General features: G+C 37.4%; 3 protein-coding genes and 1 pseudogene across 5 annotated transcripts; 1 reads left to right on the top strand and 3 right to left on the bottom strand.

Moving 5' to 3' along the window:
• Positions 1 to 30,813: 30,813 nt before the first annotated feature.
• LOC141513555 (NADH dehydrogenase [ubiquinone] 1 beta subcomplex subunit 8, mitochondrial pseudogene) lies at positions 30,814 to 33,931 on the bottom strand (annotated as a pseudogene).
• CRIPT (CXXC repeat containing interactor of PDZ3 domain) lies at positions 33,792 to 48,552 on the bottom strand. The gene is made up of 5 exons (XM_074205257.1): positions 48,411 to 48,552; positions 39,870 to 39,935; positions 38,605 to 38,659; positions 36,806 to 36,909; positions 33,792 to 36,505 (listed from the first exon to the last, which is right to left on the bottom strand). The coding sequence occupies exons 1-5, from the start codon at positions 48,424 to 48,426 to the stop codon at positions 36,441 to 36,443; spliced, it is 306 nt and encodes a 101-aa protein (XP_074061358.1). The 5' UTR covers positions 48,427 to 48,552; the 3' UTR covers positions 33,792 to 36,440.
• A 125-nt stretch (positions 48,553 to 48,677) lies between these two features.
• Positions 48,678 to 89,492, top strand: PIGF (phosphatidylinositol glycan anchor biosynthesis class F). Of its 2 annotated transcripts, XM_074205235.1 has the most exons (7): positions 48,678 to 48,817; positions 50,216 to 50,287; positions 51,205 to 51,456; positions 54,366 to 54,457; positions 56,887 to 57,003; positions 73,899 to 74,007; positions 89,150 to 89,492. In XM_074205235.1, the coding sequence occupies exons 3-7, from the start codon at positions 51,229 to 51,231 to the stop codon at positions 89,261 to 89,263; spliced, it is 660 nt and encodes a 219-aa protein (XP_074061336.1). In that variant the 5' UTR covers positions 48,678 to 48,817; positions 50,216 to 50,287; positions 51,205 to 51,228; the 3' UTR covers positions 89,264 to 89,492. The 2 variants fall into 2 exon arrangements, with proteins under 2 accessions (XP_074061336.1, XP_074061328.1); XM_074205227.1 differs by lacking the exon at positions 50,216 to 50,287.
• Positions 74,895 to 126,125, bottom strand: RHOQ (ras homolog family member Q). Of its 2 annotated transcripts, none has more exons than XM_074205251.1 (5): positions 110,251 to 111,388; positions 109,959 to 110,033; positions 91,845 to 92,009; positions 90,991 to 91,086; positions 74,895 to 89,838 (listed from the first exon to the last, which is right to left on the bottom strand). In XM_074205251.1, the coding sequence occupies exons 1-5, from the start codon at positions 110,293 to 110,295 to the stop codon at positions 89,683 to 89,685; spliced, it is 537 nt and encodes a 178-aa protein (XP_074061352.1). In that variant the 5' UTR covers positions 110,296 to 111,388; the 3' UTR covers positions 74,895 to 89,682. The 2 variants fall into 2 exon arrangements, with proteins under 2 accessions (XP_074061352.1, XP_074061346.1); XM_074205245.1 differs by lacking the exons at positions 109,959 to 110,033; positions 110,251 to 111,388 and adding exons at positions 125,315 to 125,373; positions 125,979 to 126,125 and having other exon boundaries at positions 74,897 to 89,838.
• Between the last annotated feature and the right edge of the window lie 16,762 nt (positions 126,126 to 142,887).

The following is a 142,887-nucleotide window of genomic DNA, read 5'->3' as shown; positions in this document are numbered from 1 at the left end:
TCTTTCTGGGACTCTTCTACTGCCTTTTTAAGCTGTTTATATCCTATCTCAGTTGTGGCTATCAGACTTAGATCTAAGCCCCTGCTAAAGAAAAGGGTGTGTTCTGGAACCAACTTAAACTGGCCAGAGCCAATTGTTAAATTTGCCCTGTGGTTATTTACTCTTTAGAAATCAACAGGAGACAAATCCAGAGCTTGATTTATTATTTTGTTGGTTGTCTGGACTTAAGAAAGTTTTAATAATATAGATTAAACTTAAAAGTGTGAGTGTAGATATGCCCTCACTTTCTTGCTAAACATTTCCCAACATATTTACCAAGATATCCCTCTATTTCTCTATAAACATTGCTTTAACTCAACTAGGAGTGCAGGAGCTCAGGAAATGATGACATCACCAGACTGAATCTGTGATGATGGTAGGCTAACAGCAGCAACAACTGGCATTTTTCTAGCATTGTAAGGTTTGTCAAATGCTTTACATCTAATCTCTCATTTAAGTCTCACAACACCCTCGATGAAAGATCCAGCTGAGTTCAATCTTACAACTCCCAGTGGACAAATCAAAGCCCTGGAGATTTCAGTGGTAATGAGCCAGCTGCTTGTGTATTAAATACCTATTTTTCCCTTCAAGGGGACTAAAAGGTGCTTTGCAGGTAAACTCCTCAAAGCTAAAAACAATTGTCCTTTTTAATTGGTGGGTTTAAAGAAAAACCCTGTGGTTAATATGGAGATCACCAGGACACAACTTTAAGGGAACAAATTATTCTCAATGTTGGGGTTCTCTTCCCCACTGGCAGTGTGGTGATTTGGGGGAAGAAGAGGACCTTTTCTTGGTTACTTCCTTTGCTATTTTGTCCTAATACAAAGATTCTGTTGTAATGATAATTCCTGGTCTGCTGAAAGAGAATATGCTGAATGGGGAAGAGGGACCTATATATGTTCACTAATCTCAATATACCTTATACTGAACCTGAGATAGGGTAGGAAGCAGAGGCAGAGAAGACCCTTGTAATAATAATATTATCATTTACAATCATAAATATTCAAAGTAAATAAAATAATAATATGTGATGATGATGATGATGATGATGATGACAGACATTTATGTAGTACTTGGCAGTTTTCAAAATCCTTTCCTTAGAACTCCCTATGAGATGGGTGGCTATGTGGCGCAGTGGATAGAGCACTGGCCTTGGAGTCAGGAGTACCTGAGTTCAAATCCAGCCTCAAACACTTAATAATTACCTAGCTGTGTGGCCCTGGGCAAGCCACTTGACCCCATTTGCCTTGCAAAAACAAAAAAAAAACAAAAAACCTAAAGTACCTAGATGGAGGAACTTCAATTATCTCCAAAATGCATCAAAACTAAATTGTTTACATTAATTAAATTGTGTCATATAACTTATCTTTAGGAAGAGATAGTAGCATTTTTAGAAATCTGCTGCATCCCACTTCCCTAATCCCAGCTCTATAGAGAGAAGAACTTAGTCTTCTGTGGTCTTTAGTTTGATTTATTATATTGAATAAATATGTGGATCTTAATTCCATGACCACACTCCCATTTGTCCCCTTCATTCACATAGATATTAACTTAGTTCAAACCCTTTCAATAAATGTGCATTGAATGAAATGGAACAGAATTGATTAATTGGGAAATGCTAGGGAAGAAAAATGAAAACTTGCTTACCTGATAAAATTTGCTTCTAATAGTCCTGTCCATGTGTCAGCCCTTACAGCAGGTCAGACAGTTAAACTAAAGTATGCCTGAAAGCAAAGAATTAACCAGTGCTTTGTTTTTCCTGGATAGGAAAGCTGTCGTCCATTTTGCTCCATTAGTATTGATTCCCCCAGTGGTAAGGGATATTAAGAGCACAGTAATCAACTAAATCTTAATATAGAAAAACCATTGAATTTTTCATTCCCCTTCTTAAAATCAGAGGGAGCTTTAAATCTGCCTGTCCTTGTGTGATTTCATTGTGTTGGGCTGAGTGCTTTTTCTAAACTGGCTTATCTGTAATAGATTGTCTTTAAAAGTAGTTCATTCCCATGGTTTGGGGTGATTGTTATGGGGCATAATCAGTTTGAAGTAAGTATATGCCACCTTTTCTTCCAAATCTTCCTTTTCCTATTTGAGTCCCTGACTCCTTCCTGAGATCAGAAAATACTCTGCAGTTTTAAATGGTTTTGTTTGCCTTGGATTGTCTATTCATTTTCGGTGGAGTAACTGAAAAATCAATTCCAAGTTATGGGTGGTAATTATGGTCTCATTGAACATTCCTTACATAAAATATTTATCAAAATGCAAGGAAGCAATTATTAAAATTATTTCCTTCCTTCCTTCCTTCCTTCCTTCCTTCCTTCCTTCCTTCCTTCCTTCCTTCCTTCCTTCCTTCCTTCCTTCCTTTCTTTCTTTCTTTCTTTCTTTCTTTCTTTCTTTCTTTCTTTCTTTCTTTCTTTCTTTCTTTCTTTCCCAACCCCAAGCAAGGTAGAAATTGCACCGTGGATAAGGATATGCCCTTCCATTTTTTGCCTCCTAGAATTTCCCAACACCCAAATACTGCTAGAGATTTTATTGTTTCCTATAAATAAATATTGTTTTATTTCCCCCAAAGGCTGTCCTCTTCTAAAGGGCAATGGGGAATATGAAAGCTTCAATGTTTGGTGCTGGCTGAATCAGCTTAGGTTGTAATGGGGAGCATACAGTTTTTGGCTTTGGAAGCAACCTATAGCTTATTTGGAATTAATTTGGCAGCTGGAAAACCAAATTTAGAAGAGAATAAAGTGATTCATGAGGACTATTGACTCTAGCAGCACCAATGCCATGGTTGGAGGTAGGAAAGACTCAGAGGGCTCCATTAGGTAGTCATCCATCACTCCAAAAATAAACTCTGCTTATCACAGTTGTAAAACCATTTCACAACTATCAAGGAATGGGAATTCTTTATGCTGGAAGGTTTGGTTATATATTTATTAATTCTTTTTTTTTGAGATTTTGATTCAAGAAAGATTTGGCAATGCCAGCATTTGAATTTTTTTAAAAAGTATATTTCTTATTGATGGCAACTAAATGGTGTTTGTAGCATTTTTATCATATGGTAGATTCCATGCACTCACTATATTTTTCTGAGTTGTCCTACATGCGAGTACATGTTTTTAATGTTGTCTGTCTTCTGTGCTGTTCCTGTAAGTTTGCTATTAAAATATGTTAAACTAAAAAAAAGAAAGAAAGAAAGAAAGAAAGAAAGAAAGAACGAAAGAAAGAAAGATAGATAGATAGATAGATAGATAGATAGATAGATAGATAGATAGATAGATAGATAGATTTGGGCTAGATCCATACAAAAACCAGTGGCCTTGAGAGTCAGGTAGATGAACACTGGGATGGGTTACAGTAAAAGAAGGTATAGTCTAATTCAATTTCAGAGTTAGAAGGGATCATGGATATCATTTAGTCTAACTGTCTTTGATTATAGATGAGGAAACTTAAAAAAATATAATGACTTGTCCAGGACTATATAATGGCAGACTTGAACCCAGACCCCTGCAGCATTCTCTCCACTGGACCATGCTATCTTACCTTCTTCAATCTTAGAATTTGGAATCTTCATTCCTGGAGAGCTTCAGTCTTAGAGAAGTCATCATTCCCAAGCAAAAGTTTTGTTTAGAGGCACGGGGTTGAATAAGGTGATCCCTAGATTTGTGCTCATTTTGATGATTTATTCTTTCTGAAAAAAAATCATTCATCTATTTAAGTGAAGATTTCCATAGCGTTGTACTATTTGTAATTAAATTTCTAAACAAATTTATTTACTATATTTTACTTAGCTATTGTTACTTGTTTGAACCAACTTTGCTAAGGCAGGCCTCTTTCTCTTCCCCAGAAAATTAATAATTTAAGGTATACATGTGACTGAACAGTTAGAAGAGTCCATCCAGATTGGAGTTGAGAGCTGGGGATTAAACGGGGGACAGAAGGGAAGGATATTATCAAAATAATAAGATTAGTTCATGTTGTATCATCTCTGGTCCACTTCTAGAATTCAGGTAGGTCGGGTCCCTTGCAGGACAATTACCAAAAGGATAAGATGTTCTCTGGTTCTCTATTCCTAAAATTCAGAAGTAGCTAGGTAGCACAGTTCTGTGAGCCCAGAGCCTGGAGTCAGGAAGACCTGAATTCAATTACAGTTTCCAACATGTACTAGCTGTGTGACCCTGAATAAATCATTTAACATGTCCCAGCTTCATGAATTTTCAGCTATGCTATTTTCAACAGTCAACTAATTGATACAATTCACTCAAAGAAAAGACATTTACCAAACTGGTACAGAATGGACAGTAGTAACAAGACATTCATTCCATAAACCCAGGGAGCATTTTCTCACACTTAGAAAGGGTCACTAGGAAGAGAAGGCACTTGCATGGAGTGTACCAGGAGAAAGGTCCATCCATAAAAGAAAATATGTAGTCAAGTCAGCTCACACCTCAAGCACTGAAAGACTAAGATGTCCTTTCTCTTCCCATTGCATCCTTAGGCTCCACTCAGACACGACATTATTGCTTGGCAAGTTGCTTAACTGGTTCCTTGAGTCCTGTTGGGCATGTATATCTCCAATTATACAAGTTATTTCATAGCAAAATATTGACTTTGTGCAACTCTGCCTCACTTAAATCCAATTCATGTGCAACAGAAGACATCACCCCATGATGTTATTGGTCCTCTTCAAAACCAATGAGCAAACAGCATCAGTGCCATTGGTAGGTGTGGAAGTGGCTTGGGAAGGAGAAAGAAATCCCTTTCTTCTTTGCTGGATTTTTGGAAGATGTGCAGAGTTAAAATCAGAGTGATTCCATCTTAAGATCTGGGTTCATTTTCCATACCTCTCTGTCTTTTCAACTGTCAGGGATGATTTTCCTTTCCAATGGCAAAGCTCCTTGATTTAACTGTTTTTTTTTCTCACTTTAAGAGCTATCTTTCTATTTAAAGACTGCTAGATACATGGAAGACTCATCAGCTAACTAGTGGCCAATCTTACATTTCCACAAATTTAATGGAGGAATTTATTCATTTCTTCTAATGGACCACAGAAGTATAAACACTTCTTTATATTTCCTTTACAAACTTCAAATGAGACACACACAGTTTTGCACTCTTTATAGCTGTGAAAGTAACCACTCAGAATCTGAGAAGGACAGAGTCTTTGTTAATTATTTGAAGGACTCAAATGATCAGGGTCCCAATCCATCATTCACTTATACTCATATTTAGATAGACTTAAAAGTTTTAAAAAAATCTTTAAAATATAGTAATATCCATGAGATCCTTAAAGCAATCCCATAAAGTAAGTGCTATTTTTGTCCCAATTTTCCAGATCTAGAAACTAAGGTTTAGAAAGGTTATTTGCCATAGGTCACACAGCTAGAAAATGTCTAGAATGGAATAGATGTCAGGTCTTTTTTATAACTCCAAGTCTAACAATTTATCCATTATCTATATTGCTCAAGACAACTTTCTTGGTGGAATGTGACTATCCCCAGTATGTGCCATCTCTGCCTGAAGATACCTATCTCTATTGCTACTCAACCACTCAACTTAGCTCTGCCTAAGGCCTATAAGTTCAACAGTTTAGTAAACTATAGTTAAATATTGTTATAGTGACTCTGTCACTGAGAAATCTATCAAAGCAGTAATTAGAACCATAGGAAACCACTTTCCCTGTTTTTAACCTTGGCAATTGTGCTAGGAATGGTCTTTCTCAAGACTAAGTTAACTATACATAACTTAGCTGTTGACATTATAGATCTCTAACAGAGTTAAGTGGATCATAAAGTGATTAAACTTACTGTGCCCACTGAATTCACTTATCCAGACAACCAAGTGTATAGAAGGAAGGTATAGTGGACAAGAGGATCCCAGTATTTCATGTGTCCTTGAACATAGTAGGAGCTTAATGAATATTTTTAAAAATTTTATTTAAGACAATGGGGTTAAGTGACTTGTCCAAGGTCACACGGCTGGGCAATTATTAAGTGCCTGGAGCCAGATTTGAACTCAGGTACTCCTGACTCCAGGGTTGGTGCTTTAGCCACTGTGCCACCTAGCTGCCCCTGAATAATTGTTTAATTGGATTGAGAGGAAGAATTAAGATCAATCAGTAAACACTTATCAAGGGCTTGAGGACAGCTAGGTGTGCAGTGGATAGAGCACTGGCTCTGGACTTGGGAGGATAGAGTTCAAATCCAGCCTCAGACACGTGACACTAATTAGCTAGTTGTGTGACTTGGGTAAGTCATTGAACCCTGGTGGTCTTGTATCCAGGGCTCTCTCTTGTTGTTCTGATCCATATCTGACCAATGGATGGCTCCAGAAGAGAAGATGAGGTTAGTGTGACTTAGTACAACTGCCATCAATCAAATCTAATCCAGGTGTTTGTCATGGCATCACCTCCCTGATGTCATGGTCTTCTTTGGGAATGGAGGACAAACATCATCATCATCATTAAAAGGGGCTTATTATGAGTTAGCAACTGTAACACGTAACAAAGAAAAATGTAAAAATTCCTGCCCAATGAGCTCCCATTATAATGGAAGAGACAAGATATATAAATTAGAATATATGTAAGATAAATATATTGTAGATGGAAGGTAATCTTAGGGGGAAATGGCATTAATAGCAGGGGAAACAGGGAAAGGTCAACTGAAGGAGGTGGCATTTAAATGTGGGGAATACTTATGTATAGAGATTGGAGGAGTGCCATGTAGGCCAGAAGAATTAGACAGGAGAGTGGGTATGAAAGAAAAGAATGTAAGAAGAATGTAAGAAGAATGGAACAGTGCGAAGGGGGCAAAATGAAAGAGCTTTAAATGCAAATAGAAAAGTAGTAAGAGAGAAGGATGGAAACATAGGTGGAAAAATAGTTAACATTGGGTTTTAGACCTACTGAACATGATTTAATGGGAAGAAAAGAGTATTTTAGATCCTTGAATAGCAGTCAGATGTGAGATATTTGGGGATGATTAATCTAGTAGCAGTTAAGAGGTGGAAAATGGACACATGAAGGCTTGTTAAGAGAATCTTTCCATCACCTAAGTGAGAGGTAATGAGAGCCTAGACTAGGTTTCTGATAGTAACAGCAGACTGTACCTAGGGAAGTATCAGTTCACAAAGTCGACAGTTATTAGCCTCATTAACAGAGATTTTAGATATCATCTAAGTCAACTCTCTTTTTATAGATGAGAGATTTACATTTGAAGAGCTGATGTGATCTACTGAGGTCACAAAATTAGTGGCATACATAAGGAGGAAAAATTAAATATTCTAGGAACATTTGTGGACTTCTCAATAATTCTGTCTAATATTTATTATGCAGTTCTATGTATCAGGTATCATGCTAGTTGCCAGGAATTTAAGATGAAAGACAGATCCTGCCCTGAGGGACAATAATAACTGCCCAAATAATTTTAATACAAATGCAAAGATCTAGATCAAAATTCTTAGCCTAGAATCTTCAAACTTTTTGAAACATTTCAGTAACTATTTAAATATAATTGGTTTCATTTGTAATCCTATATATCTTATGCATTTAAAAACATTATTTTGAGATAAATAAATTTCAATAAATTTCATCAGATTTCCAAAGGGGTCCATTGCAGAAAAAAAAATAAATACTTCTAGTCTAGACAAAGCACTATGAGGAAATATGAAGAGGGAGAGATCATGTTCAGCTGGGTAGGTAATAAAACTTGACCTTTATATTTGAGATTAGCCAGCCCTGTTATTTCATTAGCATTGGAGCTTCTCAGAAAGGAAATGCCTTTTTCCAGAGGCACTTGCTTTTTAACCTGGAGTCTTAGAGAATTGCCCCTGGGCACTGAAAGATTAAATAACTTGTCCAGAGTCTCAAAACCAGTACATATTGGGAATTGAACTTGAAATTCATCTTGCTGACATTGAAGTCCTTTCTCTGGAGAGTACACTACACTACCCCTCATATAAAATGACCTTTATAAAACACATAAGCTTTTTAAAGTCTAGGACAATTATGTGGGATCTCTATCATAAGTATTATCCCTATTTTACACATGAAGAAATTGAAAATTGAAGCTCAGAGAGATTGGGTCAAGTTGGGATTTAAAGTCATGTTTTTCTGATTCCAAGTCTGGCATTTTATTTACTATCATGACCACAATCAAGTAATGTATGGGAGGAGGCAACACCTGAACACAGGAGGACTCTAAATGTAGAAATCAAGTAAGGGAAATGAGGTATAAAAGATGGTTAAAGACCAGGGATGAGAAAGGGCAGGATGAAAATAAAAGATACTACACAGTCCAATTTGACTGGAATTTTTAATCTGCAAAAGGGGAAAAGGATGAGATACAGATGGAAAGGTAGTTTGGAGGAATTAATCCTTCAGTTGCTGGATTATTGCAAAGAGATTTTGCCATAGTGCTACCAAACTTGGGAAATGGATAAAGAGACTCTGCTACAGACTTTTGAATTTGTAATGGAGACTTGTGGGAAAGGGAGCCCAAAAAGATGCCATCTTGGTTGTGGCAACCTTTAGAGGTCAAACAGAATTAAATCATAGCATTAATATGTATTAACCTCTAGAGTTTGGTCATAAGAAAGAACAAACAGAATTAGGTTAACATACTTGTTTTATTTCTCTAAGCATGGATCATGTATGAATGGGTATCCAGTTGGATATTGGACCCAAAGTGGGATTTTTGAGAAATATTTTTATAGAAGTGAGGCAAAGAACCATAAAATTATTGATGGTATTTGATCAGAACTGACACTGTGCCATAAAAGCTGACTGAGGATGCCATGGTATTCATTAGTTTTGTTAGGGAAGTGTCTCTCAACCCAGGATGTCTGCTTCATGTCATGGTTTTGTTAGGGGAGGAAAGGTGCTGTCAAGAATTTCACTAGGGGAGGAGGAGTATCCCCCCTCATCAGGATATCTGTGCCTTCTCAGTTAAGTTATAAACTTCCATAAAGCATAGGAATCTTCTTCCCTTTCCAGGATGTCTGTACCATCCCATGACTGTTGATAGAATGATGCCACCTGGGAGGAAGAGAGATAGAAGTTTTAATCACTTGCTTCTAGAACCTTTGGTTGATAGCTCTTACCTAGTCATTGCTTCATCTGGAGCTCTGGTGTACTAAAGCTTCTAAGCCCATGGCACTTGGAATGGTGAGGTACTTGATTCCATCTCTATTCTGTTCTGTGGCCAGGAAGGAAAAGGATGAAGAAAAGATAGAGAAATGATATTCCCAGTTTCTTTCCAAAAGTGGTCAGTGTTGACCTGCATTGTTTATTTCCCATTTAAAAGTACTCATACTATTATATAAGACCATGTACCTGATTTATAAACAAAAACCCTGGGGGAGGCTTGCAGCTTTGTGTGATTAATACCACCAAAGGTAGAGATTTCTAGAAGAGGTTTCAACACATTTAAAAAGACAGGAGACAATTTCTCTCTTATAGTGAGCTCAGGATCAAGAGCTAGATGGATATATATGTGCTCTCTCTCTCTCTCTCTCTCTCTCTCTCTCTCTCTCTCCATATATATATATATATTAGCAAGAGACGTACTATAATTGTATAGTCTAGGTAAACCATTTCCTATTGACTGGTGAGAACTTAAAAAGTTACCATTTAATATCCCTTCTTTGGGACAAATGAGGTCCTAGGCTGGATAAAACTCATGAGAAGGAACATTCTAAACCAAGCTGACCAGCCGTACTTTGAGTGATATTCTTGAATTCTTCCCTTCAGCCATCACATGAACTTCCCTACACCTAATGCAGGTGAATCTATTACAAAGAGATTGTGGAGAATCTTGAATGAAAGCAGAAGGTGTTTATGTTTTATTTGGTAAGCAACAGAGAATTATTTATTTTTTTAATTAGTGATGAGGTCAAATCTCTATGCGCCCTCTAGTGTTTGGTGAGGATAGATGATAAAATTTTGTAGATCCTAAAGTTATTGTTACTTTTGCTATTTAGTCTAAAAAAAAGGAGGACTTAAAAGAAACATGATAGCTGTACTGAAGTATCTGAAGTGTTATTATATAGAATCAGGGACAATGCAGTCCTAGAAAGCCTTAGAAAGCAGAACTGAGCGCTTGATCCCATTTGCTCTTCTCCTTTCCAGCAATTACTCCATTTATAATCTCCTTTCTTTTTTTTTTGAATCTTCAGTATATCCCTATCTATTGCTTTCCTTCCTCCAAAACCCCGAAGTCTCCCCCTTCCTGAATAAAACCCTCATTATAACTTTTCATCCCTGCTAGCTATCATTCTATATTTCTCTTCCCCTTCTCAATTTAACTCCATCTACATTCAGTGCCTCCAATTTCTCTTTTCTCATTTACTTCTAAATTCTATGAAAATCAGGTTTCTAAACTCATCATTCACCTGAAACTGCCTAATCCAATATCACAAACAATCTTTCTTGCCGAGCAACCCAATCTCAAAAAGCAAATCAAACAAGTGGTTTATATGAACACTCATAGCAAATAATATCAGGATCAGACTGATTGACAAGTGAATTCTATCAGACATTTAAAGAATAAAAAATTCCCATGCTCTTCAAACTGTTTTCAAAAATAGAAACAGATGATAGTCTACCCATCTCTTTCTATGAGACAAATATGTCTCTCTGATAGCCAAACCAGAAGTTGACAGAGAATGAGAACTGAAGACCAATAGTATGAGTGGTTATTGATTAAAAAATATTAAGTAAAAATAAGAAAAAATATTATATTACAAACCAAAAAAGGATCCTCCATAAGTTAATATCAGTAGATGAAGAAAAACTTTCAATAAAACATTTAAGTTTAAAAACATCAAAAAGTACAGGAACATAAAGGTTTTCCTTTTTTAAAAAACTCTGAAGGTAGTAAGGGTTTTTCTTAATACAGAATAAAACATTTATCTGAAACCAAGATCAACAACTATTGTAGGGGAAGAAGTTGCTCTACTAAAGAAAGGAATTAAATAAGAATACTCAATCTTGCTATTATTTTATATGTCTAGAAATGCTAGCACTAGCAAAGTGGACAATAACTTATTTTTGACTAAGGATGATATAATGGATTACTTAAAAAAAAAACTCAGAGAATCAACAAAAAGTTCTTAAAATTATATAAAGATTCATAAAGTAATGGGATACCAGAATCACAAAAAATTTCCTTGTCACTAAATACAACTCAACAGTCTCCACCATTCCTCTCCCCCCCAAAAAAAAGAAAACCCAAGAAAAATGTTTAGTACATAAAATGTCATATAAAATTGGGATTCTTAATCTGGTGTGGCAAGATTTCAGAAGGTCTGGGAACTTGAAAGGATATAGTTCCAAACTGATCTCTAGAAAGTTTCAGTTCATAACTCCTCCAATAGTGCATTAGTATCCTAATTTTCCCAGTCTCTCTGACATTTATTATTTTTCTTTTTTTGTTGTTGTATTAGTCAATCTGATAGGTGTGAGGTGGTATCTCAGAGTTGTTTTAATTTGCATTTCTCTAATCAAAAATGATTGTCTATAGATATGATTTCTTCATATGAAAACTGCTTATTTATACCCTTTGACCATATATCAACTGGGGAATGGCTTATATTCTTATAAATTACACTCAGTTCTCTATATATTTGAGACACAAGATCTTTTTCATAGATACTTATTGGAAAAAATGTTTCACAGCTTTCTGCTTTCCTTCTAATCTTGGTTACATTGGTTTTGTTTGTGCAAAAGTCTTTTAATTTAATATAATCAAGATTATTTTACATTTCATAATGCTATTTGGTCATAAATTCTTCCCTTTTTCTTAGATTTGGCAGGTAGACTATTCCTAGCTCTTCTAATTTGCCTATGGTGTCACCCTTTATGTCTAAATCATGTACCTCTTTGTGCCCTATGGTTCTTCAGTTTTCTCAGCAGTTTTTGTCAAATAGTGAATTCTTATCCCAGAGGCTAGGGTTTTATCAAACACTAGGTTAACTATGGTCATTTCCTACTATGGTATATCTAATCTATTTCATTGATCCACATTTCTTAACCAATACCAGTGAGTTTTGATGATTACTATTTTATAATAGTAGTATTGCTAGGTCATATTCCTTTGTAGTTTTTTTTAAATTAATTCCCTTCATATTTTTGGCCTTTTGTTCTTCCAGATGAATTTTGTTATTTTTTTTCTAGTTCTGTAAAATCATTTTTGGTAGCTTGATTGGTATGGCATTGAATAAGTAGATTAAGTTAGGTAAAATTGTCATTTTTATTATATTGGCTTGACCTACCCATGAGCTATTAATATTTTTCCAATTCTTTATATCTGACATTGCATGAAAAATGCCTTGTAACTGTGTTCATATAGTTCTTGAGTTTGTCTTGACAGGTAGACTCCCAAATATTTTATATGGTCTACAATTATTTTTAAATGGAATTTCTCTTTCTAACTCTTGATGCTTGTTGGTCATATAAAGGAATACTGATGATTTTTGTGGTTTTATCTTATATATCCTGCAACTTTGTTAAAGTTGTTAATTATTTCAAATATTGAAATTGATTCTCTAGAATTTTCCAAGTATAACATATCATTTGCAAAGAGTGATAATTTAGTTTACTCATTGCTTATTCTAATTGCTTCATTTTCTTAGCATTTCTTAGCAAGTACCAGATTGTTTTGATAATTACCACTTTATAATATAGTTTGAGATCCAATATGACCAGATTTTCTGTTCCTCTTAAAGGGAATTCATCTTCTATCTTTATGGCTTTTGCATTGGCCATCCATCACAGTTGGAATATACTCCTTGCTCACTTGCTCCTCATAGAATTCCTCTCTTTCTTCAAGATTTAACTCAAGCATGACTTTTACATGAAGCCTTTCCTGATACCCCCAAATGTTAGTACCCTTATTTCCTAATTAACTTGTTTGTAATTTGCATTTCATTCATATGCATTTATTCTCTTTAAACTTATTTTGTATATGTTTATATTTATACTTATTGTCTTCTCATTAGAATGTAATGTCCTTAAGCTCTTAGTGCAGTGACTGGCAGTAAGTAGGTGCTTAATAAATGATTAATTGATTGATTGAGAACTCCCCATGGAGCTGTACTTTGCCCTGAACTGTTTAACATTTTTAATCAATGGTTTACACTTGGATAGAAGCATAAGTTGCAGTGTTCATCAAATATGTAACTGACAAAAAGTGGGAAGAATAGCTAACATTCTGGATAATGGAATCCAATGGGACAGACCACAGCCTTCAGCTGTGAAATTCAGTTGGGAGAAATATAAAGTCTCTTACATCAATTCTATTATCATCTATACAGGATGGGGGAGTATTTGATAGTCTAATAATCAGCTTCACAAATGCAAGATGGAGGAAGCATGTTAAGGCAGCTGTGTGTCTAAAAAGATTGGGGTTTTTTGACTGTTGTTAGTGGACCAGAAGTTCAAGTAGCATAATACGGCTATCAAAAAGACCAGCAGACCTTGGGCTGCACAAAGAGACATCTAACTCTTGAGAATAAGTTGGTGATAATCCCACTCTATTCTGCCCTGGTTGGTTCAAATCTGGTGAAATATGTTGTTTTATATACTACATTTTAGGAAGAACATTAAGTCAAAGAAAATCCAAAGGCAAGTAGAAATGGAAAGTAACAAATAAGGAGAGCTATATTTGGGATCATTGGACCTAGGTTTGAAATACCATTGCTAAATAGCAATGTGACTTTGGAAATAAGTCTTTCAGGGCTTCAGTTTCTTCAATTAAAAAAAGAGCAGTTGACATCTAAGGCCAATTTCTACATTTATGATTCTATTACTGTTCTTTCACTTACTTCTAGGCAACACAAGCCAGATAATATGCTTTTTGAAAGTAGAAAGCCTTTCTTCTACTTCTTCTGTATTCTTCCACAGTGTCTAATGCAGACTGGGGACCAGAAGTGGTCACTCAATACTTGGTTCATGTCGTACAGGAAGGATGAAGTGTTGAGTTTAGTGGAGAGCTCATCAGGTTTTGGGTGGAAGGCATAAAAGTGGCCAGAATGTGAAAAGGAACGTTTGAGACTCCCCTTCAGCAGTAGGAAGGCACTGAAGACCCATTTTGCTTCCTTAGTATACCTTTACAGAGACTTCCGGCCAAGATGGCAGAGAGAAGACAGGCACAGTTCTAAGGTCTCCTGATCTTTCCCCATCTATCATATGAAACAAACCTCTTAAAAGAAATATCCAACCCACAAAACCCAGAAAGAAAAGCCAGGAGAAAGAACATCTACCTCAGGATTTGTCTCCCTCAGCAGCATTGGCCGAATTTGGGCAGGTGAGTCTGGGCACAGAGGGTGGATCAGCCCCAGAACAGCCAGATTAGCAGCTAAATTGGAGCTGGGGAGTCTGAGGGCTAGAGAGCTGGACCTGCTGGATCAGTGGTGGGGTTAGAAGGCTGGGGCTTGAGTCAACTAGGGAGCAGGGGCACGCTGACCCTCTGGAGCTTGCCAACAGGGCTGAGGGGAAAGTTCCGGTGCAGGAGAGCTGAGGACACCATCCCTGGGCTCCTCTGGTCTGAGGAACTCTGAGTCCATGCCTCCATTGGGGCTGAGGCCTCTTTCCAGAACAAACAAAATTATAGACAATTTCTGCCTCAGGCACAGGTGTGTGATCAGAAGAACCAGCCCAGCTGACAATAGGGAGAGGGATGACCTCAGGCCAGGGCAAAGCCCACCATTGATTGAAGGCAAAAGGATTCATTAGCTCCAACTCCTCCTTTCAAGCTAAGGGAGAAGGCCTCAATCAAGGTCACAGACACTCCAGAGAAAGCAACCAGCACCTCCTACTGGCCAGCCAGAGAAATTGCACTCAGTGAGTAAAGCCTCTAGTAATCCCAAGCCCCTGGGAACCAGCCCCTCCACAACTCAGGTTTTAGCAAAATGAAGAAGGGTCAGCAGAAAGGTGGATTCATAGAAAAATTCTTGGAAAGGAAAGACCCTAACTCAGAGAGACCCAGAACCTCTGAGGAGAATACAACTTATTCTTCAACACAGAAAGACTTCCTTGAAGAAATAAGGAAGGAGTTTAAATATCAACTGGAAAATTTTGGAGAGACAATTAATACCTTGCAACAAGAAAACAAATCCTTAAAAAATACAATTGGAAAAATACAAAATGAGAATAAAGCTCTCAGATCATCAATTGGACAAATACAAAATGAGAATAATTCTCTCAGATCCTCAATTGGGCAAATGCAGAAAGAAAATAATTCCCTCAAAACCTCAATTGGTCAAATAGTATACCTTTGCAGAAGGTAATCCCCATGAATAGATGCTACAAGAGGAAGCTTTCATTTCCAGTAGCAGGGAGAGAAGGGGAAACTGGGGTTTTTGTTAATTTGTTAATTTTGTTAATCCTGCTTGGATAAAAGGGTGACACTAGATGGAGCTAATGTTCTGTATATATATATATATATATATACAACTGGTATTTCCTGAACTGGAGATATGATGGGTTTTGCTCTTATGTATTTGTATTAATTCTTTATATATCTTGGCAAACATATTTTTATTTTTATTTTTTTTAGGTTTTTTTGCAAGGCAAATGGGGTTAAGTGGCTTGCCCAAGGCCACACAGCTAGGTAATTATTAAGTGTCTGAGATCGGATTTGAACCCAGGTACTCCTGACTCCAAGGCCGGTGCCTTATCCACTACACCACCTAGCCACCCCAGCAAACATATTTTTATCAGAGACGTTTCTGCAAGACTTTTTAAAAAAAATAAACTGTTTTCCTTCTGCTTCTATGTTAAATTTTATCATGCATAAAGCTGGGATTGAACCTATGTCTTCTGAAAATCTATAAATTACAACATTACTTTTTTTTTTTGCAAGGCAAGGGGTTAAGTGGCTTGCCCAAGGCCATAAAGCTAGGTAATTATTAGGTGTCTGAGGTCAGATTTGAACTCAGATCCTCCTGACTCCAGCATCAGTGCTTTATCCACTGTACCACCTAGCTGCTCACATTACTTTTGAAAGAAGTGGTTCTGTGAAAATATTCTCTTCCAAGCATGGATTTTCTTTCAAAAAAAAAAATAAAACAAAACAAAATTTGAACTAATAGGAAAGGAGAAGGAAGAAGAAACTTCACTCTGGTCTTATTTCTGTTAGGTCCTTCCTACTGATTTCAGACAAAGTGTTCATTTATCATATTGACTAAGACTAAACTTCAAAGTCAAGAAAACCTGGATTCAAATTCCAGCTCTGATACTTATTCACTATGTGCTCATGAGGTAGTCACTCAACCTTTCTGAGTATTAATTTATTGGTAGAAGTAAAGATAATATTATGTATGGGGAAGGGCCATAGGAGTAATCTGGCCAATCTGATATAGAATTATTTGCAAACCTGAAATCATAAAAAAATAAGTTGTCTCAGAGTTCCTGCTTAATTACTATAGAAAAATTAAATTATGCTCCATATATATGCATATTGTCTCATATATTAATCTCACAAATTCTTTTTGCTTTGTCTTATCATAAAGTGAAGGTGACCTTGTGTCAGTGGAGTGTAAAAACTGGCACCTTAAGCCATGCTAGAAAGACTGAGTAAATAATTCAGCTGAAAAATAATTGGAAAGTAAAACAGGTCAACATGGTAGATGTGGAACACAGCCTGAATAATTGACCAATCTATCAACAAGAATTTATTAAGCACTCACTTTTTGCAAGACCCTGTGCTAGACATTAGGGATACATAGACAAACATTATTGAAGCAGTTCCTCTTTTAGTCTTTTGTGAAAGACAACTTGCATATATAGTAATAAAGTTTCAAGATATGGATCTACAGGTTGGCTCATTTACTCAACCTTCCCTTATACTGATAAATCTGGAGTTCCCAGAGAAGGGCTATCTTTATATGACTATGATTAAAACTTTCTCAGACTCCTAACAAGTACCCGTTAGTGGAGGTTTGAGGATATATATTCATTATTCACCCTTGAAGTTCCTGAGCCCTAAGTATTGCATTTCTTGTTTTTACAAAAAGTCACAATCACATCTCTTAGCTCTTAAACACAAAATACTTACTTGATGATTAGGCAAAAGCAAAAATAATTATAATGTTACACTTATTCAGCATAAGGCAAATGTAAAAATAATCAAAACATCACAGTCCTCTGATTAACTTGGGTTACCCTGTCCAAATGCATGTAGTGTTTGAGAATTCATAGCATAGAGTAGGTGCACAATTATAGAAATCTATCAGAGAGGCATATAAGGAAATTAATATGCATAAGGGACCTCAAAATTATGAACTTCAGTCACTGATATTCATGGGTACCTTCAGGAACAATATGCACCAAATGAGACCACTTCTTTGCTAGTTATTCCTTTTCTGGTCTTTACTGTTCTCCTGCTGGGAAAATTCTCTCAACTTCTGCTCTTGAATGAATGAAAGTGTGACAACAGATTAACAATCAACCTTAAAAGAGCACTGAGAAATGATACTTTATTGTGGGGACATGTAGTTCCCTTAAATCTAGAATTGGAAAAGCACCTCATTTTAGTTCTCTAAGCAGTACAGACAAACATGATCAACTCTTCACTCAGTAGGATTGTTTTATTCAATCATCTTTTGTCTTCCCTCTCCTCTGTCTCTGTCTCTCTGTCTCTCTGTCTCTGTCTCTCTGTCTCTGTCTCTCTCTCTCTCATTTTCTCTCAGCAAAGCAAAATAGGTTTGCTCCCTGGACAAACAAGTAAAGCCAACTCTCCACTCAACAAGATTCTTTATTGTCCAATCAGCCCCAAATCTGTTCTTATAGTTGCAAACATATTTTTTCTCTTTGTTTCCTTCTCAAATCAATGAAAGCTGTAGACCTATGAGAGGTTTCACTTTTCTCAAGCTGTTAATGGTACTGGAAGACATAATTGCATCAAGAGTTCAACTCTCTTTCAGGATCTTCCAGCTAATCAGCAGGTTCTTAGAAAAGCAGCTATAGACTTTCAGTAATCTGACTCTTCAGATAATTTCTTGTCTCAGTTACTTCAAAGGGGCATTTTCTCTACCATTTTTCATGTCTCCAATCAAAGCCTCCTATCATAATGGACTAAATTTCCCCTTATGAGATAAAAATTCATGAAATTCATCTTTCTGTTATTTATGAAAGGAATTATTTAATCTTCTCATAACCTCCAAACAACTATTTGATTTACCATTTTGTCAGTTTTAATTTCAAACACTAAAAATTTTTCATGATCCCTTGTCTATTTAACTGTAGTTTTTATCTCTCATTCATACAGAAAATATGGCTAAATTTAGTAAACCTTTAAAGTCTTGTTTTATTGGTAGGAATTAGACCCTGATTTCATTAGCAGAGTAAACTCAATGAGGAAACTCTACTAATACAGATCAACACCTTCTCTGAGAGGTTAAGTGAAGAAGAATTAGAATCCAGTTTTTCCTTGTTTCATGGCCAATTCTGTCCAACTAACTCATGCTACCTCTCACTAATGTTCTTTTAAAAACAAGTTCCAGTAATTTTTCTTTTCCTCTGGTTCCCCAAAAGAATTAACCTCCCCTAAGGCATTATGGTTAAGCAAAACAAATCATTGAACATATATGACAAGTGAGTCACTATGCACAATAATCACCACTTTTCTGCCCTATATAGAGAGTTTTGTTTAACCATCATCGTCTATAGCCGGTACTAGTCATTGCATTAATAGGGAGGAAATCCTTCAATATTGCTTTCCTGTACATTATTGTGATCATTATTGTAAATTGTCCTCTTAGTTCTGCTTATTTCTCTCTTTAAGATGATAAATCCTCAAATTCACTTGGAAGAACAAAAGGTCAAGAATATCAAAGGGATTAATGAAAAATTATAAAGGAAGGAGGTCTAGCAGTGTCAGCTTTTAAAGTGTGTTATAAGGGAGTAATTATCAAAACTAATGACTCTGGCTAAGAAACATAATGGTAGATCAGTGGAACAGAGTAAATATATAACAGAGTAATGAACAATTAACTTTGTGCTCAATTAATGTAAAGATTTAACCTTTAGGGATAAGAATTACCTGTTTGGTGAAAATTGTTGGAAAAATTAGCAAACAATCTATCATAACTAGGAATAGACCAATATCTTACATCATTTAACAAGATGAGATCATAATGGATACATGACCTAGAAATAAAATATCATAAGTAAATTAGAAGAACATGAAACATATTACTTATCAGATGTGTGAATAGAAGAATTTATGAATAAACAAAAGATAATGAGTATTGTGAGATATAAAATAAGATTTTACATTTACATTACATATAAATTAAAAGGTTTTTGTGCAAATAAAACCAATGTAGCCAAGATTAGAAGGAAAGCAGAAAATTGGGGGGGTATTTTATAATTTCTCAAATAAAAGTCTTATATCTCGAATATATAAAGAACTTTGTCAAATTTGTAAGCATATGAGTCACATCCCAATTGAAAGATGGTCACAGGGGGGTGGCTAGGTGGCGTAGTGGATAAAGCACTGGCCTTGGAATCAGGAGTACCTGGGTTCAAATCCGCTCTCAGACACTTAATAATTAGCTAGCTGTGTGGCCTTGGGCAAGCCACTTAACCCTGTTTGCCTTGCAAAAACCTAAAAAAAAAAAAAAGATAGTCACAGGACATGAACAAGCAGTTTTTTTTATCATGAAATCAAAGCTATATGTAATCATATGAAAAAATGCTTTAAATAATTATTGATGAGAGAAATGCAAATGAAAACAACTTTGAGATATTATCTTATACCTATCAGGCTAAAATGATAAAAGGAGGAAACAAATGCTGGAGGGGATTTGAAAAAATTGGGACATTAATATAGTTTGTGGAGCTATGAACTGACCCAATCAATCTGGGAAACAATCTGTAATTATGCACAAAGAATTCTAAAACTGCATATCTTTTGACCAGAAATATTACCATTAGGTCTATTTCCCAAAGTAATTTGAAAAAAAATCTATATGTTCTAGAATTTATAGCAGCCCTTTTTTGTAGTGACAAATAATTGGGGAATGACAGAATAAGTTCTGAGATATGATTGTGATGGAATATTACTATGCTAGAAGAAATGATGAACAAGTTAATTTTAGGAAAACATGGAAAGATTTGCATGAAATATTGAAGAGTGAAATGAGCAGAACCAAGAAGTTGTACATATCAATAGCAAAATTGTTTGAAGAGTAAATGGAAATAATTAATCTATTCTGAGTTATATGAATATTCAAATTCTACAAAGAACCTGTGAAAAAAGATATTATCCACCTCCAGAGAAAGAATTGATATATGGAAGTAGGTATTCTATAGTTTCACATATGTGTATATATATATATATATATATATATGTGTGTGTGTGTGTGTGTGTGTGTGTACGTATGTATGCATATATGTAAAATGTTGGCCTTCTCTAGTGAAGGTTTGCAACTCAAATGTAACCAAGAAAATGAAAAAAAATTAAAATGTTGCTCCCAAATTTCTTTTGAGTTCTTTGTATTGTTTCTAATGACACAGTATTCTATTTTATTTTTATGCTATTTTTTTCAGCTAGTTCCTAATTAATGGGTATCCATTTCTCCTCCAATTTTTGCTATGATGAAAAGTGGTAATCTACATATTTCTGTATATATGGAACCTTTTCCCTTGCCTTTGAACTCTTGGGATATAAACCCAATGATGATTGTTTGGGTTTACTGGGTAGTAATTTTGTGACTTTTCTAGTATAGCTCCAAATTTCTGTCTCAAGCAGATGGACCAATTCACAGTTCCACCAACAGTGCATTAGTGTGCCTGTCTTCCTACAGACTCCACCATAATTTTGAAAGCCTCAGCACATGGGGAGTTTTGTTTTGCTGTCATATCAAACTCAACATATCTAAAACCATACTTCTCGCTGTTCTATACCCCAAAGCCCCAGATTTCTGCTTCTATTTCATTTAATTACAACACTATTCTCTCAGTCATCTTGGCTGTCACCTAAGATCCCTTGCTTTTCCTGTATAAGGTCAGTTACTAAGATCTATTAGTTGTACCACTGCAATATTTCTTCCATAATAGACCCTCTTCCATTCTGACTGTCACCTTCCTGGTTAATATTCTCATTACCTCCTACTTACACTACTGAAATTGTTTTTATTGGCACTCCACCTCCAGTCCCTAACTAAATAGAATGATTATACATTAAATGACCTATACCCATGAAGCCTGCATATCTGTTTACAGAGGAGCTATTGAGGAGAAAAGTTACCATAGTGATTCACCTTTATTAAGAACATTTAAAAAAATTCATCTCCCCAGGTGACTAGACTAAATGTGTTGGCACCTGCAAAACTCTCATCATGTTTCTTTTGCTGAAATTTTTGCCCCAAGCAGTATTGCCAAGAATTGTCATATCCTGGAGAAGCAATCAGAGTTAGCGAAGCTGCCTTCCTGTCTGTTAGAACAGAAGGTGCTGACAGGGAAGGGGTGCATATGGGCCTCTTTCCAGTTTACTAATTTTGCAGGCACCCTTCAAAACTCCAGCAAATATTTTGTGATGTTGCAGGGTGTTACAAAAAGTGAAATGCAAGCTGTTATTCAGCTGGTGTGAGGACATTGCAAACAAAGATGGAAAGGGATCTGTTTCTAGCGAACGATTAACTCTGCTGGAGCCCACAGATTTGTAGGAACAAAAGTTGTTTCCATAGAATTCTTTAATAGTTGTGTCAGAGGGTTGTTTCATGTACTCCCAACTCCAATTAATGTAACTGACAAGATGCTTTATGAACTGATGCTTTTATTGATCAAGGTTGCCAATTTGGGTGAATGGCAGAAAAAGGTGTGAACAATTCCTAGACATCTCATTGGAATCAGCTGATCAATCAAAGGTCTAAAAAATGGATGAGAATAATTAACCAAGCTGAGAAGGAGTGGAGTATTTCATATCATTGGATGAAATCACAGGTTTTTAGTTTTGTTTTCCTTTATGTTATTGGGATCATGATGTCCCCTGATTCTGATCATTTTACTTTAAACAAGTATTCTCCATTATATTCTGCTACTTCCTATGTCCTGTCTATATATGCTCCTTCTAACAACTCTTATGAGAAAGTTCATATGAGTTATCAATATCTTCTTCCCATGCAGGAATACAAACAGTTCAACATCATTATGTTCCTCATAGTTAGTCCTTCTCTTCCACCCCACCCCCCCTATGGTTTACCAGAGTGCTGTACTTGGAGATCAAACTTTCTGTTCAGTTCTAGTTGTTTCAGTAGGAAAGTCTGAAAGTCCCCTGTTTCATTGAAAGTCCATCTTTTCCCCTGAAAGAGGATGTTCAGTTTTTCTGGGTAAAAGATTTTTCGGTTGTAAACCAAGATCTTTTGCCTTCCAGAATAGCATATTCCATTCCCTTCGAGCCTTCAATGTAGATTACACAGATTCTGTGTAATCCTGACTATGGAGCCTCAGTAGTTGAATTATTTGTTTCTGGCAGCTTTTAGAATTTTCTCTTTGATTTGGGAATTTTGGAATTTGGATATACTAGTCCTGGAAGTTTTTCTTTTGGGATCTCTTTCAGGAGGTGACCAATGAATTCTCTCAATTTCTATTTTACTATCTGCTTCTAGGATCTCAGGGCAATTTTGCTGTATTAATTTTTGAAAAATGAAGTCTAGGCTCTTCTCCTGATTGTGGCTTTCAGATAGCCCAATAATTTTTAAATTATTTTTTCTGGATTTGTTTTTGAGGTTAGTTGTTTTTCCAATGAGATATTTCACATTTTCTTCTAATTTTTGGCTTTTTTGGAAGAGTTTTATTTCTTCCTGATTTCTGGCAAAGTCATCAGCTTCCTTTAGCTCCATTCTGCATTTGAAGGAGTTAATTCCTTCAGAGAGCTTTTTTATCTCCTTTTCCAGCTGGCCAATTCTGCTTTTTAGCGCATTCTTCTCCTTATTTGCCTTTTGTTTTGTATTTTTTTTCCATTAGGCCTAAACTGAAATTTTTAACATATTATTTTCTTCAGTATTTTTTGTATATCTTTCACTAAGTTGTTGATTTGGTTTTCATGATTTTTCTGCATCACTCTCATTTCTCTTCCCAATTTTTCCTCTATCTCCCTTAACTGCTTTTCAAAGTCTTTTTTGAGCTCATCCATAGTCTGAGCCCATTTTCTATTTCTCTTGGAGGTTTTGGATATGGAAGCTTTGAAGTATGTGTTTTGATCTTCCATGGGACTAAAGTAATTCTCTATGGTCAGATTCTTCTTTTTCTGTTGTTTACTTATTTCCTCAGCCCAAGACAGCACTTCCAAGGATTTGGGGTTTTTTTTGGGGGGACACCCCACTGGGACCTTTATTTCTCCCAAGGTCTTATGCTCTCTTGCCTGTGCTTTGATATGTAGATGCTCCCCCCCCCACTTCTCTCTGCCCTGGAGCTATAAGGAGGAATCCAGCTTGGCTACTTAGTATGGAAGCCCAAACTACAACCTGGATCTGAGTGTAGGCTAGCAGCAGAGTCCTACCCTGAGGGAGAGCAGAGAAATCACTGCAGACTTCTCTTACTGTCTCTGAGGGGTGTAGGCTGCTTTCTCCAGATTCTCGCTGCAGATTCTGCAGCTTGATGCTCCTCACTCCATACTCATTCTGGTGTAGTAGAGTTCTCACTGCCCCTGCAAGCTGTTGCTGGTGATCTCTGGGCTGGGCTGGGCTGCATTGTAGCCATGGCTTTTTCCAAATCCCTGGTCCCCGTGAAATACACCTTTCCTGTAGAACTTCTAAATTATATTGGACTGGGAAAATGTATCACTCAGTCTTTCTGTGGGTTCTGTCCCTCTAAATTTTGGCTAGAGTCATCATTTTGGCTTTTGGAGTGGGGGGGGGTAAGGAGCTCCTGGAAAATGCTGCCTTCACATGGCCATCTTGGCTCCACCCCCCCCAACAAGTATTCTCTAAATTCTTCATATTTATATTTCTTTTGCATTTAAATAAATTTGTTCAATTCTGCTCCTAGTGGTCACTTTGTTTCTAGTTCTTTACTTCTACAAAAAGTGCTGGTTGAATAGTTACATATATGAGACAGTTTCTCTGTCTTTGGTTTCCTTGGGGCATATGTTTAGTAGAGGTGTCACTCTTTTGAAGTACAAATAGTTTAGTGACTATTTTCCAACCATTCTGGTTGGATCAATATATAATTCAACCAGTATTCCCAGTCTCTCTTCTATTCACCACTTTCAACTTTTGTTATCTTTGCCAATCTGATGGGTTTGAGGTGAAATTGAGCATTGAATTAATTTGCATTTCTATTCTTTTTTTCATTTCTATTATTATTGATGACTTGGAATATTTCATAAGGTTGTTGATAAATTTCTTCTGAAAAAGTGCTTTTTCTTAACATTTTATCCTGAATATTTTGGGGAATGGGTTATGCATATGTGTGTGGATACACATATTATATATACATAAACATATATAAATTCTCTATATAGCTATGGATGTAACACCTCCATCAGATATTTGCTACAGAGAATTTTTCTCTGAATTAACTTCTTTTTTTCTAATTCTAACTATGAATTTTTTATTTTTAAAAGATTGGTTGAAAGGATTTGACATGCCTCTAAACCTATGTATAGAGAAGGAGATTCCAGCAGGAATATTCTAGCAATAACTTCCAGAGTTAAGTTTTAGGTAGACTTTTGAGGAGTCAGACTCTTGCACTAAGGGCAAAGATAAGGGACATTCCCCCAATCTCCACTGATCATCTCATTGAGAAGGCTAGACCATTAACAAACAATGCATACAGAAAGGGATCCAAGAGAAGACTAATTAGATGCACTGAGGAAAGTTAGTTTAGGTAACAGAACCTCTTTGGGTCAGAGAGAAGTGCTAATTTGGAATTCTAGAGAATCCCAACAATCAGGGCAGAGCAGAGAGCCACTCACATCTCAGGGACCATCATCAAGATTCTACAAAGGGAAAAAAGAATTCCAGTCATCCAGAAGCTGTGAGTTATCACTTTTGATTAGAGAAATAAAAATTAAAACAACTCTGAGATTCCATCTCACATTTATCAAATGACAAAAATCTATAAAATGACAAAAAAGGAAAATAATCAACATTGGAGAGGATGTGGGAAAATTAGTACACTAATACACTGTTGGTGGAGTTGTAAACTTATCTAACCATTGTGGAGAGCAATTTAGAGCTATGCTCAAATTGCAATAAAACTGTGCAAACCCTTTGATCCAGAAATAAGATCTATATCCCAGAGATCATAAAAAAGGGGAAAAGGTCCTCCATGTACAAAAGTATTTATAAAAGCTCTATTTGTAGTGGCCAATAATTGGAAATTGAGGGGATGCCTATCAATTGGGGAATGCCTGAACAAGCTATGATATATGAATGTTTTGGAGAATTATTATTCTGTAAAAAATCATGAGCAACTTGCTCATGTAAAGATGAGCAAGTAAAGCCAGTAAAGACTTGCATGAACTGATGCTTAGTGAAGTGAGCAGAACCATTGTACACAATAAGAGCAACACTGTGAAATGATCAACTATGATAGATGAAACTCTTCTCAGTAGTTCAATGATCAAAGAATGCAAATTAAATAATTCTGAGGCTCCAGTTCACAATCTATCAGATTGGCTAAAATCACAAAAAAAAAGGAAAATGATCAAGAGACCAGTTTAGGAAAATGCCATCCACCACAAACAAAACTACTGTAACCAAGATTAAAAGAAATGTAGTAAACTGGGAAACAATCTTTACAACTAATGTTTCTGACAAAGGACTCATTTCTAAAATATACAAAGAACTGAGTCAAATTAAAAAAAAAAGCCATTCCCCAACTGACAAATGGTCAAAGGATATGTAAAAGCAATTTACAAATGAGATCAAAGCAATCCAAAGTCATATGAAAAATTGCTCTAAATCATTACTTATTAGATAAATGCAAATTAAAATTCCTCTGAGGTACCACCTCATACCTCTCAGACTGGCCAATATGACCAGAAAGGATAATGATCATTGTTGGAAGGGTTGTGGGAAATCTAGAACACTATTACATTTTTGGCAGAGCTGTGAACTCATCCAACCTTTCTGGAAAGCAATTTGGAACTACACCCAAAGGGCAACAAATGTGCATACCCTTTGATCCAACAATACCACTACTAGGTCTATACCCTGAAAAGATAATGAAAAAGGTAAAAACATCACTTGCACAAAAATATTCATAGCAGCCCTGTTTGTGGTGGCAAAAATAAAAAAATGGAAATCAAGTAAATGTCCTTCAATTGGGGAATGGCTTAGAAAACTGTGATATATATATGTCATGGAACACTATTGTTCTATTAGAAACCAGGAGGGATGGGAATTCAGGGAAGCCTGGAGGGATTTGCATGAATTGATGCTGAGTGAGATGAGCAGAACCAGAAAAATACTGTATACAGCAACATGGGGGTGATGATCAACCTTGATGGACTTGCTCATTCCATTAGTGCAACAATCAAGGACAATTTGGGGCTCTCTGCAATGGAGAATACTATCTGTATCCAGATAAAGAGCTGTGGAGTTTGAACAAAGACCAAGGACTATTACCTTTATTTTAGAAAAAAAAATATCTTATGGTCTGATCTTGCTATCTCTTATATTTTGTTTCTTCCTTAAGGATATGATTTCTGTCTCATCACATTCAATTTGGTTCATTGTATACCATGGAAACAATGTAGGGACTGGCAAATTGACTTCTGCGGCAGGGGGTTGGAGGGAGGGAAGTAAGATTAGGGGGAAAATTATAAAACTCAAAATAAATAAAATCTTTAAGATAAAAAAAGGAAAATGCCATCCACATCCAGAGGAAAAACAAACTATGAAGTCTGAATGCAGAGCAAAACATAGTATGTTTACTTTAAAAAACTTTCAGGTTTTGCCTTTCTTCCTTTCCCCCATTTAGTTTCAGTTCTTCTTTCACAGTTTGACTTATGTAGAAATATGTAAAAGATTATTTTTACATATACAATCCATATCAGATTGTTTGTTGCCTTGGGAAAGATGGTGGAAAGAGAAGGTGGTGGAAAAATGTGGGACTCAAAAGTGTGCAAAAGAATGAATGCTGATGGGCAGCTAGGTGTCACAGTGGATAGAGCACTGGCCTTGGAGTCAGGAGTACCTGGATTCAAATCTGGGCTCAGACACTTAATAATAATTACCTAGCTGTGTGGCCTTGGGCAAGCCACTTAACCCCATTTGCCTTGCAAAAACCTAAAAAAAAAAAAAAAAAAAGAGTTGCTTGTGACACCAGTCTTCCCATGGTTACACAGTCTGTATGAGTCAGGACTTTAACCCAGGGCTCTATGACTAGATCAAAAACAAACAAACAAAAGCTAAGCTAACTAAACAGGATAAAGGAATATAGTGGAGAGAGTGCTAGGTTCTAGGTTAAGAGCTGGGTTGAAATCATACCTTAGACACTAGCAATGTGATTCTAGATCAGTCACTTAACCTTGCCTCACCTTAGTTTTCCTCTATAAAGCTGAACTTAATGATCTTCAAGGTGCCATCTAGCTCTGAATCCATGGTGGGGTGAGAATGGAAATTGGGGAGAGAGAGAGAAACTATAATACAAGTCATCTGTAGGATCCAATACAGAGTCTTATTTGTTGGTATTTAAGCCTTTAACATCCTGGCCCCAACTTATCTTTCCAGTCTTATATCTTACTTCCTTTAATTCTCTTTAATGTCTAGCCAAACTGCAAGGCATAGGAGCAAAAAAAAGGGACACACATAAGAACTGCTTATAGGTACTTCCTGATAAAGAAATACAAGATAATTTGAGAAAGGAGAAGACATTAACAATAGAGAAAATCCAGGCAATTATTTTAGAGGCATATTTTACAAAAGAGAAAACAGGTTCAGAGAAGCTGACACGCCTGTGGTCACATAGTTAATAAGAACTGGAGGGAAGATATGAACCCAGGTCTTCTTGATCCCAAGTCAAGCTGTCTGAGTAGCAGCTGATTGTCCTTGATTTCTGAACTGCTGAGAGGAGTTGTATAGTTGATTATCTCACAATGTTGCTGTTATTGTGTACAATGGTCTCTTGTTTCTGCTCACTTCACTCAGCATCAGTTCCAAGAATTCCAAGAAATGTGGATCAGACTGAGGTAGAGAACAGACTAGTTAGCTACTGATGGGTTTTTGGATGCCAGCTGCCAAGTTGAAAAAAAAACCACCAGATCTTTTCTCTGGATGGTGTGAACGCTGAAAATCCTGACAGCAGCATCTTCCAGTTTTTAGCAGATGGTCTAGGGTGTCAAAGCTGGAAAAGGTAGGAAGTGGGATGAGAAGGCAGGCAGCTGTCTTCTAAACTGCACCTCTAGTTTCACTCCTTTGCCTGGGATACCAGCTGCCATTATCTCCCAGTCCTAGCCATATTCTTTTTTTTTTGCACACCTGTAACTCCTCCTTTGAAGCAAGATTTCTTCATCATTTTTATGTAATGAACCCCTTTGGCTGACTGCATGAAAGCCAATATTCATCTCAGGATAATGTTTGTAAATTCATAAAATAAAATAAAATACACAGGATTACAAAAAGAAGTTAATTATATTGAAATGCAGTTATCAAATTATTTTAAAAGTTCACTAGATGGCAACAGAGTTAGGAAGGGCATGTTAGTGTATGTCCTCACTTCTCTATAACCTCCTGCAGTGAGAAAAATTGTGGAGAGGTCAACTGGACACAAGAACCCAGGGTCCTGAGAAAAACTAGAACAAAAAATAAACATCACCAAGGTAACAAAACATAGGACATACACTCATAATTGTGATTGAAGAATAATATGATTCTGGCCCTAGTGGGTGGTACCACAGCCAGTCTGGAATTAACAGTAGATAGTGACTGCTTTAAATTCTGAAGGCTGATTTATTAATTTAGATCATTTCTCATTTAAATATTCTTAATTAAAAAATGACTCCATGTCAATCAGTAAGATCCTTCTTTGCTTCTATTTCTTTATGTATTTCTGTATTTCATTTTAACCAGGGTCATATTAAAGGAGTCCCTCACAAAGCAAGACATATACTCTCATATTGCTTGGGGACAAGGACCTGTTCAACATATATGTCTGATTCTAAGGTCACATCTAGAATTTTGCAGGGCAATGAATTTTTTAGTAAAAATCTCTAGTGGCTACTACAGAGTACCAAGTAGAAAATAAAAACTCACAACACTTTAAATTTTATATATTTCATTTGATGCTCATAGCAACCCTATGAGGTACATTCTATTCTCATAATGCCCATATTCTAGAGGGCAAAATTAAGACTGAGTGAAGTTCTGAAATAGGATTTGAATTCAATTCTTCCTGTCTTTTAAGGTGTAGTGCTCTAGGTATCATGCCAACTAGTTGCTTCAAAAAGTAATTTTTACCAAAAAATACAACTTACCACTGTACAAAACTTCTTGGGATTAAAAGGGGCTGCTTAGCCCTGTTGGTGGTGGCAAAGAACTGGAAATTAAGTAAATGTCCTTCAATTGGGGAATGGCTTAGCAAACTAGGGTATATGTATGTCATGGAACACTATTGTTCTATTAGAAACCAGGAGGGTTGGGAATTCAGGGAAGTATGGAGGGATTTGCATGAACTGATGCTGAGTGAGATGAGCAGAATCAGAAAAACACTGTACACCCTAACAGCAACATGGGGGCAATGATAACCTTGATGGACTCACTCGTTCCATCAGTGCAACAATCAGGGACAATTTGGGGCTGTCTGCAATGGAAAATACCATCTGTATCCAGAGAAACATTTGTGGAGTTTGAACAAAGACCAAAGACTATTACCTTAAATTTAGAAAAAACAAACAAACCCTGCTATCTTATTGTCTGATCTTGCTATCTCTTATACTTTATGTTTCTTCCTTAAGGATATGATTTCTCTCTCATAACACTCAATTTGGATCAATGTATATCATGGAAACAATGTAAAGACTGACAAATTGTCTTCTGTGGGGGTGGGGGGTGGGAAGTAAGATTAGGGGGAAAAATTGTAAAACTCAAAATAAATAAAATCTTTAATAAAAAAGGGGGGCTGCATGTAGATGAGGGAATTGCTGGCAAAAGATTAGACTCTCCTTATTGAGTGAATATAGAGTCAGAGAATAATAACTTGTAAACCAATGAATAAAAGCACATTAACCATTTGTAGTCACTAAACCAGGAATTCTTTACCTTTTTGTATATGTCATGGAAGCCTCGTTTGGTCTGGTAAAGCTTATCTTCTTGGATAAATGCACAAAATAAACTACATAGGATTACAAAGGAAGTCATTTATATTGAAATAAAGTGATCAAAATATTTAAAAAATCACATTTATTTTGCTCTAGGTTGAGATCCCAATATTCTAGGCCATGCTTAAAGAACTATAAATGTTTTAGTTTCTAGCAGCAAGGTCATCTCTTGATCTCCAAATTACTCCTGGGCCCTTTATTTCATCCATCCAGTGATAAGGGTTTAGTTGTAATGAAAATAGCAATTTGGGTTGCACATTAATAGGTAATGTGCTGCCATTAACAGACTGAGAATGTCCAGAGTGCTCTGGAGGGATTGTATTAAACACGAGGAAGAGCACATTATCATTACTCCCTGATTCTTCATCTCTCCCCTGTTTCCATTTTCATAATAATATGAAATACAAGAAAGGCTCAATGGCTTCCTCTGAATGCTCTAAATAGCGAGCTTTTCAGTATTCCAATTTCCATAAGGATTTGTAATAGATAATGAGGAGTTGGTAATCCACTGCCCAGCTTGCAGTGACCTGCTTTTATAAACATAAAACCATCTTGCATGCATATTCAAGTGCTCTGAAACCATAGCTGCAGACCGACATATGCAATAACTGGAAACAGCAACTCAACTTAAGCAAAGGCTTTGAGGGAAATGGTTAGCCTGAAGCAAAAAGACCCACATAAATGGATCAGTACCAGTCTATCGCAGAGTTCTTAAAAGTAGGGTCACTGTCAATGCCAAGGGGTATGTGATTAACCATACGTTGGGAAAAGGGGTCACATTCACCCTTTCTTCAATAGTGAACTGAGGAACTTATTTATATCCCAGCCACATTTATCTTTAACCTCCAACAGTTTCCTACTCAACCCTTTCTATCTTTCAGGGCAATTATAAACAGTTAGCTAGGGATTTTTAATTGAACTTTATGTGCCATTTAGAAAATACTCCTTTTTCCCAGCATGCCCTTCTCATGTTCATGAGATCATCTTGTGGCTGAGCCTGCCCCTGTGTAGGCAGGCTTTGTACTCTGAGGCAATGACTAATGAGAAATGTCCCTGATCTCATTACATTATCTTTTTTCCCCAAACCCATTCTTCTTCCAGATTTCCCTATTACTGTCAAAGTTACCACAATCCTACCAGTAATCCTACCCTTGATTCACTTTTCCCCTCAGTTGAGATATTCAACCAGTTGCAAAATCTTTTTTCAAAAAATTTATTTATTTAAGGGAATAGGGTTATGACTTGCCCAAAGTCTCATAGCTGGCCAATTATTAAGGTCTGAGGCTGTATTTGAACTCAGGTCATCCTGACTCCAGAGTTTGTGTGCTATCCACTACACCACCTAGTTGCCCCCAGTTGCAAAATCTTGTCATTTCCACTTCTTAAATCTTTTGACTTCTACTTATTCATACCACCCTAGTTCAGATGCCTATCATCTCTTGTCTAGATGGTTTTTCTGATTGTCTCTCCCTTCTCCATTCCATTTTCCACACTGCACTTGCCAGGGATTTTCCTAAAGTGTTGGTCTGATCATCTTACTCCCCTAGGTAGTAAATTTCAGGGGGGCCCCTTATTGAATCTAGGACCAAATATTATTTAATCTTTTTTCTTCCTTTTTTGTATTAAATATTATTTTTATCTTGATCTCATCTCTTTTAATTTCTATTTTTTGATAAATTTTACAAAGTAGATAACTGCTAATATAGTACCACATGCATGAAATTTATAAATAAGCAATTTTACACATTGAAGGGGTCTGAGTTAAAAAAACATCTTTTTACTGATAGAAGTACACAATCAAAAACTTTGGAAAAGTATTTTCTATCCACTTTCTCTGATAGTGGTATCAATGAGTTTATGGGAGTTCACAGGTATTTCTCTGATCCTCAAGAGATTAGGAGTATATCACAAATATCCTTTAAGAATGAGCCATGCATTTATCATGAGTGACTTTGTTGTTGAACCTATGTATACTTTGAGATTATACAATTGCTATTGCCTTTGCCATTGTTCTTTCCTTTCCATTCTTCCTCCCCTCATGCTAGGCCAAAACATCATTATCTCATACATAATCCTTTGTTCACCACTGTATGTTGCTGACAGTTTTATCATCCTAAAACTGAATTCATTAATTCTTCAGTTACAAATAAAGAAAAGTTGTAATGCTTGACTAAAGAGTTTAAACTTCTGATGTGGCATTTAAGGTCTTTCATATTTAACATAGCAGGTCTGAAAGCCACTTTGGTACCTAAGTTGGACACTGGAATGAAATGTGACAATAACAGAACTGACAATTAACAGAAAGAGATTTTCCTGGGCACAAGGAACAATGTTTCAGCCAAACATGATGGAAGAACTATAGTTCCTCGTGTCCTTTTTTCTTTTTTTATAATTTAAAAAATCTTTTTAAGGCAATGGGATGGATTAAATGATTTGCCCAAGGTCATACCGCTAGGGAATTATTAAGTATCTGAGGTCATATTTGAACTCAGGTTCTCCTGACTTCAGGGACAGTACTCCATTCACTGTGCCACCTAGCTGTCCCCTTTTTTCTTTTACGTAGGTGACCAGAAATCAATTTGTCAACTGCCAGAGATTTTTGTCCTCTCAGGCAATTATGTCTCAAGATGATTTGAATACCATTTAAGGTAAAGCTCTAGTCTAGCATCCATGTCTGGGAGAACCTGGTAGATATTTCAACTACACATAACCTGACTCCTTAATCTTGATATCTGACCCCATACTGCCTTTGCCATCCTGTCTTCCCACTTTCTTCTCTTAATTCCTTTTACCTTATATTTAACTCAATATGGACTATGGGTGTCCCCAAACTAAACACAATATTGTGGGTGTGATTTGATTCAGAGTACAAAGGAGCCCCTCCCTATTCCTGGAAACTATGCTGCTTCTTTTTCTGAGTTTCATTACTTATTTCATTAAGTTAAATCTTCATGATTGAATAGGCTTGCCAAGGGGAAGTCAGTGTTTCTGCAGGTTAAGTCTTCAAATTTCATAGTGTATTAACAGGTTCTGGCTCTACATTAGGCTCACATCCACACTCCAGGTACAAGTTGTTATAAGGATATTGTTTTGGAGCACTAGTGTTTCAAGAGACAGGAGTGGGGGATATATCCATACAGTTGCAAGTATATATATCAAAATCAAAGTGCATCAAATCACCCCAGCTCAGACTGAGATCTGAATGGTCCCAGGCATATCATGGTCCCAGGTATATCATGGGTCTCATTCATGCTGAGAGTGGTCTGGAAGCTTGGGATAGTCAACATACCTGAAACCTTTGTCTGGGAAGGGCTTGTAATCTTCCCCCAGCATGTCTTATTTTTTGGTGGTGGCAGGAGTACTGTGCTGGGAAGATGTCCTTGGCTGATGCCCGAGGCTTCCCGGGTCTCCCAGTGGGGTCACCTGCTGAATCACTGTCCCCAGCCATGGGACTCCTTGGAACACAGCCATGGAGGCCACCACCTTAACCTCCTTGTGTTGCTCCTTTTAATGCAATCTAAAATCTTTTGACTCATTGAGCTTACAGTTAATTAAAACCCCCTTTTTCAGACAAATTATAGTCTGATTATGCCACCTCTGTTCTGTATTGCAAGTAACTTTACGTTCATCCCTAATGAATTTCATCATCATGAGTCTTTGGTGTAGGAATGTTGCCTTGAGGAAAAGGATGCTTCAATTGATCAATGAACACTTTTTAAGTATCTACTCTGGGTCAGGTGCTGTATCTTCTTCAACCTGAATGGGTCTCTCATCCTTCTGCCAACACCTGCAGGGGAGGCCAGGCCTCAGTCTTAGAGGGCAGAGAAAGGCTGTATTATGTATGTAGACTCAGAGTCTGGAGATCAATCATCTTTGGCTTGTGGTAAGAAGAGTACTGGATGTAGCTGTAGAATATTAGCTCCTGCCAAGTGCTAATTGTGTGATGTGACTAAATCACTTTGTCTTTCTAGGCCTGTTTCTTCATATATAAAAAGAGAGGGCTTAATGGAACGGTTTCCTGTCTTGGATACAAATGTAACAAGAGTTAATGGTATCATTACTTTCCCAATCATACTTAAATTAGACTCCTTCATATATTCAGTGTTCCATTCAAACTAAATCCAAACCTGACATTTGATTACATCTCCCCCCATGTGCTCTTCCTCTTCATCTCCTCTTTGGGGACTCCTTTATTTCTACCTCCTACTGGAAGCCTTTGCTGAGCCTCTTCTTTGTTAGGGCTCACTAGATGGTGAAGTAGAAAAAGGAAAAGACTTGTATTCAGGAAAGAACCTGAGTTTAAACTTTCCTGGCTGTGTGACTGACCCTGGGCAAGTCATTTAACCTCAATTTCCTCTTTTGTAAAATGGGGATCACATTAGCACTTAACTTGGAAAGCTAAGTCTGTAAGTTATAAAGATCAAATGAGAACACATTTAAAATGTTCTGGAGAACCTTCAAATGCTAAGGAAATGCTAGCTAGGATGACTTTTTAATTTACTTACTCATATAAATAGTGACGCCATCCCAGGAGAACACCAGCTCCTTTAGGGAGGGTCTACTTGTTTTGTTTTTGTAGCTCCAGCACCTAATGTGGCAACTTCACATAGAAGGTACAATTTTAAAATATGCTTTTTATTAAATTGGATTAGTCAAGTGATATAAATATAATATAAAATATAATAATAGTAAGAATAGCACTTTAAAATTTGTAAAATATGATAAGAAAGGATTCTAATTTTGATTCCTTCCCTTGGAAATAACCTAAGTCATCATTTGCTGTAATCCTGGTTTTTACGCTGGTCTTCTGAGAACCAACCTGCAGTGATGACCTGTGGGAAATGGAGTTCTGACTTACATAGTACACAACAAAGTCATGGATGGGAAGGATTATAAATAGAAATCTTGAAAAAAAAAGCTTCATAAAAGAAACTAGAGGACAATTAGATGACAAATACAACTTTAATTAGTTTTCATAATCATTTCAAAACTTAAATAAAAATATAGAGGACTTATACCCTACATTCTACCACCTGTAAGGACTTCATTTGCTTCACATATTTCTCATACACCACCAACTTGTAAAAGGGAAGAAGATTTTTACCTTGCTGCATAATTACTTTCTAATAAGTGTCTGCTTTCAACAGCAGAGATCCCAAACTTATGAAGGTACACCAAGAACATTTTCCCTTGACATCCAATATTATATTTTAGGGGGACTTTACATACAAAATTCTGGAAATTTTTATCCATTCATGTCATCTACACAAGATTCATATTATTGCTATGGGGGGAGAAAAGAATTTGATCTCTGCTTCAGCGGCTTTCACAAACAATAGTGATTTCTCCCTACTCAACATGGTCAGATGACATTCTCCTGGCTTTCCTAATACTGGCAGAATTCACAGAAATACTACTGTTTCTGAGCTATTCCTGGGGTTTGTTTCAGGCAAATAAAGAGAGGAAGCATTGATTCTGTTTTTGCTACTTCCTAATAAGACTCTATCTCTTTTCTACAGGAACGAAAGAAAATCTTAACATTAAAACTTTCAAACCCTCTCCAGTAAGGTCTAATCAGTAGGTAAATAAGCAGAATGGCCACCTTAGCTAACATGGTATCTGATAAAGTCCTATTAAATTTCATGGCTCATCTATTCTTTCTAATTAACTAAATGGATGCTGGTGCTAACAGCCATGAATCCTATCACAGGAGACAAATGATAATCTTGATTACCTTGGTTCATTGTTGTCAGGGCAATATTAGCAAACTTCTAACATTTCCATCCCTTTTGCAAAAATATCTACAGGAAAAAAAAGGGGGGGGGATGATTGAACTAGTTATATTACATCCAAAGTGCATAAAGGATTGGAAAAAAGTTTTCATTAAATCTGCCCTATTAATCCTTGTAAAGTATTTACAAAAATGTTATCAATTGTAGATAGTAGTTATATTTTATACTATGTAGGGTTTCATGAAAGAAAAGAGGAAAATTCTGAACATTGGTTTAATATTAGTCATTTGCCTTGAAATATTGTTTTAAAACTAGTATATACAAGTTGTTCCTTGGAAAACATATAGCAGAAAATAAAAATCATATAGAAATATAAAACTGGAAGCCAGAAAGTCAATCAGTGCAACTAAACAGATGTTTGCTTGTAGTTCTTAGTATCCAAAACCTTTTTCCCACACATGGAACAGATGCCTGAAATAAAAGAAAATAAGTCATGCATTGTGTCATCAGTCTCTGTCACAACAACAGCTGTTTGGCTTTTTAGGGAAATTCTGAAGATTATGAAGTTTTATTTTTCAGGAAGAGAATAAGAAAACATAAAAGTTTCACTACAGCCAAATTTTAAATTAGATTTACTTGATTTTTATATGGGAAAAATGAGGTATCAATGTTTATTAATGGATATGTCCCTTTATATGTTTACCCAATTAGTCCTGATTGTAGGCATAAAGATTCATATATATATGCAAGACAAGAAAAAAACACACTTACCCTTTTTGTAAGCACAGCCTTGGCAGTAATGAGAACCTGGCTGATGCACAGAACTCTTACAAATTCTGCAAGTAGAGAATTTATTCTTTCCATATGGGTCAAATCTGGGTAAAAAAAAAAAAGTAAGATACATGTAGGTACTGATATGCAGAAAAACCTCATACTAAATTTACTATATATTGCTTTGTTCTTTGTTAAGATTTCTTTCTTTCTTTTTTTTGCAAGGCAATGGGGTTAAGTGACACACCTAAGGTCACACAGCTAGGTAATTACTAAGTATCTGAAGTCAGATTTGCTTGTCTGAGGCAGGCCCTCCTGACTCCAGGGCCAGTGCTCTATCCACTGGGCGACCTAGCTGCCCTTCATTTAAGATTTCTAAAGCAAATATAGAATCAATCATAATTACTGAATACCAGCATTTCCAGACAAGGTAGAGAAGACCTGGGATGACATTCTGTCTTGGCCCTTACTAGTAATGTGACCATGGATAAAGCACTTAATATCTCTGAGCCCATTTCTTCATCCATAAAATGGAGATAATAATTCTATGTGGTATATACCTCACAGGGTTATTGTAAGGCCCAAATAAAGTAATGTACATAAAGTACTTTGCAAACTTTAAATTAATATATGTCAGCTGTAAGCTTCTCTAAGTAGAGGAGGCAGAAAACAATAAGATAGTGATAAAACTGTAGGTTTTATTTTTTGAATCTATATTTTCAAAAACAAATGGCTTTGGCTATATATAAAATATAAGAAACATACATGATCTTTGCCTTCAACAAGTTTGATTTATTCAATAATTTATATATTCTTTTTTCAGGTTTTACTTATTTTCCTTGGTACAAACTTGAAAACATGAATGAAATTAGAATGACAATTATATGTTTTGTGTACACTGAATACAAATTTCATTATATATATTTTAAAATCTCAAAATATTTTTCTAGTTTCAGAATACTATAGAATTAAAGATATAAAAAGCTGAACAACATGGGAGTCAATGGTAAGGTAATCTGAGCACCAGAGGAAAGCAAAGAATCAATAAAGATAATGTAGACTAGTAGTATCAAATTCAAAGGGCTGTTTATTGACTTAGAAAACAAGAAATGAACAGTATTTATATTGTACCCTGTTTTTATTTATGTTGTAAAACAATTTTCCCAATTGAATTTAAACTTGTTTAGGTAGCACTCAAGCAAGCCCCAGCTGCAAACTGACCTTGTTTGACACCTCTGATACAAAATTGACATACTTTTTATGGTCAATACTCAGGTTGAAATATAGGTCACACCCCTAAAATCTAACTACTTGAAAGGAAAAAAACATTATAGGAAAACACTAAAAAACCCACCAATTTTAAGTCTTGTAGATTTTACACAAGATTTTGAGGAAAACTTTGGTCTACTATGGTCCAATACAGTATTTTACTGTTCAAGTTTGAATCTTAGTGCTAAACTAGAAAAGAAATACAAAGATCATGTCTTCTAGTAGAGTTCCAAGAAGGATGCAACATCAATTTTTTGAGTTTGGGAAAAGAGAACCCATGTATAAAGGAGTTTAGCAGGAAAATAATAAAGAGAGCATGTAGATGATAGTTCACCCTCAGCTGGTACCAGTAAGGCATGTCAATGAATAAATGGCATTATGTACCAGAATTTTCCTATACCTACTATGGACTTGTATGCTAGAAATATGTTTTTTTTGTTTTAAGTATTCATCACATTTGTACTTAATGGCTTAATATTTGGAAAAATGAAGATTTTCCTTGTAACTCAAATAAAACCCTTGCTTCTTACCTTGCTTTCTTTGAAGTCAAAGCTTTGTTTTCATTTAATTTCCTTCCACCACTTTCTATGCATAAACAGAACAGAAATGTATTTCAGTTCATTATAAAATATCAACCCAATTAGATAAAAAGTTTCTTTGAAATCTTGCTGTAAATCAAATAACTAAGGGGGGAAAAACCAAATCTGATTTAAAAGTCAAATTTTAAGAGCCTACTGGAATGATTTTATTTATGAAACAATGCAAAATTGTGAAAAAAAAGCCAATTGTACTTTCTGGATGTCAGAGAGTACTTTAGGAATGACATCAAAATTAATTTAATTAATTCTGTGAGTCCCAGAACAACTAACATGACATCTTTTTTTTTTTTTAGGTTTTTGCAAGGCAATGAGGTTAAGTGGCTTGCCCAAGGCCACACAGCTAGGTAATTATTAAGTGTCTAAGGTCAGATTTGAACTCAGGTACTCCTGACTCCAGGGCCAGTGCTCTATCCACTGTGCCACCTAGCTGCCCCAATAAACATCTTAATGACAATGAAAAATTCTTCATTCAACAAACAACTACTTTAAGTGATTCTTCAGTTAAAATTAAATTCCACATTTTAATTGAGGCCTCAATTAAACTGAGATAAACAAACTGGGAAGCAATTTCTATAGTACTTTAAGTTTTACAAAATGCTTTCTTCATCACACTCTTGCAAAGTCAAGACTCTAAATTGTTACTTCTCAACTTGAAGATGAGGAAACATGAAGTTTAGAGCTTAAGTACCCAGCAAATAATCATACAACTATGAAGTATCAGAGAGGGTATCATTTCACCGAGCTTTTGACAATGATATCTTCTCACTGCCTCACAGGAAATCACAATCCTCTATTCATAATATCCTTACAATGAAATAAAATCTCAACTCTCTTGTCAAAGAGGATGCACTACTGAGTAAGTGAAACCAAGCCAAAAATCTAAGAGGAAATAAAATTCCTTAATAGCTTCTTATTCTAACTTTTCACAAATCATTTATACTCTGCATTTCAAAGACATAGGTTTTATACATGTAAGATGTTCCATTTGAGCTCCTAATAGATTGAAAATCTATGTTTTAATTGAGGTTACATGAAAAATACGATGGAATTGTCAAGAGTAACTATAATCAAATATTCAATAAATTTAAAAAAATACTATCTACATTGTAAAAGTGGAATTGATACATTATTAGAAATAACTGAATTCATATATTAATAGGATCAGCATTTAGGTTATTAACTCAAAGATACAGTACCCGTGGTGTTCCTTGCTCCATCCTTCCAAGTATCTGGAGTAATAACAGTACCAAGTTTCTTTTCACCTATTATGAAAACAAAGGAAATTAGGAAAGTGTAGCACCTATCACTTAGCATGAATTACTACCTTCAAGAGAATACAGTGAAGTTAAAATATCCTTGGGTCTAGGACAGAAGTGTCAAACACAGCTTCAGGTGGCCCACAACACTCCTGAGTGCTGCCCAAAAGAGAGTAAAATGTAATTAGGAATATTTTAATGAGATAAATAAAATACAATAAAACATAGATAACATAACATGGAAAACAAAGTCAATGAGTGGCCTGCAGGGATCTTTATGCATGATCTATTGATCATATTTTGAATTAAGTTGACATCTAGGATTCACAGTAATAAACAGGGGCATACTATAGTAAAAGGCACCAACTGAAAGAGACAAGAATTACACATATTACAAATATAGGGCTTCTACAATTTAGTAAGATTACTGTGTATATAGCAATTTAAGGGATATAGTTTGACTTTCAGTATAATTTCTAGAAGAGCAAGGGCTATTACAAAGAGATTTTTATAGTTATGAGTACACTCTCAGCAGACCTGGTAGGCAAAAACCTAGTTTGGATACAGATTGTCCAGCCCTACAATACCACAAACACTGTGAATTCCATTGAGTCCAGGTATATCTGGCACTTACTAACATAGAGCTGCCCTTCCCCCCACTTCAGTTCCTTTGGAGGATGAGCCAGATAGAGAAGGCAGAGTCCTTTCTTTCCACCATTTTATCCTTCTATCATTACAGGATCCAGTGGGCCAGATCCCTCCCAGCCCCGCCCCCCCCCCCCCCATCAAAGAGCAGGTGAAGGAGAGTAAGGTTTCATAGGAAGACTAGAAAAGTAGGAAGAAGCTAGATTATGAAGGGTTTTGAACCAAAACATTTTGTGTTTGATCCCAGAAGCAACAGGGAGTCAGTAAGTTTATTGAGTGTGGGGGTTTGTGGCAGATTCAAGAGAAGCTGCAAAAGTAAAATTGACAGGCCTTGACAACAAATCTAGTATGGGGGATGAGAGAGAATGAAAGGAAAAGGATGACTCCAAGACTGTGAACCCAAGGGACTAGGACGAATCATGCTGCTCTGCCGAGTAATAGGGAGGGTAAGAGGGAAGTAGGGTTTAGGGGAAAAGGTAATGAATTCTGTTCTGGGCATATTTAGTCTTAAGATGTCCACTGGACATCCAGTTTGAGTTCTTTGAAAGGCAGTTGAAGATGTGAGTTTGGAGGTCAGCAGAGAGTTTGGGACATGAATGGTAGATTTGAGAATCATCAGCTTAGAAAATATATAAATCCATGAGAACTGGTGAGATCACAAATGAGGGAGAAAAGAAGAGGAGTCAGGACAGAAACCTGAGGCACACCTACTGTGAGAAGATGTGATCTGGAAGTGGAGCCAGTGGAGAAGGGAGAAGGTGGGGTCAGGGAGTGTTCTGAAAACCTTCAGGGAAGAGAGTATTGAGGAGAAAAGAGTGATTAATCATGTCAAAGGCTGTCCAAAGGCCTAGGAGAAAGAGGATTTGACAACTGAGAGGTCATTGGTCATTTTGGACAGAATAGTTTCTGCAGAATGTTAAGGTTGGAAGTCAGATTGTAAGGAGTTAAAAAGAGTAAGAGGACAAGAGTGTAGGCTACTCTCTCCCCCATGAAAGATGAAACTGCTGTCTAATTTACTGAAGAAAAAAAAAACACCAAGGCCATGTCATAAACCCAAGCTATCTCCTACACAAATGTCTACTCACCAAAGCTTTCAGTCCAAAAATAGTTCAAGAGGCTTTAAATGGTCCTTGTTGTTCAGCTATTCACTTAGACATTTCCACACCCAGTTTCACCTGACTACTGAGACCATAGAACTAAAAATAACCAAGAAGGGCAAGAAAGAGTAGATCTTTTCTTAGGGCTATTATTAGGAGGAAAGACCAGAGATAATCTGGACCAAGTTTGGCACAGCAGATCAGAGCCATCCCTTATAAAGACCTACTAACTCATGGTCCTACGCCCTGCTTTAACCTCAGATGCTTGCACTTCTGAAAGACTTTGGAACTAAGCCCAGTCAGTCAAGAAATGATCTTACAGTGCTTCTAGGTCTGGCCTCACTATCACTGGCTAAAAGTCTTTAAAATGGGTCACCAGACAAGGCAAATGAGTATGGTATAAATCCTTTAGTGGCTGCTTTTAGTAATAGTTTAAAATTAATTTCAAGTCTAGTAATACAGAGAACAGTGGTTTATTTCTGACTTGATCAAAGACTAGCTGAGTGGTCCTGGGCACTGAGGCTGTCTTTGTGTCTAAAAAGTAGGGGTGATTATCCTTAGACACCAATTCCCATCTGTGTTATAAATTAAGTTGTGATAATTATAGCATACTGATAAAAATTAATATTTGAACAGTGCTTTAATATTTGCCAAGAGATTCTCTTGCAAGCACCTTGTGAGTAGATAATGCAAGATTAATTGTCACTGTTTTAGACATAGGTAACTGAGGCACAGATTCATTAAGGCAGCTGCTGAGGATCATGCAATGAGGAAGTATCAAAAATGGGGTTCAAATTCAATCTTCTGAGTATTCCTTTCATTATAATACTGCAATATGAACCATATCCATAGTTTTTTTGTAGTTCCCCCTCCTATATTATAAAGTACATAACCAACAAATATGTGCCAGCACCCTGCTAAGCACTGGAGATGATGATGTTTTGTCCTTCATTCTCAAAGAAGACCATGATATCAGGGAGATGATGCCAAGATAAGCACGTGAATAGGATTTGAGTGAGGGATCTGTGCTAAGTCACCAGCCTCGTTTTCTCCTCCAGAGCCATCTGGATCCAGGGGCTCAATATGGATCAAGACACCTGGAGATGGTCCTGGATGAGAGGCATTCAGGATTAAGTGACTTACCCAGGGTCACACAGCTAATATGTGTAGTGTCCAAGGTTGAATTTGAACTTCTGTCCTCCTGACCCCAAGACCAGTGGTCCATCCACTGCACCACCTAGCTGCCCCAAGAGCTGGAGATAAGGATATAAAGAATGAAGCAATGCCTACTTTCAAGAAGCTTACATTCTATTGAGGAGAAAATAAGGACTTCTATATACTTATACCAAGATGAATTTAAATACAAAACTGTTAAATACAAAGCAAGTTGAGAAGGCTGGCACCAGGCAGCTTCAGTGATCAGAAAAGACTCCATGCTGTCAGAATCAAGTTACAAAGAGAGGAGTGTGTCATGTCACCTTTGCTCCTGGAGAGCCTCCAAGCTCTGGATAGGATTGATCTTACCCTTACCTTTAGAGGTAACTGAGCTGAAGACCAGAGAGAGTTTTTTTAGAAGGTAAGAATTTTTAAAGCAAAAAGTCAATATTGCATTAAAATAATTTGCTATTAACTCAGTTCAGTAGGGAATGGTTCAGGGTCTTGCCTTATAAAATCCAGAGCACCCAAAAAGAACTACGTGCTAGGGAACAACACCAGAAAAAAACAGTGAACCTTGAAGTGGGGATCAATAGATTTGTCAAAGCTGATGCTTTGCAGTAGTAAAATATTCATTTGGTACCAAGACCCTAGAGTGCTTATAAGTAGGATAATGCTGAAGGAGAAGATAGGACTCACTTAGCTGTGCAATTCTGGAAATTTACCTTATCTTCCTAATTCAGTTATTACCTAAAAATGAGGACCAATTTTACTCTTACAATGAGATTTAACTATTAAAGATAAAATGACTTATTTGTAAGAAAACTTATAGATAGAAAAAAAGACTAGATTTTTTTCACAAAAACTGCACACATACATTTCAAAAAATAGTTTTCTATTTTGCCTTTTCTGGCGCCATCAAGTGACAAAGCTGTGAAATACTGGCAAATCAAATGAAAATATAGGTAAAATACTGTGACTAAATTAATACACTTTGAAAAGTGAATCTAAGACTCAAAGCAATCACATTTTAAAAATTATTAATTCTTTGATTATAATAATGGGAGGTGCTAGAGAGTTTATATAATATTTTGTTTCTTTTATATGTTTACTTGATCATTTGTTCTTTTATAATTGCTTGCATTTATCTCAGAAATGTTTTCTTTGTAGGAGAGAGGACTAATTTTTACTATATGATCCTACCAAAATGAAATATGAAAGAAAAAAAGTAAAAATTTTCCTAATGCATTGGGCTATAATAAAAAGTAGTCAAAAATAGTTACTTACAACCAAACTGGTGATAAATATCCAAGGCAACAGCTAAATACATCTTTCATTCATTTATCATTCACTTCCTGAGCAAAGACATCTAATGATGAAAAGAGCACAGGACCGGAATCAAACCACACCAACAGGCAGCCTGAATTTTCATGTAATTCTCTGTAGTTGGGAAGGGTGAAGGGGGGGGGGGTGTTGTTTAACTTATTTCTCTTGATATCACTTCACAGCACATTTGGCTTAGAGTGAATGTGAATGGTAATTGTTTCTGTTCTCGTCAGAAATCCTAAATGTCTTCCCTACTAAAATGATTTTTTTTTGGCCTGGGTAAAAGAGGCCTTTTTTGGCTTCATTTTTTGTCTAGCCTTAATCACTGAAGGGACGTTGTCTCAGTCAAACTGAGACAACTTGCCACATCAGAGATGATCTCCAGTTTACATGAACTGAAGATGAGTGAAGCGAGCAAAACCAGGAGAACATTGTAAATAACTACAACATAATGTGATGATCAACCATGCCTGACTTAGCTCTTCTCAGTAATATAGTGATCCAAGATGATTTCAAAAGACTGATTATAGAAAATGCTATCTAAGAACTATGGAGTCTGAATGTAGATTGAAACAGGTTATTATCACTTTTTTTCTTGTGTTTTTTCCCCCCTTTTGTTCTGATCCTTCTTTCAGAATATGACTAATGTGGAACAGGTATAACCTATATCAGATTGCTTTGCTATCTTAGGGAGAGAGGAGAAGAATGGAAAAATATGGAAGATGAAATCTTATAAAAAATGAATGCTGAAAGTTATCTTTACATATAATTGGAAAAAATAAAATACTAATAAGTGGGAAAAAATAAATAATTTTTTAGGCACAGATCTGAAAAAAAAATTCAGTTTGTCAATTTACTTATCTGCATGACTTATTCCACCACTCCACCTCAAACATACACAAATATGGTCATAACCTTGCTCTTGCCATCACCCACAAATGTATTACCTCCAGGGTAATTAACTTTTGAAATTTTCTTATCTGATGTCTATTGTCATTCTGTCTTTTCTGTCTTCCAGTCCCAAATCAGGTCTTTCATCAGCACTGTGATCTCCAATCCATTATCCCCCCAGTTCTTTCCCAGGCCAATACTCCTGTACTAGTTACATCCTCCTTCCTTCCTCATTGTGACCACTTGGTGAACCAGTTCAACTCTATACTGTCCTCTTCAACTGAGTCCTTGATACCCTTATCAAACTGCCGATCATGGTCTGTTAGTTTTGGTCTTGAATCATTCCCATAATCTGCTGCCTTAGCTTCTACTCAGGTGTTGCTAAACAAAGCAAATTTGGGCTCTGCAGAAGGAAAAAAAATCTGAATAAGTGGAAATAGTTAAAAGTGTAATTAGGCTGTCTTGGACTCTGCCTTGGGCCCTCTTCTCTTATCTCTCTATAATATTTCCCTTGGTTATCTCATCCAAACCCATGGATTTACTATCATCATCTCCATTCTGATGATTCAGATCTACTTTAGCACTAACCTCTGAATCCACAACAGCTTAATGGACATTCCAATTAGACATTTCTTGTATAAATCTTAAACTCAACAAGTCTAACACCGAACTCATCTTTCCCTCTAAATCTCCCCCCACCCACAATTTTTTTTTTGTTTTTTTGCAAGGCAATGGGATTAAGTGACTTGTCCAAGGTCACATAGGTAATTATTAAGTGTCTGAGGCTGGATTTGAACTCAGGTCCTCCTGACTCCAGGGTTGGTGCTCTATCTACTGCACCACTTAGCTGCCCCCAAATTTTCCCCTTTTGAATTTAAAGGGGACCACTACTTTCTCAGTGCCCCAGGCTCACAACTTAGATGTTATCCTCAGTACCTCACTTTCATACCCCCTTTTCTTGTGCCGAATCTGTGGTCAAGTAAACTGATTTTATCCTTGTATCATGGATCATATATACCATCTTCTTTTCTGTGACACTGTCACCACTCTGATGCTGATCATCATCATCTCATACCTGGAATATCTTAAAAGCCCTCTGGTTGGTCTCTCTGTCACAAGCTTCTCCATATTCTGGCCCATTATCAACTCAGTTAATGAGTTGACCGTTTCAATAAACCCCTATGTTCCTATGACCTCTGGGATCAAATATAAAATCCTCTGACATTCAAAGCTCTTCACAAAGCTCTGGCCCCTTCCTCCCTTCTTACACTTTATTCACCCTTCACTCTGTGATCAGAGTTCCTTCCTGCAGCTCCTCATACACAATAATCCATCTCCAGACCATGTATTTTCACTGGTTGTTCCTCATGCTTAGAATACTCTTCCTTCTTTCTGCCTCCTGGCTTCCTTTCAAGTTCTGGCACGAATTCTTTCCTGATTCTGCTTAAGGTTTAAATGCTTTCCCCTTAATGCTAATGCCTGTTAATTATCTCCAATTTATCAAGTATATATCTGTTTTGCATAATGACCTACTTGAGGAAAGGACTTTTGTCCTCCTTTGTATCTCCAATATTTTAGCAGATTGGCACATATTTATCTGCTTTATGGATACTTCTAGATGAACTGATTATTTGTCTACAATGGGTATATTATGTAGAATAAAAAATGAGAACAATAGCTCTTCTTAAGGAGTTTATAATATCATTAGGGAAACTATATAGATGTGTGCATGTATATATGTATATGTATGAAATGTTAATTAGAAAATGTGATTAAATATCTAAGTGTTAAAATCATTACTATTCTTTTGGTTATTAGAGAGGTGGAAAGATTAAACTAGACCTTGAAATATAGGCAGGATTTGACAGAGGGAGGGTGAAACTTAATAAAGTCAAAGGCATCTTTTGGGGCCCAGGAAGGGCTCATCCGGAGTGAAACTTTTTTCTTTCCTTTTTTTTAAGAGTGATCAATTATTGCTTCTTGGCCTTTTGGCTAAGATCAAGTGTAAGAGTGATCAATTTAAAAGTCAAAGTTGAAGGATTTTTAAAAAATCAACTTTCAAATTGTAATGAAGGCAAGAGACTGCAGTATATAATGAAAATGGCCTATTAATGATCATGAATTTGGATAGAGGATATAGGATCCAGTCAACCTGGTGAAGTGGGAAGAATATCCCCACCTCCAACTGGATTTCTTTCTTTTTTTTTTTTTTAGGTTATTTTGTAAGGCAAATGGGGTTAAGTGGCTTGCCCAAGGCCACACAGCTAGGTAATTATTAAGTGTCTGAGACTGGATTTGAACCCAGGTACTCCTGACTCCAGGGTCGGTGCTTATCCACTGCACCACCTAACCGCCCCCCAACTGGATTTCAAATCAGAAAACTTTCCTTTAAATCTCTGTCCTGTCTCTTATTATTTCCGGGGTCTTGGAAAAATTACTTTAACTATCTGGGCCTCTGTTTTCTCTTCTGCAAAATTAGGGGCTCTGACTAAACCTATAATCCAACTGATCTCTCTCTCTCTCTCTCTATATATATATATATGTATACGTACATATACATAGATATAGACATATATATAGATGTGTGCATAAATATATGTAAATACACACACACACACACACACACACACAGGATTCACCTATAATATGATCTTCCTGCTGTGGATACTGGGCAGCTCTCTCTCTCTCTCTGTATAGATAGACAGACAGCCTGACAGATGGATAGATGGATAGATATATAGATATATATATTTATACACACACACACACACAGGATTCACCTATAATATGATCTTCCTGCTGTGGATACTGGGCAGCTCGCTCTCTCTCTCTCTCTCTCTCTCTCTCTCTCTCCTCTCTCCTCTCTCTCTCTCTGTGTATGGATAGACAGCCAGACAGCCAGACAGCCAGATATAGATGTATGTATAAATATATGCATATGCTTATACACACACACAGAGGATTCACACATAACATGATCTTCCTGCTGTGGGTACCGGGCAGCTCCATAAGGCCTGTGGGACGGCGACCGACGAAAGATAACAGCAGCAGAGGGGATTTAGAGGGTGGAAGTAGAGACGAGGCGCTTAGTTCAAGATGCGACATCAAATCAGGGGGAAAGAGGGAGGGGAAGGAGGCTAATGGATGAAGAGAAACAGGGAAAAGGAGGAAGCGGGGCGACTGGCCTTGAGAGGAGAGGTGTGGGGGGCGCAGCCGGAGCCAGGATCCATCTCCCTTGAGGCTGAGAAGCAAAGGGAGCCTCAGGGGTTTGGGCCTGAAATGGGGCAGGGGTCGCGCGTCCGTCTTTGCCCCCTCTTTCTCCTCTCCCCCATCCCCATCCCCGGGGGTGCTAGGTCCCCTCACTCACATTTTTCACAAACCATCCTGTCGGAAGGACCAAGTCGGCTTAACTATCTCCTCAGAGACACAGGTTTCGCCTACAAGTAAACAATCCTTCTACCGAGAACCTCCTTCCGGGTCATAAGGCGTTTACTTCCGCCTACTTCATTTTATCCCTGTACCTGGAGTGGGGAAGAAAAGAGGGCGGGGCTTGACGCCTCCTTCCGGCCTCTGTCCCTCTGCGATTGGCTGCCGGAGTTTCCCATAGAGTGCGGAGAACGCGTTCGCGCAGGCGCACACACGCGTCCGTGTGTGTGCGCCTGCGCCCGTTGCGCGACGATCAGTCGCACCTGAGAGCCGAGGGGGCGGGAGCTCCGGCTCAGGTGCGGCTGTCGCCTTCCTTCCCGCTCCCGTGTCGTCCAGCCCGAGGCTCAGGTAAGCCCCAGCGCGGAAGCCGAGGGGTCCCCCCCGGCTTGAGCCCGGCCCTGCTAACGCGCCCTCCCTTAGGCTGGGCCCCCGCGCCCCCTCCGCCCTGCCCTTCCTTTGGGCCCCGCCGGGACGCCGAGGCCGCCTCGGACCGGGGAAGCTCTGCGCGTCCGCATCTCTCTCGGAGGGCCAGCTCGCCGTCTGGAGACAAGCAAAGGGGCTGCCCCGGCCGCATAGCCGCCGGCAAGCTGGGGAGAGTCCCGGTGGCAGTGTTGCCTCTCCGGCCCCGTGAGCGCGGCGGAGGTGCCCTAGTTTCTCCTCGTGCTTGCGGGCCCGAGGCTCCCGACCCGGACAGGCCTGCCCCGTTGCCTCGAGCCCGGCCCTCGGGTGTGCAGAGGAGGACACCGAGGGCCAGAGATGGGAAGCTTCAGGGCTTCAAATGAGTGTCGGAGCTGGGAGGCGGTAAGAGGCCGCTGCCTGCGCAGCCTTCCTCTGCTGCGCGTGGCGCTGCCCGCTCTGGTCCCCGGCAGGTATTCGTCTTCATCGCTAGCAACATGTATTGATCAGAGGCAGCTAGGTGACACCTTGTGTAGAATGTGGTCCAGGAGTCTCAAAGACGCGATCCAAATTTGGTCTCAATATTTACTAGCTTTGTGACCCCGGGCCCTTCAGTCTGTTCGTCTCTAAAATGGAAATAACAGTAGAACTAAGCCTCCGATATTATTGTGAAGATAAAATTTGTATAGCTTTTTGCAAACGTAGTTATAGAAATACTGCTGTTATTATTTTTATTAATATATAATATGTTACATAGTATATACCTTATTACACTATTACTATTATTTAATAATAGTAGATGTTCTTTAGCCTCGAACTAAGTATGCTTTGCATCTGAGGGACCACCTCCCAGTTTTCCAGTGCTGGTTGGAATTCTCTCCCTCCTTCCTTGGATTCTCTGCTTTCTTCAAGGCTCAGTTAAAATTCTACTTTCTGCAAGAAGTTTGCCTTTCCCTCTTAATGCTACCTATTCCTTCTCCTTTGAGATTATCTTCGATTTATCCTATAGTTATTTTTTTTTTGTGCATAGATATTTGTTCTCCCCCCCCCCCCTCCCTTCTAGATTGTGAGAATCCTGAAGGCAGGGACTGTTTTTGCCTCTCTTTGTATTCCCAGGATTTAGCAAAGTGCTTGGCACATAGGTATTTAATTAATGCTGGTTGACTTGTGGGAAGTTGGTGTTCCTTAGTACAGAATGGTATGATTAAACATTCCAGCTGATACCAGAGCAGTGCTTTGTTATGAAGGTCTTTATGGTGTCACTTAGCATTTGACAGGAGGTATAAATAAGATACTATAATACTGGAGCTGAGTAAAGATAAGGAGCTAACAAGAATTTGTATTTTTAAGGGGTTCCAGAATGCATAGCAGATTATAGAAGTGACCAGTGCCAAGGCTGAGAAATTTTGTAATCCTTTGCAAGTGAGCATCTTTTGTCTGTGACATAGGATCAAAATGAAAAGTAGTAGGCACTTAATAAATGTTTATTGACTATTAAACTATTTTGAGTTTTTATAAAACAGTGAGCAATTCTAGAATATTATATAATTTGACACTCAATTGAACACTTATTAAGCACTTGCATTAAGAACACAAAGAAAAAGCAAAAATAAAACCTCTGCCCTCAAGGAGTTTACATTCTAATGAGGGAGAGAACATCTAAATAAAAAGAAGTATATGAGAAAGAGAGAGAGAGAGAGAGACAGACAGACAGACAGACAGACAGACAGACAGACAGACAGAATAGTTTCAAGGCAATCTTAGAGACCAAAGTCCTAACAACTGGTGAAACTGGGAAGGTTTTTAGCTGAAAGTAGGGTTGAATCTAAGAGGTTAGAAGCAAGATCATTCTACAGATGAGGAACAGTCAATGCAAAGGCTTAAAAGCAGGTAGTTACAAAAAGTGACAGACTCAAAAAGGATCCTTGCAGGCTGCCTATTGACCTAGAAAACACAAATTCACATTTTCTATATTGTATATTTTGTTTTATTTGTATATATATATATATATATTTTATTAAACATTTTCCAATTATATTTTAATCTGATTTGGACAGCACTTCTGAGTTTGATAGAATGTGGTTTGGGCTGTAGAGGTGGAATGATGGGATGGGTAAAAATACTAGATGTGGGCAAAAGATATAATGCTATTGGAGTTAGTAACAGGTTTGGAATTGTGATCAAATTTACTAATTATATTTGTGTTCTAAAATGTATTTGCTCAAGTCAATTTAAGCTCAAATTTCATTTTTGTAGAATATGAAATGTTTAGGACAAATAGAGCAGCATGTCATTCATTATTTGTACTAGTCTTTGATAAAATTCAATTTTCTTTTCAGTGGGTACCCCTTCCAGGAAGCACCATGAAAGATTCTGATATCAGGAGATTGTTTTATGCTCACCTCTTCTGTGTACTTTCCATTATTCTAACTACCTTCATTCCATCCTTATTCTTGGAGAACTTCTCAGTCTTGAAAACACACTTGACCTGGTTGTGCATCTGTTCTATTTGTGTAACCATTGTCAATGTAGTACTATATTTACTAGTAAAACCAAATTCATCTTCTAAGAGAAGCTCAGTTTCACATAAGGTAAGATTTACTTTTTAATGACCGATTTTGGTAATTTTATCTCTCTGTTTTTATTTTTGCAAGAAGTATCTCTTTTGAGGAAAAAAAATGGAGTTGTTGAGCTATAAAATCAATGCAAAGCTCTTCTAGATTTAGGGAATCTTCATATTCTGTCAACAATGAATTAGCAGCTTTTCTTAAATTTACTTTTGAATTTAGTGGTACTTGTCAGTGTGGACTCACAAACATTGTATACTTAGTTAAATACTAAATGAAGACTGGTGCTTCTTCCATTGTACCATCCATTTTTGACTTTATTTTTTACCCACCTATAAATGGCATTAAGGATTGTCCTTGGAGTGAGGAATACTTTGCTTCTGACAGATGCATACTTGCTTAGTGACTGGGCAAATCATTTAACTTGTCCATGCTCTATATTTCTTTAAAACTATAAATCATAGAATTACAAGTCACCAGGTAGTTTTCTATGTCCAGATGAAATCTCAGGTTCAGATTAAAAAAAAAAAATCAGGGGCGGCTAGGTGGTGCAGTGGATAAAGCATCTGCCCTGGAGTCAGGAGTACCTGGGTTCAAATCTGGTCTCAGACACTTAGTAATTACCTAGCTGTGTGGCCTTGGGCAAGCCACTTAACCCCATTTGCCTTGCAAAATCCTAAAAAAACCCAAAAAATCTTTCACAGAGGAGCTACCCTAATGTACTTTTTTGTAGGGTGGTATGCAATATGTATTAATTATGGGATTCATAAATGTCCTTTTTTCATTGCTAATGAAGATGATTAAAAAGCAGATGGATTACAGATATTAAATCTTCCTTCACCAGAACACTGGTTAAATAACTATTATAGAAAATTGAATATTACTGTAATAAAGTGATATGTCTTCAAATGCAATTTTTTTTAGTAATTTACCAGCTTAAAGGAAATTTTTAATGATTTTTTAAAAAACCAGATTGTTAAAATTTATCTTTGTATATATGTATGTATACATATAGGTGGACCAATTTCTGCATATGAAGTTTTATATGTAAGATAAATTCTGTTGATTATTTACATATCAATTTGCTGTTAAAAGCAAATTTCCAGGGGCGGCTAGGTGGTGCAGTGGATAAAGCGCCGGCCTTGGAGTCAGGAGTATCTGAGTTCAAATCTGGTCTCAGACACTTAATAATTACCTAGCTGTGTGGCCTTGGGCAAGCCACTTAACTCCATTTGCCTTGCAAAAATGCCTAAAAATAAATGAATGAATGAATAGATAGATAGATAAATAGATAGATAGATTTAAAAAAAGCAAATTTCCTTGAGTGGTTTTTTAAAAAAATTTCTTCTAATTAAAAAATAATTAACATTTATCTAGTTACCTAATTTTGGGGAGGGAGGACTGGTAGCAATCTAGTGCAAGTGAAATGTCTGGTTGAATCTTATGGTTTGTCACTTAACATCTTGGGCTTCAATTTCTTTGATTAAAAAAAGTAAAAATATTGGACTGGATCGTAGGCTCGTAGCTTTAGAATTGGAAGGGCCTTAGAAGTAGTATAATAGCATTTTTACAATTCCTTTTCTTTTAATTGACCCTTTTTCATATCTATTACAAGTATTAGAGCTCTTTTCAAAACGACCACAAATCCCCAAATCATAGAGATAATGAATTTTCTTGAAGGCTATGTTAAGTTCATTGGAGATTTCTTCTAGCTTCTAATGCATAAATTTGGAATCTGCCTCTCATCTATCGTCTTAGAATTTGAAGAAGTTTTAGCTATAACTTAACTGAGTCCAACGTTTTGTTCTATAAATGGGGAAATACTGCCTTGGAGAAGTGGAATGATTTTTCCTCCAGACACAGAAAACATAAGTAGCTGAGGCAGAATTTGAACCTAGGACTTCTAAACCCTGCCATCAGTGTTACTCTTTCCATGATACCATGCTGCTTCCTCATCAAGATATTATAAAGTGGAAGACAGTACAGCCTGGTGGATAGAGTGCCAGATTGGAATTATGAACATAAGCTTTGAAGCTTGCCTGATACATATATTATCTGTGTGATGACAATGGACAAGTTATTTAACCTTTCTGAACTTTGGTTCCTCTTGACTCCAAAAAAGAGTAGTTACAGTAAAGCCTATCTCCCAGGGTTGTTGTAGATCAAATGAAATATAGGTAAAGGACTTTGTGAGTTTTACACATAATGTAGATGTCAGTCACTCTTTTTCTTCCTTTCCTACTTAAATATAAGCTGCATATCATTCCCTACATATTTATTAATTAAAATAACTCATGGCCTTTAATACTGCATTCATATAAACAGTGTGTGGGCACTGTAATTACCCTGCACCCTAGGATACCAGGTTTTGGTAATGCTTTATTGGGTATGGAACATCGATTTGACCCTAAGTATAATCTGTAGAAAGTCAAGATAATTCACAACTTTTTTTCCTGTATTTTTAAGGGGAAAAAAAGGAAATGAGCATTTATTAAACACCAGCTACAAGCCAGACGCTATGTTAAGCTCTTCACAAATATGATCTCATTTGATCTTCACGATAATAATAATAGCTAACATTCATAAAGCATTTACATGTGCCAGACTGCACTAATGAAGTAGTATGTAATTCTCTCTCTTTTTTTTTTTGATCCTCACAGTAACCCTGGGAAGCCAGTGTTGTTATTTTCATCCCCATTTTACAATTGAGGAACCTGAGACAGACAGGTGAAGTGACTGGCTTGAGATCACATAGCTAGTACTCATCTGAGGCTAGATTTGAATTCAGATCTTCCTGATTCTAGGGTCAACACTCTCCACCTAGCTGCTGAAGTGCTAAGGATGTTAGGTATAAATAAAATGATGAATTTGGTACCCTTGTAATAATAACTCCACCTTAAAAGTATTTGGGTTTTGTTTGTGTTTTTTTTTAGATATTCAGACTTCTGAAGTCTTGTGTCTACTTTTTTATATCTTGCCTTCTCTATCATGCAATAATTGTTCTATATGGAGCACCACTAATAGAGTAAGTCTGAATTTACCATCTTATATGAAATTTTTTTGTAAAAACTCTTTGGTAACTAATTTGCAATCTAAGGTGCACATTAGAGAATGCTTATGGTTAAAAGATGATCTCCTAGGATGCTAGGTATATGGCATTTATAGCTTAATAGGGCTTTTATTAAAATAAATCAAAGGTCAATGTTATCATTTTACTTTAAAGATACATTAGGATAGTTATATTCATTTAATGCTTCTGAGATCTTTACATGTGAGAATTTTTAAAATCTTGCTTTGTTGAGATATACTTAGAGAATCTCCAAAAAATAATATTAAATGACAAAGAATGATTTATATTTAACACATTGAATTTAAGTAAAATAATGCACCTAAAGTAACCTGTAAACATCAGTTATTTTAAGCATGCTAAATAGACCTCTAATAATTTTATTTACAGTCCATTGGCTTAATGAACCTTTTTTCTTAGTAAAAAATAGTAACATTGTCACAAACCCATTTTAGAATTATTCCAATTTCTAAATTAGCGGAATAAAAATTTCATGAGTTTTATGTTCTGTTTTTTCTGAAGCTTGGTTTTTAGTGATTTTTGTGGTTTAAAACCATACTAAATCTGAATAATTCTTCGGTTATTTAATGAGTGAAGCATTTATTAAGATACTTTCTACTTGCAAAACACTGCTAAGCATCATGGGAATAAGTAGAAAAGTAAAACAGATCTTACTCTCTAGTTCACTTTTGTGGGGAAGATAATACATATGGAAGATTTAAGATGCAAGTGACATAGAAAGATCCCATGATGGTCTTTAGGGTATATCTTCAAAGAAGATAGTAATGTCTCTTCTTTAATGTCATTCACTGACAAAATCGTTTCAGTTCCTGATATTTGAACCATTTGACAGGCCCAAGGACTTTGGGGGCCAGAACTTTTGTTTCTGAATCTTCTCTCATTGTTGGCTGGATCTCTACAGGATTTTCTTTCCAGGTTGATGACTGAAGGCACTGGTCTGTAAGCATTGCTTTTCTTAAGGCTCTTGGGTTCAGTGTTATGAACCATCTCTGTCAAGGTCTGAGGGAGCAGGTAGTACTCTGGTACTGTTGCTTCTGATCTTGCCCTCAGGATATCTTACTCCTTTAACTAGATTAGTTTGCCTGCCCCATGTATGGCAGTTAGTAAGCAGTTGGGGACAGTTAGATCCTTTTCCACAGAAGTTATTTTACCAGATGACAATGGTGAGTGCTGAGCTGGAGACAGAATTGGAGTCCAGACAGCACTGTTACTTCCAGAACTCCTGTTCTATCTGCGTGGCGTTTGGTTAGCTGTTATTGATGGTGGTGATGTGGAGGAAATTGGGTCTCCTCTCAATGATTTCTCCTCAGTGATAGCTATGGGGAGGACTGGAATCAGGTTTGATGATTTGTGGGATACTGCTGTTCCCCAGTCTTAGATTCAGGGTTCTTTGCTGTCTGAGGACAGGGTAGTGGTGGTGGTGGTGGTGGTTTGTCTTGTCTGGCACCTTATTGTTCAACTTGACTGTCCTGTGTGGGGTAGTTGTTTAATAGTTGGTGGGGAAGGCTGGCCCCTTCCTTAAATAATTTGATAACATACTATTAATTGACTCTAAAAAAAGAGAATTTGAGTTCTGAATAGGAGAGAAGAATCATTGAATTAAAAACTAGTCTCAAGCTTGTTGAAAATGTATTTAGAATGAATGTAAATAAATATGGAGAAAGGTTATATGGAAGAAATGAGGGTTGTATAGAGGTCAAGGGAAATAGTTCATCTGGAATGCATACTTAAATTTTTCATTTTATGTATTCTATTTAGTTATTGAAATGATTAATAATCATGCTTTTCTTTAAGTGGAGCCAAAGCATGCCAAAGATTGTTTTATAATGGTTGCATAGCTATAAAATTTTACTCTTAGAGTATTTTTCCAAAAAAATACTCTTGCAACCTGTTGATAATCTGATTTGAGTAGTACATCTTTCTTATGCACATACATTAGACAGTGTATCTATTAAACTGCTTTGGTAGGTTGAATGGGAAAGCATTTGTTAAGTGCTTATTATATACTAAGCATTGTGAGTCAAATAGAAAAAAAACAATTCCACTTCTCAAGTAGCTCACCCTCTAAATGGGAGAGACAGCACATGTAGGAGATCCAGGAACAGTATAGAAAAGTTCTTAAGTCCTAAGGTTTTAGTGCCAGGGTGAATGTTAGGACCAGGCTTGCTGCTTAGAGTCCAATTTTAGTGGAATTGTCTGGGGTTCTGAAGGATTCAGGAGAAGGACTGGAACCAGAGGCCAGAGGATTTTCTTCAATTATGAAAAAAAATTTTGATTTTGTAAAGATGATCTACCTAAATTATTACTATTCTTACAGAAAGGACTTAAAACTTCTGGAAATGATTCATGATGATTTTTTTTTCTAGGTTAATGCTGGAAACATTTTTATTTGCTGTTATTTTGTCAACTTTTACCACATTACCTTGTCTGTGTTTATTAGGACCAAATATTAAAGCATGGTTGCGAGTTTTCACTAAAAATGGGTAAGTTGTAATTGTTTATTTGATATAAATTTTTATTCATATACACCTAGTACCACTTGTCTGTATTTCAAATTATTGTATTATGTGTCAACTAGGTACAGTTCCTTTGTCACAATATTTTATAATCTTAAAGTAGAATGACAGAAATAAATTCTTTTGTGTAGAGTTATGTAACTTCTTGTTTAGCGATATATAGGAAATAACACTGGATTCATATTCAAATCCTGGCTCTGTTATTTCTCATGTGACATAGAGGAACACTCCCAGGAAAGTTGTGATCACTAAGTCTTTAAAATGTGGAGGTTAGACCAGATGATCCCCATGATTCCTTCTGTTTCTAAATCATAACCTTTCACAGCAGGGGACTAGTGGGTAAGATTTGTCAGGTTCTTTTTTGGAAATGTGTTCTTTAATCTCTGGTGATGTTGAGTTAAACTGTACGATGGTTTGTCATTGTTAAATTTTTTCAAAAGAAGTCTGATGTTAACATATTCCTATTAGAAAAGCAAAAGGGAAATGAAGATTATTCTTTATCTACAAGTGTTTCACTTCATCAGTCAGCAAACTTTATTGAATACTTTTGATGAGCTCAACTTGAGGGGATGCAGGAAATAATTAAATATTCGTACCTACCTGGGACTTAGAAAAGGAGGGATAATAAGACTGAATATTACTTTTTTTCAACCTATATTACTTATTGGCATAGAAATGAGTTAGTAGATTTCATAAATTTTACCACCTACTATATCCTTATTTTGAAATGCTCAAGTTCCTTTTAAACTTGAAAGGTTAACTTCTACTTCTGATATTCTGAAGTTGAATGAACAAATTTGTGTTCATTTTTTTCATACCAGCCAAGATTTTCTTTTCTTTGGGATTATAATGCAAGTGTATATCTAAAAATTGTACTTTCATGAATTATGTGATCTTACTGACTGATGAGTTTTTTCTAATGATGTAGATCACAGCCCCTTCTATTCTTGCTTTTCCTGAGCAATGTTCATTTGTGTTTTTCCAAAAGTTTGCTGTGTGGGATAAATGCACTCAGCATATGGGGGACTCTTCTTGGAGAGGGAGGGTACCAGTGGAGTCTGCTTTTAAAGGACCTAACTAATTTAAAAAGTATGGAACTGGTAGACTGGTCACTCAATGACAACAGTTTTGGAGCCATGATACCATGTAAAACAAATAAAAAATAAAAATATTAAGTCTCTGTTTTCCAGAGTGTATGCTACTTTTCCATAGATATAAATTAAGACTGCACTTAGAAATTAACTCTTTGAGGCTCTGTAGAAGCTTTAACTTGCATCTTTGCTAAAATTGCAAATTGTTTCCATTAGTTTTTTAGATGATTTTTTAGAGTTCTCTAGGTATATCATCATATCATTTGCAGAGAGTGAGAGTTTCACTTCTTCATTCCCAATTCTAATTCTTTCAATTTCTTTTTCTTCACTTATTGCTAAAGCTAATATTTCTAATACTATATTAAATAGTAATGGTGATAATGGCATCCTTGTTTCATCCTGCAACTCAATCTAGTTTCTAAAAATAAAAGACAATGAAGCAATAAGCTAAAGGCTTACAGTTGTGTCTTCATTCTGAGAACCTTTAAAACTAAATACCAAATAGCATAAGAGTTCATAATAGAACTACAAATCAATTAACAAAATTGAATTGATTTGGGAAAGAAATTATTATGATTTACTCTTTTGAACATTATAGCAGAAAAGGATTTTTTCTTTACCATATTTTTTTTTTCTTTGAGCACTGGGACTTGCTAAATGCTGATAAGCATAAAACTCAATTTGAAAACTTAGTCTTACAAATACAAAGTATTTTTTAAGAAAGATTTTGTTTATTTTGACTTTTACAATTTTTCCCCTATTTTTTCTTCCCTCCCCCTACCCCCCACAGAAGGCATTCTGTTAGTCCTTACATTAGGTTCATGTTATACATTGATCTCAGTTGCATATGACAGAGAAATCATATCCTTAAGGAAGAAAAATAAAGTATGAGATAGTAAAATTACATAATAATACAATTTTTTTTTCTAATTTGAAGGTAATAGCCATTGATCTTTGTTCAAAGTCCATAATTCTTTCCCTGGATACAAATGATATTCTCCATTGCAGATAGCCCAAAATTGTCCCTGGTTGCTGCACTGATGGGAAGAGCAAGTCCATCAAGGTTGATCATCACTCCCATGTTTCTGTTAGGGTGTACAGTGTTTTTCTGGTTCTGCTCATCTCACTCAGCATCAGTTCATGCAAATCCTTCCAGGCTTCCCTAAATTCCCATCCCTCCTGGTTTCTAATATAACAATAGTGTTCCATGACATACATATAACACCCTTTGTTTTTGTACAAGTGATGTTTTTACCCTTTTTCATAATCTCTTCAGGGTATAGACCCAGTAGTGGTATTTCTGGGTCAAAGGGTATGCACATTTTTGTTCCCCTTTAGGCATAATTCCAAATTGCTCTCCAGAAAGGTTGGATGAGTTCACAGCTCCATCAACAATGTATTAGTGTCCCAGATTCCCCACATCCCTTCTAACATTGATCATTGTCCTTTCTGGTTGTGTTGGCTGGTCTGAGAGGTATGAGTTTTGATGAAGGACCACAGCATTCATATAAAAGGGAGTTGCAGAGAGGGAGCACTGGTACAGTTGAGGATGTGCCTAAGTCATGGGATGTGGGTTCAAATTTGATTCTGCCCCTTGTTAATTATCTGCTTCTCTGGACTTGATTCCTCTCCTATAAGAGAAAGTTGTTTTGAGGTCCCTTTTAGAAAGAGAATTCATTGATCCATTATTCTAATGATAGCAGTGAGAGAGAAGGAGCAGAAAGTATTTGAAAGCTGACATTTTACTATTCTTTTGTTTAAAGAAAACTAGAATTTGTTGGTTTTTGTAGTGAAATATATGTAGCCTTAAATACCACAAATGAATTTTATGCATAGACAGTTTACTTCATGTTAAATTATTTATGATCTTGTGATTAAAAGCTCTTGTTATTTCTGTTATAAATACCCTGCTTAATAGAACTTTATGTGAATTAAGATGAGTAGAACAAACTAATAAAACCCTTGTCAACATTAAGCAAAATGTCTGGTGGTAAAAATCTAATAAACAGGTCAAGGAAGTTATTATATTTGAGTTCATTCAAAAAGTAATAATTTCATTTTTAGTGTATGTAGTATCAAGCAGCAGTTAAAAATTAGTGTCTGCAAAGGGACAAAATTGACATAAAAAGGCTGAGACTATTAGCAGTGCTGTTTGAAAGTATTGTTATTTGTTGTACCTAAGATTATTTTTGGTAGACTGTAAACATTGTTATTAAATGTAACAATTACTTTTGCTGATTACATTAGCAAAATAAAAGCAAATTAAATCATAAACCTCAGAATCAGAAGAAATTTGAGAATCCATCTAAAACTTGGCTAAGAATCTCTTCTTCAACATCTTACATTGGTTGTCATTTAACCTTTGCCTAAAGACTCATTATAAAGAGGGAACTTGTAGCCTCCTGAGAGCCATTCCACTTTGGGATAGCAATAATCATGAAGTTCAACAATACACTTACTTTGTTTTTTGAAATACCTTGTCAAAAATAAAAAACTTTATTTAAAAGTTAATGAAATCATCATCCATTCATTATGAAGAAACTGGGGGTGTTTAATCTGGAAAAGAGATTCATGGGGGATGTGATAGCTGTTTTGTATTGTAGGGCCATTATATGGACTAGGGATGAAATTTGTGCTATTGGACCTCATATGCTTGAACTAGGAACAATAAGTGGAAGTTATGATGAGGTAAATTTAGACTTGCTGAATGGAAAAACTTCCCACTAATTTGAGCTAACTAAAGGATCATGAGGTCTATCTTAGACTGTGTCTTCTTTTTCTTCTAAATTCTTTCAGTCCTTGTCACCTTCCATATTCAGTTATTATCTCTATTGATGATTCTCAGACCTATTTATCTAATCCTAACCTTTCTGCTGACCTCAAAACTCACATCTTCAATTGCCTATTTTCTTGAACTAGACTCCATATAGATGAATGAATCATAAACCCAAATGTCCAAAATTGAATTCATTATCTTTCTCCCCAAACCCTCCCCTCTTCCTAAATTGCCTGTTTTTATCAAGAATGCCACCAACCTTCCAGTCACCCAGGCTTGCAACCAAAGTATCATTCTCAATTCCTCTCTCTCAACCCCCATATCCAATTTGTTGTCAGGGTCTGTCGATCATTTGCATATGTCCCCCTCCCCCTCCTCGGACACGCCCCCTACTTATCACCTCATTCTAGTTTGTCTGTCCTAAATGTCTGTTCACTCCAGTTTGTCTTCTATTTGACTGTCAGAGTGATATCTCTCTATTTAGTAAACTAGAGTTGACTCCCTGTCACCAGGATCCAATAATAAATCTTTGGTATTGAGAGCCCCTTCTCACCCTTCTGATCTTCTGTTTGCTCCCTCCACGTGCTCTGTGTCCAGTGATACTGGCCTCCTGGTTATGCCTTGTGCAAGACTCTTTTTTTTAAATTTATTTTTTATTCTCATTTTGTACAAATGTTTTTTACATTAATAAAATATTCTTGTTTACAAGTAAACAAAATACCCCTCCCCCCCATGAATATAGGTAGACTTGCTTGGGTGAAAAAAGTAAAGGGGAGAGGAAAAAAAATTAAAATTAAAAAAATAATAGTAATAATTGTAGGTATGGCCAGGTGGCACAATGGATGAAGCACCAGCCCTGGAGCCATGAGCACCCGAGTCCATATCCAGCCTCATAAACCCAACAATCACCCAGCCATGTGACATGCAAGCCACCCTTCCCCACTGCCCTGCAAAAAAACCAAAAAGGAAAAAAAAGACCCCCCCAAAATAAAATAGTAATAATAGTAGGGGTGGCTGGGTGGCACACAGAGCATTGGCCCTTGTGCCAGGAGCACCTGGGTCCAAATCTGGCCCCAGACACCCAAAGATCACCCTGCTATGTGGCCCCAGGCAGGCCACCCAGCCCCACTTGCCCTGCACCCTCCCCCAAATAATAATAACAAAATGTGCTTCAGTCTTTGTTCCAACACCAACAGCTCTGTAATGGGTGGATCACATTCTTTATGATAAGTCCATCACAAAAGGGGTGGATCACATACTTTATGATGTCCATCACAAAAGTTACTTCCATATTTGTCCACTGTTGCCATTGCTGATCACAACTCCCTCCTTTCTTATTTCTCCACTACCATGTACTATATTTTCTCTCTCCTTTCACTCTGACTCTGCTGTAGGGTTGCTGAGTGGTACAGCAGACAGATCCCTGGTCCTGGAGCCAAGAAGCCCTGAGCCCCCATACCACCCCTTAGGCCCAGAATCCACCTGGCCCTATGGTCCTGGGCAGGCCTTCCAATCCCAGCCCCTTACAAGAAGTAAAAAAGAAAATGTGTTATATCTGAGCACTCTCCCCCCATGGTCCATCCTCTCCTCCTTTATTCACATCTCCACCCCCTGCTCCCCCCCCCCCTTACTCCAGATGTCTATACCCCATTAAGTATATTTTCTGTTTCCTCTCCTAGCCATCTCTGATGAGAGCAAAGGTTCCCTCATTCCCCCTTGCCTCCCCCCTTCCATATCATTGCAATAGCTCATTGTAATAAAAAAAATCTTATTATGTGAAATATCTTGGACTATTCCCCCTCTCCTTTTTCTTTCTCCCATTCTATTTCCCTTTTTTTCTATTGACTCCATTTTTACACCATATTTTATCTTTGAATTCAGCTTTCTCCTGTGCTTCAACTATAAAAGCTCCCTCTACCTGCTCTATTAACTGAGAAGGTTCATATGAATATTATCAGTATCATTTTTCTATACATGCAGTTCATCCTCATTAAGTCCCTCATATTTCCCTCCTCTCCTCCAGTCTCCAATGCTTCACCTGAGTCTTGTATCTGAAGATCAAACTTTCTGTTCAGCTCTGGCTATTCCAAAAGGAACATTTGAAACTGGTTCATTGAAAGTCCACTTTTTCCTGGAAGAGGACATTCAGCCTTGCTGGGTAGTTCATTCTTGGCTGCATTCTAAGCTCTTTTGCCTTCTGGTGTATTGTATTCCAAGCCCTACGAGCTTCCAATGTAGTTGCTGCTAAGTCCTGTGTGATCCTGACTGCAGCTCCACGATATTTGAACTCTGTCCTTCTGGCTGCTTGTAATATATTCTCTTTGACTTGGGAGTTCTGGAACTTGGCTATAATATTCCTAGGGGTTGGTTTTTTGGGATCTCTTAATCGGGGAGATTGGTGGACTCTCTCCATTTCCATTTTGCCCTCTGCTTCTAGAATATCAGGGCAATTTTCCTGTAGTAATTCTTTGAAAATTATGTCAAGGCTCTTTTCCTGATCATGACTTTCAGGTATTCCAATAATTTTTAAATTATCTTTCCTAAGTCTGTTTTCCATATCAGTTGTTTTTTCAATGAGATAGTTCACATTTTCTTCTAATTTTTCATTTTTTTGGTTTTGAAGTATTGATTCCTGATTTCTGGTAAATTCATCAATCTCCTTGAATTCTATTCTTTGTCTGAAGGATTTGTTCACCTCAGAGAGTTTTCTTATCTCTTTTTCCATCTGGCCAATTTTGCTTTTTTAAAGCATTCTTCTCCTCAATAACTTTTTGAACTGTTTTATCCATTTGACCTAAGCTGGTTTTTAGCATGCTATTTTCTTCAGCATTTTTTTGGATTTCCTTGACTAAGCTGCTGACTTCATTTTCATGTTTTTCCTGCATCTCTCTCCTTTCTTTTCCCAGTTTTTCTTCTAACTCCCTCATTTGATTTTCAAAGTCTTTTTTGAGCTCTATCATAGCTTGAGCCCAATTTCTGCTTTTCTTGGAGTCTTTAGATGGAGGAGCTTGTGCTTCCTCATCTTCAGACTGAGTATTTTGATCCTTCTTGGGCTCATTTGCAAAATATTTCTCAATAGTCTTCCTCTTATTTCTCTGTTTGCTCATTTTCCCAGCCTGGGCCTGGTTTTGGGGTGCTTCCTGAGCTTTTGGGACACTCCCACAAGGGTCTCAGTGTGTGGGGCTCTGTCCTCCCTCCTGGTCTGTGAATGACCATAAGCGCCCCCCTTTGCCACGGGGCCAATGTGGGGGGGACCCTGTTGTTCTATTTGGGGGGGGGGCCTAGACTGGGATCAGGCTCTGAATGTGGTCAGAGCCCCAGAGTCCTGTTCCAGGGGCAGAGGACAGAGCTCTGCAGTCTCTCTTTACTCCCCTCCCTCAGCTCAATGGGTTCATGCCCTGGGGGCTCCTGCTTACCTGCTTATGTGCTAGGCCTGCTTCTGTTTCCAGATCTGGGCTGCCAAAAGACCATGTTGTTCGCTGTGTGCCCTGAGGGCTGGGTAGAGGTCCCGGTCCCCCCCCCCCCCCCCCCCCCGTTCCCCCACTTTGTGCCGGTGCTCCCCGGGGTGCAGCTGAGGAGACTCCCCTGCTGCCGTGAGCCACAGCTCCCAGCGCCCTGGGGCTGCCTCCAGGATGCTGAAGTTCTTTTGCTCTGGCAGACTGCCCCTCCGACTCCCGGGAGCAGAGTCTTTCTGCTCTTTTCCGGGTTACCTTGAGTAGGAAAACTGCCTCGCTGGTTCCCTTTGTGGGTTCTGTCTCTCCAAAGTTTAGTTAGAGTCCTTAGCTTATGAGTCGCCATCTTGGCTCTGCCCGCCTTGTGCAAGACTCTTGACTGTCTCCCATGCCTTGCATGTTCTGCCTCCTCATCTCTGCCTTTATCTTCTGTGACAACTTTCACATCCCACTTTCTGCAAGCCTTTCCTGATTCCTTTCTGTAGTAGTGCCTTCCATGTGGTTTGTCTCCTGTTTGCCTTGGACAGATCTTATTTGTATGCAGATGTCTGCATATTGTCTATCCCCAAAGATTGTGGGCTCCAGGAGAGTAGGGACTGTGGGCTTTTTTTTTTTGTATCCCCAGTGCTTTGTAGAGTGCCTAGTTTATAATAGTAAGTGCTTTATAATTTTTTATTTCCTGCTTTTGGAAGAAGTTCTGTGTTCTCCTTCATTGGAACTTTTTTTTAATTCTTATGTTGTACAAATGATTTTTTTTATACATTATTAAAATATTCTTGTTTAAGAATAAACATAATATAGCCCCCTCCCCCCAAAAATATAGACCCATATGAGCGATAAAGTAAATAGAAAAAAATTAAAAGTAATAATAATAGTAATAATAATAATAATAATAATAATAATAATAATGTGCAGCCAGGTGGCTCAGCGGACTAAGCTGCTGACTTCTTTTTCATGTTTTTCCTGCATCTCTCATTTCTTTTCCCAATTTTTCTTCTGTCTCCCTCACTTGATTTTCAAAGTCTTTTTTGAGCTCTGTCATAGCCTGAGTCCAATTTCTGTTTTTCTTGGAGTCTTTAGATGCAGGAATTGTACTTCCTCATCTTCAGATTGAGTATTTTGATCCTTCTTGGGATCATAGACAATGTATTTCTCAATGATGTTCCTTTTTCTCTGCTTACTCATTTCTCCAGCCTGTGCATGGTTTTGGGGTGCTTCCTGAGCTTTTGAGTATTATTGGGACACCCCCCCCCCACAAGTATCTCAGTGTGTGAGGCTCTGTCCTCCCTCCTGGTCTGTGGATGGCCACAAATGTACCCATTTGCCACGGGGCTGAGGTAGGAGGGCCCTGCTGTTCTCTGGGGGGCCTAGACTGAGATCAGGATTTGAATGTGGTCAGAGCCCCAGAGTCCTGTTCCAGGGACAGAGGACAGACCTCGGAAGTCTCTCTCCACTCCCCTACCTAGGCTCAGCACTCATGCCTGGGGGCTCCTGCTTACTGGCTTCTGTTTCCTGTTCCAGGATCTGGGCAGCTGAGGCCATGCTGTTTGCTGTGTGCCCTGAGGGCTGGGCTTCACATGCTCACTCTGGCAGAGGTCTCCCCCCGCCCCCCCCCCATACCCCAAGTTGTACCTAGTGCTCCCCAGAGTATAGGTCAGGAAACTGCCCCAGCTGTGGTGAGCCTAGGCTCCCAGTGCCCTGGGGCTGCCTCTGGGAGGCTGAAGTTCCTTCACTCTGGTGGGCGGCCCTTCCAACCCCGGGGAGCAGAGCCTTTCTGCTATTTTCCAGGTTACCTTGGGCTGGAGAATTGCCTCACTGGATCTCTCTGTGGGTTCTGTCTCAAAAATTCAGTTGGAGTCCTTATTTTATGGGTTTGGAAATATCAGAGAGAGAGAGAGAGAGAGAGAGAGAGAGAGAGAGAGAGAGAACGAGAACCTAAGAGAGGATCCTCTCCTGTCGCCATCTTGGCTCCCTCCCCGCTTGGCTCCACCCCTCCCCCATTGATATCTTTTAAAGGCTAGCTGACCTCTTGTGGAAATCCTCTTCAGGTAGCTAATAGTGGATTGGTTGCTTAGTTAAATAATATTTTTCCTTGATTTAACCAGATATTTGTATGATCAGTCAGTCAACAAGCATTAATTAGTTCCTTGTATGTGTTAGACACTGTATTCCATTCTGAGAAGACAATCCCTGACTTTAAGAATTACATTATTTTTTTGGTTTTTACAAGGCAGTAGGCTTAAGTAACTTGCCCAGGGTCACACAGCTAGTAAATTTCAAATTTCTAATGCCGAATTTGAACTCAGGTCCTTCTGACTCCTAAGCTACCCTATAAAGAATTACATTCTAATGATAGAAGCAGATACATAAAATAAATTAACAGCACAAATGTAAATCATATATATCAAATGTCTGCAAGGCAGTTAAAGCTACTTTGAGAAGGAAAACACTAATAGCTGGGAACACCAGAAAAGACTTCATATTCGAAATACTTGAATTGTGTCTTGAACTTTTAAGAGATGCTACTCTTATGGAGAACTTCAGAAAAGGCTTCATGTAAAAAAATTATACTTGAACTGTGTTTTGAACTTTTAAGAGATGGTGCTCTCATGAGAAATCATTTATAAAGTCAGAAGAGCATAGATGATCAATCAAATGCCAAGCAGAGGCATTGTTTGGCTGAAGACCAGTTTGGCTGAAATGTAAAGTACATATAAAACATCCCAAAGAAGCCGGAAATATAGCATCAGACCAGCTTGTGAAGGACTTTGAAAACCAAACAGAGGAGTTTGTATTTGATTCTAGAGACATTTAGAAGCTCCTCAGTTGTACAATAAAAAGCCAATCCCTGGCCAACAGCAGAGGTGTTAAACTCACTTGTGACCAGTCCACAAAAGTCCCTAGAGAGACTCAAGTCAGATTAAAATGTAAATGGAACTGTCCAAATAAAATACAACTGAAATAATGCTATTTTGTGGCTTTCTTCCTCAGTGTGCTGCTACCTTCCGAGTTCTGTTTCTATTTTGAGCTTGATACTAGTGGTCTACACAGTTGCTAAAATAATTTTTCTGAAGCCAGAGTTTGTGTCACTGTTCTGCTCAGGAACCTTCTGACACCTCTAGGTTAGACTACAGGCTACTCAGCCTAATGTTTAAGACTCTCCATGATCGGACCCCAACCTGTCTTTGCCACCTTATTTCATACTGCCAGCTTTTACACTTAGAGAAGTGTATGTTCTACATTCCAGAGAAATTACCAGTTGGTCTTTGAATTCCACATTCTCTTCACTGTATTCCTTCATAGAGAAATCGTTCACAGAGGCAAGAAATATTTATTATTTATGCCATGTCTCCCATTGTCTTAGTGTACCCCTTTATTGTCTCTATCTCTTAGCATGCTATACTTCCTGCTGTGCTTAGGAATCACCTTCTACTGCTCCCTTGGGGTGTAGGTGCATTCATGGAAGTCTAGTACTCTGCCTTTCAGGCACCTTTGCTGTCTACCTCATCTGGCAACTCACCTTTGGCTCTAAGAAGCTATAGCATGCACAGCAATTACACCCTTGTTAACTGTTTTAGCCATGGGCTAAACCTGGTCCAGGAGAGTCTAAGACCTTTTGATGAGTTGGGGAGGGGTGTCTACTCCAAGCATGTGAAGACTTCCTGATGGGATGGGTTAAGGAGAACAATTTATTCCATTGGCCATGAAGGCTAGTGAAGCAGGTACTGTGGAGCACTAAGAACTTGGTTAGACATTGAAGACACCAAGGTCATCCACTGCATCCCGAGCCATCACCAGGTGTCTGCACTTGGTCCTGATAGTGGACTTGTGACGACTCTGGAAAGAGTGATTTTTACGTACTTCTGCCTCATTTTATCATTTTTACATATCTCAAAATCGTGTGATGACAGGCGAGCTGCAGGTGTAGATACACTGGGAACTGGATTCATAACCATATACATAGGCGGCTCAGGGCAAGGGTTATTTTCTCAATAAAAGCAGTAGTGGGGTGTGGCAACCCCCTAGGTGTCTGAGCAGCCTTTTAAGGACCGCACTGCTCATGATCTCCTGACTTGAGGAAGGGGTTAGAAAAAAGTGCCCTAAAAGCTGCCTGCTTTATTAACCATTGGTCTGTTTACCAAGACAGATGAGATCCTACCCTGCAGCTGAAACAAAAAAAGTATAAAAACTTCTGTGAAGATAATTCCATTCACTATCATACATAGAATGTGTCTGCACTAATCAATAACATGAAATCCAGTTGACCTGAAAGATACACAGCTCTAGTTGCAAGAGAACTCAACAGGTGTTGCTTCCAAATAGCAGCCCTGGGTGAAACAAAGCTATTATATGAAGGCCAGCCTCCTGAAGTTGGAGTTGGATACACATTTTTCTGGAGTGACTGCAGTGAAGGGAGCACTGTGAAGCCAGGGTAGGTTTTGCAATCAGAACTAATCTGGTCAATAAGATTGTTTGCCTCCCAAAAGGAGTTAATGACAGGTTCATGACAATGAGATTGAAACATGAAGTAAAGTGCCACACCATCATTATCAGGGCAGATGTTCCCACCATTCTGAACCTGATGAGGTCAAAGAAAAATTATTTGAAGACCTGGAGAACCTCATCAGTGTGCCAAAACTTAGAATTCTGGGTGATTTCAATGGCAGGGAGCCCTTGGGAGGAATGGAGTTGAAAACAGCCACAGCAATGGTCACTTAGGACTGAAGACTTGTGTATCTCTTGACCTCCTTATCACCTAACAATCTCTAACACCTAACAACATCTGAATACAATAAAATTTTATGAATGTACCCTCATAGCAAACATTGACATTTAATAGAGGGTCATCATAAGGAACAGAGGAGGATCCAGGCCCTTTAAACCTAGGTCTCTTTCCACTGTATCACACATGAAGATGAAAATCCAGTAGAATGAGAGCAGGATTAAAAGAATGAGGGTAGTGAGATGTAGAATGAATTGGAACAGGAAGAAAAAGAATTGTAATGATTTGTTAGGGATTTGTTCTTTTCACAAGAAAATAGCAGTAGTAACAATAATAGAAAATTAAATCACTTTTAAAGTGTACCAAATACAATTAGTATCTTATATGATGATATAGCTAGCTTTTATGTAACATTTTAGGATTTACAAAGTACTTTACAGATATCTCATTTGAATGTTCATAAGAACCTTGGGAAATAAATGCTATTATTCCTATTTTATAGATGAGGAAACTAAGGCAGCCAGTAGTTAGATGACTTGCTCAAGGTCACACAGCTAGTAAGTGCCTCCAAGTCCAGCTCTGTGTCTTAGATTTGTCATTGGAAGTACTCTAGATTACATACTAATTGGGATTGTCCAACTACTCTTTTCTTTTGTCTATTGAGACTAATGCAACATTATACACAGAAGGAAATTGGCTATCTGCATATAGAACACTGGCCTTGGATCAGTAGGACAGGAGTTTGAATCCAATCTCAGTCACTTGCTACTTGCTAACTATGACCTTGGGCAAGTCACTTAGCCTTGATTACCCCACATCCAGAGTCATCTCCACAGTCCTGATTCTTACCTGGCCAGTGGGCCCAGATGACTCTGAAGGAGAAAGTGAGGCTGGTGATTTAGCACAGCCCCCCCCCCCCCCCCACTCAAATCCAATTCACGTGCTTGACATGGCATCAGCTCCCTTCTTTGAAAATGAAGGACAAATATTATTTTTAAAAATAGAATTGTTTCGAATTTAGGCAAATCTTCACAACTGTCCTCTGATGAGTTTCTAAGGGTATTATGTTCATTTTATACAGAAAGAAAGTGAGGTTAAGCCGCTTCCTCATGGCCACAGCTAGTGTTAGAGGTGGGTGGAATTGAAACCCAGACAGACTTGTTGTTTACCCTTAGCTTTTGTAATTAAACCCCTGCTGCTATATCCATGTGAACACCTCAGGTTGGGTTCTCTAAACTTGCACAACTCATGTTGTTTGTTATCTACTCCAGTTAAACCTTGCTCATAGAGCAGAGTACCCTCTCTGATGAGGGCATACTATGCTGGGCAGTCCTGTGCCGGTGTCATCTGTGTTACACAATCAAGTATGGAGGAGAGACTGGAAGATGTGAGAAATGTAGAGGTGGAACAAGATTTGACAGCCAGTTGTATATTTGGGGTCTCTCCCTGAGAGAACAGAAAAGTAGTGGTGATTTTGAAAGAAATAGAATGGGCAGCTAGGTGGCACAGTGGATTGAGTACTGGCCCTGGAGTCAGGAGGACCTGAGTTCAAATATGGACTCAGACACTTAATAATTACCTAACTCTGTGATCTTGGGCAAGTCACTTAAACCCATTGCCTTTGAGGAAAAAAAAAAAACAACCTCCCAAAAAAAGAAATAGGAAAGTTTAGGAGGTTAGGTTTTGAGGGAAAGTTGGTTTCTGTTTTAGACATGTTGAATTTGAAAATTTTCTGGAATATATCAGGCTTGAAGTTCATTGGAGAGACAAGGATTGGAAATAGAGATCTGCAGAGTGGATAATCACACATATAGGTGGTCACTTGAGTAAATAGACTATAGAATCCCAGGAGACACCTCGTGGGAATGCCCACAGTTAGGTATGGATGATAAGCTCAGTAAATAAAAGATAATGAGTTTTGGTCAGAATGGGGTAGAAGTAGGAGAAAAAAATCTCAGAGAAGAGAGAGAGTATCTAGAAAGGAGAGGGTGATCAGTACTATTAAATATTAGAAGAATAAATACAAAGAAAAGACCATCAGATCTGGCAATTAAGATAATTGCTAACTTTGAAAAGAGCAGTTCCAATTGAGTGATGAGTTTGGAAGCCACATTGCTAAGAGTAAGTAAGTGAGTGAGTGAGTGAGGAGAGGAGTGAGTAAGAAGAGGAATTGTAGGCAATGAAGGTAGACAATGTTTTTAGTTATTTGACTGAGGAATGACTGAGATATATAGGATCATAGCTGAAGGAGTTTGAATCAAGTGAAGTTTTTTTAGAGATGTAATAGGCTTGGGCATTTTTGAAGGTAGTGGAAAATGAACCAGTACTTGGAGAAGAGGTTGAAAATTAGAAATAATAAAGTCTGTCCTTCATTTCTTGAAGATCATGATATCAGGGAGGTGATGCCATGACTTACACCTGAATTGGATTTGAGTGAGGGGGTGCTGGGCTCAGTCACCAGTCTAACTTTCTCCTCTGAAACCAACTAAGATCCAGTGGCCAGATAAGAATCAGGACGATTGGAGATAGACCTGGATACGAGGCATCAGGGTTGAGTGACTTGCTCAAGGTCACTCAGACAGTAAGAGTTGAGTGCCAGATTTGAACTCCTGTTCTCCTGACTCCAAGACTAGTGATCTATCCATTGTACCACCTAGCTGCACTAGAAAATTAGAGACAGTAATTGAGGAGTTGACCTTTTTGAGAAGTCACCCCATTAATCTATGGGAAAGGAGAGAAGAGGAGGAAATGATATTAAAGATTTTGTGATAAAGAGAAAGGAAAAAGAATGAACTCATGACAAGTAGCCTCTTATCTCACTAATTCCAAAGTACTTTCTAACCTCCTCCATATAATATGTATAATGTTAGGTTTTCTCTTTTTTTTTTCATTATTTCTGACATTCATTTTTTAAAATGTTGAGTTCCAAACACATTTCTTCTAGCCCCTCTCTGCCTCTTGAGAAGACAAGCAATATGATTTCAGTTAGACATCATGCAAAACATTTCCATATTAGCCACATTGTAAGGAAGAAAAGTAAAGGTGAAAAGTATGTTTTAGTCTGCTCTCAGACTTAGTTTTAATTTTTCTTAATGGGTCTTTTCATCTTAATAATTTTATTGAGCAGAGTAGCTAAATCTTTCCTTTTTTCCTCACATTTTATTTTTTCTCAATTTCATGTAAAATTTAAAATTTTTGTATTCCAAATTCTCTCTCCATTTTCCCCTCCCCCTCCTTGAAAGGGCAAGGGAACCCTCCCCCCCAAAAAAGAAAAAAGTGTACTTCAATCTGCATTCAGAGTCCATCAATTCTTTCTCTGGGAATAGATTAAATTTTTTTTATCATAAATCCTTCAGAATTATTTTGGTTCATAATATGTATCAGAATACCTAAGTTATTCACAATTGATCATCATACATTATTGCTGTTACCGTGTGCAGTGTTTTCATGGTCCTGCTCACTTCATTTTCCTTCATTTCATAGAACTTCTATCAGTTTTTCTGAAAGTGTAATGTTCATCGTTTCTTATAGCATAGCTGTAATTCTTCACAATAATACACTACAGCTTGTTCAGCCATTCACCAATTGATGGGTATTCCCTCAATTTCTAATTTTTTGCCATCACATACAGAGCTGCTATAAATATTTTGAACATGAAAGTCTTTTTTCCCTTTTCTTTGATCTCTTTATAATATAGATCTAATGCTGATTGGGTCAAAGGGTATATACCTATTTTATAGCCCTCTGGGCATAGTTCCAAATTGTTTTCCAGGATAGTTCACATCAGTTCACAATTCCCCCAAAAGTACATAAGGGTCCCAATTTTTCTTTATCTCCAACATTTTTCATTTTCTCTTTCAGTCATATTAGTCATAGCAGCTCTGTTTGTGGTGGCAAAGAATTGGAAATCAAGTAAATGTCCTTCACTTGGGGAGTGGCTTAGCAAACTGGGGTGTATGTATGTCATGGAACACTATTGTTCTATTTGAAACCAGGAGGGATGGGAATTCAGGGAAGCCTGGAGGGATTTGCATGAATTGATGCTGAATGAACTGATGCTGAGTGAGATGAGCAGAACCAGAAAAATATTGTACACCCTAACAGCAACATGGGGGTGATGATCAACCTTGATGGATTCACTCATTCCATCAGTATGACAATCAGGGACAATTTGGGGCTGTCTGCAATGGAGAAATACCATCTGTATCCACAGAGAAAGAACTGTGGAATTTGAACAAAGACCAAGGATTATTACCTTAAGTTTAGGGGGGAAAAAACCTATTATCTTATTGTCTGATCTTGTTATCTCTTATACTTTATGTTTCTTCCTTAAGGATATGATTTCTCTCTCATCACATTCAATTTGGATCATTGTATACCATTGAAACAATGTAAAGACTGGCCAATTACTTTCCGTGGGGGGAGGGAAGTAAGATTAGAGGGAAACTTGCAAAACTCAAAATAAATAAAATCTTAAAAAAGAAGCTGAAAAAAAGATTATTCTGAGAAGGTGTCCATAGACTTCCTCAGACTACCAGAAAGAATCATGGCCCTGATCTTTAATGATAGAATGTGGATTATTTGTTAGTATTGTGAATTCTTCCTTCATATTGTTCACTAATTCTCTGTATAGTCATGGATATATCATTTGAGGACTTTTTTGCAACTTCCATAAATTTGCATAGATTTTTAACAATTAATGGTAAAGCAGTTTGAGACCCTCATTTTAAAAAGGAAAGTAAAAATAACCTTCATTCATGTTGTTTGCTAACTTGTTTGTCCTGTAGTTAACCTGCTTGCTTCAAATTTATGTTTTACAGAGCTTCATCTATTTGGGATAATAGTCTTCAGATCACCACGCTATCCAGTGTGGTGGGAGCATGGCTTGGAGCATTTCCTATTCCATTGGATTGGGAGAGGCCTTGGCAGGTTGGTTTTCATTACCTAAAATCAATAGATGATTGTGTGACTATAGCATATGGATAAGATTAATGAAGCAAAGTACTACTTAGGAATTTAAATATTTTCTCATTTTTTTTTTAGGTTGTAATCTATCTTTTTCCTTTTTTCTCCTAGTTTTTATGGTACTTTTGGGAGAGATATTTTTCAATAGAGTTAGCATCTGCAAGTTTATAAAATAATTACGAATCCTGGTTTAGTGGGTAATCTTAAGATTTTTAAAAAATCTATATTACATGGACAGGCCTTTCAGTTATGTATTAGTGGTATGTAGCTATATTTTGTAATTAACATATTTATGCCAAACTGCATATTGTGGTTTAGTTCATAAAATGATTTGTGTTCAGAAAATAATATAAAGTAATTGAAATTTTATATGCAGTTTTGAACCAGGTTTCCTTTTTTGAATTGTTCCAGAAGAGTCATAAAAGTATCAGCTACCGTCACCTTTTTGTTAGTGTCCTCATCTGTGAATGAAAATGATCTCAAAGGTCTTTTGTAACCTATGTACTGTGACAGCAATTGCTATTTCAGGGCACCAACTGGCATTCCCCAGTGCCTATCTCCAGTCACAATGGACATTCAGAACTGCAACTAGAACCTTGGGTACAACATTATTATCCTCTATGCCTTATTATATCCTAACATATCATTATCATTCACCTTGATTGCTAGAAGAAGTGTGTTCCCATCTAGTTTTGATTGGGTCCCCACTGTATGCTTTCTGTTCTTCCCTAGCTACTCAGAAATATGATCACTTGACAAGAAACTACCTAAACAAAAACATGTTGAATAAAATTGATAAGTTTCAACGATGATTGACTAGCAGCAAACTTGAAAATTAGAGGCATTGCATAGTATTGACTTTAATATCAACTGCCATTGTGGAACCTGGATAAATCAGTTTTTTCATCTACTTAAGTTAGATAGCAAAAAGCCAGGACTAATATTGATGAAACTTCTGAGGATTAATTACAACTTAAGAACAAAATTTTTTTGACTTTGTTGTGGGCTATATTGACTGTCAACTTGTAAGCTCAGAAAAGCAAGGCTTTTTAAAATTTTTTACCGTAGAAATAAATGATGGGGAGAGTTTGACGTAGGTATCAGATCTATAGGAATAGCTAGAAAAGATTATTCTTGTGTTGGAAGAAGGAAGGTAGGGTGCCTTTTATTTCCTTTGTTAAAATTCATCATCATACATTTGTAAAGTGTTCTGATCAGTAGTTAATTTGTGGTGTAAATTTGGCTGAAATATTTTGCCGAATTCAGCTGAGTGAAGTTAGAAGATGAATGTCTTTTTTATTGTTTGATGTATGTCTTTTTTGTTGTTTGATATCATTAAGAAAAGGATAAAAGGAGTATAATAAAATGAAGTAATTGAACACTTTGTTTTTATTATTTTCTTGGTGAAATAATTATTCTCAGAATGTCATTTCAATATGTGACTGACCTAGTTTGGTGCCTGGTGATATTGATTTGAATATCAGATTAAAATGCTTCTTAGTTAGGCAGGTACTTTAACTGTAAAAGATGAAGCAGTAAGTGACAGATTTTTAATGTGTCTAAGTTCTTTGCCTAGTTATTTTTAATAGTATAGTGCTGTAATGAAGTTAGATTCAGGAGATGTTTTAAAGGCATTTTGGGGTTTGAATTTCTTAAATGTCTTTATCTTAGTGATAGACACAAAAAAAATTTGTGACCATATTTTTATTTTTGAATTTTTGGAGGTGTTTCTGTTAGTATTAAAGAACTTCATGTGTCACCAAAACTACGCAGAAAAGAACCATAGGAATGCAAAAAGGACATGGGCAAAGACATTTACATACACTGTTAATTTTATAGGATAGTTTAAGGAATTTGGAGGACTTCTCTTTAAAAAAAAAGGAACCACACACACAAAATTGGGATTTCAGGGTGACCTTGTTTCCCTCTATAAAATGCATGTAACAGCACCATGGAGGCATCAAATGAGAAAATATTTACAAAGCATTTTGCAGACCTTAAAGCATTATGTAAAAGTGACATGATCTTATGACAGATCCACTTCTAGTCTGGGAAGAAAAGAAAAAGAACCATTTGTTGAGCTAAATATTTTTTTGAAGTAAAAATCACATTCTGTTCTTTGAATAACTTTTATTTAAATTTGGCTTTATGCTTGTATATGTTAGATTTGAATTCAGTACTGGTAGCATAATGCTTCTGATTTGTATTTGACTCTCTACTAAACTGTGCCTTAGGGCTTAACATATGCTATTGGGGCACAAACTTTAGTGGGAGGGGGGGAAAATGCTGGCATGGCACCTCGAATATTGTATAAAGCCAAGGCCTGAATCAAACTTAGTTGTACCTCCTACTACCAGTCACCAGTTAAATCGACCTGAGCCTCATTTTTCTCATCTGTAAAATGGCAATAATTTTGCTTGTAGTATTTATATTAGTGTTATTGTGAGTATTGAATGATGTGTAAAGCACCTTATAACCAAAGTAGTAGAGGGTGTGTGTGAATTACTGATATTTCAGAATTTACGATGATTGGTTCTTTACCTACCAGTGCAAGATTGCAAATCATCAGCTATCTGGACTGTCACGTGGAGGAGGAAAGATTAGGCTTGTTCTGTTTGGCTCCAGAGGGAAGAATGAGGAATAATGTGTGGAAGTTAGTTGCAAAGAGGCAAATTCAGGCTTGACATCAGGAGAACCTTGGTAACAACTAGAGCTTCTTGAAGTAGAAGAGATGCCCTGAGAGATGGTGAGGTCCAAAGAGGACCCTCTTTGAAGGTCCTGAGGCACAGGATGGGCAACCACTTGTTGAGTTAATAATAATGAGTATTCTTACAGATAGGTCTGACTAGATGGTCTATAGAGTCCCTTCCAATCTTAGATTTTAGGATTTTTTGATTTATTCATTTAATAGTAAACAATCTCTGTCAGACTTTTTTTTTTGCAAGGCAGTGGGGTTAAGTGACTTGCCCAAGATCACACAACTAGGTGACTATTAAGTGGCTGAGGCCGGATTTGAACTCAGGTTCTCCTGACTTCAGGACCAGTGCTGTATCCACTGTGCCAACTAGCTACCCCTGTGTCAGATTTTTATCAGAAATGTTGAATGCAAAAATTGTTTCCCAGTCTGTAGCTATCATTCTTATTTAGTACTGTTGTTTTCAGTAGTGTCAAAGCCCTTAAATAAATATGTCTGTGTGTTTATGTGTGCATGTATATGTGTGTATATATGTGCATCTACACACATAGATGTTTATTTTATGCCATATTTGCTCCATGTTATCTTGGTTAAGAATTTTTCCACTATTTACCCTTATGAAAAAGGTATCACTTGATTCCCCTCAAATTTTTTTAATGATATGACTTAAAATATTTTGGTCATTGATCCACTTGGAATTTATTTTGATAAATGGTGTTTGAAATTTATGATTGGAAAAAGAAGTGGACTGGTCATATAGTAAAAGTTGGGGGGCTAACAGATGGGTCAATTCAAATGCTTCACTGGTTCCCGTGAAATGTAAGAAGTCTAGGAAAGTCTCTTAACACATTGCATGGATCTTCTTGGAAGATCTATGAGAGAACATGGGCAAGCATTACATAAGATGAAGCGTGAATGGGTTTTTATATGGATCAAAAAAAAAGAAGTATCCAGATCATTGAGGTCAGAGTAACTGAACTATGGAAGAGTAAATATGATATAAAAATCTGACCTGTTTGCACTTTTTTTTTTGCCAAACTGCTATCTAGTTTTCCCCACTAATTTGAATAGTACATTAGCAAAAAGGGCTATCTGCACTGATAAGATAATAAAAAATGCAATTATCATTTGTAATGATCTTTGGAGTTTAGAATATATTCTAATACTTCAGAATTCGCTTAATAATAGAATGTTCTAGTAATATATTCTTGGTTCTGTGCTATTTATCCTTTTTTATGATTTATACAGTTGCCTAAATGGCATGCTTGTCAAATTTTAAGATGACATGAAGCTAGGAAAGATAATATGATACAAGACAGGATCAAAAAGTATCTTGTTAGACTAGAATAATGGGTTGAATTGGATTTTTTTTCCTTGGCCTGGATCTATATTGTTAGAGAAAGGAATTTCCCATGTGGAAATCCTTTCACTGATGCATATCAGCAACTTGCAGTCTTAGCATTGACCAGAACTCTGTTGGGTTAAGTGACTTGCCTTTGGTTATACAGCCATGATGTCAGAAGAAGGAACTAAAGCTGAATCTCTTGTCTCAAAGACTGACCTCTCTGCTATATCTCTCAAAAATAGTTTCCATATGTATATGATAAATGAAATATGGCTAAATAATTGTTTAGGTGTGAAAAAGATCTGGGGACTCTTAGTGAATTATTAGTTGTTTTTGAATTATTAGTTAAAAATGAATCAATAGTAGGACATGACAGCTAAAATCGCTAATGCTATGTGAGACTGCATTGTGTCCAGAACAACAGAGGAAATCCTGTTCCTCCTCAGACCCCATCTTGGATATTATGTTCATTTTTGAGCAACACATTTTAGAAAGAATATGGACAACCCAAGGATGAGATCTAGAATGGTCAGGAGACTGAAGACCATGTATAAAAAAGACTTGAGGGACTGGAGATATTCAATCTAGAAGAGGGGTGGAGAATCTTGGCCAAATTGGGCTGGTGTTGTCAAGACAACCGTAGTCAGGACTCAAAAATTCAACAATTCTAGGAGCTTTATAGGGATGAATTAAATGTTTGACTAAATATAGCCCACGAATAATGTTATAAATATCCAAATGACCTTTGGCAAAAAAAGTTTCTCCATCTAATCTAGAGAGACGACTTTAGGGTGGAGGATGGAGGGAGAAAGTTAAATTATAGTTTCCCCCCTTTGAAGGACTCTGATGTGGAAAATGGATTTAATTCTGCTTAGATCCAGAAACCAAAAACGTTAATGGAAGTTCCTGAGTGGCTGATTTTGACTTGATATAAAGAAAAATGTGACAGGTGTAACTGTTGAGAACTTGAATGGGCTGCCTTTGAATATTCTATTTAGCACTGCTGATCAGCCATATTGATAATTTCAGATGACCCTCAGTTGTCAAGTTTTGCCAATTTTACCTCTAGTATATAGTTCATAGCTTCCACCATATCCTATGAAGCCACCACCCTAGTTTTGTCTTTTCTAATCATTTCCTTGGAGTCTTGTATTTGTTAATCCTGTCCTCCCTACCATAAGTCCTTTCACTTCTACCTGCATATCCCTCATAGCTTTGTCTTTGTCTCTACTTACATTATTGTCCTAATTATGATACTCCATCACTTCTCATCTCAACTATTGTGATAACCTCCTTATTTATTGGTCTTCCTGCTTCCAGGCTCCAATCAGTTCTTTTTTCCACAGAGCTGCCAAGATAATCTTTCCAAAACACAGGTTAGCCCATGTTTTTCCCCTAAAGATTTTTTTTTTAGGTTTTTGCAAGACAGATGGGGTTAAGTGGCTTGCCCAAGGCCACACAGCTAGGTAATTATTAAATGTCTGAGACCGGATTTGAACCCAGGTACTCCTGACTCCAGGGCCGGTGCTTTATTCACTGAACCACCTAGCGCCCCCCCCCCCCAAAAGAATTTCTGCCTCTATTTCTTCCAGCATGAAATAGAAATTCCTTAATTTGTCATTTAAAGTTCTCTTTATTTTGTCTCACCTGCCTTTCCTGTCCTGTTCATACTTGTTCCTTTCCTATTTAATGTTGCAGTCATAGTTCTTTGAACTTTCCATAAGCATCTTCTACTTGATGATATAAATATTTGGAAAAGATGTTTCATTACAGTTAAACAGGATGGAATTTATTGGAACCTACTATAAGTAAAGAATTAGGTTAGACCTTTATTTGCTACATAACATTAAACATTTAATGTAAAACATACAGGAGCAGCTAATTTTAAAAAAATTTGTGATGTCATTGTGCCAACTTTAATATAAAAAAATTATTCCTTTATTTGCAGAATCTTGTGAAACTTAAAATTTTTTAAAGTTTCTTTTTGGGGGGGTAACTTACAGGCCTCATGTGTAATGGAAATTAGAGGAAAGAGATGACATTTTGGTTGAAAGAAACTTGATTCAGATGTTTAAAAGATAAGAACATTTGTATCTCTGGGTTCTTAGAACCTTCACAAAATCCAACATAAATTATATTCTCTGTGTTCAGGGACTAGTATCATTTTTACAAACTTGATTTGTTATATTTTTTAGGTAAAATGATTTCCTTCTTGTCTTAAATCAAATTTCAGTTTTAATTGGATACATTTGTAGGAAGTTAAATGGTTTGTAGACTTTAGTAGTGGTTATGAATAAATAAGTCATGTTGATAAACTAACAATTTTACTTTGATGTGTCCATGCCTACTAGCATTGTCTAGCTTATTACTCCTCCATGTGATTAAAGACTCAGTTAAAGAGGATAAGGTCTTGGGCTGAAGGGCTGAAAGTCTGTAAGGCTTATTTAATTTGACTCTCTTCCCCATGATTAAGAACTGACTCTTTTATCTTTTACTTCTTACCCTCAATCAGCATCTCCAATATTTATACACTTTCATTATATGTTTATTAAATGATTTCTATACACACACAAAGTCCCTGAATATTACCAGAGAAATCCATGAGTGTGGTGGAGATCATTATCTTCAGAGCCTACTGGAGTTCCTGAAATGCATTAGCTTAATATATGTTTGTAAAATTGAATACAGCTCCAACATCAGAAAAAGTTAAACTTGATCAGTACTTTCATCTTTTAATATGTTCCCATATTCAGAAACATGCCAACTGAAAAGGGTTATTTCAGTGAATACTGGATGGAAGGACATTAACATTCAAGACCAGCTGAGACTTCATCAGAATTTAGAAAAGGGCCATTTGAAATGCAAATACAAGGTTACTTGTATTTGTAACTGACATAATCTACATACAAAATAGTAAAGCATATTAGAAAGTATATTGTGAGATCTTAAAACTTCAGTTTTCCTTTGATGAGATATGGTTTTTGATCCTAACACCCTATGGATAAATTAATAAATGACAAGGTTCAACTTTGGGTTCATCTTTTGCATCTGAAGGCAGTGATTTTCAGTATTTTCAGACTGTGATATACATATTTATATGTCATTTCCCTCTATAATACATAATATTAATGAGAGTAAATTGGAAACAAAATCAGTAATTTTTCTGATTTTTTTGTTTGGAAAATATATACTAAATGTAAGAACTCATTTTGCTTTAGACTTTTAAATTAACAATCTAAACTTAGTTTATAACCCTGTTAATAGCAAAATATATGTTTAAATTTCATCTTTAATGAAGATAACTCATACTTGTTAATTGCTGATTTCAAAAACAGTATGTTTCTGTCTCTTTTATAACAAAGGAATAAACAATAAGAGTAGGGAGTTTGAAGCCTGGCTTCACTTACATGCCTCCTAATGGCTAATTGTCTAATTCTCAGTATAACATTGCTAAGCTCTTGAGAATTTCTCTCTCTGGTTTTTATTCCCAGGATACATGATGTGAAGAATAATATTTATTAAATGTGGTTGCAGAAGGGCAAAGGGGCAACCCTTCAGGTGTTTTTTAGTTTATGAGCATTATTTTAAAATATGTTGCATTGGGGATTGTAACATTTTCATTTTAAGTATAATTGTTCCATTTCAAATGAAAATATACCACATGCGTGGCAGTTTTTAAAATTCCTGGATTTTACAAAAATTTTATTTTATATATTTTTTGCTGGATTTTATATTAAAATCCAATACTGGATTTTTAACATTTCTTCCAAAATTCATTAGGGTCTTGACTAGCAGCATAATTTGTTTTCCATTTGATTGAAAAGATATGCTTTTTTCTATGGTAATTAAAAAAAATTCCTTGGACCAAGCTCCTTCTCCAAATCAGTTTTTTAATATATAACTATGCTATTCTAATAAATTTGGTCTGATCTATTAAACATGCAATTGTGTCTCCCATCATTTAACCTAAGAAAATTAAATTTTCAACTAAATATTGATTTCTATTTAATTCAACATTTATTAAGCATTTCTGTAAAAGTTGAATCTATGAGGTACAATTTGTAAGATCTTTTAAGCCAGTCTATCAGTTATTCTCTAGGTTTGCATTTGCTTAAACTTATCTCCTCCATTGTTTAAAAAAGTTAGCCAACTGGAGCATTAGGCCTGGGGTCAGGAAGACCTGAGTTTGAATCCAGCCTTAGATACTGACTAGCTTTGTGACCCTGGACAGTTCACTTCACCATTGTTTGCCTGAGTTTCCTCAACTTATCTTGAAGCATTGTTGTGAAGATCAAATCAAATATTTGTGAAGTATATGTTTAGAACAGTGATTGGATAGCATAATAGATGCTCTACGAATACTTACTCCCTTTCCCTTCTCTTTTATGCTCAAAGAAATTTATAATTTCCTGTTCCTCTTACTGTATTATTATTCCTAATGCAATGAGTGATAAAACACAACTATAAGACCTTTCTATGAGTTAAAACACACCCCAAAGAAAAAGCACAACAATGAAGGGGGCGGGGTGGAAATGATATGAAAGGGAAGTGGCTAGGTGGCGTAGTGGATAAAGCACTGGCCTTGGAGTCAGGAGTACCTGGGTTCAAATCTGGTCTCAGACACTTAATAATTACCTAGCTATGTGGCCTTGGGTAAGCCACTTAACCCCATTGCCTTGCAAAAAAAAAATGATATGAAAGGCAAGTCATACCACCGAAGTCTAAGGGCTCATAGGAACTATGAACATCATGTAGGAATTCATATTTAAATATGTATATGCACATATGTACACACACAGAATTTTTTTTAAAGATAGTTTTAGCAAAAGTTTGGATGCATCTTTTTGCAGTGCTTTATTCCACTTTTCTATTTTAGAGAACATAAGACTATTTGGCCATCCTAGGTTATCACAGTGGAGTTGTATCTGATAGACTGTAAATCTCTCAAGAATAAAGTTTGTTGGGGTTTTTTTTGTATTTCTGTTGTTATCACCAGCACAGTGCTTGACAGGTGGTAGTCTCTTAATAAATGCTTGTAATTGATTACTCATCTCCTACCTGGGGAGTCAGTTGTTGCAAGAGGGAACTAAGCTGTTCTTTCTATAAATGACCTTTTAGAGTAGAAAAGGACTTTGGAAATCATCTGTTCCAATCCTTTATTTCACAGATGAGGAAAACTGCCTATCCAGATAGGAAGCAGCAAAGCTAGGCTTGGAATCAAAGTCCTCACTTAAGATCCTCTTTCAATTAAACCATGATGCCAGTGCAGTAGTATTTTTAATGATTTGCCGAAAGGTGCACACAACTCAAGCAAAAAGACATAAAAACTTTTTTTTTTGATAGTACCTTACTCACCCATAACTCTGTTTTTATTTTGTATCTAGCTTGTTTACATTTGTCCTCTGATCAAACATAAGCTTTTTGAGGGCAACAGTTGTTTCATTTTTGGCTTTGTATCTTCTGTATCTAGTACATAATAAGGCAAATAATTCTTGTTGAATCTATCATGTTAAATCGAGACCCTTTTTAAGACTGAGAAAAAGAAGGTAACTTTTGTATAAAATATTATTATTGGAACCATGGAAATAAGAGATTGAGTAGAAGTAATATTTGAAGAAAAGACTCTATTCATCATATTGGCATTTCTTAGTTTTTAATGGAGAGCATTAATAGAAATCTTGAATAGGAGGTGGCCAGTAATAAGCAACCTTTCACAAAAGCTGATGTTGCTTTTACCATTGATCCCCTTTGCTCCAATTTGACTGCCTTTTATTGTTCCTTGTTTTATGTTAAATTCTTTTACAAAAATGACTTAGGATAAAGTTTTGCTTAACAAAACATATCCCAGTATCTTAATCCTGGTTCATTTATTTCAAACACTATTCTACTTAATAAAATCATAATGTAAGAGAAAAAAAAACCTGTTAAGTTGGATTATGACTTCTCAGGGAGGTACAATAAGACTAAATAATTGTAATATATAACTTGGTCGAAGATGACTTTAGGACATGCACCAAAAGCTAAGCATTTTCTTTCCTCTATATTAAAGGATAGTTTTAATTGCTGGTGACAAAAAGACAATAGTACTTTTTTTAGATCTATGTAAAATAATTTTGAAAACAGTATTTCAGAACCATAATTCTTGGTAAAAAACAAATCACTTAAAACCAGTATTTTGGATTTTTGGTTATTTGACCACAAGTTTGAAAAAATTAGATCTATTTATAGATAACACAATGTTATATAAATGTCAGCACAGGGGCATAAACTTGGAATTAGATAGGGATTTACAGAGAGTGGATTCATTTACCCACATTGGAATTTGACTGGGCAGCTAAAAGGAAGATCCAATAAGCCTTTGAAAATATTTTTGGATTTTAATAGACTACAAATGGTCTGATTTTGTTGACTATAAATATGCTGACCATATTAAGTAGATAAAAGGAAATGTGAAAATAAAGGGAAAGAAAGGAAACTAATACAAGTTACTTACAAGTTCTCTTTACTTAATAGAAAAAAGACAATTGTTTAATTTTACAGGCTAATACTATACTGGATAGGAAGTTTGATGCTTTACTTATATTCTAAACTCTGAATATTCATTTTATTTCTTATATAGTAGTTAATATGGGACCAAAAAATAATCACTTAGGAAAAAAACAGAACTATTTATTTTGTATTTAAATTTAATAATGATACCACAAATAGAAGTACTATTTTCAAACAAAGGTATTATGATAAAGTTTCATTCAGGCACTACTAATCTGAAATTTTTGAAAGCTTTAGCCTACTCTGGACTGAGGTTTACATTGCTTTAGAAGGTAATTCACTAAGCAGAAAATATAAAACCGTTTCAGAGAGAAAAATATTTTTAAGGACTTCACATTTTATGCAAAAAATACTAATTATAAGCTTATTCATTAAAACAGGACTTATATTAAGCAATAAAAAATTTAATTTGAATTTTTTTCTGCATTTGTATAATCAAACTTAATTTCTTTGAAAATGCAATTTTAGACTTGTCTTCCAGGCTAGTTCATTTTACTATAATATGGTTTTATTTTATTTCCAAGAAACTGCCTTCATTGTCTTTTAAAAAATGTCCTCAAACATTGGGATTTTATTGAAAGGCCATTTCCAGTGACCTAATATTATTCCCCCCCCCAAAAAAAAAATCTTTGGTTGAGTTAAAGTAGCATAACTGGAACTTTCCATAAGAAAATGCTCATTTTAAAAGCTCTGAATAGGGTACAAATCACCCCAAACTCATGGTCAAAAGAGTACAACAACCTAAGGCACCTCAGAGTCACAGATGACATTAGCATCTTTGCTAAAGCTCTAAAGACCAATAATGAATAAAGAGTTTGTCTTTGGAATGTGAGAATGAAAGTTTGATGATCTAAAAATGCTCATTGCAACCAAGGTAGAATTAGAATCTTTAGAATTTTAGCATTGGAAGGAGCTCATTTTATAGGTGAAGAAAATGAACCTTAGAGAGGTGAAGTGATTTGCATATGCTAATGGAAGAGCTGAAGTAGAACTCTGCTCTCCTTCTTGCCCAGCCGGGGAGGGGTTGCATGTATTTGAATTTGCACTGTTTATTTAAAATATGGCAATTCGTTTATCCCAATGGAACTATGCAGTGAAAATCCAAATAATGTGACTACCTTAGGGATTCATTATTTGAACAAATTGAGAGTTGTCTTCATAGAAATTCTAAGCTTTGAAGTGTATCAACTAATAAGCTCGAATAATCTAAATAAACTCAGCTGGATTTCTCAAGATTTAATTCACATTATTAAAAAATATGTTCATGGTTTGATCTAAAAGCAGTAGTCCACCAAACCTAATTGAAAATAGTAAATGGTTGCTATTCCTGTTTTAGATAATAGGTTCATAATTAGAGCTAGGTCATAGAGATCATCTCTTTAGTCTTCTTCACTTTACAGGTGAGAAAATTAGTGCCCAGAGAGACTGAGGGATTTGCCCAAGGTCACTCAGGTAAATATGTAGAAATAGCCAAGATTCACTCAGGCCTTCTGACTTCAAAATCATTATTTCTCTAACATGAAGTTCAATTTAGATGACACAAAAATAGCTTTTTTTACTGGGTAAAATATAGCTGTAAAGCTCTATAACAAAAGGGTCGTTGAACTCGGACCACCTAGATTTAAATCCCAACTCTCATACTTCTTACTTCCGTAAATATTGAAGTTTGATCTTATTTTAGGAATCATTTAACTCTATCTGAGCATTATTTTCCTTATCTGTAAAATGGGGATAATACACTGCTTCACAGGCTTATTGTAAGGAAAACACTTTATAAACTGAGAAGCATGATATAAATATTTATTATTCTGCAGAAGTCTTTGTATTTAAAAAAAAACATTTCCTATGGACTTAACATACAGTAAGCCATTATATTATTAATTTAATGACTGACAGCACGTGTAAGTACTGAAATTTTCTCAAGTGGGAACAATCTAGTATTCTATTATCCAGAAATAGGCAACTTAATTGTGGGCCATTCAACTTATGCCTGAATATAACAGAAATCATGGCTTGGGCTATAAAAATTAGGAGATATTCTATAATACTCTTAGCCACTTGAATCAGATTTATTATCTTGTATCTGAAATATGGAGAGAGGGGAGTTAACATATTACAGTCAAGTAAAAAATTGGTGATAGTAGGGTAGTCTTAGGTTATATTTGCCTGATAATACATTTATATAAGAGTTATAGTTAATAAGGTGATTTGAGTACATACTATATATTTAGACAATAATAAGAGGGTATGTAGTGGTGTATATACTTAATAAATACTTGATAAAAATGAAAAATTTCCTTAGTAAATAAATGACTACCCTTTTTTAATTGAGCCTTATTTGAATGATTACATAAGAGTAATATTATTCAGTATTAGTCCATTCTGTCATGGACCTCTAGCAAAGCAGTTCCTTTTCCAAAAAAGTTTACTTTACCAAAAGGACTGCTCTGAAGACTAAGCATTACCTTCAAGTAGTACTATGGTATGCACTTCATGAACTAGAGGTATATTAAGTCCAACCAGTCCTTTTCCTCAAGGTTGTACAATCTAAACCAACAAAATGGAAGTGGTATTATGGAATTGGAAAAAGCATATGTCCTCATTTTTCTAAATTGTGAAGAAAATGGTCTCTGCTAATTATTAGCAGACATCAGTTCCTGGGTAAATCCCAGAAAGTAATGAACTTAAAGAAAAAGAAGCATGGTGATGAAAGATCCACGAGAATAGCTCACACCAGACTTACTGCATTTCATTTCTGGATATGTTTGCTACAGTGGTGAATCAGGGAAAATGAGATCTACTTAAAATACTTGATGAAATCTCTTTTGCTGTTCTTATGGGAGGAAGTGGGGAAAAAACGCATAAGCTAACTGGTAGAACATTTAGGGAGATTTGGAATGAGTTTGAATGATTTGAGAATGGGGATGGAGGGTTCAAAGAATCATTTTAAATGAATTGCTTTCCACTTAGGAGGACTGCAATGGAGCACTCTGGGGATCTGTGCTTGGTTTTGTGCTATTTGGTGTTTCTGTCATGGGGAGAAGCATGGAGGGTGTGCTTTTTAAATATTCAGATGAATCAGAATTGTAAAGGTTAGCTGATACACTGGTTGACAGGATTCAAAAGATTGTGATGGGGTAGAACATTGGGACAAATCCAAGAGGATGAAATTTATAGGGAAAAATGTAAAGACTGAACTTGGATTCAAAAAAATCATTTTTATAAGTCCAAAGTGGGAAAGTGCAGAAGTTTGTCTGAAAGCAAATCAAACCGTATGTGGAGCAAAATCTTTAGTTCTGGTTACCATAAATTAGGGCAGAAGTTGAAGAGAAGAAAATGTAGGTTTGATGTAAAGAAAAACTAAAAGGGGGAAGTAGGATATTTTGGATCATAGTTGATCCCCTCTCTTACTTGAGCTCTTTTGAACAAAAGGACTCCATATGAGGAATAATGTGGAAAGATCAATTTTTCACATATGGTTTGAACTGTCGACCTCTTAAGTTCCTTCCAAAAATTCTGCCATCAATAGGTAAATAAAATCAACATTTCTTACTTCTGTCGTAAGGCTTAAGAAACTGATTAAAAGACTAGTGTTGAGTATAGCAGCTGGAAGTCAAGATGTGATTTCAAATTCTGGTTCTCTCACTTACTGTCTTGGTAATTTTGGGCAAGTCCCTTTACCTCTGTTAATCCCAAGTGTTGCTAACTACAAAAATGAGAAATGAGGTTGGTCTGGAATCAATGGGGGTTTTTAACACCTTGTTTTTAAAAAATAGTTTAATAACTGAAATTCAGTATTTTTTTTTTGTAATCTGTATTTTATGCATATAAAAACATTCTGAGAAGGGGTCCATGAAATAAACAAGGTTAAGAATCCCTAATCAAGATGATTATTAAGACCATTTAGTTTATTATCCTATTATCAAGTCTGAAAAGAAACCTAAGGAATATTCAATCATAGCTCTTTTGGCAGGCAGAGGTTCCCAAAAGGCCTTTTTTTGATAGCATCTGCTCTGTGATAAATTTCATGTAACAGGTCTTGATTTCTGGGTATCTTTCCAATTTAATATAGTTCAAAGGTTTTTTTTTTCCTGTATTTGGTGACCACATATTCCTTCTTATCACAGTGTACACATCCTTAGCAATAGGGCAAGAAATTTTTTTATAAAAATGAACTGCTTTGAAAGATGGGAATTGAGCCCAAGATATACAGCAAAGAGGGAAGAAGATATTTAATAAGTCTGACCCAAAACTTAAGTTTTAGCATGTTTCTCATGCAAGTTTTGGGAGCATCAAACTAAATCTACATAAATCCAGATACATCTTAATTGCACATTAACTAAAAACTGTACAGCATTTAGTGTTCGTGATAAATGCAGGTATAATCTTATTACAGTTTTGGCATTCATTAGGAAAGCATGTTAAGCTTTAAAATAGAAATATTTAGATTACACAGAACTTGTGCTCAAGTACAAGATAAAACATTTTTCCTCTTGTCTCTCACTCTCTCTCCTCAGGTCTGGCCCATCTCCTGTACGCTGGGAGCCACCTTTGGGTACGTGGCTGGTCTTCTCATTTCCCCTGCATGGATTTACAGGAACAGGAAGCAGCTCACATACAAGAGCAGATAAGTGGAGCAAAAAGAGAAGGCGTTTCTTTGTGCAGATTCCATAAAGACTGTGCAGAAATTTATGTGGTCAAAGCAGAAGATTCAAACCTTCTGAAGTATTACTACAGAGCCAAGCAATTCCATTTACAGCATTTTTTATGCAGTTGCGACATGGTGTGGTTGTAGCTTTTTAAACTATGAAACCCCTGAGAGATTGTACCTTCTAGCTGAAATAAAGTATTTGTAACAGATTGTGGCTTCAGATGCTTTTGGCTGCTTCCTGGCCTATATGGATGGCTATTCTTAATGAACTTTGCAGATTTCTGAAGGCAGTTACTTTCTTGACCTCAACTTCTAAACTTTACCTGCAAGAGGTTTATCTGTGCCGTTTCCTGTGGTGGGAGAGAAATACATAGAATTCCTGGCCAATGCAGCCCTGTCTCACGTAATCAAACAACAGTTTATGCATCTTGATCCTATTCTTTTTTTCACTGTGTGTTTCTTTGGAGTTAAAATGGCTATGATAGCTTCATCAAAAACCGTCTTCAGGCCCTTCTGTGTTAAAGCTGAGCATTCCACATAGCAGCATGCTCCTATCTGTGGGGAGAAAAGGCCAATAATTATGCATTTTTAAGTTCTCCAAAGCAAATTATTTTGGTTTTTGCTTTAAAAAATGCCCTCTAAAATATTTAATTTCTATCTTTTGATATGACTATAACAAACAATAATATAAATGTTAGTACAGAGTCAGAATCAAAATAGTTTTCTCTGGGGTCTAATCTAGAAGCTACTAAGAATTCTTTGTTTTGTTTTAGTTTTTTTTGGGGGGGGCATGGCTATGAGGTTAAATGACTTGCCTAAGGTCACACAGCTAGGTAATTAAGTGTCTGAGGCTGGATTTGAACTCAGGTCCTTCTGACTCCAGGGCCAGTGTTCTATCCACTGTACCACCTAGCTGCCTCACTACTAAGAATTTTTTTAAAGTTTTTTTTTTATAAGGCATTATGGGGTTAAGTGACTTGCCCAAGGCTACACAGCTAGGTAATTATTAAGTGTCTGAGGCATGATTTGAACTCAGGTACTCCTGACTCTAGGGCCAGTGCTTTATCCACTGCACCACCTAGCCGCCTCTTAAGAATTCTAATAGAAATATCTTATATATTATTTCTTCAAGTGACCGATGCTTATTGCCATCATGATTAATTCTATAGGAAGTTTAGAAAAATCATGGATTAAAGTTACCAAACTGCAAGATAACTGATAATTTTGTTTGAAATATTACTGAAATTCTTTAACTGCTCCACTAATGTGTGTGTGTGTATACATATATATGTATATATGTATGTATGTATGTATGTATGTATTCTATACTCTACATGCATATACTGGGTTTTTTTTTCACTTTTAAATGGTTATTTGTCATTTGTCTAACTAGTGACCAAAAAAGGCTTTCAGGGATGTCAACCTTTTCGCTCTTTCAAGGGCTACATACAGAATTTGATACTCATTCATGAATATATGAATACTACCTACAGCACAACAACAAATGCCTAGTAAGCTGGACAGACCTGCAAACAAATTAATTTCCTCTGACCTGTCTGCCCATTTTCTCAATTCTTAAAAATTTACTTTTTTAGAAGAAAGAATAGGCAGATATTCATAGGTTCATCTCTGACATTATTTTTACCTTATGCATCTTAATAAGATTAAGTTTACCTGTAAAGGGATAACTAAGAACGATCCATTTACCTCTTTTGCTAGTTTCTGTCCTTGTTCCACACATATAGGTTTTTCTTTCATATCATTCAGTCTTGCTAAAGTTTTGGGGTCATCTCGAAGATCAATCTAAGAAAGATCAGTAATGCACCAAAATTACAGAGATTACATAAAATATTTATTCTCACTTATTTCCCGTATTCCTAAAGAAAATGGATTCCAAAAAATGAGGTCTATTTCTTCATACTATTATAGTTGTTTCTTTTAGCATTATTTTTTCCAAACTAAGTATATAGTACTTAGTTTCAATCCAAAGGTGAGGATTACTTACTAAACCCTGAAGCCATCTGAAAATACTTCCCTACCAACTACAGCAGCTGCCGGAAGCCTTTTTTCCTTGGATAGAAACTGAGTTCAAATAAATTTTCTTACGTATTAGGCACTGAGGGAATATAAGATAATGAGATATTTTTCTTGTCCTTAAGCTCACAAGCTAGTGGGAAATATAAAGTTTTTTTAGTAATATGGTTATAGATAATAAAAACATATAGTAACATGGTTGAGGGCAAAATGCAATAAAAACTAAATGGTTCAAAGTTCAGGGGGGAGCATAAAGGGAACTGTTTCTGGTGAGGCAATCAAAGGTCATGATTGGGCCTTGAATTGAACAGATTGAGGTTAAAAGTCATCCAGTGTATCAAAGATAGTGACTAGTCTAGTTTGGTTTTGAGGCTGTAAGAGATGAGGCTACTAGATCTTTTTTAATCAAGGCAGTGGGGTGTCATTGGTTTCTAAACAAGCAACAATATCATACCTCTGTCTGATAATTATGTACGCAAAAGAGCTAGAACAAAGTAGAAAGGGAAGAAACCAATTGTCAGACATACCTGGGTTCCAATTAATAAGAAGGGTACATTCGGTGCATATTCCTTTAATTCTGGAACCCACTCCTCTTTCACATTTTGAAAGGAGGCTGGGTTTACGACAGAAAAACATATAAGGAAGACGTCAGTCATGGGATAAGATAAAGGTCTCAGGCGATCATAGTCTTCCTGGGGAAAGAGGGAAAAAACTTTGTTGCATTTTAAAGTAAAATATTCAGGAATAGCAGACAAACTGAATGTGTACAAATGACCATTTAAAACACTTTAATTCCGTTTTTCATGTGCTGTTTGATAAAAATTATTATTTAGTCATTTTCAGCCATATCCAACTCTTTGTGAGACCTTTGGGGTTTAGATTTGCCATTTCCTTCTCCAGCTCATTTTACAGATGAGGAAACACTGAGGCAAACCAACCCCCTAGGTTAAGTGATTTGCCTAGCCACAGCTAGTCTGAGGCTGAGTTTGAACTTAGATCTTCCTGATTCTAGACCTAACACACTATCCACTGCATTAACTAGCTACCCTTTGATTAAAATATTTTTATTTTATTGTAGTTAAACACTGGGGCAGAGGCAAATAGAGAAGTATAATGATATCATTAATAACAAACAACCCTGATAATAATGATTGCTAAAAAGCCATTACTTAAGTCTAAGCTCAAAATTTTGGATTTCCTAACTCAAGGTTCTCTTCACATATTAAACATGATACTGTAAAGATTCTTTTTTAAAAAAATAGTTTCACAGAATTATTATCTTTAAAAAAAATCTTTTATTTTCCTGCCCTATGATACAGCAATGTAGGGAGCTCCCAGTTAAGACACTGGAATTTATATATTCTTAGAGAAGGGTCTGAAAGCACTGGGAGGATGCGTATTGGGCCCAGAGTCACCAAGCTGGGCTGTAGCAGGAGCCTTGATGTCTACAAAGGCTGGCCCTTCAGCTACTCTTCCCCTGACCCACCCCCATTCATCTTCAGATCTGAGATTTATACAAGAGTTTGTAGTCTATACTGGTGGGAGACACCCTGTCAATGCCCTTACTGTAGAACAAAACATTGTCTGTATCTTTCAATACATTTTTTCTTAGAGCATCAAAGTCAACAAATCATGGCAGTCTTCTGAATGAGGCTCTCCACTACTAGCTAGACTAGTTTTTAGATGAAGACAGTTTGTCACCAGGACTTTACTTGTTTTTTTCCAGTTTGGCAGAACTGCTCAATCACTCAATAAATCTTTTTTTTTTTTAAAGTACCTATTACGAATCAAGTGCTGGGGACATAAATCCAAAAAAAAAAATCACATAATGCCTATTTGTTATGTCCTCTTTTCCTATCATCATCAATAATTTTTTATGCAATGCTGTATTAAAAGATCATGTGTATTGTTGTTCTGTCTTTCAACCACGTCTGGCTCTTCTGACCCCATGGACCATACTGGACCCCATGGAATTTTCTTGGCAAAGATACTGAAGGGGTTCACCATGTTCTCTAGTGGATGAAGGCAAATGGGATCAAAGTGACTTGCTTAAAGTCACATACCTAAGTAAGCATCTGAGGCTGGATTTGAACTTGAGTCTTCCTGACTCGGCTGTATTCTTTGAACCACTTAATACCTCAAAAATTGTAGATAGTATTTGGAAATTATAAGTTTTATATTTTTGATCATACTACCTTGAATCCACCATATTTAAGACATGCAACAATAATAATTTACAGTTTATAATGTAATTTACTTAATTCTCTAATTTGATTCCCACAATAACTCTTAATGGTACAGCTATTATTATATACATTTTATAGATAATATTAATAAGTAGCATTTTTAAAGAACCTTAAGATTTATTATCACTTTACTATCTCATATCCTCACTACAGTCCTGAAGTAGGAACTATTATTAATCCCATTTTATAGATGAGGAAACTGAAGCTGAGAAAGGTTTGTGACTTTTCTATGGTCATATAACTAATAAATGAGGAAAAAGAATTAGAACTCAGATCTTCTGCCTCTGAATCCAGTACTATTCACTGAATTACCTTGTTGTCTCTAAATAAATAAACTGGGATGAGAAAGGCGAAGTGTCTTCCCCAGGGTCACACATATCCTAAAACTTCAAAGTAGCAAAGGTAATGAAAATAACCCTCTAACATAGTCACTGAGTGACTAGCCAGTCTTGAATTTGTTGAGGAATCTTTGATGACAGCTAGTTATAGTTTGATTAGCTCTAATTGTTAGGAAGTGCTCTGAGGATTTCTGCTTCCTTTTTTTAGTACCTCTCTTCAGAAATGCATTAAAGTGCTTTTCTTTTCCTAGTGGTACTCTTTAAAAAATTTCCATTTGAAATATTCCAATAAAATGTTTTCAAAGCATGTTTAGAAATGATTATTCTATTTTTCTGTCTCTGTCCTTTAGACCTGGGTCCTGCCAAAACAATTGTAAATTGATAAAGAGAATCTTTAGCCACTTACTGACTGGGCTAAACCCTAATGAGTAGACCAAGATGAGTAGACCAAGAACCTAAAAAGGAGGATTTACTACTACTTGAGTCAGTAAAGGACCAGTGACTGATAGAATCCTTAGAACAACTCATTTCTGTTATTAGAAAATTACTTTGCTCATTGCCCATCCCCAACCTGACTCTTTAAAAACTTCACTCTCACCTACTACCCCTAGCTTTGACCTTCTAGGTGATCACTGTCAATCAGAATCTGGACAGAATTGAACAATTACTGATTCTGTCCTCTTTAGATCAAGCAGATGAACATCAGGGTGAGCTAAAATTAACTGGATGATAGTCATCCACTGTACCAATGGTGCCTATTAACTTCTTAAATCCATATTGTACATTTTGGCTCTAAAATTAGTAAGTCATATGCTTTCTGGCCCTGCCTTGAATTATATGGACAACCTATAGAGTGTTATATGTCACTTATAAAGATTTGCATTTCAGATTAGTCATTTCTTAATTAGGGAATACATAATTGATGATTAATTATGGACATAAGGGTGTATACATATACACACAGACATATGTGGGTATGTGTATAATTAGAGATTCAGCTATATTTGAGTATTTATATTAGTTATAGATATAAGGGTATACACACACACACACATACACATACAAATATAAGCTAAGTATTACCTTATGGTTCAATAAATAAGTAATTAAAAAGCCTGATGGATCTGCTCTAATAAATGACCTTTCATTTCAAATTAAGATAAGGGAACATATCTGTACACACTAAAATATTTCAAGGTTTATTGTTTCATCAGTGGAGGAACTCCCCTCCAAAAATGCAGATTTTTATTCTCTGTAACTAAGGAAGAGTTATCCAGATATCTCATTATAATGAGATTACTGTCACATTATTGAGTTTTTAGGCTTTAAAATTTATTCATTGTTCATGAATAAATTAAAAGATTCTTGCTTCATCAAGGTAAATGAAATCTTTTCATAGGGGCAGACTTCAAACCCTCCATTATTAAAGGATCTGTAATTCTATAAGTGTAGGTGATCACAACTCTTGTATGCCTAGATAGAATTCTGAAAGACAAGGAAGCTGAAAAAAAAATCCATCCCCCAAAGCCAAGCTTGTGATGAAACTCCTTGTGTTTGACTAGACTAGTTCTCAAGACAACAAAAATACATCATTGGGCACATGCCCAGCTAGCCAGAATGTACCAAAATATGCATTTTGCTGGCACAGTCTTCCAAAAGTCACCTCTATGCTGCTGACTTTTGTTTATGAGGTATATACAAAAACACTAATCATCTAATAAATCTTAAATGATAGTTTTGCTGATGGCCTGAACTAACATGTAAGAACTAAAAGATAGAAAAATATTGGTGACTGTCTAAGGAGACAAATGAGGAAGCCACATGTATGCTTATATATTAATGTAGTTATAATGATAATTAAATGTTAATATACATTGTATATGTTGATTTATGTATGCCTCTATTTCTCATTTTAAATGAAAACACTAGAGCAGATGGGTTTTTTCCAGTTCTTAAATTGCTATTTATTCTATAATAAACTGCTACTTAGAAGTCACAAACCAATATTTACCAGGAGCCTGTTATGTACCAGGCAAATAGTTGAGTGCAATTAAACTGAACATTTATTGAGCAGTTATAAGACTTTCCAGGGATACAAAAATGAACCGTAATTATTTTTATGGTGGTCTTTTTGCAAATATTTATTATTAATGCTACAATACACAATTGCCAAACATCCCAGAAAAAAAAAATTTTTGTTGCCTCTTTGAGTATATGATAAAATCTATCAATCTCTTTCTCTGCCACTCCAAGGAGTACCTGTGAGTTATCCTTGTTACCTGCTTCTTCATGTATAGCAGCAATGTCAAGATTGATGGTTCATCTCTCTCAGTAATATATCTATTCATCGGTCAAGGAACTCACATTTAGACTACCAACAATCAAAGTTTGATGGTTCAAAACACCATGATTCTTAGGATCCTTTGCCCCCTTTTCCAACTATTCTGCCATGGTTTCTGCAAAGTAGGAGGGTCACATAAAACTGAGGCCCATATTTTATTTTCCTTGGTTTCATGGATTTCCATCCTCTTTCCTTTGCGCCCCAAATTCACCAAGTGGCTAAGCTAGTCCTTTATGCTTTTTAAAGAAATGCAAGAATAAAAGTAGAAGGAAGACTATAAAGAGAAGAAAAAGGGAAAAGATTTGCAAAAATAGTTTCAACAAATCTTTCTTAACACCTGGTCCCTAATATCATAGTTGTATGTGTTTTTAAAAAAGATAAAGATGCTACTAACATGAACAGAAGATAGAGAACAAAGTCAGATTGGACCAAATGTATGCAAAGCAGATCCATGCTGGAGACATTATAATGGTGAGAGCACTGAGGGATTGATATACAAGTTTTCTGAAAAAAAAAATATCAAAAGCACAGAAAAAATATTGAGATCTTATTGATAAGAAAAAAGGAACAGAGCACATCAGTAACTACCAGCTTAAATGTTCAGTCTCCCATCTATTCAAAATCTTTGAATACATCATCCTTGGTGAGATTTGACAATTGACTTGTGCTTATTGTTGATTGAAAATAAATTCATTTGGTAGAACAAAATGCCACCCTGTGAGCTCTTTCACAAGCTATTTCCCTCACATCAAAATCATTCAGGATTCTTTGGAAATAAAGGCAGAACATAAACATCAGGAAAGGTCTAAAAGAGGGGACTCTTGGTATCACTATTATGGGGGAAGAGAGCCAGTTTTGAGAGTCCAAGAAGGTTCCCTAGGTATGGTGAGATTTTCTAGGTATTTATTTTGCAAATAACATCATGATTGCATCAAGCCCCAAGGCACTACAGAGCCTCCTGGAAAAGATATGCAATCACTCAAAGGGGTCTGGCCCTTCATACAGAAAAAAACAAATGAACAAGAAGTGGAACTCAAGAGTTAAAACAGGAGGAGTAGGGAATGAGATTCACTATTTTCAGGAATTTGCTAAGCTTTTTTTTTTTTTTTACTGCTATTCAACTTCCCACAGAAGCCAAAGTCCATCTTTTCAATACTAAAATTCTGTGGATACTGCTAATGCCAATGAGACATGGGAAACTCCTGCCTCCAAAAAACTAAAAATGGGTATCACACAGAAGACAAGAGACGCATGGTAATTTTGGGCAATGCTGCAACACATAACCAACAAGGAATTCTGAAAAATGGGTAAAAAATAAGTAATTATTTGACAGGGGAAAAAAAAGAGAGGGTCACATGGCAACAAGAGGGAAGTCAGAAGAACAGCCAAAGTGTTTCACAGGAAAAAATCATGGAAACCCAGAAAGTTGGGTGAATTTGGGGGAAGACCTGCAGAGGAGTCACATATGATGGACAGACATAGATGGGCTGCAACCTGATTGACAAGGAAACTACCAAATTAATGAGATTATAGATCCTTTTAAAAACAAAGAAGTATAAGTACCTTGAGTGAGTGTGCAACCTAGCTGAAGAAACAACATATATAACTTTGTCTGGTTAGCTAAAGAAGAAGTACATAATAGTGACTGCTATACGAATTCAAAGCAGGGGGAGATCACTATGGGCAGAAGTCATTACAGAAAGTATTATGGATGATTAGAGATTCATGGAAATCATAGAATGGACTTAAAAGAAACAATTTAGTCCAAACCTCTCATTTTGCAAGTGACCAACTTGCATTCCTGAGAAGGACTGGCATTCCTGGTGAGGAGAACATATACTAAAAAAAAAAATCAGATAGAAACTTGTCAGAGCCTTAAACATTTAAAATTTTGGTATCCTTTAAGGATGGTCACAAATCTCTAAGAATTTTCTTGGTGTAGATGTTTTGTTCACTTCTATGTATCTCCAAGGTATAGCTCAAACAAATTTTCTGTTGTATAAAACAAAATCAGGGGCCTGGGTGATGAGTGAAGGACCCTACATATAAAGTATCAGAATCTCAGAGTAAAATTCCCTTTCAGATGAATTGGAGAAATTTTCCCAAGTGTGTGATTTAAGAAAGTCTTTTTAAAACTAAAAATATATTAACTTTCATAAGCTCTAAAGCATTAAACATTTCTTTTCCCTTATGCTTTGAAAAAATTATATAAATGACAAAAAAGTTCAATTATAGTGAAAACATTAATTTTTAAAACTTCACTTGAGGTGAAATGACCTAAAAAAGTTCTGGGAAAAAAATCTGTTACTTTTTTTCTTAGGGTCCATCCCCCCCAATATTTTTAGGAAAATGGAAAGGAAAAACTCTCCCCTTTTCAAATTTTGCCTAGCTTTCTTCCCCTCTGAGTTTTATCTGTCTATCAATCTGATAGCTTAAGATGTTTTTCTTAAAAAAATAACCCTACAAAAAGCTGTATTGCTAATATATCATGTTATGTTACATCTGGTTATTTTCCTTTTGATTTGAGTGGAATAGGAATCATACCCAAAAGAATATAAAAAAATCAGTCAATTCAGTGCATTAAACTTTTATGAAACCCCAACATTTACTAGGAAAAATAAAAACAATCCCTGCCCCTAAAGGTCTTATTTTCTACCAATCTGTATATAGCATGTACAGATAAATTAAAAGCAAAACTTTAAAGAAGGTGAGAAAACATTAAAATTGGGGGATCAGGAATGTTTTGGGTAGGAAGAGACAACTGAGTTGAGACTTTAAGGGAACTAAGAATTCTAACTGATGGAAGCAAAAACAATAGAATATTCCAGGCTTCAGCCTATATAAAGGGCATGAAGATGGGAGAGCCCTGTTTAGCTTAAATGCTAACTACATTAAGGAGTATAGAGTGCTTAATTGCAAGGACAAGGAATTTCTACTTCAGCCTTGAGGAAATAGGGAGCCATTGAAGGTTTTTAAAATAGGGGAACATCATGATCAGATCTCTATACTTGAGAATATTTCTCAAAATGTGGAAATTAGATCATTAATGGAAGAGAATTTGTAAGTATAAAGCCCAATTAAGAGATTGCAGCTATAGCAGCTATAGTTGAGGGTAGAGGTGATATTGGCCTAAACTATTCTGGAGCCAAGTAATTATAAAGAATACCATATGAATAATCAATAAATATTCATTAAGTCCCTATTAAGGACCAGGAAAAATGCTAAATGCTCAAAATACAAAAAAGAGACAAAAGATAGTCCGGACCCCTCAAGGAGCTTGCAGTCTAATTTTCAAATTACATTAGCATTAATAGGCTACTCTACTTATCTACCCAAATTATAATGAGTTTTGAAAATTAACATCTTTATATTAAAATTAAAATATCCTAGGAAGTATATTTTCATTGATATAAGAGTTGACAACCTTGAATATTTCAAAAGTTTCATTTGATCTTCACAGTCATCTTGTGTGCCATTTCACAGATAAAGAAATGGAATAAATGATTTAATTTGCCCAAGATCACATGCAGAGCATCCTGACATAAATCCTGTCCTAGTACAGTGAAACATGAAGTTATTAATGAAAGATTTTTGGAGGGTGCGTGTGGAAGGGGTCTTTTAGGGTATGAGATCTAAATTGAATATTTTGTACTTCAAACTATATGCTAGAGAGAATTACGTATATTCACAGAAAAATAATAGCTTTAATGCAGGTAACATGTTATGGTGCATATGTTTTATTCTCCTTTCTCCTTTTCAATTATGAGGTCCGTGAGTACTTCCCCCATCTTCATTCACTCCCTACATTTTATGTATCAGCAATATTTTTTGTAATCTGGCAAATAACTAAATTACTTGCAAACTTAAGCATTTGAATTTTCAGTAGTGGTTAAAAAAGTGTTCCAGAAAGGTGAAAAAAAAATAAAACTATTTAAGATATGGTAGCTTAAAATGGAACTACGATTTTTGGAAAATCATGTACAACATAACAAAAAAAGTAATTTTGGAATCTGTATCCCATCAAAATCAATATCAAATCAAAAGATGAATAACTGATTATCAACTTCAAAGAAATAAAAAAATGAATAAAAATAAAGATATTGATTCTGAAAAAAAAAAGGTTGAGTCCACAGATTAAGTTCTTTGTTAAAATTGGTGCCTGGGTCTCATAAAGCACTAAATAGTTGAGAATGTGGACAAAACTTAAGAAAACTTAATTGCAATAACTCTTAATTTGTGATCTATGAATGAACATTTATCCATTTTTATCAAGATTTACAGCAGTAACCAAGAGAAGAAGGCCCTCAATCCAAGGCATCTGTTTCTACTGAAAATCTAAAAATAGATCTCAGGGAAGGCCCTTAATGACATCCAAGCTACAGAAGGGTAGTTATTACTGAAGGCAACAAGGAGGGGCACTAACACTCATTTCAGAAGATTAACATTCTTGTCACTACTCTAAAGTATCCCTTTCCACAAAACTTTGTTAATAATAGTCTATACATTTTTATTCACTAATTCAGTATTTTCTTTTTATCACTTTAACAGATTTTAAATTTATTTCAGTGGAATTAAAAAAAAATAGACCACTAAGTGTTTTCTCTCCTAGGGAGAAAAATACCATAGAACAACTGTTCTTTTTGAAGGGGATAGGATGGAATTTTGAGAGGCAATTCCATAAGTTTGAGGAGGGTGAGCAGAGCCCAGGATCATTATACCAGGCATGGTATAATGGAAAGAAAACTAATTTAGCCTGAGGACCTGGGGTTTTGGGAAAACTTCCTTGAGTTTCCTCATTTTCAAAAGAGAAGTTTGTGCCTCAACTTTTAACACTTAACAACTGTTGGACCTTACTTAACTTGCTTGCTCATCTGTACAATGAGAAATATGGAAGAGATGGCCACTTAGGTTATTTCTAGCTCTAAATCAATGGTTTCTAAATTCCCTTCTTGTTTTAAATCCTGTGATCATTTTGTGTACTTGGTGGCAAACATACTGTTTTCTAACTGACTACTCCTAGTAGAATATAAACTATATAAAGGCAGGAACTATTTTACTTTACTATCTATATTCCCAGGATCTAGTTTCTGGCACATAGGAACTAAATGCTTGCTAACTGACTGACCAAAGAAGTCAGATTTTGTTTTTGTTTCTGTGGGGCAATGGAGTTAAATGATTTGCTCAAGGTCGCACAGCTAGTAAGTATGAAGTATATGAGGCCATATTTGAACTCAGGTCCTTCAGATTCCAGGGCTGGTGCATCCACTGTGCTACTTAGCTGCCCCCTAGATTTTTAGGGGGGAGGGGTGGGAAGGAAGAGAAGAGTCTACCAGTCCAGAGAGAGTAGAAGTGAGATGTATTATTTATTAAAGCAGACAGAATATTTTTCCTTGTCTTTTTTTTTTCCTTTTAACCATAAATTTACTTATTTTTCCAACTACACGCAAAGGTAGTTTTCAACAATCTTTTTTTTTTTTAGGTTTTTGCAAGGCAAATGGGGTTAAGTGGCTTGCCCAAGGCCACACAGCTAGGTAATTATTAAGTATCTGAGACCGGATTTGAACCCAGGTACTCCAGGCCGGTGCTTTATCTACTGCACCACCTGGCTGCCCCCAACAATCTTTTTTTTAATAAAATTTTGAGTTCCACCTTTTTATTCTTCCTTCCCTTTCCTCTCTCTTGCTCTTGACAGTGAGTAATCTAATATAGGTTATATATGCATAACTGTATTAAATGTATTTCCATATTAATCATATTGTGAGAGAATAATCAGAACAAAAAGGAAGAAAAACCATGAGAAAAAATACATTAAACATAAAATGAATTTTAAAAATTGAAAATAATATGCTCTTATATGAGCATCTACTAAGATTTATTTTCCACAATTCTGTTAAAAAGTGCTATATTTATGGTTTATTTGTAGATCTAAATATCTTCTGAATTAAGGGATTCTCTCACCTGAATAGTTAGCTTTAGGGCTTTCACCACTTTGGATTTTCTTTGACAACCCTCAGTCCTTGCCAATTTATCCTTTACACTGGATAGATACCAATCTGATCACATCACTTCCATTCTCAAAAACCTTTAATAGTTTGCCTTTGCTTTCTGGAAAAAAAAAGATATAAATTCCTGAGAACGACCCTCCCTGATGTATAGTACCTGACTTCTCAGCCTTTTCCTTTTCTTCCCTCTAAATTCTGGGAAAATATTTACTCATTCTAGGCTCACCTTAATTTCTCCTTTCCACTGGCAATTCACACAGTTAATACCTCAGGTAATAATAATGGTTCTCCTCTCATCCTTCCCTGTTCAAAGACTGGAAATTTATAACTGGAATTTAACCACTGTAAACCTTAAAGCGATAGATAAATGTGTAAAAAGACAGTATGTCTAATAAAAGTCAGCAGACTTTGTGGTCCCTCTTGTTTCTTAAGAATGCTAAGGTCTTTCTCAAATTCTAAAACACTCAGATTCTAGAGGAACAGAATTTGAGGGAAATCTATGGAAGGGTTTGTAGAGTCAAAGGATGTTGCAGTTTGCTAACAAATTAGTTTCTACTGGATGGTTAGTGACTAATGAGATATGAGGATTAGAAGATGAACGATAGATGGAAAACCTCAGTGAGTATGGTGGCACAGATACATCTAATGCAATCTACTCAGGAAAATGGGAGCCCTAATTGGGGAGAGGATGAGGGAGATCAAGAAAGACTTGGAAGAAGAAGCACCCAGGCTGAGCCTTGAAGAAAAAAAAAAGGATTCTGAGAGCTAAAGAGAGGAAGGAGGAGGGCATACTATCTACCGAGGTAGTAGATAAGAGTTTGGAAAGTAGCTAGCATGTCAGAAAGTCATCCTGTCCAGACCAGGCACAGCCTTGCCACCACTACCCTGATCAGACCATATCTAGAATACTTTGTTTAGGGCTGATGCATCTCATCTGTAAAAAGAATATTGAAAAGCTGGAGAATGTCCAGAGGAAGGCAACCAGATAATGAAGGCAGAGCCAAGAGATCCTACTGTATGACAATTGGTTGAATTAACAGAGAAGGTTTAGCCTGAAGAAGAGAAAGCTTAGGGAGAAAATGGCATCTGTCTTTTAGAACTTGGCAAGACAAGTCCTTGGAAGAAAAATTGAATTTAATTTGTTCAGCTCCAGAGGGCAGAATTAGGAGCAAAGGCTAAAAGTTAGAGAGAGGGGAAGATTTAAACTGATGGTAAAGAAAAACTTTCTAGCAATGAAAGTTATCCCAAAGTGAAAAGGACTGCTTTGGGAAGTAGTGGGATTTTCCCTCCACTGGAGGTCTTTAAATGAAGACTGGATGATATGTGGTAGAGTGGAATATTTTTCCAGATATATACTGAACTAGATGGCATCTCAAATCCTTTCTGGGATTAATAGGAACTAGGCTGAAAAGGTAAATTGCAGTTGGATTGGGAAAGCCATTAATGCCTGACAAAGATGTTTGTAGATTACTCTAAAGACAAGAAACAATTGGCATGTGAGGCTAGAACTTATTCAGAGTCAAAAGACTTTCTTTTGTAGAATAGACCCAAAACACTCACTCTCTCTCTCTCTCTCTCTCTCTCTCTCTCTCTCTCTCTCTCTCTCTCTCTCTCTCTCTCTCTCTCTCTCATCATTTCTTTGACATTTACAGAAGCTCTGAACCCAACTGTGGCACTCCACAGGAAGTCCCCAGAGCACAGCACATCAACACATCACAAACTGCATTAGTCAACATCAGAGGCTTCCACACCATTAGACAGATTCTTTGCTCTCTGCTGTGCATGCTTTATTTCTCTCTTTCCCAGTCTACTTAAAGGTAACGTTCTTTATTACTTTCCTTCATTGTCTCACCTCCAGCATCAGGCTCCTTTCTTACAAAGGTTCCCAGCATAGCTATTTCACAAGAGCTATTTACATGAGATATCCTTTTCAGGGAATGGCCCAGAGGATGATAATCAGACCAACTTGTACTAGTATAAAACTTACAGTTTTCCCCTGAACACTCAATGTGATTCTCTCTCCAAGTCTGAAAGACAAGTAGTACTTCACTGCTGAAGAAAGTGAATTAAATAGAGTTTAAGTGATTTGGCTATCACCTAGTCATCCAAGGGTCAATGTAGGACTAAAAATCAGCTGGACCCCTGTCTTTTAGGATGATACTCTTTTCTTTAAACTGGGGAAGGGGAATGAATGTGTTAGGATGATCTAGGTTCTAGATCTATGCTAAAAACATTGAAAAAAGGTTTACTCTGATTTCAGTAGGTGTGCATGGTCAGATGTTCCAGGAAATGAATATATCCAAAAGATGTCTAAAAGTCATATATGTGGCGTGTGTGTGTGTGTGTGTGTGTGTGTGTGTGTGTGTATGGATAAAAATAAGACATAGGGTATCACTTAACTTTCTGTCCAGGGGCCAATGGGACATGGGAAATGTAACAATGAAAAACTCACATCTTTGTTACAGCCATAAAGAATATTGGCAACGTTTAAGCAAAGTCTGAAAGAAATCCTGACATGGACATTTCAAATGATGCCACAAGCAATTTCCTAGGCATCCTGGACATGCCTGTAGCTTTCCTGTAAAATATAATTTGACACACATTTAAATCATCATCCTTTGTGTTCCAAGGTGACTCAGCTAGTCTCTGGGCCTGACTCCCACCATAAAGTAGCTGGCTAGGGAGACATGTGACATTTACTGAACCAAATTTGATGCACATTGGAATGAAATCACACAGAAACCCAATAGACACCATAGAAGCCCTGCAGTTAATGAGGAAGGAATTATCAGGAGAAAAGCACTACAGGGACAAGGCCATCTTTTTGCCGACTGCATCCTATGTAAATTGTCCTAAACAAATCCTCCTGAGTCCTTAAGGTGGAGTAAGGGGAAATTTCATCTTCTCTACTGATCCCAAAGTACATGTGCCCATGTAGTGTTACAAAGGCTCCTCTCTCTAACCCAGTATTCACTTGGAGATCCTATATGATTGAATTACAGAACACAATTATTTCATAATTAAAATTACAAACAACCCAAAGGGCAGTGGAGACACATACATGGGGATGTAAGCAACTTATATAACAGAAGTAAAGTGAGGGACATCACCAAGAATCTGTATGACCAGACAATGAGGCAGGATACTTGTAGATTAGAGAGAGACAACAAAGGGACAAGTACCACTCCCCTGGTACTCTTCAGCTTCCAACAAAATAAGAGGAAGCCCTCAGTGCTCTCAGTCTTCCAAAGGGGATTTTTATGGAACCATGGAAGAGGGTAGCACAATCAGTGATGCTATGGAGAGGTTTTTGTCTATATAGATATTAGGCAAAGCCATAACTAACAGGAGACTAATGGGGATTTAAAGTGGTGGGAAACAATTACTCCCTTAAGTGAACATTGTATCCATCAGCAAACTCCATTCTTAGAGAAAGCTGGGTGGTCCAATGGATAGAACTCTGGGCCTGTAGTCAGGAATTTCTGATTTAAATCTGGCCTCAGACACTTCTGAAGCTATGTGACCCTGGGGCAAGTGCTTGCTTCATTTTTATGGGAATAATAAAAGCACTTATCTCTCAGGGTTGTTATAAGGGTCAAATGTGATAATAATTCTAAAGCACTGGATAAGTACTTGGAACATGGTAGGTAATTTTTATACAAATACTAGCTGTTCCTCATGATGATCATCATGCTTAATCCCTTCACAACCTCTGTGGTTAGCCCACATGTTGCTCTGCATGCAACAACCATCCTTAGACTCTTCTCCAGCTCACTCAAAGATGACAGAGTGGTCACATCATCCCCCATCAACACTTCTGCCTGGGTCCCAGCCTGTGTTTACTGCTAGAGAAAGTTCTCTTACACACTTAAAAAAAAATTATTTAAGGCAATGGGGTTAAGTGACTTGCCCAAGGTCATATAGCTAGGCAATTATTAAGTGTCTGAGGCTGGATTTGAACTCCCGACGCCAGGGCTGGTGCTCTATCCACTGTACCACCTAGCTGCCCCTCTTACACGCTTTTAAAAGTGTTCAGTCTCATTTCTTCATCCTCTTGGGAGGCTTCATCACAATATGCCATTCACCACAGCAGGAAGATCCACATGGATCTCTGCAGCCATGTATACATACAGTCCAACCTATCCCTGAATAAGAATCTACTCCCATAACACATAAGTGGTTATCGAGACTTGACTGAAAGACTTCCAGTCAGAGGGGGAATCCTCCAAGACGTTCCCTGATGTCCAGTTCCTTTCTGGAACAGGTCTAATTGTCTGGAAATAGTCTTTTTAAGCTTATGTGACTTCTACCCACTGCTCCTAGTTCCATCCTCCAGCTAAAAAAGTTTAATCTTTCATGTAATTGTTCTTCTCTTTAAGATAGTTATCATCCTGACTAGCTGTGTGACTCTGAATAAGCTACTTCAGTTCTCTTGAGCAATAATAAGACATTAGAAAACAAAACAACTTTGGTTTTGGAGTCATAAAATTTGGATACAAATCACTCCACTGCTTCCCGACTTGGGTAACCTTAACAAGTAATAACACCCCACCCTCTTGCTCAACTACTTTGGGCCTAAACAAGAATATTTCTAGTCAAGGATCTGTTGCTTGGAAGACACCCTCCTAAGAAAGTTATGGATTGCTCCTACCCGAGGACTTTGCTGGATTGGTTGCAAGCTCCTTAAATTAGTTGGTTTCAGTTACCCAACCCTACCATCTTCCTGCAGTACTAAAAACAATGATAAAAATAATGCCTGATCCTTGTCCTTGAGGATCTCATAATCAATCAAATCAAAAAGCATTAGTTGAGCACCTAAGTGCTAGGAAAAGATAATCATTCAGTCATTATAAACTGTATACCAAATGATGATAAGACGTACCAAGATATCCTATTTCTTTGAGCTTATCATGCAATCCTGAAACTTAATACTGTCTTCATACACCTATACACAACAGGTTAAATCAGAAACTGTCCTTGTAATACTGAACTGCTTTTACAACAATTCATTTCCAAAACAACAGACTAATTTCAAACAAGGGGCGCAGACACTATATGCCATAAGAGTCCAAAGAAGGCAGATCACTTCTATGTGGGATTGTCAGGCTTCCATCAGAAGAGATAGAATTTGAAATATGGGTGGAATTTGGATGTTTTTAATAGGTGGGTAGGCATTCTAGGAAAGGGAGGAACATCAGGAACAGAAAAGAAAGAACAGTAAATAATAATGATTTGGAGAATGAAATGAAGAGGTTTCCTCCTTCCAACCCTGAACAACTCCACCCTTCCTCCCCTCCCTCCCACAGTTTCTAGGGGTTAAATAAATAGGGCAGATAGGACCTTACTTCTAGTAGAGAGACCCTAAGGAATTTCCCAGAGCATTCTGGCTACCACTTGCTATAATACCTAATAACATGTTCTTTACTTTCTATTATCTGCCACATGGAGAAAGATTGGCTTAGTTTATATGCTTTCAGATCTTAGCTGCCAATTCCTTGAAGTTTGAATTTGAGTAAATTGCTTATTTCTATCACTAAAATATAAAGCTGCTTACCTTATGTAGAGAGATCATATGGAACACCTAAACTGGGGACTTCTATGTGAAACTGAAAGAAATATTCTAGCCATTTCTGACTTTCAATATTATATTATATATCTAGAGCCAATACTTTATTCATTTAGAGCCAGCAACCTTTCTGCAAATGTACTCCTTAAATTAAGAAATTATTTCCATGGAATATAAGCAGGCCAAGAAAAGCAGTGTATTAAAATGACTACTTAAAAATGGAGTTTTAAAAAGATTTTCAATATTATCCTGGTAGATTAGAACTCCTTTAAAAGAAAGATGGCAAAAAAGGCCAACAAGGAAGTCACAATAAACCTTCTCTCTCTCTATGTACGTTTCTTACTGATATTCTCTAAGTAACAAGTTCATTGTGTATTCAGTTATTGGAGGAGATAGACAAACAAGTCAGAGCTCCTGTCCTCCACAAACTTCCAGAATAAGTGAAGAAAGGAAATCCTCACAAGAGAAAATTAGAAAATAATACTAATCAACTAAACCAAATGGTAGATAACAGACAAGTGATAGAGAAATTCAGAGAAGGGCAAGGGAAGAAGGAGAAGAGGAAAAAAAAATCTCTTCATTGGCATTTAAGGAGAATGAAGGCATCATGCTTTCCCTTGATTGAAATTAGACCTGAAGAGCCTAACAATGCTAAGTGCAAAAGTAGCCAAGGTCTTCAGGTGTGTGCTGTTATGCCAACTCCCAAGAAGGAATTGTTCACTTTTCAAGGTGAACATTTTCACCCTTGGGAATCAACAAATGCTACCACTCAGGTCTTAACTAAAAAAATCAGCCCAAAATCAGGTGTCTTAAGCCGATAATAGCACCTAGACCAGGGAGGCCTCCAGAGGAAACTGAAGTCTGCAGCAACACCCAAACAGGAGACAGCTGACCACAAACTTCTGACCGAGGACTCTGATGCCTGACCACACTCAGACTTATCAGGGGAGGTGGGACCCTGAATTGGGAACTCAGAAAGTTGAGGTCAGAAGTAAAGAAAGAATGACTTCCATATGGAAGACAAGGGGAAGCCCTGGGCCCTGATGCAAAAACCCAAATCAGAAACTGAGACTGGAGATGAGTAGGCAGAAGATAACACAGAACATTAAGAAAGGATACAAAGCGTTCTCAAGAGCTATCCAAGAGGTAAACCCAGAACAAGAGATTAATTCCACAACTATGAATAAAGAAGGATGGGGGGGGGGGGAATGACCTAACTATAAAAAGTTCTTCCAAGAGTGCATTGAAGAGATGAAGCAAGATTTAAAAAATGGGATATAAGTGAAATTGAAAGCACTGGAGGAGGGAACTAGAAAGAGAAATAACTTAGAACAACAGATGGAAAACCTTGCCCAAATAAGATTCCTTTAATATCAGAATAAGCCAAGCAGACTCCATGAAAAACAAGGAATATTACAGTTCAACAAGCATTTTATTAAGTGTTTATTATATGTCAGGCCTATATAGTGCTAAGTACTAAGGATAAAAATATAATTTTTAATCACTTATTTTTGTAAAAAATTTTCTTCTATGAGACAATTTAATAAATTGTGATTACAAATAAATTGACTCTGAGATAAGCAGAGAACCAGAAAAACACGGTACACCCACATGGGGGTGATGATCAACCTTGATGGACTTGCTCATTCCATCAGTGCAACAATCAGGAACAATTTGGGGCTGTCTGCAAAGAATACCATCTGTATCCAGAAAAAGAACCGTGGAGTTTGAACAAAGTTCAAGGACTATTCCCTTTAATTTGGGGGGGGGGGAACCTATCTTATTGTCTGATCTTGTTATCTCTTATACTTGATGTTTCTTCTTTAAGGATATGATTTCTCTCTCATTACATTCAATTTGGATCAATGTACAACATGGAAACAATTTAAAAACTAACAAATTGCTTTCTGGGGGGGGGGGATGGGGGAGTGAAGTGAGATGGGGAAAAATTGTAAAACTCAAAATAAATTTAAAAAATAACAAATCTTTTAGTGTATAAAAAAAATTGACTCTGAGGAGCTTAAATTCCAATGGGGAAGATAACAAATAAAAGGGAAAGCAGTACCCTTTCAAGGGTATAGTGGTAAAGTCCAAAGAATTAAGGTTGGATGGAACCTCCTCAGAATGGAGATTCTAAGAGAAACTCACCAATGGAAGAATGTGGTTGCAGGGGTGAATGGAGAAGGCAGAAGAGCAGCAAAACAGGAGAATAAAATTCAAAAACTATAAAAAGAAAATGTAAGGTTTTTTACTATCATAAATATCTCACTTGGAAAATATTTCAAGGAACATAAATTAAAAATTACTGATCTCTCTAAAAAATGACCCCCAAAAAGTTTGGATATCATATTTTAAGGTTTTATTTATTTTGAATTTTACAATTCCCCCCCATCTTACTTCCCTCCCCCCCCACCATAGAAAGCAATTTGTCAGTCTTTACATGTTGAACATTGATCCAAATTGAGTGTGATGATAGAGAAATCATATCCTTAAAGAAGAAACCTGGAGTATAAGAGATAACAAGATCAGACAATAAGTGGATATCGTATTTAAGAAATCATTAGGGCAGCTAGGTGGAGCAGTGGATAAAGTACCCCCTGGAATCAGGAGTACCTGGGTTCAAATCCGGTCTCAGACACTTAATAATTACCTAGCTGTGTGGCCTTGGGCAAGCCACTTAACCCCGTTTGCCTTGCAAAAACCTAAAAACAAACAAACAAAAAAAAAGAAATCATTAAAGAAAACTGCCAAGATTTATTAGAAATAGGACATAGTGGGGGGGGGGGGGGATTAAACACTGATCACCTCCTGAAAGAAACTTCAAAATGAAAACTATCTAGGAATAACAGAGCCAAAATCCAGAATTTCCAGAACAACTGAAAATATTTATTTTAAACATAGAAGAAGAAAGAATCCAATCATTAAGTTATCACAGTTATATCAGACAAGTCTTACCAATAACATATATAACTTAAGAGAAAATATTGTTAAACAATATTTCCAAATACAAAAGATCAAGGCACATTAATGCACTGTTGGTAGAACTGTAAAATGGTTCGACTATTCTGGGAAACAATCTGAAACTGTACCTCAAAAGTTACTAAATTATACACTATGTCCTCTGACCTAGCTATATTACCATTAGGTACATATCCTAAAGCAAGGGTTCTTAACCATGACCTAGTCTAAAAGGTCCATAAACCTGGATGGCAAAAACATTACTTCTTTATTTTCACTAATCCTTAAGTGAAATTTAGCATTTCTTTCAATTATTTAAAAATATTATTCTGAGGGAATTCATAGACTTTACAGGATGGATAAGGGGGTTCATGAAACAGAAAAGGTTAAGAACTCCTTCTGTAAAGAAATCAAAAAGAGAAAGGATCCTAGTATACAAAAATATTCATAGCAACCCTTTTTGTTGTATCAAAGAACTAGAAACTAATCAACTGGGGAATGGTTGTACAAATTATGTCATATGTCTATAATGTAATATTACTGCATCATAAGGAATGAAGAAAAATTTATGAAGATATAAGTTGATGAAAAGACAGATGAGAAGTATCAGAAGAACAATTTATATGACTATAATATTATAAAGAAAAAAATAGCTTTGAAAGACTTCAGAACTCTGTTAAATGCAATGACTAACCACCACTTGGGAGGACCAGTGATGAAGCATGTCCCTCCCCTCTTCCCTGCCCCCCTCCAACTTGAAAAAAGGTAAAAACTAGAGGTACAAAGTGAGACATACATTTTCAGACACAAACAATAATGTGGATTTGTTTTGCCTGACTATGCTAACAGAAGTATCATGGAATAAATGATAGAGCCTCTTCAAATCAGGAAGACTTGCATTAATGTCCTACCTCAGATATATTAGTTGTATGATACTGGGCAAGTCACAAACTCTGACTTTAAGTTGCAAGAGGAGTTGAGGGGCAGGTAGGTGACACAGTGGATAGAACAACTGACCTTGGAATCAGGAGGATCTGAGTTCAAATTTGACTTCAGACACTTAAATACTTACTTATTTACTTAGCTGTGTGACCTTGGGCAAGTTAATTATCCCCATAGCCTTGCAAAATAACAAAAAAGAGAGAGAGGGTGCTGACCAATATTGGATGACATTTCTCTTATGGGAGTCTGAATGAAATCATGGGTCTGGTCCCAAATCCTATACTAACTTGTTTTTGTTAGGAAGGAGTTTTTTTTTTGGGGGGGGGGGGAGTAGAGGGAAGTTGAGGGGAAATAATAATAGAGATAGCATAAAGGGAAGAAGGAAAAGCATTTAAGGAAGTATATAGATCAAAAAGAAATTTAGGTTCAAAAAAAAACCCAATGAAATATCTTTGGAACTAATGTGCTGAAATAAGAATTTGCCTTAAAAAGCCAAGCTGTACATAATGAGACTCATGTTTTTATTTTTAATCCTTTTTTTCTTTTTCTACATGGAAATATTTATGACTGTTGGTGTTTGTTAAGGCCAGAATCACAAAAAAGAAAAACAACAAAGTAACCAAAGACTTACTAACCACTCCAACAGTCACCCCAACAGTGAACTTCCCTCATTCTCTCCCTAGAACCAGGGAAAAACCATTTCCAGAAGACAATGAAGGCCAAGCATTGCGTCTGGAGAAGAGAGAGGCCTTTGAAAATTAAACTGCAGTAAATAGGATTTTAATTGAACTGGACAATCAGAATTAAATGTTCTTTCAAAGCTCTTAGACAGCTGAGCTTTGAGCCAACTTATTTGTAATCGCAGACCATTATGTTTTCTTACAGAAGAAAATTTTCTATGTGAGTATAAGTCTGATTAAAAAAACAATCATGACGAAAGGTTGATACATTAACACAAAAAACAATTTAAGCTGTCAGGAGCTTCCCAACAATTAATGGGCAAAATTCAGGGTTCTAACAGGTCCCTTTCTTGCAATCCTGTTTCTGATCTTCTAGGTAAGTTCTAACCCTAAGTAAGTCATCATCACCAATTTCTGGCTTTGGAAATAATTTCAAGTAAAACCAATTCAATGTCACAAGAAGGGGTTCCCTAACTGTATCTATAAATTTGCTATTACAGTGCATGGCAGTAGACATGATGTGCAGAAAGAAAGTAAAAAAAGAAAGAAAGAAAGAAAGAGGTTCTAGCATTTACCAGTCAAGAAACACCTACAGAATTTCTACTTTGTGGGGCACAGTATAAAGACTTACTAATGACAGAATAGAGAAAGTGAAGTTAATGAATCTGAGTATATCTATGGAATAAGATCAGAGTATAGACATGGAAAGTTACTTCTATCATAGAAATAGACAATTCGCTGTTTTTTTTTTTATTAGAATGACAGATTCTTCTTCCTCCTCTGTAGCCAAGTTAAAAGGAAACATTGTCATGGTTGGTAAGAAGGTCCTGATTTCTAAGTAATCCTGCTTCCTACTCAAAGAAAAGCCAGGATAGGACCTTGGGACAGGAAAGTAATATTCCTAATAGGTTCCTTGGGGTTACTTTCACCTTTACTCTGAAAGAAGAGAAAAAGAAAGAATGCCTAGGGATGCCACTGATAGGAGAGACACAAGTCACACAACAGGGAAAAATCGCAGAAAGAAATCCAATGCAAACCACATCTTGCTCCAGCCCTCTATCCCATTTATTTCTGAAAGTACAAAGTTGATGGTAGATGAATGGAGAACAGAAGCTCCTTATGCCCCTCACTGGTATTATTGTTCTCCCAAGTCCAACTGAATATCCTACTTTAAGCAAATAAGACATAAGGAAATAAATACACAGAGAGAGAGAGAGAGAGAGAGAGAGAGAGAGAGAGAGAGAGAGAGAGAGAGAGAGAGAGAGAGAGAGCACATTTGGAATGATTCTTAACTTTAGAAATACTTCAGTATTCCTTCAAGAAACAAGACTCTGGGGTAGCCAAGTGATGCAATGGATAGAGCAATTTTCCTGGAGTCAGGAGGACCTGTGTTCAAATGTGGCCTCAGACACTTTACCAACTATGTGGGCAAGTCACTCAAGTCTGACCACTTTCAAAAGAAAAAAGAAACAACACTTTCCCCCAAAACTTATATAATTTTTAAGAAATTCATCTACATACATTTCCAGTAACGTCCCTTATGGAAGGAGCACAAGACAATGAAAAGTGAACTAGCTTGGAATCAGAATACTTACTCCTTCCTTTTTTCCTGTATAACCTTGGGAAAATAACTTGATTTCTCTGCATTTCAGTTTCCTCATTTACAAAATGAGGGAAACTGGATTAGATCATCTCTAAGGTCCCTTCAGATTCTAAATCCATGACCTGTTCAAAAGTAAGTAACATAAATAAGTAATATATAAGATTTAAAAATAACATATATTATTAGATAAGCAATTTTGAGAACCCTATATTTAAACACTGGCGGGTTCATCATCATCCAGAATTTAACAAACACAATATTTGTTCTAACCTCAAATTACAAACCAAGTCTGCTTTCCATGTTAGGGAGTTGGCAGATCTGAGATTCAGGGCTCCCACCATTCTCTTGATAAAAGGAGGTCTCATTTTAAAAATATGCTTTAAAAGGAGTTAATAGCAAACTACATTGAGCTAGCACCTACCAACCATACCACCTAATTACTAAGTTATCAGTTACTGGGTGATAATCTTTATAATTTAGTTTTCAACACTCTGTAGACATTAACATTGATGTCAAACTTTAGTGACTATAAAGATGTGTTTAAGTCTCCCACTCTCATGGCTCTCCCTCACCCTTCTCCAAATTCAAGCTCTGATTTCTCTCAAAATGTAATTCAGCCTTTACTTATTTTTCTAATCCTTCTCTACTGTGTTTGGGTTTTAGTTCCCTCAGTAGGTTCAAGGACACATAAAAGATGTCAGATATTAAGTGAACTGAAGACAAGAAATGCCATAAGCTAGGGTAAAAATTATTTTTTCTTATTTGTAGGTAGTCAGGGTTAATGACTTGCCCAGGGTCATATACATAGTAAATTGTCTGGGGCTGGATTTGCACTTGGGTCCACCCGACTCCAGGGTCAGTGCTTCAGGGCCCTGTACTACTGAGCTGCCCTTCAGTGAATAAATTTTTAGAAAAAAAGATTCTGATAACCATGTTTCAATATTATTGTTTCCCTTTGTAATGATTTGTACTTTATAATATGTAGTTAAGAACCTAATTCTGAGACAGTGGCTACAGGCTTCACCAAAGGGGATCACTATATGACACTCTGTTGGGAAGACCAGGTAGGAACACATGGTTTTTGAAAATAATAGAGAAGATCAGGCTTAAATTATAGATCCCAGAGATTGCTGCCTAGCTGATAACTACATCAGCAGAAAAATACAGAGAAAAGTTTAGGGGGAACAAGGTCATTCTTTTCAAGTATCTCAAGAGCAATTATATGAAAGAGGGATTAGACTCTGGATCATGGGATCAGAGATCTACAGCTGCCAGGGTCATCAAAGACTACAGTGTAAACTCCCTCATTTACAGATAAGGGAAACTGAGGACATGGGAGATTAAATAAACACAAAAATCCTAAGAGAGGAAGTACCCCTTAAGCTACTACTCCTGCTTTTGGGTCAACCCTCATGGTCATCCTCTGAGAAAACAACTTATGTGAAGCAGAAGCTGGCCAATCCCACTAAGTGCCAGTCAGCAGCCACTCACAGGTCATACAAGCAAGTCTAGTTAAAACAGCATGTGACAGACAGGTCAAACAACTACCATCCCTACTGTGACCACCATCTCCTGTCCAACTCCAGTGGAGACAGCCCAGGTCCCTGAACCTACAAGCCTTAGGACACCAGTGCCTCCAGCCCTGTTCTTATAGACACCATCCAATCATTTGGCAACTGCTCCATCTCAGCTACCAAAGATCTGGAAAGGAATGTTCTTGCCACCAAGTCTTTAGCATTGTCAAATGAATTAAGAATAGGAACTGATGATTTTATCAGTGAAAATAACTCTGAAAAGGAGTCATCAACAACTGCTTTGCCATTGCACTCTAAGAACCATGGACTTTTCCATCTGACTTGCACCTGAAACTGCATACTAGAACTTAATCTGTTAGAATTGAGGGCAAGGGACTGTCTTACTTTTCCACAACACCAGAATTAAGGATAATGCTTTGGACATAGTATGTAATAAGTGGTTCATCATTCATCCCTTTATTCATTGTAACTTATCCAGGGTCACACAAGCAGAACACATCAGAAGTATGATTTGACCCAGATACTATGCAGTAAACAAAGCTTTAGGGTCAGGAATCAGAAGGACATGAGTTCAAATCTAGCCTCAGATGCTTACTAGCTGTGTAATCCTGGGCAAGTAACTTAACTCTCTTTGTCTCAGTTTTCTCATCTGTAAATGAGCTGGAGAAAGAAATGGCAGCCCATTCCAGTATCTTTGCCACAAAAATCCAAATGAGGTCAGGAAGAATTTGTATGACTGAGAAATGACTGAACCACAACTCTGTCTGAAGAACAAGTACTATGGATAAAAGTTGCAAAGAGACAAAATTAAGCTTGAGAACAAAATAAAAGTTTTCTAAAAGTGAAATGGGACCACTGTGTAAAGAAGTGGGTTCCTCATGGCTGAAAGTCTTTATGCAGAGATTGAATATCTGTGAGTCAGTGTTGCTGTGGACATTCTTCCTGTACGAATAAGAAGTGGATTAGTTGGCCTCGGACATCCTTCCCAATTCTAGGATTCTGCAATAGTTAGGGGCTGATGTGGTATGATTTTTGTAGGTGCAAAGTCCCATATCCCAAAACTTTATTTCCAAATACTTTTTATTCTCTACAGTGGGTTATTCTCTTGAGTCTTAAAGTTTTTTGCTCTTACTTCTCTATTAAAATGCAAATACCTCTGGGGAGAGACATAATATATGCTCTATTTATTTAGTCTTTTGTTGTTCTTGAGTCTTTCAGACTTTTTGTGACCTCCATTTGGTGTTTTCTTGGCAAAGGCCCTGAGGGTTTTGCCATTTCCTTCTCTAGTTCATTTTACAGATGAGGAAACTGAGGCGAATAGGGTGATGTGACTTGCCCAGTGTCACACAGCTAGTAAGTGTCTGAAGCCATATTTGAACTCAGGTCATCCTGATCCAGGGCCATCATTAAATCCACTACCTAACTGCCCCTAGTTAGCCACCACCCCTTGTCTATCAATTAGCTCCTTATCAGGGCTCTCCAAATGGGCAACTAAGAGCAAAGGTCCCAAGGTATAATGTAGGTGGTTAGGCAGGTACCTGTTCTACTAACATTGCACTTAATCGAAGCTGAAAGGCATTCCATCTCACAGCTCTGCGAAGGGCTCCACTGCTAAACAGATTTAGCTAAATTGGGTCTGTTGTCTCCTTGCAGGCGTTCTTCTAGACAAGCCTCTCTCCCCCCACCCCCATCGTTCTCCTCCTCCTTCTTCCATAGTCTAAGCAGAACCTAAAATGGGAGCAATAAAATGCTCAGGGCAAAAAACACTCATTGCCAGCACAGTCATGTAAAATGAGCTCAAGACCAGGGGTCAGGATAGAAAATTCAACTGCAGACCAAGAAGAATTGGAATTTATTTCATTTTCTAATACCCCCTTTCTCCCTTCTCTCTCCCTGCAGTACCTTAAGGAAATTAGCACCAACTGCCCAGCCATGCATCTTCATCAGGATTTTGGAAACTGAGGGAAGAACTGGGGCAGGAAGAAGTTTTTGTTCTGTGTTAAATACTGGCAGAATTTACTTTCCAACCTCCACAAACCCAAAACCACAAACACCCAATTCTCTACTTGGTTGTTGTTGTTGTTCAGTTGTTTTTCAGTTGTGTCCAACTCTTCATGACTCCATTTGGGGTTTTCTTACATTATTATTATAATATTACAGTATTATATTACATATTACATTATAATATTCCATCTCATCTTCTCAGGCAGATTGACTTTTCTATCACTCTATCCTCTACTATCTCCCTGCCTCCTGGCTGCTTCTCAACTTCCTATGGACATGCTCATGTCTCTCCCAAATCGTCATTTGATTCATCCATTCCCATTAGCTATCATTCCATATCTTTCCTTCTTCCTTCTTCTGGTTTTATTATTCATCTGATCGCTTCACCCTGGTTTGATAAATGCCAATAACCTCCTATTACCTCCAGGATCAACTATAAATTCCTATTTAGTATTCAAGGCACTTTATCATCTGTCCAACTCCTACCCTTCCAGTCTTGGTTACACCTTATTCATTCCCACATATTCCATAACCCGGTGACAATGGACTTGTGCTATTGTTTGGATAAGAGGGTCTTTCAGTCCTCTCTCCTTTTTCACTGGCTATCTCCTCCTACCTGGAATCCTCTGTCCCCTTCTTTCTCCTGGATCCCCTAATTTCCTTCAAGTACTGGCTAAAATCCAACCTTGAACAAAAAAGCCTCTCCCAAACCCTCTTCCTTCTGTTGACTATTTCCAATTTATCTTGTCTAATTCTTGTTTGTAACACAGTTCTTTTTCATGTTGTCTACCTCAATAAGCTGTGAGTTCCTTGAAGACAGGGACTTTTTACCTTTTTTTGGTATTCCCAGGGCTTAGGCACATAGCAGATGCATAATAAATTCTAGCTGACTGCTCAGTATATGAAGACAGAATCAAGTGTATCCCCCTTTTTGGTCTGATCAAGGGCAGGACTGAAGTCTATAATCAAGAGCATCAATACTGGAAATATCAAATTGTTCATCAGAGTAAGAAACATTAGAATAAGGAATCTCTCCTTAAGGTTTGGAAAGAGGTGGATTTTGGGAACAAATCAAAATTCAGGTTTCCACATGTACAAGTACTTATAGAAATTCCTCTGGGTCCAAATTTTAGATCTACCATTTAACAGTTCCCTGATGTTTAGCCTTTCTCCATTCCCTCTCTGAGCCTCTGTTGTCTGATCTATAAAATGATAAAGTTAGATATACTTTATGATCCTTGGTTTGTACAGTTATAAATTCTATGATCTTACGATCCCAGAATAAAGATGTAGAAATAGCTCCAAAAACAGTTTAGATAAATTCAGATAGTCAGTAATGGAGAATTTGAGTTTAGGGAAATGTTGTCAATTAGGGAAATAGTCATGGTCTCTCCTCAAATACCCCTTTGATGATCTAAGAAAGAATCCTGAGGATCTAATTCCAAGAGAATCATCCTTCAGAAGTATCTCTCAGGCTCCCTCCAATTCTGAAATGTTAATGAGAGGAAATTCTATTAGTCCATCCACTACAAGTAAAGGGCGAGTGAACTAGATGATCTCTAAGGTTCCTATACTCCTAGGAATAAACCTCTAAGGCTACCTGTTGAAATTCAGATGGGTCATTCCCATGGTTATCTCAGACTAGAGTTTTTCTCCCTAGTTAAGAGGAAGTAGCTCAGTGGTTAGGCATGGGCCGTCCTTAGGTCCTTCTTAGTTCCCACAGCTGCTGAGCTATTTTCTGATGGCTAAACCCTCAAATGTCATTTTAAAAGTAACCTCTAAAGACATCTGAGAATGCTGTGTGTGTGTGTGTGTGTGTGTGTGTGTGTGTGTGTGTGGTGTGTGTGTGTGTGTGTGGTGTGTGTGTAGTCACACATGCAGATAGACAGATGTGCATTTAATATTATCTGTATGACTGCAAACACAGCAGTACATGCCATATGATATTCATTTATGGACACACATGCATATTTCCCAATATATGTCTTGGGAAAATGAAGACACAAGATTTGAACTCCCATAATCCCCAACTCTACAACAGTAATCCTCATGATTCCATGTATTTATTCTTGGACCAAGGATAAATTGAGCTTCTCTCCCATTTAAGAGCATATCAGATTCCACATCTACTCCAAGGATTAAGTGATTAGAATAGAGTCTTGGCCATGGAGCAGCCTGTTAGGTCCTGAGCAGCTCATCAAATGGCAGGACTGAACAGACACACAACAAGGAGGTTATGAAGGTCAACTTCACTCCTCCCAATCCTCCCCTGGGCAGTGCAAATGTCCAGTCACAGGGAGGAGAAGGGCAACTTTGAATTTTTTCCAAAGTGTCCCAGTCTTGTTTAGACAAGCAATACCATCAGTTCATTAAGCAAAAGTCTGGAGTGAAGAGGCTTCTTTATCTTGTCACAGGACCACAATGCTAAATACTTCCAGTAAAGTCATAGCATCTTATAGAACATTACATTATATCTTAGTCAACATGGGCAGGGCTTCCCTCCACAAAAAAACCCAACAACAGATAATTTATTACAATGGTTAAGGACCAATTCTCCATTTTCTGCATTAGTGAGGCACAGTAGTCAAAATGAAGAGTTTCTTCAGCTGAAAAGCAAGAGATTTGGGGTTTAGCTCTGACTGTACCACTATTTGACCTGAGTAGTGAGAACTGCTCTGAGTTTTGTTTTCTAATCTGTAAAATGTGATAATAACATATGTCTTATGGGAGAATCAATTAATAAATGGAAATGTCTTAAAATATTAAGATACATTATCATCATTATTTACAAAGATCTAGTTCTAGTGCCTCTCTTATGTCGACAACCTCTAGCTTATCCTCTATATATCTTGGTTGTATATAATTGTTTACATACTGTTCCCTCTCCCTCACTAGACTGTGAGCTCCTTGAAGCAGGCACTGTCTCTTGCCTTTCTTTGTTTAGCAATCAATTATTGGGCATTGAGGTGGCACAGAGGATACAGCACTGGATGATGGGAGTTCAAATCCAGTCTCAGACTCTTGACCCTTACTAGCCATGTGACCTTGGGCAAGTCACTTAAAACTGATTGCCTTGCATCTAAGACCATCTCCAGTCATCCTGATTCATATCTGGCCACTGGACTCATATGGTTCTGAAGGAGAAAGTGAGGTTGGTGACTTAGCATAGCCTCTCCTCACTCAAATCCAATTCATGTGCTTATCATGACATCACCTCCCTGATGTCATGGTTTTCTTCAAGAATGAAGGACAAAAAAAATCAGGTTTAGCACAGTACCTAATAAATAGTAGGTATTTAATAAATGCTTATTAATTTGACTTGTAAAGGACCTATAACCTCTCCATAGCTATGTATGTTGTCTTCATGAATTCCTATATCAAAAATTAAAAAAAAAAAGAAAAAGAATAGCCTGATGTGCTTGTCTGAACTTGGCCAGTCTAATCACTGGACTCAAATCTGGACCCTTTCCAATTTGGAAGGTCCTGTTTGAGCTTGTGATCTTCTGCCACAGTCCTTGGGAATCCGGGTCACTTCCACCCTCAGTGATGAGACATGTGAAGACTTGAATGGAAGAAGCTCTGATTATTGTGTGTAATGTGAGTAGGCAAGTGTTTGTGCTGAGAACATCCTTGACATATGAGGAATGGCAGTGTTTCCTTCCTCACATTATATCTCAACAACCTTAAAGTATAACAAACTGAACGTCCACATTCTGCCGTAACTATTTATCTGCCATTCCCAGTGATTGTTAGTGGTCAAAGAATGAAGCAAGAGATTTGATACAAGTCCTATCAGCTGATAAGAAGCAGTAACTATGTCCAGGAACACGTATTACAAATCCGGACTAATCAGACAATGACACATCAGATCTTCTCTTGAGAAATGCTCAGGTTGACTCATCTCATTTCTGTCATGATCACTGCTAACTACCCCATTCTCCCAACTCCTGAATCATTTCTGAAAAATACCATCCCAATATGAAGTAAACTGTCAAGGTCAAGGGGTGATACTATTTAAATAAGGATGATTTTAATAACTTAGATTACTTTAAGGCATCAACCTGTATCAACTTGAGGCCATGGCTTGGTCGGTGTGGTGACTATTTAGATTATTAATTTCTATACCCTTAAACATAACTTCCTCTATAGCACTCAGGACAGTGTAGGCAATCTGACAGCTTAAGCAACCATTTTTGCCACTGAAAAGTAAAGATGTAATTAACAGTTAAGTGCTAGTTCCAGATCTTAAATGGGATCAACAGATTAACATTGTGCCATATGACAAATCTACCATAGAAATTAAAGAGGTAAAACTGGTGTAGTTATGAAGGGTCAATAGATGCAGGTCAGGAGACCAGGTATTCCGTTATTTGCTCTTCTCTACACACCACAATTAATTTCTCATCTCTGTGCCTTTGTACAGGTGTTCCCATTGTATACCTTCCTTCTTCAGAAGCTCTCAAGATAGAACTCAAGGGTCACATCCTAAAATGGGTTTTTGTTTTTTATATTCTAGTTAATAGTATCCACCTTCTCTCCAAAAAAAAATTATTTTGCACTTATTGTGAAAATATTATTTATTTATTTATGTTATCTCCTTCTAGTAGAAGGTAAACCCCTTCAAGTTTACCTTCCACCTTTCTCTCTCTCTCTCTCTCTCTCTCTCTCTATATATATATATATATATATATATATGCATATATATATATATATATCTAATATCCATCACAGTATCAGAGATTCTTAATAAGTTCTTAGTTCTTATTAAACTGAAAAGAATATTTATTAAAAGGGGAGGATTATGGAAAGGTGAGTCATTGAGATACTCAAAAGTCAGGGAAAGAAGAAAATATAACCAAATACAGAGTTTGGAATTCTGGCCAAGGACCTAAAACCAACCTGAAGACTGAGGGGCATCAAAACTATGTTAACAATTACTCATATTTTTATGGCTCTCTAAAAAGTTTGTCATATTCCTCCTGATCACTTGTTAATCAAGATTATTAATTTTATTATCTTTGTTTTCTGCATAAGGAAACAGTTTCTGAGAAGGAAGGTAGGTGACTGGTCTATGGTCAGACAGCTATTATGAGTCTGAGGCCAAAATGAACCCTAGGACGCTAGACTCCAAGTCCAAAATTGTACCCATAAAAACCATCACATACCACATATGAGCTGGCTGACCCTAGGTCACCTCCAGGGAACTATCCTCAGGGGACCTGGGTCTCTAGTATCTCACTGGGGCAACCTAGAAAGTAGTTCTCTGTCACCTAACTACATGTCATGGATATTTGGGAACAGGACCAGAAAAGTTCAAAATGAGTTTCCACTGATTCATTTCTTTGATGGAAGTGCTTCCTTTTTTAAGACACTTGTCTCACAGTGCAGACTTTAGACTGCCATCACCTCTATTGTCTTATCCTAGATTTTCCTTTGCCTGATTCTGCCACTCCAATAGAGAACAACTGTATGCTCTAAACGTTCTGATAATTCTACTTCATTCTGTCTGGCCAAGACAGGAGAGTGAATATTTCAATGAATCAGTGGCCAGCCACATTCATCAAGAATAATTTGTCAGTTTAAGAAGATATAATGCTTCAATAACAAAAATGTCGAGGCTCTGACTTTAAAGCAAAATGCTCAAATTTAAGCTATAAAGTTATAAAAATATACAAAGAATTCCCTCTAGCCACAATGACTGGTAAGGACTGGTAAGTAAATAAGATGGCATTTAAAAAAATTTCTGTTATCTCCACATGAATTATAAATAATTGATTACATATATTAGTCATAGAATTCCATAAATTTAGAGGTAGAAAGGAAATTAAAGACCATTTTTGTAAATAATTCCAAAAGAAGCTTATTAGTTCCAATAATCAGTTTGCCCTCATCCATGTGATATCATCACATGCAATTTCAAAAATTCCAAAGGATTGTGCCAATTGCAAAGAAGGAAGACTTAGAAAAGTCAAATCCAGAGATGATAAAAAAAAACGATAAACCTGCCTGGAGAGAAAAGTCAGCCTCAGAATCAGAGTGACCTCAACTGAAGTCCCATCTCTGCCACATGCTACCTACAAGTGTGACCCAGAGCAAGTCATTTAAAAAAAAAAAATTCCTGGAGTGATGCAAGATTAAGACAAAAAGTTGCAAAGCAATTGTTGATTTGACTGGCAGATAGTATCCTCCTTAGAAGTTTCCTACACCAAAGAAATCATGGACTTACACATCCAAACTCCTCCAGCCTAAAGTCCCAAATACAAAAAACAAACATTCTAAACACTTATTTCAACATTATCTCCTCCTTTCTTCCATTAGAATATGGCTTCACTCAACTTCTTCCTCTCCCATATCTCCTAAGCACAGCTCCCATCTCTACCTCAACTTCTGACAAAAGGAATGTAACCCCAAAGGGGCCTTGGATAAGGAAAGTTGACTAATAAATGAAAGTTAGAGCAAGATTGTTTCAAGTGGGAAAGGAGAGGAGCAAATTTCAATCACCATTCCTTGCTAGCAGTTTCTATAACTGCAGGAGCTCAAGCAACTTAGCAACCAGAGGCCAAAATAAACTAGCCCTGTTTCCAAAGTCATTTCTTTTTCACACACAGAACTAAGCATCCTTCCTAACTGGAAACCACAACTCTGTGAACCACTCTCCCCAACCCACATACTACCCCAAATTCTCTATGTTATTCACACATCTTTCAAGACTTGCTTCTGTTTGACACTCATCAGGCCTTTAAGAAACTACCGGCAGACAAACCTCATTTGAGCACAGCAGCAGATTCTGCAAAACATCAACACAAAATCATCCTATTTTCTCAGCCAATGGGTTGCAGGGCAGGGAGGAAAAGCTGCAGCTAAATCCTAGTCCCAGTCCCATTTCTGGATTTCTTGGTCCACAGACATTTGGAAGAGGATGCACAAGTTATTCATTTCTTCCTACAGAGATAGTCATTTCAAAAAGAATCTAGCCCAAGTCTCCTGGCCTGCTTACCCAGTCATCTAGCTCCCTGACAAAAGTTCCTTCCCAATTCAGGCCTAAGTCTTCTCATTTAGCTTTATGATTTTTTCTCATTTGTCTGTTTTATTGGTTTTCTGCAACATCACAGATTGCATTTTGGGGACTTGAGTCCCAGTGTGCTGTGATGTTGTCATAAACAGCCAGGACCAAATGCCTAACCATAATATTAGATGATGCCATTTCCCACCAATCAGGTCTTGCAGGCAGGGAGACCACTCACCAATGAGGGACAAGGCGCTGGAAGGGAGAGAGACCTGGTCATCTGGAACTAAAAATAAGACCGCTTCACAATTGGCCAGGCTACTTTGCAACAGGAGTTGGGACAGAGACACACACACACACACACACACACACACACACACACACACACACACACAGATACAGCCTGCCCCCCAACATATATACACACACACACACACACACACACACACACAATAGGCATACAAGTAAAAGCAATACACAGGAAAAAACTTTCCTATATGCAAGAAAATCCCTTTTTGTTGCCTTGCAGTTCTGCATTTAAAAAAAAATCATTTCTTGCCATTTGCTGACTTGATAGAAAATAAAATAAAAGACCTGTCCCAGAGATGACTGCTCCCCCTCTTTTCCCTTCGAGATAAGTACCCCCACCCCATCCCCATTTTTAAAAGCTCTTATCAAAAGATTATCTTTAGAGTCTAGGACTGGAGGAGGATGTGGGGGAAGGAAACCATCCCCCACTGGGCCTTATGGTCATCGGGGTCCTAAAAGTCACTCACCTGACCAGCTGTGTCGTAAAGTCCCAAGAGATACTGCTTCCCACCCACGGTCACGCTGACTGCAAAGGGATAAATGGGGGGAAAAGGGGACGGGGAAAAGAAGGGAAGAAATATAAAATGACCCGAGTCTGTTGGGAAGGGGAGCTCAGCAAGAGCGGGTGCCCTATCTATCCCAAACTGCCCGAAGCCTCTGAAAAGTAGGCTGAAATTCCCCCACTGCCCAGCCATGACAGCGCGCTCACCCCCCCCCCCCCCCCCCCCCGCCCAGCACCGCTTCCTTGAGCCCTTCTCCTCCATCTGAAACCAAGGGAACTGGGGGCAGAGTCTGAGGGGGCTCCTGGCGCCCACCAGAAGGTCAAGCTAGTTGGCCGGTGGGGGAAGGACTCGGGAGCGGTGGGAGTTTGGGAATGACAGGAGCTCCGGCTGAGAGGAGAGGTTTCTGGGTGCCGAAGAGCCTTTAAGGGCAGGAAGGGCTCGGGCGAAAGGACGCAGGTGCCAGGAAAGGAGTGGAGTTGGGAGAGGAGAGATGGCGAGGGGCTGGCCTGCCTGGGGCCGGGGGGGCGCTTGCCAAAGTTGTGCCAAAGTTGGCCCGGCTCGGGAGAGCGGGCTGGGGGCGGCGGCCCCTTAGTCAGCAGTTCCGGCTCCGGGGGCCCCGGGCTCTCACCTGCATAGTGGTCAAAGACAGTGGGGACGTACTCCTCCGGGAAGGCGTCGTTGGCGTAGCTCATGAGCAGGCACGTCTTGCCCACCGCCCCGTCGCCGACCACCACGCACTTCAGCATCAGCGCGCCGGGCCCGTGAGCCATGCTGCGCCCGGCCGGCCTCCGGGCATGGTCCCCCCGGAGCCCCCGCCCCGGTCCCCGGCTCAGCCCCAGCCCGCCTGGGGGCTCAGCCGCCGCCTCCTGGGCTCCGCGCAGCAGGGGGGGCGCCCCCGCCCCATGCAGCGGCTGCCCCCGGGGAGGGGGCGGCGGGCCCGGGGCGCTGCCGCCGCCGCTCCGCTCTCCACCCCCTCCTCCGGCCTCTCCGGCGCGGCCGCGCTCTGCGCCCCCGGACCCCCTCGCCCGCGCCCTCAGCCTCTCCCGAGGATACAATGTATCATAAGACTCTTCGGTCCCCGGGGCAAACAGCAACTTTGGGGAGGGGAGGGGGAGGCGGGGGGAGGAGGAGGAGGAGGAGGAGGAGGAGGAGGAGGCGGCGGCCGGTCTCCCCGCCCTCCACCCCTGCCCCCACCCCTCCGGGCTCGGCCGCGGGAGGGCGGGGGCTGGTGGGCGGTCTGGAGCCGGAGAGGCCCTCCCAAGAAGTGCGCTCCCACTTTACTTTGGGGCCCTTCTCTGCGCCGCCCCCCCGTCTCTCTCTCCTCCACTCTCTGTCTCCCTCCTCCCTCCTTCCCTCGCCCCCTCCCGAACCAGGGCTCCAGTCCTGCAAGCTCACCCTAGCTTGGCTCCCTGAAAGGGGGGAGGGAGGGAGGCGAGGAGGAGGAGGAGGAGGAGCCGAGGTGCAGGGAGGGGTGGGAGAAGCGGAGGGGGGAGCCGAAGAGCAGCCGAGGGCTCCTCGCGAAAGAGTCCTCTGCTCCCAGAAGCGTCCAAGGGTGTATCATGCCTCGGACGGAAGTCTTTCAGCGACCCGTTGGGCACAGCAATCATGTGGGGGGGGAGCGGGAGATGGAGGGGAACCCAACCATTTTGGTTAAGCCTTCTTCGGAGGTGAAATCCGGTTTGGGAGTTCTAGAACACTCTGGGAGATGTTGACAGCAGAGAGAGAAAAAGAGCCTGGTAGGGAGTTTTGAAGCTAGAGCTGAAAGCCAAGGACTCCTAGGTTTGATGGTTCAGCCCCTATTCCTCCCCCTCCTCTCCTCCCTCCCTTCCCCCTTCACCTCCACCTCCACCTCCGCACGCAAACTTTCCCTGCACTGGTAGGAATCTGGGTAAGGGGAGTTACAGAGCCTTCTTTTAACAACAAAAATATAGAGAAGTCCAAGTCCCTTATTTGGCCTTTAAATGCCACAAGTTAATATATGCCTGAAGGCAGGGGAATGGATGGAATGACCTATCAGGACCCCCTTCTGGTCTCCAGGGTCTATGAAAGGTAACCTGTTATGCAGAAGGTTTTACTTTATGCCATTTCCCACTTCAATAACTAACGTATTGGAGTTTAATTGAGTTGACTTTTTCGGTTTCCTGGCCATAGCAGGACTTGATAGCTTGGGTCTTCTTGGCTAGTCATTTCCTCTTTTTTTCAGAACATCTTGTAGAAGAAACAAGATGATAGATATTGTTATGAGCAATGAACACTGAGGGAGGTGACCGTGCCCATCCCCTTACCAGAGTCTAGGGTGCTGAAATGAGCTCATCTTTATCGCTTCATTTATTTCCTCACTCGTGATCGTGCCAATGGCTTTGCTTAGGCTCCAAAGAGCTTTTGAGGTGTGATGTCTATCAGGAGCAGGCCATCTGTAGGAATGGGCTTTTGGGCAGTGCAGGTGATTGAATCCTGGGTGGAAGATGGTAAAGAAATGGCTAAAATCTCAACTCAACCATTCATTCACTCATTCAACAAATATTTGTAAAGTTCTATTGTATATAAACAATTCTAGGTACTGAAGGACAGCAAGGTGGTGAAGTGGGTAAAAAGACACATGGAGTCAGGAAGACATCTTTTTTAGTTCAAGTGTGTTCTCAAATGTTTACTGTGTGACCCTGGGAAAGTCTTCATCCTTTTTACCTCTGTTTCCTCATCTGTAAAACAAGCTGGAGAAGGAAATGGCAAACCACTTCAGTCTCTTTGCCAAGAAAACCCCAAAATGGGGTCACACAGAATTGGGTATGACTGAACAACAACTAAGTACTCTGAAGAAGAGGGTTAAGGGACTTAAGAGTATGAGGAGTACCAAAGATAGATAGAAATAGGTAGAGCATATGGTTCTGGTCCTCAAGGTGGTAATGCCTTAGTTCTGATCAGTTCACACAATCATAGATGTAGATCTGGAAGGGACCTTACCTCTCCTTACAGATTTGGAAACCAGGGGTGAGGAAGGGCACCAAGCTTGCCTAACATTACACAGCTTGCTATTGTCAGAGATGGGATTTGAAACCTGATTCCAACAGGTTCCAAATCTCAAGACACACACACTTTAAAAGTTAATAATACTAGTCAAATAACCATGTAAAATAGCTCCAGCAGAGGTATCAAAGAAGCATATGATTAAAAAGCCAAATGAATAGTCTAGACGCAGTAAGTATGGACTCCTAGCGAGGAGATTTCATTCTGGTTTGCAGGGGTCAGGGAAGGTTCCATGGGACTTGAACTAAAATAAGAGGAAGATAGGATTGGAATAGAGATAGGGTTGAGTATGGTCAAAAGATATTTTGTAGGCCAGCCGGGCTACAATGATATGCGTTCCTCTATCCTGAATATGCTCACCTTGAGAGGCAGGGTTGGTGATTTAGACACAGTCCCTGAATCCTAGAACTTAAGAGTCTAATTAGGAGCTAGAATGAGGCATACAAAAGGGACACTAGATAGTTGATTTATACAAGGCAACATGGAAATTCATTGTCCATACCAAGGCAGCAGTCAATTGCCCTAGAAAGGGTTAGTGTACTGGTCAGATGGGGTGTGAATAAATCCAAGAAGATATAATTAATCCAGGTAGGTTCCCTGGGGAGGTTGGACTCTGAGACATAAAATAAAGGACAATGAACTGCAGAAGGGAGAGTGGGGAGGAGAGATGAGGAGAGGAAAGGCCATCAGAAAGAGCTAAGGAGAAATAAATGCTAGGAAAAGGGGGCAGTCAAGCTCCTTAAAACAGAGCAAGGGGATGAAGGAGTTTCCAGAGATATGGGGAGATCTTTAGGAAGAAGAGGAAAAGACTTGCAATTGTTACCGAATACTTGAGATAGAGACCTGACTAGAGCCGGGAATGGATGAGATGGTCTCTGAAAGTCTCCTCTAAGGGCTCTGTGATCCCATTTCTCAAGCTCAATGTTTTGCTAAAGAAGAGATATATCCCCTAAATAACATTTTCCTGCCAGAAACAAGGGGGTGGGTGTGGGGAGAGAAACAGAGGTGAAGGGCTTTGGTCTATAAAGTTCCTTGTTCTCATAGAAAGAGCAGTCTTGGAATTCTGGTGTGAAGAATGTCCCTAGGAAAGGTTCTGGTAATGTCAGAGAATCCAGGCAGGGAACTGATGTCAGATGAATGAAGCATCTGATGATTCCACTGGTAAAGATGACCTCATAGCTTTGGCTCATGGAAATGCCTAAAACGATTGCCAGGAATACGTGGGTTTGAGGATCCATCTTCTACAGTGAAGGGTTAGTCTCTTGATACCCAGAACCCTACAACCCTAGATATCACCTATCTCTGGTAATTATGCAACATGACTCACTACACAGAAGCTTGATTTGTCACAGTCTCTGGCTCAAAACTGGACGGTGTTCTATGGGGTATGTAGTTCTTAAGTATGAGGGATGAGAAATAACTTTGTGTGAAAAATAACTTTGTTTCTGACTATCCTACAGGATTTTTGCCAGTCTACTGATTCATCCCCCGCCCAACCAAGTACTTCACTTTAACAGCAAATGAGATAAGACAAAAATGATTTCTTAATTACTAAAATGAATGGGCCCTATCCACTCTCAGTCTTCATCCTTTTTTACTTATCTGTTGCATGTAAACTGTAGAACAACCTCACCTGGATTCTCTCTCCTCTGAGTTTTCATGTCATTGCTCTCTCTTGCTCCTCTTTTTCCCCCCTCTCTGATTCATAGTTGGAAGATTAATCTCTTTTAGAGTCCACTTGTATTCCCAAGTAAGGATATTCCCCAAGGCATTGCCTAAACCTAAACTATTCATTTTATACTCTCTTGATGTCCTCATTTGTTTCCATGAGTTTAATGATCATCTCCATGCAGGTGATGTAGATAGATAGATAGATAGATAGATAGATAGATATAGACAGGGAGAGACAGAGATAAAGACAAAAAGGCAGAGAGTTACATATGTTTACATATACACATATTTACATACCTAATAGTTAATAGCTAGCATTCACATAGTGTTAGGTATTGTGTTAAGTGCTTTATTATTATTATTATTATTATTATTATTATTATTATTATTATTGTTTCACTTGATATCCACTGGGATCTATTATTGTTCCCATTATACCAATGAGAAAATTGAGACAAGCAGATTAATTGACTTGCCCAGGGTCACACAACATATACCACACCTAAAAAAAAAAACTTTAAACTGCACTGAGATTTTTGGGACAACCTTTACATGGGTGCATACATAGACACATATGTATGCATGTATGCATGCATGTGTGTGTGTGTGTGTGTGTGTGTGTATCTCCAGCTCCAGTCTTGGATGAGTTGCTTCACCATCAATAGGGACCTGTCAAACTCAACATTCTTGGCGTTATCCTTGACTCTTCATACTCTCTCAACTCACATATCCCATCAGTTGCCAAATCCTGCCATTTTCACCACTACAACACTTCTCACATCTTGACCACCCTTTCTTTTTAACCCCTCAGCTCCCACCTTGGTTCAGTGCCCCTCCCAATTCTCCTTTAAGCTCTTTTAACAACCCTGTGGTAGATCTCTGCATCAGATGATTTAGGGTAAGGTGAGGGGGAGGGAAGAGAATATTCATTAATATAACACATATTATGTACAAAGTATGTGCTAAGTGCTTTACAGATATGTTCTTTTTTAATCTTCACAACAATCCTGAAGATAGGTGAGATCATTATCCCCATTTTACAGATGAGAAAACTGGGGCAGACAGAGGTTAAATGACTTTCCCTTGGTCACATAGCTAGGTATTTGAAATTAGATCTGCCTGGCTATAGGCCCACTTCTCTCTCTCTACTTCGACACCAAGCTGCCAAAATAATTTTTCTTATAGGCAGATTTGACCCTATGCTCCCTTACTCAATAAACTTTTTTGACTTCCCCATTTCCTCCAGGGATTTCCTCTTAAATTGAATATAAATTCCTAGAAGTGACTGGGTAGTATAACATATAGAGAGCTGGGCCTGGACAGGATAGACCAGTTTTCAAATTCAGCCTCAGAGTTATTAACTATGTGACCCTGGGCAAGTCACTTTACCTCTGAGTGCCTTGTTTCCTCATTTGTAAAATAGGGTTAATAAAACCTCTCTTCCAGTAATGTTGGGAAGATTAAATGACATAATATTTTTCGAGTGCTTAGTACAGTACCAGCACATAGTAAGCATTTAATAAATGCTTGTATCCTTCCTCTGTCTAGCTTTTAAAGCCCTTCCAACCAGATCTCAACCTATTTTTCCAGGTGAAAGGTAGACCACTCTTCTACCTACTTAGTAAAGAAAATAAAGTGCTAGGCCTGAAGGCAGACACATCTTCCTGAGTTCAAATCTGTCCTCAGGCACTTAGTAGTTGTGTGACCCTAGGCAAGTCCTTTAACCCTGTTTGCCTCAGTTTCCTTATCTGTAAAATGAACTGAATAAGAAAATGTCGAACCATTCCAATGTCTCTGCCAAGAAAATCCCAAATCAGATCGTAGAGTCAGATACCACTGAAAATGACTCAACGACAACTCCTACCTACCTTCTGCCATTCAATCAAATTGACCTTCTCATTCTTCTTCACATATAGCATTTTTGACTTTTTGCCAATTATCCCCCATGCCTTGAGTGTTCTGGTAGGGCCATTGATTCAGAGCTTGAGAGAACTTCAGAGACCATTGAGTCCAACCTCCTTATTTTACAGATGAAGAAAGTGACATATAGAGGTTCTAAATCAATTGTGCATTGCCACTGGCTAATAAATAGCAACTATCTGAGACTGGATTTGAACCCAGGCTATCCTTCAAGAAGCAGTTCAAGTAGTACCTTATACAGGAAGTCTGGTCAGGGTCTTGCAGCTATTATGTAATTTACACTTTTGCCTTTATTTTCTCTTTACATTTATTCTGTTTAAATTTATCCTTATCCTTGTTGTCTTCCTCTTTAGAACATACTCTTCTTTCAAGTAGTAATTATTGCATTCATCAGGTTTGCATCCAGAGAGTTTAGCACTTATTAGCTCCTTAATTCTATTTGTTGATCTGAAGAAGTAAAATTTCTCCTCTTTCTCTCCCTTTCTTATTCTTCCCCCCCCTTTAACTCTTTTTTCTTCCCATTATCCTTCTTTTCCTTTTTGCCTTTCTTCATCCTTCTGTTCCCTCCTTCCACAGCTTTCTGCTTCTCCTTTTTACCTTCCTTTTTGCTAATACATTATCATAGTCATAGTCTCCCTTTTATCTTCCTTCTTGCTAATACATTATCATAGTCATAGTCTTCTTTGTCCTTCCTCTCTTTTTCCTTTCTCCTACTTCCCACTCTTCTTTCTCTCTCATACTTCCACTCCTCCCACTTTGATTTCCAAGTACCCAACCCAATTCCCACTGGAATGATAATGAAGTTTTTCCCTTTTATATTTTAAAGGAAATCTGTCTCTCTCCTCTGTCCCAAAGTTACAGTCAGAATTAACCTCATTCTAAAAACTAGATTATTGTCTTCTTGATATCCCAGACACTATCATCTACTACCTTCCCAGGCTACCTAAGGAAGGATAGATTTCAGGAGAGAAATCAACAGCACAGACACTAGGAGTGATATGATTAAAGGAGATGAAGGCAATGTGCAGAGAGGGAATTCAGGCCATAATCTAAACTTACTCATTACCAAACTCATTCAGTAAGTAAGCAAGGTCTTGGCCTATTGATCATGGGATGGACCAACCCATCAGATGGGCAAGATTTGATTCTTGCCTTTGTGCAACATGAGAAATAGTTCCTACTCATGAGGAAAAACCAGTTTGATGGAGGAAACAACAGTGTAAATTGCCTCTGTTTTGAAGGAGTTTATGATCAGTCTAGTTGGGAAATAAGACTTAAAAGAAGTAAAATAAGAAACTGTAAGCTCCTTGAGAGCAGGCAAACGTTTGAGTTTACATGTACTCACTCACCTTTGTTCCCTTAGAATCTAGAATTGGTTGGTGCAATATATACTTGTTGCTGAATTGAACTGTATTTGTAGTAGTGACAGCAGTGTAGGACAGATGGTCAGAGATCCAATGCCAAAAGGTTCAATTCGCCACTGTCTGTGGCACAGTCACATTCTAGCAACTCATTTCATCCTAGGTGCTCTGAAACCCACTTCCCCATTTACTTTTATGCCTTTCTATTTTGAAAGCCAAACCACACTCAGACAGCTTACTTTATTTTATATATATATATATGCTATATATATTTCACATAAATATATATATAAGTATTTTAGCACTATATAAGATTTTATTATTACACAATTACATGTTAAAACAAATTTTTTAAATTTTTAAAAAAAGTGTTTCATATTCTATCCACCTTTTTCTCCCTTCCTGCCCTCCTATGAGAGTAAGCAAACCGATATAGTTTGGTGTATGTCTTTAAATGTCTTCTTAATAATTTGTGATAAAATGACCTTAAGCAACTACCAGAAATCCTGGACTCCTTGGCTTAAGTTAAGTGAACAAATAGTAGGTACTGTGCTAAGCACTGGGAGATACAAAAAAGGGTAAAAACAGTAAGTCACTGTCCATGAGGTCCTCACAAATTAAAGGGAAAGACATGCTAACAATAGTTGGAGATAATCCAAAGAGAAGACTCTACTATTAATGGGTACTGGGAAAAGGTCTTATGGAAGATGGGATGGACCTCCAGTCATGGACGATGACTAGTGGAAATGTTAAGAGTTGGGAGAGGAAGTATTGGTAGAGGAACAGCAAACAAGTCAGTATGATTAGATCATGGAGGTGAATACAGGAAGACTATAAGAAATCTCCCCCCCTCCCCCCCCAGTCTGTTTCTCTCTGTCTCTATCTCTCTCTCTGTCTCTCTATTTCTCTCTGTTTCTCTTTATTTCTTCTCTCTGACTCTCATCTCCCCTTCCCATTTTCCAGAGATAATGAGTAAGGTATCAGACAATTGGAAAGGTAGGATGGGGTCGGGTTATGCAGAGTTTTAAGAACCAGAGAAAAAGAATTTCTAGGGGTTGGGTAAGGCAATATGATTAGATCTTCACCTTAGGAAGAGCAAAGTGATTTTTGAATGAAGGATGGACTGGAATAGAGAGAGACAAGTCTGGGAGGTCAACCAGCTGGCTATGGCAACAGTCCAGGAATGAGATGATGAAAATCAAGGAGAGAAGAAGGAGTATAAGAGAGATATTGCGATGGTAAAATAAATAGGACTTGACAACAGATTGGATATGGTGAGAGAGAGTGAGGATGACACCCACATTGATGATACTGCTGCTAGTGTCTCTACTCCAAAACCTATGGCTTGTACTGCTCTTTGCCTTCTATTCTGTATAACGATTATCCAGCATATAACACATGCTCAGCCTGCTCTTAGGGGTGAAAAAAATCTATTTTATTACAGTGTATAGAGACCTCAGGGTACACAATCTCATTACTTGATTCCATTTGATTTTTTTTTAACACAATAAGGAAGCTTTGACATTTAGTTTCAAATCCCCCTCCCAGTTCCCAACCTTAATTTTGCCCAGGGTCTAAGTTGGAACTCTTTCTCTCTTCCTCTCTCCCCCACCCATTTCTCTTTCTATTCTCCATCTTCCCTATTTTATTTTCTCTCTTCCCTCTTTCTCTCCTTCTCTCATCTCTCATTATCCTCTCTCTTGTTCTCTCTTTTCTTCTCTTCCCTTCCTCCATTCTCTCTTTTTCTCTCTTCCTTCTCTCTCTCCCTCTTCCCCTTTTTCTCATTCTTTCTCACCTTATCTTCTCTCTCTTGTTCTCCTCTTTTCTGTTCTCTCTCTCTCTCTCTCTCTCTCCCCCTCTTCCCACTCCCCCCAAGAAAGGAAAGAGAAAATTATTTTCCATATGGTTTTCCCAAGAGTCCATGGCTGAGTTCAAGCTGAAATGAACTCTAGGTAATACTCAGATAATCTTTCATTCTCAGAAAATCTCAGTGACTCAATTTCTTTTCCTATATGTTTTCTTTGCAATATCTCTTGTACTTGCCCCTACTTTCCCACTCCCATTTTTCATTTTCATGTTCCAGGACATCACCTCTAGATTATAGTCCTAGTCTTCTAAATAATTCTTTAAGCTTTTTATCCCTTCTCCCCTTTAATTCTCCCTACACATCACTGTTATTATCTTAGAACATTTCTTTGATCATGTTACAACCCTTCTCAAAAATCTTCAGTGGTTTTTTGTTGTCTATAGGAGACATATCCTCAACCTGAAACAATGCCCTCCACAGCCTGGTTTCAACCTGCCTCTCTAGGTTTATCTCTTCTTATTTCCCTGTACATATCCAGCCAAGGCTCCAGCCAAGCCAATCTCCTTTCTGAGACCCTGAATGAGCTTCCTATTTTCCCACTTCCACATCTTTGCTTATAGCATTCACACCCTCTTAGAATAATAATATTCTCTTCTCTCATTTCCTTATTGAAATCAAGCATCAGCTCATATCTGTCCTTTCCTGTGAAACCTTGTAACCTGTGATGAGACAGCCTTTAGTCTTCATTAGACTCATTTAGCACTTAACCCATGCTGCCCTAGCCTGTTTTTCCTAAGTCTATGTCTAGTCTTCCCATTTGACTGTAACATCTTTAAGGGCCCTAAAGTAGCTGTCCTTCATGTTTATTCAGTACTTTAAGGTTTGTGGATTGACATATACTTTATCTCATGCAATGCTTACAACAACCATCTGAGTTAGGAACTAGATTATTTTCAGTTTTAAATATAAGGAGGTTGAGACTCAGAAAAACTAAATGACTTTCAAAGTCATAGTGTCAGAGTTGAGATGTGATCCTAGGTCTTTCTCACTCTAAGTTCAGTTCTATCCACTATGCCACTTAACTACCTTATACTTCTGTGTAATTATAGGTATGTGGCACAGTGGATAGAGTTATCAGATTCATCTTCCCAAGTTCAAGTCTGGCCTCAGACACTTGCTGTGTCATCCTGAACAAGTCACTTAACCCTGTGTGCCTCAACTTCTTCATCAGCAAATGATCTGGTGAAGAAAATGGCAAACTATTCCAGGATCTTTGCCAAGTAAACCATAAATAGGATTCCAAAGTCCAACACAAATGAAAAACACACACACACACACACACACAAAACCTTCAGGTGATAATATCCAACTGGCAATTGGTGAAATGGTATTGCAGTTCAGGAAAGAGATTAAGGTTGGCTATATTGATGGAGTGATCATCTGCACAGAGATAACTAGATTCAGTGAAGTTGATGGTAACATCAAGTGAAAAAGCAAAGAGAGAAAAGAGAAAATGGACCCAGGATAGAACCTTGGAGAGCATCCATGATTAGTTTACATGAATTGGATGAAGACCCAACAAGTGGAAGTGTCAGATCAGCAGGACAGTGTCCAGTACAAAGCTGCCATTTATTATTTGAACAAATTAGTTTGGACAAATTAGCTTAGGCAAGCTTTTCAGATTTTTAAGTCTTTCCCAGGTAGCTAGGTAGCTAAGTGGATAGACACTGTGTCTGGAGCCAGGAAGAGCTGAGTTTAAATCCAGTTTTAGACATATATTAGCTGTGTGACCCTGGGCAAATCATTTAACCCTGTTTGCCTCAGTTTCCTCATCTGTAAAATGACCTGAAGAAGGAAATGGAAAGGCTTTTCAATTTCTTTGCTAAACAAAATAAAACAAAAAAACAAATGGACTCAGGAAGTCAGACCCAGTTGAACTAGCTGACTCATGATATATCCTTTCTGACTTCCCCTGCAATTTCTATCCACTCATCTACTATAACTTTTCTGATCATTCAGTTTCTGAACATAGCTATGAATTTCATTTCATTCTACTCCTCAGAACTTCTATATCCAAGTCTTCACTTTTCACAGTAGCTCATCTAAGGCTTAAAATTCTATGTTATAACTTGCTCGTGAGTGAAGCAATTAGGAATATAACACAAAAAAGAAAAACAGGGAAAGTGGTGGGGATTGGAGACAGAGTGGAGTTGAGGAGTGCTACAATATTTTCATTGAAAATGTCAAATTCAGGGGCGGCTAGGTGCCATAGTAGATAAAGCACTGGCTCTGGAGTCAGGAGTACCTGGGTTCAAATCCGGTCTCAGACACTTAATAATTACCTAGCTGTGTGGCCTTGGGCAAGCCATTTAACCCCGTTTGCCTTGCAAAAACCTAAAAAAAAATGTCAAATTCAATAGAAAATATTGCTCTTCTTTCCAGATTTTATATAGGTAGAACCTGAAAAAGGAGACCATTGCTAGTCTCGACTCTGCCCATTTCCCAGTTAGCATGAAACTTTTGGGTGCTTTTGGCTCTCTTGAAGCCACTGTTCCTGCATCTCCCCAGAAGGGAAACTTCAAACCACCTATTGCCCAAAATGATTGTATCTTCCCTTTTGATGAGGGACCTGGAGGCCCATATTCTGGCTGACCTCACTCTCATCTAAAAATACTCAGGATGAGCTATGCTGAAAGGCCCTTGCTCCTCCGCTATTGGTGAAGCGCCAGAAAAACTAATCCCATTCTGCCCAGCAAGTTTTTCCTCCTCCTCACTATGATTGCACCATGTGTTCTGTGTTTCCATGAATTTAACTAGTCTTAATTGAACTACTGCTATGGGTAAGGTGGAGGTGTTGGGTGTACAAAGTCTTTGCCCTCAAGAGGCTTACAGTTTAGTGGAGGAAGCTGGAGGGAGGACATGCCCACATATATAATACAAGTTAGATTGAGGAAACTGTATAAGAAGGAGGTGTGAAATTGAGGGGCAGGGGGCTCTAGAACACTTCTTTTGCCTGCCCTGAAAGAATTCTCAACTCCCTCTTCCCCATCTCTCCCAGCTGTGTTCCTCCAAATATTAGTTTTGAGATCTCTCTCACTTCCAAGTACTCAAATTAGTAAATCAATAAATCTTTAGTGAGTCCCTTCAAACAGCTAGGTGGCACAGGGGATAACACACTGGGTCAGGAGTCTGAATTAAAATCCAGTCTCTGATATTTACTGGCATCCCTGGGCAAGTCACTTCACCCAAATTGCCTCAGTTTCCTTATCTGGAAATATGACCTGGAGAAGAAAATGATAAACTACTCCAGTATCCTGATATGGGATAACAAAGAACTGAACACAACTGAATAACAAAATGTTCAGCTAGGTGGTTCAATGGTTAGAGCACTGGGTTTAGAATCAGGAAGATCTAATTCAAATCTGGTCTCATATACTTACTAGCCTTGTGCCCCAGGACAAGTGACTTAACCTCTATTTGCCTCAGTTCCCTAATATAAAAATGGATATGGAGAGAGGAAAATAGAAGGAAATGGCAAAATTCCAATATCTTTGCCAAGGAATACCACAGAGGCTTTATGTCCATGAGATCATGACTAAACAACAAGTCCCTTGTTAGGCTTCAATCACTATCAAAATACACTTATTAAGATCTTATGTGACAGATCTGATACCAAAAAAATTGCAAAACAGCAGGGTCTCCACCCACAAGGAGCCCCCATTCTAACGAGGGAGGTAGATCAAAATAAAACAGCGAGCTTCAATTGTTGCAGATTGAAATCAGAGGCCATCTCATCTCCATCTTTCTTAGGAGCCCTAAGCACCCCCATCCTATCCTACAGACGCACAATCTAATCTGAGATGAAAAAATTGCTGTGCACAAATCCTGGGAGGAGCCTCAATTTTTGACTGAAAGGCGCAGGCATTGGCTTTAGGAGTTCGGAGTACAGAGAGATCAATCAGCATGGTCCATAGTGGGCTGGAAAAATGTTCGAGGTGAAACCTGAGGTGGACTTGGATAAATGAGCAGGATTTAGGTGGACTGACAAAGGGGAGAGGTAGAGAGCTGGGCAGAAGGCATGGCATTTACAGTTAGTAGATACAAGCAAGTGTCCTGGGCTTCCGGTTTTGCATCATCAGCTGTCTCAGGAAGACCTGAATTTGAATCTAGCTTCATTTGCTAGCTGTGTGACCCTGGAAAAGCCATTTAATTTCTCTCTACCTCAGTTGATTCAACTGCATAATGTGAATAATAATATCACTTTTTATGGATACTATTTAGTGCAGTAACTACCTAGTCGGTAGTGAATAAGTGTTTCTCAAAATTATTACCTTATGGGCATTTCAAACTTGACATGTTCAAAACAATGCTCATGATATACTTCTCTCTTGTTTACACTACATATATGGGCAGCTAGGTGGGCAGAGCACTGCACCTGGCGTCGGAAAGATGTGAGTTCAAATCTAGCCTCGGACCCTTACTAGCTTTGTGACCCTGGTCAAGTCATGTAACTGATTTTTTCCCTCAGTTTCCTCATTTGTAGAATGGGGATAATAATGGGATTGTTGTGAGGATTGAATGACATATTTGTCAAGTGCTTTGCAAGACTTAAAGCACTGTATAAATGCCAGCTATTATCATTAAGAGTCAGTCAAGTGGTGTTTTGTTCTGCCAAATCAAATGCTTTTCTGTAATCGACAAACAATAAGCACAATAGTATCTTATATTCTCTACATCTTTCAGTCAATTGTGAGATGGTAAAGATGTGTTCCATTGTTGAATATAGTTTGAGAAAGCCTACTTGTTCCCTCTTAATGTTCTCATTGAGAATGAATGACTCTCATCAAGATTTTGTATAAATGTGAGAGTGGGCATAAAGGTTGCTAGTTACTGATGTTTTCAGTCACCTTTTTCATATTAAAAATGTAAAGATTTTTTCCCACATCTTTGCTAGCCTCCCTTCCTTCGAGTATCTTTTATGCCAAACCCAAAGGCTTTCACATTTGTTTTGCCTCCAGTATGAATCTTCTGAACCCAATCAGAATACTTTTTTCTTGTGGCATTTCTGCTGCCAGAGCATATCTAGGACTGTGATGTTAGGACTGACTACCCATGTTGAAGAAAAGGATTTGTTGAAATAGATTTTTGTATATCTTTTTCATTTTCTTCAGTTTTTAGGTCTTCCTCCTGTTTTCATTCTTGATTGCCCTTGGGATGACTTTGCTTAGTTGCATACCTTTCAGCTAAATTAGTTTTTACCCTACACTGTTTCTTTCTGTTTTATGAGACAACATGGCCGTTATCATCCATCATTCTTCTTAACATTTTATAGACAAGTTTATATTCTAACCAGGCATTGCTTTTGGTCCCCCGATTTTCCATGTGGCAAGTAAACCAAATATTTGCTGACTATAGTGCTTCTGGGCTGTTTCAGTCTTTTTGTTGGGAAAGTTAATTCACACAAATTAAACTTCTAGTTGATAAGAAGACAAACATTTATTTATTAAGCACTTACTATGGGTCAGGTCCTATTGTAAGTGCTGGGATGATGGCAAATTCAAACAGCTAAAAAATACAGTCTCTAGCCTCAGAGAGCTTATGTTTTAATGAGGGAAGATAACCCTTAAAAGACAGCAGAAAAAGGTGATGATGGTGGGTTGTTTAGGTACTTGGTGATAGGGCATGGTGGAGAAATTCCTGTAGAGATGAATTAGCAGTACAGCTCAGAGATAGGTGAAGACAAGGTTGACCTGGACTCCTGCTTAAAATGGAAGATCTGGGAGAAATCGGTCAATCAGAAAGAGTGGCTTCAAGGTAGGAGAGTATTTCCTATGTGAAAAATAGTACAGGAGGAAAATGAGCTTCCTAGCTGAAAAAGGTTTCTTTGGGCAAAATCCTGTGGTGATGAATCAGTCATGCAACCTGGAAAGGGATGACAGTAAAATTATTATAGTCAGTACTGAGGTCATTTCTATTGTCTCTTTCAGTTTTTGAAACTTTCACTAACTTGGGCAAATAATGCAAACTTAGATCATTTAAATTATAGTCCTTATCTTTCTTCATTCTTCTTTTTCCTTCTTGTTTTGTACAAATTTTGATCTTATCTCTGATGAGCTGATAGTCTCACAGCAGCTGATTCAAGCATAACTCCTAGTCAAAAACAAGTCTCTTCTTTTTGGTTAAAATGTAGTCAATTTTATGGGGTTGTTTTTTTTTTTTCTGTGTGTTGGTGTTATTTGGTTGTCATCATCTCCAGTGCTTACCAATTCTTTTTTTTTTTTTAAGAATATATTCATGATATAGAGATGTGAAGTTTCTGTAAGAATCTATTGGTATTTAAAATATATATATATATATACGTATATATATATATATATATATATATATATATATATATATATATATATAAAGAATCTATTGGTCTTTGCTTCTTTCATTTCTTTTCCTCCAAACTATAGGTCTATTTTCTTACTTTCTCCTTTCTTTTCTTGATAGAGCAATGACTCTGGAGTCTGGATGACCTGTGTTCCAATCCAATCTTAGCCGCTTCTAGCTCTATGACCTTGGGCAAGTCACTTAACCTGATTACCTCTCATCAAGGGCCATCTCCATTCATCCTGATCCATATTTGGCCACTAGACCTAGATGGTTCCAGAGGAGAAAATGAGACTGGTGACCACTTAAATCAAATTCATGTGTATGTTATGGTATCACCTCCCTGATGTCATAATCTTCTTCAAGAACAAAGGACAAACTTAATCATCATCTTCATCATCATTATCATCATTTGACACCTTTTATCAAAATTTATGTTCATTCAATGTGAAAGGTCTTGTCAAGTTTTTCATAGAGTTTATCTACACTCCATCCTAAACAACTAATGTTGGAAAATATGCTACAATTATTTTCAAAATGGCCTTTTTCTCTTTTCAAATACTTATCACTAGCTTATCTATGAAAGAGATAACCAGATGTCTCAGAGAATATTTCTTGTTGCTTCTGAGTGTATAATAAAACTTATTCCTTTCTTTGCCTTTCAAGGAAGTCCCTGAAGATCCATTTGACTATGTAGACTCAGTCTGTTACAGACCAACTTTCTTTTCCAAGGACTAAACTGGCTAATTATAGAGAGAAACATCACCAGTAAATGATGAATTTCTTTTGTCCATAGCACCCCACAAAACAAAGAAAAATAAATTCTTAGTCCTGTGAAGTTGTTTCTGCAGTAGCAGTGGTAAAGAAATGGGAAAGAAGTCAGAGGGTAGTGCTAGGAATTCCACAATTTTAAGATGACCAAAAAAGTTTATTTTTTCTATTAATACTGTAAATGTGAGATCCTCATTCAGTGACTGACTGATGAGCATATATGTTTCTGGAGGAACTTCATCATATCAGTCTTAATATTCTTGCTATTAAAAAACATGTACACTCATCAGAAATAACATTTGCAAATAAATGAATACATAGAATATAAATTAAATAAACACAAAGTAATTTAGTGGGGTAGAGAATGGAAAAGGATTATGATAGTAGGAATATAATAATAATAAAAATAGTTCTTTAATATTTGCAAAATACTTTACAAATGTTACCTCCTTAATTCTCACAGCAGCCAGTGATGTAGGTGCTATTATTATCAACAATTTATAGGTGAGAAAACTGAGCTGAGAGAGGTTAAAAGACTTGCCCAATATCCCAAACTTAATAAGTGCCCGAAGCTGCATTTGAACTCATGTCTTTCTGACTCCAAATCT

The sequence above is a fragment of the Macrotis lagotis genome, chromosome 1 (genome assembly GCF_037893015.1).
Source record: "Macrotis lagotis isolate mMagLag1 chromosome 1, bilby.v1.9.chrom.fasta, whole genome shotgun sequence".
In the NCBI taxonomy this organism is placed as follows: Eukaryota; Metazoa; Chordata; class Mammalia; order Peramelemorphia; family Peramelidae; genus Macrotis; species Macrotis lagotis.
The sequence above is the reverse complement of the archived record's forward strand: the minus strand, read 5'-3'. Positions and strand labels throughout refer to the sequence as shown.

Coding starts and splice junctions, on each gene's coding strand:
- CRIPT (XM_074205257.1), bottom strand. Junction 38,660..39,869: donor TGGAGCAAGGAACACCACGG/GTACTGTATCTT, acceptor GTTTATGCATAG/AAAGTGGTGGAAGGAAATTA. Junction 36,910..38,604: donor TTGACTTCAAAGAAAGCAAG/GTAAGAAGCAAG, acceptor TTTTTTACCCAG/ATTTGACCCATATGGAAAGA.
- PIGF (XM_074205227.1), top strand. CDS start 51,229: ATGAAAGATTCTGATATCAGGAGATTGTTTTATGCTCACCTCTTCTGT. Junction 54,458..56,886: donor TATGGAGCACCACTAATAGA/GTAAGTCTGAAT, acceptor TTTTTTTTCTAG/GTTAATGCTGGAAACATTTT. Junction 74,008..89,149: donor ATTGGGAGAGGCCTTGGCAG/GTTGGTTTTCAT, acceptor CTCTCTCCTCAG/GTCTGGCCCATCTCCTGTAC.
- RHOQ (XM_074205245.1), bottom strand. CDS start 126,120: ATGGCTCACGGGCCCGGCGCGCTGATGCTGAAGTGCGTGGTGGTCGGC. Junction 92,010..125,314: donor TTTACGACACAGCTGGTCAG/GTGAGTGACTTT, acceptor CTCTTTCCCCAG/GAAGACTATGATCGCCTGAG. Junction 91,087..91,844: donor TCTTATTAATTGGAACCCAG/GTATGTCTGACA, acceptor GATCTTTCTTAG/ATTGATCTTCGAGATGACCC.